Here is a 113827-nt window from a genome sequence, read left to right as displayed (position 1 = left end):
CAGAACCCCTGCCGTTGGCTTGAGGCAGCAGGTGTGTGATGAAAGGAGAGGGATGCCAGGCAACAGGGCTCTGCCCCCTCCCCACACACATCGGTGGCGGGGCACGCAGACTTAGAGCAGATTTACAGAGGAAAGGACCAGAGTTCACATGGAGACAGGAAATCTGCTGAATATGGGGCACAGAACCTTACAGGGCTCGAGCTCAAGCACTCTTTAACTCTGCTCTCAGCAACAAGAAACCTGTTGTCCAGAACTTTACAGAAGAGGCAATTCTTCCTCTCCCTCATTCCTCGCACTTGGGGTGATTCTTCCATCACATTGGTGCAGTGGGGAAATGATGGGCTTTGGCACCCCTGGGCAGCCATCAGTGTGCGAGGTGGGCTCCTTGCCCCCTGGTTTCCTCTCCCAGTCTAAGTTCCCTCAATTGGAAAAAGAGCATAATGAGATTCACCTGGTGTTAAATAAGAGGACCCCCAACTGGCAATGCCTGACCTGTGGTAGCTTCTCAAAAGTAGTGGCTTTTTTCTTTACCCAAATACACACATCACTTAAGGAACTTAGGAAGAAAAAGAGGTAAATGCTGGATATAAGAACTGAAGCAAAGTGTGCTCAGAAACTTGGCCAGAAGCAAGCACACATGTTGGACAGATTTTTAGCACCGAGAACTCACCAGTTCATGCCTGGACCAGACAATCCTATGGCTTCACTTTGGTCCTTTGGGGAGCCCAGAGTCAGCCTAGACTATAATGACTCCCAAGACTGTTTCATTTCCTCAGAGCTTTGCTATCCTTTGAAGGCAGGTCATTGTACCTCTCCTCCTTTTGATATTCCCTCAGGAATAATTTCTGAGAGAGTTACATTTAGCAATGAAGCCTGGTGCACTGTGGTGCCCGCCCCCCCCACCCCCGCATTAACCTGTGTAAGAAAGGCAAAGGTGCATTACTACGTCCTAGCTAACAAGAGAACTGCAATGAGTTTGCTTTATTCTAACAAATTTGTAAGCTCAAACACTTGGGGACTCTTTTGCTTTCAAGGTCATTTTACCCTAGGAGCACTGACTTTTCTTCCCTCTGAAACGCAGTAAATTCCAACTGTAAGAAAAGTCAGTAGCATTTGATAAAGAACCTGTTTCAAGGACTAGTTTCCCTCCTAATCAACTAATTGGATGATAAGGGAATAAACTCCCCTGAAAAACAAGCAACAGTAACAACAAAACCTCTAACAACCTGTGATGGTGACCAGAGCAATTATGACAGGGAGGCAGCAAAAGAGAGAAAATGAAATTCAGGTTCCAACTCCAACACTCATGAGCTCTTTCATCTCACAATACTGGTCACCAACTCTTTCCTTGCCTACCTCGTGGGGTTTTGTGAAGATGAAAGAATGTATGTCAAGCATGAAAACTGAAAAATGCGATGCCTCACACATGAATTAAACACGCCACGTAGAGACACACAGTAGCACAGAATCCATTACTGATACAATCCAACTTACATCAGTGAGTAACCTGGTCTTGTGTTTCTGATGTTCTTATATACTTTATTAGAAGAAAATAAATGTTCGATGTCAAGGTTAATGAAGTATCACCTTAGTTCCATTATATAATGCATTCAAGATCAGGGCAGTCTTTGGGCTCTGGCCAGCAAAATCAACACACCAGTGTTTCAAATAGGAGGATAGGACAGGCTTTTCATCCCAGGCCTGGGTGGAGGTGGCAGAAAGACTTGTGATTTATATTCTATCATTTCCAGAGAGTTCAAAGAAACTTGGATTATCCATCAACTTGCTTTTTGAACCATATTACCTTATCCTCATCCCCTCCTCCCCCCAAGTTGCTTTTACTAAATTTGTCTTTGAGGGCCAGGCCTTCATCTTTCCAAAAACAACTTTCTGCAATCCGCTGTCGCAACGACTACTGAAGTCTAGTTGAGGACATTACCCTGGTGCCCCCCTTCTGAAGGAAGAGGATATTTCTTTCAGAATTGACTGACAGAAAGGACTCTGCTTTCCTGGAAGAATGAATGATTTTTGTCCCTCTGTGAACAATGAGAATCAGAATCATGGGGTGTGTAACTGATTTTCTTTTTCTCCATGAGTGATTTTATATGGTTGTGAATTATTTTGAACCTTAAATCCAAGAGCAGAAAAAACAACACACTCCAGTTTACTTAGTGCTCCATTAATTGAAGGTTATCAACTTATTTAAAAAAGTTCTTGAAGAAAATAACCCTCATGTGATTTTAATGAGTACTTTAAACTAAAGTTTAAAAAATCTTTAAAGAAAACTAAATTTTTTAATTTGTAAGAAATAGTAATACTAATTTTGAAAAGACTCGATGTCATGGTGGTTTATTGGATAAATACAAAGTATAGGCTCTTGCTTTTTTTTTTTATTAAAGCAAAGCCAAAGAGATTAGAAACCAAGTAGACATATTCTGTTTAGAATAGAAACATAAATTAGTTTTAACTAACAATTAGGCACTTAAAATGTAAATGTAAAATGGCATTTTCAAGTACAAACTGTAGTTACACTCCTAAATTCCTCCTGAAATGTTTTTACAAACACAAAAGCACAAGCATGGAAAACATATTTCTAAACTAAGATAATTTCCTCTTTAAAAAAAAAAAGGAACCTGAATTCAAATCCCATATGATAGACCAATGACTAAAGTACTGGTGGGTAGGAAAAAGAGCTTCTGAAATTTACATATTTAATTAAAACATAAGCATTTAATAAAACTATTACAATAATATACAGTATATATCATAATGAAAAATATATGTCAGGAAAATAATGAATTCTACACTTAAAATTTTACTTTACAACAAGGCACTTAACACACTGAAACAGTACAGTAAACTTCCAAAAGAAAGCAGTTGGCTACCTCTCAAACCTTGTAATAATATTTCTTTTGTGAATATAATATAACATAACCATACATTTTGCAGCATTAATCATTGCATAGGAGGTAAATTAAATAATGAATCCCAACTTGGCAACTAGATTACCTTAAGTTTATAGTTTCTTCTTTTTCTTTTAAAGGAAGTTTTAAATAATTTCACAATAAAGAACTATTCTCATTCATGATTCATTTAGAACACAGCTATATATAAATCAGAATTTATAAGGTGTGTATCTGTATAAAAAATTATCTTTGGGTACCTTTTGACACGATTTTTAGTGTTCAGGTATTGAAGTCAAGAGCACTTCTTAATAGAAGAAATATTTTTAGCAAGTAAGTCAAAGGAGTTAAATTATTGCAACACAATGACATTAAAAAAAAAAAAAAAACACCAGGACTCTAAACACACAAATAGAAAAGCCTTCAACACATGGCATATTAATTATAATATACTTGATTTAAACATGTAAACTCATTTATTAAATTCCTTCTCACACTTCCTTACACTACAGAAGTGAGTGTGTTAAGACCAGCTTAAATTTTTAATCAGTTTTACAGTGCAAAACAAAAACAACATAAAAGAATTTAAAAAGAAATGTTCAAAATATGCAAGGAACAAGATGTGAACTTTCAAATTAAAAAAGAAACTGCATGAGTTCTAGCATATTAAAAAAAAACATGTAGGACTTTGAAACTTGGTGTTTCAAAATAAACAAAGTATAGGTAGTTATAAAGGGAGACATTAATGATTGTGATGGTGAGAGGTAAAAATGGTCTGCATATTTTCTCTGATCAAATGGATAAAAGATTAGAATTACAACTCCCTGTGATCTAAGCACGTTTTCCCTTTGGGAAAGGTTTAATATGTTTTTAAAATAATTCCTTTTTTGTGGTTCTTTCAGATTATTGGCAAAAATAATAAAAAACAAATGCCTTTTAAAAACTTGAAAATATCCTTTAAAAAGTTGCGTTTGTGTTCCAAGTTATATAACATATTTCCACAAGGGGGCACTGGTATACAGCAAAGAACCTTATGCAGCATCATCCAAGTGTCAACCAAGACTAGAAACTTGGGCTCACTCACAAGAGCCTTCCTTCCACAGAAAAACATGTTTCCCAAGATGCCAGTAAATTAAATAACAAACTCAAAATTACTTTGGGTAGAACTGAATGGGGAAGAATGCTTTATTTTCCGAGCTAGCAGGGGAGCTCAAAAATTAGAATCTGAAAGGAATGGATTTCCATTTGAAAGAATATTTTTTAAATGATGCATCATTTATAGAAATATATCTATTATAGATATTGCACAGAGGACTAAATCACAGAAAAGGCTCGTAACAGGAGCACTGGATTACAAAAACAAGGATAATAGATAAGATCTTGTATCTTGGTTAGCAAGAAAAAGGAGCTCCAAAATTTTACTGTTTCAAAAGGCAAGCTTGTAATTGTTTGGTTTCTTTAATTGAGGTATAACTGACATACAATATTATGTTAATTTTAGGTATACAACATAATAATTTTTTACTTGTATATATTGTGAAATAATCACCACAGCAAGTCTAGTAATTAGGTTTTATATCCCAAAGTGGCATGTTGGGTTGAACTTCAAGTCTGCTTTCCTAAATGTATATGCTTTGATACTTCTCATATTTTCCCATCTTGAAACTTTGATATGTGCCCCCTTATTTTCATACCACATGCTTGCACAGCATTTATTAGAGAGCTATGACATGTATGTGCAAAGAACACAGGAGCAATAGTGTCTACACGTGGAGTCATGGATGTTTTTAAAGTTCTTTAAAAGGTGATAGTATTATTTAAAAAAAAACTAGATTACTTGACTAAAATGCAAGGTTTAAACTGTTTTCAAGGATCTCCAGCAATCAATACACTATGATTTTCAAAGCTTATACACCTTTCCTTCCTCAATCTGCAGAGGACTGGGTTACCCAAGATGCAGTTGAATAAGGCTCTAAGGTATATATCAGGTTGTTTTATTTGAATTAGAGGCTCAAGGAATATACCAGTATTAGGAGAGCAAAACCTGGGCCTCAGTGCCAGATATTTCTTTTCACAATTAGCAGAAATTTAAAATCAGTGTTTTCAAGAAGAACACACCATTCTATCACATGTCAATATTTAATAAGTGAAAATTATGTAGCCTTATGGCTAAACACATCAGGTAAGCTACACAAACGTTTCTTACTGGTTTACTTAATAATAAATACCAGAAAAACTTCTTGCATTTCGAAGCTTGCCCAGGATGTTTAGGATTTGCTTTCTTGTTTTAAATGTAACCAGATTAGTCTTTCTTTCTGCCTTTGAATTCAACCTTTAGTGTTTCTTTTTCACATGGAGAAAGAACCATACTGAAAACGTATACAGAATTTTAGCACCAAAGGACGATGACCCTTCTGAATAGATCTGTATTGTGCTTCTCTTAAACGATTTAAGGTCAGCTCTGTGCACCAGATCTGGGCTCACTCATTTACAAGGACAAATCGAGGGATGTTTTCATTCTAAGTGGAGGGAGTTTTCACCTTTAATATAAATGTAACTGCCTCCCTTCCACCCCTGTTGGCCTCTCCACCCTCTGACTAGTGTTAACGATTTTGTAACCTTGAATCTTTTTCTAAGGTTACTAGAAGTCTAAAGAAATTAAGCCAATAATTATCAAAAAGATTCAACAGCATTAATCAATGTACTAAATCTGGTCAGATTTTTTTTTTAATCCTTTTTTTTTTTTTTTTGCATCACCTGAAAGAACTTTAGAAACAGTTATTCCCCTTTACTGAGTAGCTGTAACTGTCTAATACATGGGTTCCAGCCGTAGATTATAGTGCAGCACCGTGGTATCATTTCAGGGTCAAAGTAAAATTACTCAATTGTGGTATGTGTCCTTAGGACCAGTATATAAGAAGCTAAGTCTCTTACCAAAAGGCAAGGATGCATTAAACTTTTGGACTCTATCTTGGTTCTTCCACAAAGCTCAATGTAACTAGGAAGAAATGGTTTTCAGTGAAATGTGACCAATTGTATTTGTGAGTTCCAATGAGCAGCTCTAAAACAGATCTCACATAGGGCATGACCTGGGAGAAAAACACGGGCTTGTTCCCCAAAGGGCATGAGCATCAGTTCACACACATACGTGTCTTCAGCCTGAGCTACACAGTCCACTGCCCTGGGGGTACAGGTGCCAATTTACCAGGCAGACAGCAGGTAAGCGTGTGCATGAGACCATTCCTAGCAGGAACACCCCATGTTTCCCTGTGTGTCTGTCACAGAGATCTTACAATGAAATATTTACACACATGTGGGGTGCGCCAAATACTTTTATATTATTTTAAAGCTTTTTTTTAAATTATAAAATTATCAGTTTAAAAAGAATAAAGTAAAAGTGATACACAGTACATTGGGAGCAGCAGCAGTGCATATTCCCAGACCTGACCCTGACCTTCCCCTCGACGGGGAGGAAACAACGTTCACCCGAAGTCCACTCACGGCCCAGTGAGTGGATCGCCCCCTCGCCGGTAGGGCTAATGCTAAAAACCACTCTCAACATCAGGTGATTCTATTTACACAGTAGCTGTATATATCCAGATATTTTTATTTAAAACATTAACAAATTCTTTTGACCTTGGAGGGGGAAAAAAAATCCTGAAAAAAGTCTGAAGTGGAGCGCTTTAGTGGAGAAAGAATGAGGAAAGGAGTAGTATGTTCTTTGGCACCTCTTTAACAAGCTCATTAGTAAAGTCCCAGACTGAGGGCTTGTCACCAATGAATGAAGAGCCACGGGAGAATGTAACTTTCTCAGGACGAATAGAAAACCAGTCAAAAGGTAATACTTCATTCATCTTTCTAAGCATTTGCACAAAATTTGGTCCACTTCTTCATTTACCAGTCAGTTCTCCTAAAATAAAAAACAAAAAAAACTATACCTTTGGTTACAGCAATGACTCTTTTGGTGTAAGAGCTGATGCCTTTGCTTTGCTCCTCAGGTAGACTTCTCATTATCTTCACCGATCTTCTGAACCCGCGAATACTTCTTGCAGGATGATTTAAAGCAGCCGGGAGGCCAGGAGAGTGGCCAGGAGAAGCAGCAAGGAATTGAGCCTTGTACGTTTTTCTCAAAAAAATAAAAGATGGGGAACCACCATGCTCGAGACAAGAAATTAGTCTGTGAAGACACCTTCAAGTTCTGTAAAAGGTAGGAAAAAAATAAAATGAGACACGTTTTTCATAACTTGCAATATAATTTTTTTCTGAATTGTCATTCGCTGTAACTTAACAAGGGAAGCACCCGAATGGGGACCACAAGGCAATGACTGTCTTTGCGCCTCTTCCCCTGACTCTGACAGGACCCGCCCCACATTCGTTTCCTCTCTGTGGCTCAGGTGAATCTTCTGCCTGCAATTCCAGTAAGAATGGAGACTCAAGGATGGATGTGGGAGCTCTCCAGGGACAATCTGTAGGATGTGCGAGTGGTCAGGTCTACGTATGGGGTCAAGGAGGATGGAAGAGTGGAAGGAGAGCCCACAAGGCTGAGTGTATGTAAGGGGAAAGGTGAAAATTTTGGTTCAGTGGCATCACTAGACATTGAGATGAAGTGTAAGGAGGAAGACGGACATAGGAGACGAAAGAATAGGAAATAGAGCCACAAAGACAACAATGTCTATAGAGAGGGCATTTCCTAGTGGACACTGCTAACTGAGAATTGGATTTAGATCCTGGGGGGAATGACATATTTCAGCTGTGCACAAAGTCTCCAAACATGATATGCCTCACACAATATGGTAAGACCATCCCAAGATAAGTCAGTCATAGCACACAGACTAACTCTGTTACAACAAGGACACACGCTAGGGCTGGATGGCACAGAGAAGGCATCATTCCCACGTGGGACTAGAGGCAGAGAGCAGGAGTTGGAAAAGGCTTCTCAGAAGAGACGGCAGCTAAGCCAGCTCTTTCGGAATGATGGTAGAAGAATAGAAGTCGTCTGGGAACCGGAGGCAGCAGAAACAAATAAGGAAAGGACGAGAAGGGAAGGCAGAGAGCACGGTATCACCAGAAGGAGTACCGAAACCAGTTACTTGTAAGTTGTTCTGCCCAACTTTTTAAAACAGTTGCCATCTTTTCTCAGAATGAAGTACTCTGAGGGCAGGGAGTGTCCTACCTAGCTGCACCACAAATGCTTCTACAAAGCAGCTTCCTAGATTTTCATTTAATTTTAATTCTCCTGTAAATGAGTTGAATTCGAGCTCTATAATTATACGGCATCTTTACCCTTAAACGCCACTTATATCTTTGATACTCATTAAGAGGCTGTCATTACTATAAATTTAAGCGAACTGACCCAAACCACACAGTTAGGCAGCAACAGCAGTGATTCCCATTAAGCTATCAGAAACCCCCGTGTGAAAAAGGGTCCACAGCATTGAAAGAAAAGAAATTATCCAAGGATAATGTCACTGCTCTCACCTTTTCATTGGCCATAGAATGATACCACCAAAAGAGCCGTGTTGTGATGTAATAAGCCACAATCACGTCGACAGTGTAGTGCTCGTGTGCTACGAGGATGCAGATGATCCCGGCAGCGCTCAGCAGCCAGCAGATCAAATGATACCACCAGAAGTGACGAGGCGAGTCTGGACAGCAGAAAAATCACAGGGTTAATACACGACTCCCAGAGAGGAGATGAATGATGACAGTCTAACCTAAAGGCCTTAGGAAAGTCTAAGGCCAGGAAGTCACTGAAGGAGAAAATGGATAACCCAAAATGAGTCACTGAGAACTGCCCGGGATTTGCTCAGGGAGGGAGGGAGGGAGGAGGGCGCACCGCTGAGGGCAGGTGGAACAGTCACGGCTGGGGAGGCTGGTAACACGAGATACACACACAGTCTAAGAAGGAAGAGAAACGTTTCACGTTGGGTTGGCTGGAAGGGGCTCACACTGGCTCACGTACGGACCCCACCAGAAAGAAAAACAGTAGGGGTCAAAAGAAAAGGTAGCTGTCTATGAAAATATGGGGGCACAACGGGGTGGAGTGAGAAAGTCAGAGTGATTTCGGGTCTTACATAAACTTACTTTGATTTCTCCACAGGGAGAAAAATGGCATTGTGGCTGGCAATATTTTGATTCTCAGCAATTTTATACTGTTATGGCCAATAGCAACAGTAAGACCCTTCCTATGCAAAGCTTAGGATTCTCGCCCACTCACGTAGGGATCTGAGCCTTACCCAGCAAGGTCACTAAGAAGTTCACAGCACTGATTGGTCATACGAGAGAACCAAAGCGCTCATCAGGTTAAAGATGATCACAAGCCCCACCGCCTTCCCACACACATGGTAATGACACAGGTGTGAACGGAACCAGAGTCGCCTCTGACAACTGCTCTTTTTCTTTAACAACTTTCTTTTTAAAGCTTTATTCGCTCACAAAGTTAATAACATAATAAACTGAAATTTCACATTTAACTGTTTTTATAGTGATATTTACTTTCAAGTGTGGGAGCATGGTTGAACAACAGAAAGATTCATTTCCAGAACTTTAGATGAAATATCAAACCGGGTGTCATTTAAATGAAACATTTTTTGGTAAAACAGCGGTTGCTCTTTTGGTCCCAAGTGGAACAGTAAGATGAGAAACCCACATTTGCACTTGAAAGTCTGATTTTCTACTTTTGAATATGCAACTTGTTTCTCCTTTGGCTCATCCTGCCACTAGGTTCTGGCAGAGGATAACTCACAGAAGCAGAGAATTTCATAGCTGGGGGAGGCCTTACTCCTGTAGCCTGAGGGGCCAGATCCAGTCCCCATAACTGTTCTGTTAGGCTCTGAAGTTTAAAAATGGAAGTAACATTTAGAAATCTGGAGATTTTGCTCAATAGGCATTCTTCAGCACCACAGCCCTCACCCAGCCCCGAAATCTCACATCAGCCCTGCTTCCCTTCCTTACAGGTCATCTGGTATTGACCTTAAAAGTTCAAAATGTTTGAGCGAACCAGAGCTATTTTGTATTTGTTTATCCACAAGAAGCAAAGCTGGAGTATGTAGGGAGTGAGGAGGTGGCCTGAATGGTCATTTTTCTACTCGTGGAGTTGAACATGAGGTTTTAGGAGGGGCCAGAAGCCCCTGCACTGCTTTCCCATAAAAAATGTATCTATCCTCTGTTATGCTACCACATTGGACCACTGGCTCATTGATTGAGAACACCAGATGGCCCAAAGAACAGATTTAATATAAACTATTTTGACATAGAAATGGCGAGACGGTAATCCTCTCTGCTCTCTCCTTCTACTCACAGTGATAACCTCGAGCTGAGACATGATGACACAATTATTAATGAACTCCACTGTCTGTGTGGGATCCTAGCCCTAACGTCAGTGAATAATAGAGACAATGGACTTGGTGTAGCAGTAAGGTAGAAAAAAAAAAGTTTTCTCGACTAGCAAGACATTTAGTGCCAAGAGCTAGATTGATTTCTCCAGGCTAATTTTATAAGGAACCTAGGTCCCAGTGATAATATTTGCACAACTGTGTAAAACCCTCTCTTGTTAACCCACAAAATGACCCCAGTCCCATGTTTTCATCTACTCTTAAGATTAAATTCGAATCCCCTCATGACGACAGAGTAAACAAGGAGAGTCTAAATGATCAAAAGGCAGGAAAGCAAAAAATATATAAATGATGCATCTAATTCTAGAAGCTGACTGTTCAAAGGAACCACGGGAACCACGGCAACCACGGCTTACTCAGAACAACACATGGTATAATTTAGAAGGTGACTGTTTTTCCTAATTGCATAGGAAACGGGCATAAATATGGACTGCTCTGTTTACATACAGAACTGATTCTAAAGTTGGGTTTGTATCAAGCATTACAGATCTGCCGTTTTGTTTCTCACCAAAACTTGGGAAAAGTAGAATGTAATTCTTTCCTTGCCTTATGTAAATGTACACAATTTAAAAAGCCTCCAGCCCAAATCGTACCTTGGGAAGAAAATGTTTCTACATCCTGCTTAGCCTTTATTAAGTATAAAAATAATCACGAGGTGGCCCTGCTATTGCTGTGAGGTAAAAGAACAGTAATGAGCAATATACTCAGACTATTCCTTAGCAATTCTGTAAGATCAGACAAGTTGGGTTTCCAAAAATTCTAAACAGAGCCAAGACAGTGATAGCAAAACCTCTGAAGTCAGCCTGCTTGAGTTTGCATGCTCCCACTACTAACTGTGGGCTGGGGCTCATTCACTCACCTTCTCTAGGCTTAAGTTTCCTCTCCGAAAAATGGAGAAAAACAGTGCTTCCCCTATGGGGTGGCTGCAAGGATTAAATGAGTTAATTTGCATCTAGGGCTTAGAATAGGGACCTGGCAGAGTAAATACAACGTCTGTGTGCTGTTATTGGTAATATCACCTGGTCTTCGGTTATTTTATAAAACTCACTGTTTCCTGGAGTGTTTTCTCTTCATTAGTCTGGTTTTCACCCACAGGAGCTTCATTCTAACAGGCAGCTCCTCCCTACCATCATCCTCATCTTCTATAAGCTTTCCATGATCCACAGATTAGAGAAAAGATTCTACAACCTAAATGGACCTCTGGACTGAAAGTGATGGATCTTACACACAGGTGGAACTCTCAGCAGCGAAAGTTAGAGTCAGAATCACAAACCACATAAATCACTCCACCCACCACCCAGAGCCAATAACTAGGTATCAGAAATTAGAAATTTCAGTGTATAAAATAGATGAATAACAAAGACCTACTGTATAGCACAGGGAACTGTATTCACCATCTTGTCATAAGCTATAATGGAAAAGAATCTGTAACTGAATCACTTTGCTGTACACCTGGACTACACAACACTGCCAATCAACCTGACTTCAATATATATATAAATAAGGGGGGGGAAAAAAAGAAATTTCAGAAGACTGAAATTTAAGGACGGCATACTGGTGCACAGACAGACCTGGGTTCCTCCCCTCCACAACCTCCCCAGTCATGTGAGAACAGAAATGAAGTAAGGGGCAAGGTGCAGAAGACCCCTCACCTTAAAGTCAGGCAGTGTGATGCAGGGTGAACACTTCACACGTGGCTCTCCCTACTCAAAGTGTGTATGTAGCATTTAGAAAGAAGACAATTTAAGAGATACACAATTGTCATCTTCCAAATTTAAAAACAGACTCACTTCATCTACTACAGAGAATCTCAACTCTTTCTCATATTGCCCCCAAAGTAGAATTAAAACCTATCATCCTGGATAATCCATGGGGCAAGAACTCAATTCTGTACCCCTGGAAGATAAACCCTGATGGGCCTGAACCCATTTGGATGAATGACAGGCCCAGAGAAGAAGGAAGAAAGCAGGAATAACCAAGAAGGACAGAGAGGGGAGGCCTGGTCTCTGCCCAAGACCTCCCTTACAATATGCTGCAAAAGTAAAGAGAATTGAGATAAGCCTTAAAAAAACAAAAACAAAAACAAAAAACACTGGTATGGGGTATCTTGGAATTAAACATGAAGGTTGCTACTGACCAGGTTGGTAAAAATGGAGGGAGAAGCATTACTACTCCTAAAAGATTTTGACAAAATGGGCCTAAATATACAAAACCTCAGAAATGCACAAGAACCGGACCTGCTAGGCAGCTAAAACCAAGCACAACCTCCCCCACAATGAACGTTCTTCCAGCCCCACAAAAACAGCCAGGATACACAGCAATTTTGCGTAATGGAAATTAAGTATGTAAACATGGAAAGATACTTCACAGTCTCATCTCCATGTTGCTTTTCAAGAAGAAAACGGTCAGTATTGGCAAAATGTTCCATGAAGATGCCTATTAAAGCATAGAAGGTACTGGAAAATGAGGAAATCACAATAAAGTGGGACAAGGAAACATTTTAAACATTTTGGGGGGGGAACATTAACTGAAGTACTTGGAATGGACGTTCCATAGAAAGGACGTTTCATTCAAAAGTCATTTCCATTTGACTCTGGAACACGCTGATTCTTTTTACAATAAACTTAACAACTGTTCTTCTCAGTTCCAACATTAAAATGGCTTTTCATACCTTCAGAAGTACTAACGGAGGAGGGAGGCATTTTGGAGGCATGCTAAATGTTAGCCAGAAGCCAGGGGAAGTCTTAAGCATGATTAACACACACACACACACACACACACACACACACACACACACACACACACACTTTCATAGCTATCAATTCCAACAGAATAAGGACCTAGGGATCCCACCCACGTCAGCCATCAATACAGCAAGAATGAGTTACTACTTACATTCCTTGATGAACAAGTAAGTAAGCGTCAGCATAACTGTGTGACCACTGAAAAGGAAATCTCCGCACAGGATATGCGATCCAGTTATGGACAACCCACCACCAGATATCAACCGGAGAATCCGCTGTACTTTGGCCTGAGAGTCTCCATTGAGCTGAATGACACAAGAAGGTCAGGAAGAAAATTTACAATCTGACAAAATCACGTTTCAGCCTACTTTGTGTGATATTTAGAAAGGTCGCCAGTTTGTGATTTTTTTTTTTACTTAAAAAGTCAGAGAATGCAAGAGAGGAAGCTCCTCAAACTGAGTTTTACTCATTGTATTGGCCAGTTTTTAGTGACATGTTTTAAATTATTCAATATGCTACTAATAATACATTTTGGTGGTGGTGTGTCCTTGGGCAAAGCTTTTAAAAATATTAATAACCAATGACTTCACTACAGTTATGCACTAAAAAATCAAAGCTCCTTTCTTTCCTCTTTGCAGAGGGAAGTCAGGGTTTTGGATAGTTATTATTTGATTCGGCTGCACTCCACATTACTAATATTCTACCGTGGGTTCAGACCCTGTGTTAAGTGGGCAGCCTAACATGTGCATATTGCCACATTAACATCTGATCAACACACTGACAGTTAAAAAGAGGAGTTGCAATACATTAAATAATTTAAATAGGTTTGAAAGTGATGGATTAGGGACGTACCGGCAGCTTTAAAATGAGTAGCTTTGATCAGGAGAAACATCTCCCAAAGCAATAACCTGTGTGCTGTGGGAAGGGGGTGAGGACAGAGCTCCCTTCCTTGCGCAAAGGTGGAGAAGCCCCAGGAAGCCATCAAGAGGGATGGGCAACCAGGATGGGCTAGGGAGGGCGTGTAAGGCAAAGGTCAAAAGCCTATATTCCATTAAAATGTGAGTTCACAGGAAGGAGTCGTGGACTGAGTTGCAATACTTGGAAAACTGGAATACTGAAACATTGAGGGGCCAGATGCAGGCTTCCAGATCAGTCTGTACCAAGTGAATAGGTTTAGAAAATCAAGAGTGATACTCAGAAATAAAATGGAGTAAGAGTACACACGAGAAGAGAAATCTAGAAAGCCCATTATTTACTGTTCATTTGGGACCTGGGGGGATAGTTGCAGGATATACTGCCTTTCATACTCAACTATGACCTTCTGGGCAACTGGCGCCTGCAGCACGGCCAGGCCAGCCGCAGTTGGTGGTGAAGACGGGCAGTGTCTTGTCCAGGGGGACGTGTAGTGGCGGAGGAGGGTAAGATGTGTACAGATGGGTGAGAAGACAGCCTAGGGGCAGACAAATGAAGTCAGCCTCCAAAGCAGATGGAAAACCATCCTATCAAGTACAACAGGAATTGGGGCAGGATTCCTTGCCTAAAATTTCCCTGATTTAAAAAAAAACAAAAAACAATAAAACCCTCATGGATCTGGAATTTCTTTCTGGTATTCAGGTGACCCTTGTAAAAGGGCAAACACACCACGATTGGTTGCTGGTGGAGAATAAGGTGCTGCAACAGAAAATGCCGTGCAACTGAATTAGAGGGCTGAGGGAGAAGCTGGAGGTTTCAAAGAAACGTAACCTTCTTCAAAAGTTGGCGGAGACCAACCCTGGTGGCAAAACCAAGAATCAGGTGAGCCGGCCTTGAAAAGCCAGGATCTAGAAGGCAGCAAAGGACTCATACCCAAGGAAGATAAGGGCTGAGGACTGAGCTGCAGGACTCACATAAAGTGCCCCTCAGGAAAGGCAGCCTACAAACCACACAAAATGGGATGTGCACTTGATGCGGACAATAGCATGCACAGATCAGCCACAGACCTTTGGGAATTTCTCGTCATGGGTTGGTACAAACAACTGTCAACACTGAGATCAAATAAAAAGGTACATATACTCCCTCTGACCATTGTGTTCCCAGTTTAAGAGGACACATTATTCTTCATTTCAAAACCATAATAATGTTTTTTATCCACTCACCCATTCCCAACTCAACACTCAAATTTTCTAAGGGCAGAAACACTTAAACCCCTTTTATCTGGGGTTAGATGAATCCAAAGGCATAAACCAACCAGGAGCTAAAACGCTGCTACACATTCTCTTCTCCCCTCTTCCTCTCAGCAGTGATGGCGTATGGAGATTTCTGATAGCATGATTCAATGTGACTTCACAGAACAGAGCGAGGTCTTCTTGCTCCTTCTCTACTTTCTCAGCCCTTCACTCCTCACTTCTGTCACTGCTATCTTACGATGTCAGATCATGCTCAGCATAAACGCTAAACAAAACTTTAAGAAAAGAAATTAAAGAAGAGGGTGGAGGGCAAACTGGGGAAGAGAGGATAACAGTGAGAGAGGTGGGATTAATGGATTTTTTTTCTAGTTCTGTTCTATTTCATCAAGCCCCCATCACACATCACTTAAGACTCGTTCCTCTTTTTTAAATGGTGCAGTAACTTTATCATTTTTTAAAATACTGAATTTTTTTTTCAGTTGAGGAACGAGAGATTGAACCCAGGACCCTGTGCATGCTAATAAGCATGTGCTATTACCCTCCCGCCCCTAGCTATGCCCTCCTTTTTCAGACCCATTCCATGCTATGCCTGGATGTAGAATTGAAGATGTAGAAAACTAAGAGAAGCAGCATAAGTCAGAACAGCCAAAGCAGACAGGGTTCAGTGTTCAAGGGTTCTTCAAACTGTGACCTCCACACACCACTTCCCACAAAAATAAATCAGGTACAAGAGAGCCCAACTTGGCTGCTGCCAAACCAGAAACCTTACCCTCCACACCACCCCTTCAATTTAGAAGAGAAGACCTTTGGACACCTATGGCTAGGATGAGAGGGGCACTTTCTCCGGGAAAGGAATGTAGCTATGCTGGCCCAACGTTCCTGTGGCAAAATGGATTTGAAAAGCTAAATCACTTCATGTGAGTCCTAATAACTAGGTCAACATTTATCTAAACACAATTTTTAGAACACAAATTTTGTGACTACAAACCAAAGCTTGGGTTGGTAGGTTGAAGCCAATTGTAAGCAAAGGACTTAAAGTAAACCAGAGGCTAGAGGAGGGGGAAACTGACAGCAGAGGATTTCACCCAGAGCCTATCACTGCGGGGGCTTTTATGATCACATCCAGCGAGTGACAAGTGGTATCAGGCATCAATGACTAGGTCAGACACCTTCCGACAGCAAGAGGTTCCAGCATACACGGGTCTGCCATTGCTCTTGGTCACTGAGGACATTCTACAGTGTCAGCAGCAAAGGAGACAGGTAGATGATCTAATGGCTTTGTAACCACAAAAAAATCTAAAGAGCACTCAAAGCCCCTGGCAGAACCACACTGAAAATGCAGCTCAGACTCCTGTTCTAGCGCACCACGTCATCTAAGCCAAGCAAAGTGATTTGTGTTTGTTTTACTGAACCGCAGTCCAGGCACTGATAGCTGGAGGATGCTTCGGGGAGAGGTCTTAGGTCTCGACAACTGAACACGGGTGCTGATTAGCGAGGATGGTCCCAGAGCGCCCGTGATGAGTATCTGTAGCCTGGTTATTCAGCAGGACATTTACTCATGTGGCCTCTGAAAATTGCAACTTTTCTACAGAAGATAATCTTTAATTTTCTTTCTTTCTGTAATCATAGCAATTCATCCCTGCAAACGTCACCCATTACTAGGGGGGGTTTGCCTTCTTTTCTGTGGCCATTTCTTCAAAGCCCATTGTAATAACCCCTTAAGAGTTGTCTATTATACTTCTGAACTTCTCTCGTGCCTTAAATTAGTTTCACTAAAAACCAGCCAGTGTTTAAATTCAATACGTACACTGTTTTAATTACAGACACTCTCTGCTTTGATGGCTTTGGAAAAACACAGCTTCTCCAAACCACACCTAAATTTGGTGAAGGAGACTGTTGGCTTCAGAACAACTCTGTTTTTCCTTCCACCTTGGACGTCTGCTTTGTGTTCAGTAAAATATGTTGGACTTCATTCCCTTGTCCAGAAAGCACATGATTTGCAAGTTTCCTTTTTTACAAACCAGGGCACACTGGGGTCGAGATGATTCACAGCTCTCTCGACAAATGACTCTACCTGGAGAAACTACAAATCCTGCTGAAGACAGTTTCAGTATCCATTCTCACGCTCCACCTCAGCAAAAGGCCACGCTATCGCTCCAGTTACTAAAAACTTTGAGGTCATCCTTGACTTCTTTCTCTTAAACCCACATCCAACTTATGAGCACATCCTGTTGGCCCTACCTTCAAGACGTATCCCGAAATCGAACGACTCCTCCTCACTCCCACTGCCACCACCAAGGTTCAAGTTCCTACAATGGGGCATGATGGCCCCAAGGGACCTGTGGCTCCATCACCTCAATGCTCTGCAGCTCTGCGCAGCCACACTGGTCCCCCTGCTCTTCCCTGAACACACTGTGACTAAGCTATTATTTCCTCGTCCTGGAGCTCTCACCCTATCCACGTGGCTCACTCCTTCATCTTGGTTGCCCCAAAGCTTTCTTACTGAAGAAGCTTCTCTGGATGACTCTACAGAATAGCTCCTACTCTCACAGTCCCTCTCACCCTTACTCAGCTTTACTGTTCTTCATCTGACAGCCACCTGACTTATCACCATGTGACAAACTATGATTTACCAGTTGTCATCCTTCAGTAAGAATATCAGCCCTTGGAGGAGGAGAACTTTGTTTTGGTCATTGGTGTTACACAGCGCCTGGTATATAACAGCAGCTTAAAACTTTAGAAATGAGCATGAATGAATGAGTAAGTGAGAAGGCAAAAAGTAAAGAGTCACACAGACATAGAAAACAAACTTATGGTCACCATGGGGGAAAGGGATAAATTGGGAGTTTGAGATTTGCAAATACTATTATATATAAAATAAACATCAAGTATCTTCTGTACAGCACAGGGAACTATGTTTAATATCTTGTAGTAACCTATAATGAAAAGAATATGCAAACAAATATGTGTGTATATGTATGACTGAAACATTATGCTGCACACCAGAAATTGACATGCTGTAAACTGACTAACTTCAATTAAAAAAATAAAAAAGAAAAATTGAGTGTGTTCAAAAAAAAGTCAAAGACCCAATAGTAACTTCCAGTTAGTAGAAAATGCATTTTTTTATGCACAAAGATATAAATGTTATGAACACATCTTAATTTCTCCTCTCAAAATACAGAAATAAAGAAAACCAGAAAATACGCTGCATTTCCATTAGCACATATGAACGTGCCTAGAAGAATGTCCAACAGAGAGCAAGTGTTCAGTGACTGTTTTCTTAATGTCCTCCACATGGTAGCTCAGAGGGACTTACCTTTGGAGCGCACTGGAAATGCATTCCAGGCACAGGGAGAGTGGTGACGTACATCGTGATACAGCGATACAGGTATAAAGTTCCAATGATAAAAAAGAATCTGCGCCCCACTATTGACCTAAAGGAAGAATAGGGACGAGGAGATACGGGTTTACTGTTTTTTTTTCTCCTAAGGCAATATAAAATAATGCAGAACAAAGAATAATCGCCGTTTTCAAAACCGAAGATTCATATACTGCAATCAACCTAGGTGGGCTGGGCCCCAGAGGAACGAGTCTGTGGGGGTGGGGGAGTTAAAAGTAGACCAAGGGTTCTAGATCACCAGCACTCCTAGCCAGAGAATTCAGTGAACCTCTCTACGCTGTCAGTCAACTCACTGCATTAATAAGCTCTCGCTTGAGAACACAGCAAAGGTGCAAGCGAGCCACAGTCACAGAGGAATTAACTAATGCGCTAAGGTGGTGCTACATAATTGGGCACACAGGGAAACGGGACAACTGGCTTAACCTCAGTTATATAAGCAAGGTGTATTTGGGAATCCATCCAAAAATATTCTGACAACTTGGGCATGAACTATTTTGTCTATGACTACATAGATTTTCAGAGAATGACATTCTGAAGTTCAGTGTGTCCTCATGCATTTAAGGACATTTAAAAGTGAGGCTGTAAACTGATTAGTTTACCCTTACTTTATTTGATCTTGATTAAAAGGGCAAAAAACCCCCAAAAAACCCCACAAGTCCCTTCTCACTTTCTATGTTCTGGTGGAGACAGCTGTCTTGACTAACATGAGTCCTTGTCCTTCACCAGTGAGCCCTCACTCTAAGGCAGTGGCTCCCAGAGCTGGCTTTGAGCACACAGGCCTCCAAAGGGAATGGTGGAGTGGACGTCATGGGTACCTGAAGGGGCATCAGGAGTGCTGAGTGTCCTCACTTCCAGGCAAAGATGGCAACTCCCTTTCTGTTGTGTAGTTGTAGGTGGGTCTATAAACTCCGGGCTCTGGGGATTAAGAGATGGGTGGGATCCACAAAGCCCCTAGAATTATTAGTTGTAACTTCCCTAGTACATAAGATATACTTATTCTAGATCTCCCATTTTCAGGGCTCTCAGACTTCCAAAACTAGTACTGATCAAAAACCTCTGGAAAAACAGACAGATTCAGGCATGTTGCATATTTTTAAGTTTTCTCCAAGACGGTGGTCTGCCATGGATCAAGGTCTAATTCAGGTTAACTGCTAGGACTCCTAATTTAAAGAATTATGTACAAATATAATTTTAGCTGCCTGCTGGTCGCCAGGAGCTATTTTAAGGATATTTCAGGGTTTCTGGGGTCAAAATATAGACAGAAACACCACCGTGACTAGTTGAAAGTATTTACTTATTGCAAGGCATTTCTTTCAAAGGCTTGCTATTCTAGCTCTGCCTTTCCCAGTACTGAAGAGTTACAAGTGATAAAATATTGCTGAGCGTTTCTATTTGGTTAAGTGAAAAACTATTCACCCTTTGATTCAACCCCAGGTTCGAAAAGAGTGCTGAATTATTGTGCCCCATAGGGTGAAGTAATAGCAGGAATTATTATGAGTCGATTAGACTCATCCTGGTATTCAGAGCTGAGCTGTACTCAGAAATAAAAATTAACCTAGAGGTGAAACATGTACTCTGCAGCCTTATTTAGAGAAGGAACTGCTGCCAATGATTTTTCCCCCATAGCATTTCTTACTCAGCTGGAGTGTTCAAAAGAGTATAAAATTTACTCCACTAGTTACTAAAATATAAGATCCAATTCTACCTGAAATGTAAAAAGGAAAATTAATGTGATTTCCCCAGCAAGTTTCTGATGATGGTTGTGACCAAAACAGTGGTTACCATTAAAATGTGTGGCTGGCCTGTGTGACCACAGGTTTTGACATGGTAAAACCTAAAGTGGTAATGGAGCGGCAGTTAACAGCAATTATCTAGGTGAAGATGCAAATAAATTGAAGTTGTGCTTCATTTAGGATAGAAGTCAGCTACTTACTGGACCCTGGAAAACTTCTCTTTTCACACATATGTGAATAAAACTTTGCTCTAAAATAAAGGGGGAAGCAAGTATCTTTGGCCCAAGCAGTCTCTCTTGTAGTCAGTGCCAAATCTAGACACTAACAAGAAAAATGCTAACATTCAACAAATAACATTATTGGCTTTTATCACAAAGCATGGCATAACTAACAACTTCAGCAGCAAAAAGTTCTTCTCCTAAGCAAAAGACAACCGATAGCCAGGTCTTTTACTTATACATATCAGGGAAACGTTAAGAGAGGTATTTTAAAGAAAATGCTTAGGAATGACTTCAGTTTGTGGAATAACTTTTCAAAATGGCAAACTCTTAAGCAAAGACAGAGTGAATTCTTCTGATCTCAAAGCACCAATTGAAAGAAAAATACAGCATAAATTCCCTCTTTAAAAAATGATCTTTGTGGTATTAATACTGAAATCCTATTTGATTTTGAATTGTATCGACTATGTTAGCATACGTTACATTTTCAAAAGCCTCAGTTTATGGGCAATGCTTTGATCAAACTTGTATCTTAGTGATTTAATCACCAGAATCTTAGAAGAGACCATCTGAATGACAGCTGAGAAGAAAAGGGGGTGCTGAGGGGTCTTGCTTTTTATGGACTCACAGTCAGAATTCGCAAGGAAACAACCAACAAATGCAGAGCCGTGTCCTATTTTTAGGTGTCTTCATAGTAAAAGTACCTGGCTTACTACTTCCTGGTTCCTGCTATTCTAAAACGGGAAGACTGAAACCAGTGAACTAAAGGCTCCTTTGTGACGGTGTGGGGAGAGTAGAAGGCGTGTTTACTTTAGAAATCTAAAACCCAAACCACACAGACCCAGCTCTAAATGCAGTTTGTTAAACAAACTCTTGTGATTGGATTATCAATAGGCAAAAGGAAAAGAAATGCAAAGTTTGAGCACTCTTGCAAAGGAGCAAACCTCAAAGCCTGCTATTGACTATAGACCGATAAGAGTCATCACATTATGAGCAATGGAGAAAAAAGCTTCCCAGCCCACTCCTTTCCCCACCTGTCAAGAGCCTGAAATAACACAAGCATGATGAAGTGAATCTTCGTCCTTTCCAAGCCTCCTGATTTATCAGGCAAATACCATAGTGCCAAGCTGCTTGAAATCAGAACGGCACCTTAAATTTACAGGCTCTGAATCATCTACCACAGTATGTCTGTACTTTCGTACATGGTCCCACTTTCATACAGCTGCTTGATAAGTGCTTACTGAATAATGACTGGATTTATTCAATGCTGTAGCTCTTTCTATTGCTTCCTTCCATCAAATGCCAGGATAAGACTGAATTTATCAGATAAAACCAAGAAAGAGAATTTCAATTACACATCTGCTCACTTAAATATAAACTAATAGCAAACTGCTCCCACCCCCACCAAAAAACCCCAGAACATGTTCGACCTTACTTACTTGTATCTCAGAAACAGCCACTGCGTGATCCATAATCCAACTAATATAATCCCATTTATTTCTGATACAGAAAATGCCCATTTCACCCGATCTATGTAATCAAAAAACTTGTCTGGGAGTGGAGGGCTGAGCTCCTTGGGAGGAACCCTCTCGTGCACAACCGTGATCATGACAGTTGTCAAGACGAGGTTGAAAAGAGCGTACACAAAGGCGATGCCCGTTTTCCACCACTCGAGGGGAAATTTGTTCCTGGACTCAGTGGGCATAGCAATCTGGATATAGTCTGGGTACTTTTTGGTGCCCTTCCGCAACCCGTTGGATAAGCTCTTAGGTTTACCATTGCCATTTTTGTTTTCTTCTTCAGCAGGCTCAGCAGGTCGTGTGTAAGTGCTTGTGGGATCGCTGGTCTGATTTTCCATGTGTTCTTCAAGCTTTGCAGTCTCTATGACATCCATTGTCCCCCAGTCTTCAGATCAAAAAGGAGATGGTAAAGTTCTTGTTCTCTGTGGAAACTCAACTTTTCTTAATCCTTCTATTTCCAAGATCAACATGGACTCTTACAAGGGATTCTGTTTCCTAGGACAAGACATGGAAGGTGGCCATCTGGCTATTGTTCCTCCCGTGTGGCCACCTGCTGTACATTCACCACTTTCAGGAAAGGAAGCCAATTTTCTTTCCCCCCAAAGATGTTACTATCCCACCTGTAAAAACAAAACAGAACTATGTTCAGAAATTGTGCCTGTCCAAACTGTCCACTATCCAAAACAAAAACATTATCAAAATAAGAAAACAAATACCAAAGCCATTTGCTTTATAAATATATCATCAGAACATAGTTCAAGCTGCAGGGATGGAGTTTATTTATAAAACATTAAACTGTTTTATCTCGGAGTTCTTCTCTTTTGGAGCTGATGTCAGTGTAAATGGGAACATTTTAATAATCAATTCCTTTGAAATTTCTTTAAATAAAAGTCAGGACCCCACATTGCAAGCACTTCCTCAGACACTAGCACTTGTTACTACCTGTGAAGTCACAATAAGCGAGAACCTCCCCAGAGTTCACATCGTCCCTCCCCAAGCCTGCACCTCTTCTACGAACCTTAAAGAATAAAAACTGTGATGAGTTGTTTACAGACACTAAGTCATTGTTATTCTCCACATTTGTCGAAATGGTCAACTTTCTATTTTCTTATTAAAAACTAAGATCTTTTTTTAAGTGACCACTTTTCACAACACATTCAAGAACTACACGTTCAAGATACTTCAAAAGGCACTACTACCTCTATTTATCCCTTTATATTCAGGGATGCAGACCATACACAAGAAAAACCGATGGCCTTCGAGATAACACTGTGAAGAAGATCCACGAAGCCTTTGCTATGGATTTAGGGAGCAAATTCTACTTGTAACTGGAAGGATAAAATAAAACTTACTACAACTAATACAATAAATTAGTAACTAACAACATTTTGATGAGGTCACCACAGTGTCTACAGAACAACAGAAACGGGCACCCAGAGGGCCAGCTCCAGGCACTTACCCGTCACGACACCAGTGATGAAAGGTGCTCTCCGCTGAGGCTCCACAGGCTCCAAAGAGCCACGACGTCTCCACAACACAGAGCACCAGCGCCACCCCTTTTATACGCGCTAGCCACACGGCCCAGCTGTTCTCAATTTAGGAAAGCCGCATTTTAGTCATGCCCCAGAACCCAGCCACCTGAAGGGGTTTTCCAACCTCGTAATTAGTCCCCACCCAGAGTTCACTGCACAAGTTAAGCACAATCCTTTGCATCTTAAAGAACTCCCTTTCAGGGGAACTTCAGGAAAGGAAAATAGGGAGGAATAAAAACTCAAAGTGGTGACAGCTAAGCCTCTATTTAACGATGAAGAGGGGGAAAGAAAAGTTAAAATGGCACAGTCAGTATGTACAGGCAGTATTTGGTGACAGTTGTGGATGGCAAAGAGCTCAACCACAAGTGTTTATTGTGGACCCAAATGTCCAGGCGCTGAGGTACATGTAGGGGCAATTTAATGGAGTTTAAAAGAAAAAAAATCAACCTGAACATTCACCCACAGAGTTTGCAGTCTAACTGAAGAGACAGAACTAAAATGACAAAACTTTGGAGAAGACTGACTGGCATATTGTAAAAGGAAGAAGGATGAGGTGGTCACCAGACTACAATGTAGCTTTAGCTGGATCCCTGCTCCCCTGACCAGGTGTGTCTGCAGAGAGCGGACAGCTCAAACTGTCATACTGGCATGGAAGAGCAAAGCTATATAGACCCCTGTTCCTGCTATTGAATACTTTCTCTCCCCAGAATCAAGTGGGTACTGAAGTGAAAGCAAGAGGAAAGTTATCCTGGCAGAGAAACAGAGGGTCCCTGGAGGATGAGGACCGCTGAAGAGGTATTACTGAAAATTTCAGACATCTCACCTTTCTCTTGTCCCCGTGAAAAGCCCCCAGGTGCTAACACATTAGAGCAGGGTGAGAAAGGACCAGTGCCCCTCTCTGTAAAACAGGGCTGACAGAGATGCCCTGCAGTCGCCTGGCACAATGCTGGAGGAAGAGTAAGTATAATTAAGAGGTGCCTCAGTAAGATACCTTCAAAACCAACCCTCAGCGCCATGGATTACTACTTCTAATGGAGGTTCCCAGCGCTAACTCAGCCACTGCCTGTCTCTTTTTTTACCAACTTCAGGCTACACCACTCATAGCATCGTGCCAAACTGTCATCCAAATTCCCTCCAGCTTTACTACTCCACATTTGCTGCGAGCCTGGTACTAGTATGTGAAAGAAACGTGATTTTGAGACTGAGGTCTACCAGCGGACATACAGATGACCTTTATAAGGTAGCTACCTAGTTCTAGAATGTAGAATGTAGAACAGAAGAAAAGAGTTACTTTTTTTTTTTTTTTAAGAGGAAGCATTCAGCCCCCCACCTCCTGGGACAACCGGGAGAATGACTGAAATAATTAATCGTGAGGAGCGCTGAGCTCCTGGGAGTAAGAGCACTCTGAGAGTGCAAAGCCCATTTATCGTCATTAGTGTCGGGACTGATACTTTCCTTGGGGTTTCATTAAGAAGATTAAATATACCAAGCACCTTCATCACGTGTCAACCAAACTTGGGACGCAATGTCTGTCATCAAGATGATGATTACAACACACTCATTCCTATGGTGATACTTTCCTACCAGTAAGTATCTGGAAAGTGACAAAAGCCACAGTAGTTCCTCTTGATGGATGGCAACCCCATTAGATCATCTGTTTAGGGTACTACACCAGGGGACAAAGCAGATGAAAAGCTTTCCAAGTCCTCTTACAATTGCAAAACACTGGAAGTTAGTCTCGAAAATATTTTAGAACTTTAACATCTCTATAGACTAATCCCCCTTTTAAAGGCAAGTGAAAAACTCTGAAACTTTTAATACAGTGTTTGCTAGGTCTCTTTCCTTTTTTTTTTTTTTTTAAGAACTAAGTATGATTTACTCCAGAAATGCAAGGAAGGTTTCAAATTAGAAAATAACTGTAATCAAATACAAACAGATGTAAAAAGAAAAGATATGATTGTCTTGAGTGAGGTCAAAGGGACATTTGATAAAACTCAGTACCCATTTGATTTTGGGGAGAGAAATTGTCAACAATAGGAACAGAAATATAGGGCTATGCTCTTTCAATGCCATATCACAATTTTAGCTGTGTAAGATGTGTTCTGATATCTACTGTGAAAAAAATCCTCCATCTTTTCATCCCTAAAGGAACTTCAGAATCTTTCTGTCAAATTACAAGAAAATCCATAATTTTGCGTCTATGTTTTATTTCTATCACCTCTATCATACTATAAAGGGTTCAACCTGAATGTATTAATATACAACATTGGTCATTTTTTCCTAATAATCCCAATAGTATTTTTTCTGTAATTTGGTAGAATGATTCTAAAGTTCATCAGGGAGTAGAAATGAGAGCAGCAGTAGAAGGGTTGTAACAGCAGGTATTAGACTATAGCAGGTAACTAATATTGGTATAATGGTACCCAGTTATTGTGTTTTGGGAATTTATCCCAAAGAAATAAGGATGTATGCAAAGTATCTCCACAAGTATGGTTTTCAACACAGCTATTTATAGGAAAGAATTAGAAATAGCTTAATATCCAACAACAGAGGGATTAAATAAATTACAGCCATCTTAATATTGTAAAATACTGTATTTTGATACAGTAACTACAAAACCGTGAGACAAGTACATTAATAGTACAAAGGCGCAGTAACCGATTTTAAGTAAAACTTAGATCTGAATAGGAGAAGTAGAACCTCAATAATTCATATCTGAGATTATGGTTTATCAAAAATAGGAAAGGGACCACGTGACCGATTCTAGGCTCCAGGAAAAGATGCAAGTGGCCGACTCCCAGGTCTCCCCCAGCAGTTCTGACCTGAGGCTCACAGACAGCATCCTGCAGAGGAGACTCAGCGCAGACATGGGCTCCGGCTGATGGCCTTGGAAATGCTTGGCTTGCTAAATGTCGGTATTGCCCTGGTTGTGCATTTGGAGAGGTTAAGAAGATAAGATGTATTAAATGTGTAAACATAGTTTAAAAATTAAGGAAACTTATCTGAGTTTATATGTGGGTTTTAATCTTTAAAAAGATATAATCGTTGAAAACAGAGGTTAAACATTGATCGAAGAAAATATGTTGCTAACATTTACAAACTGCAAATGATGAATCAAAGAGATTTACACATTATTTAAAGGCTTAAGAAAAACTAGGTCCTGAAACGGAATTGAATATCAATGGAAACAAAAGAGCTGATGAGTTTCTTAACAGACATCAAGGCTTTCTCAGTCCTTAAAAAAGAAAACCCAGTTGACACCAAAAGCCATTAGAAAGTCAAGCTGTAGAATAAAAACAGCCACAATATCATTGTTCTCATTAAATGTTACCTAGGTGCCAGGTACTGTGCCCTGTGTATTATCTAATTAACCCTCGTAACAATGCTTGAAAAGATTTTAAAGAATAGAAACTGACATAAAGTGATATGCCTAAGGTCAGACAGGTAGGAACTGGCAGAGCTTAGATTTGAACCAGGAATTTGACCTGAGGAGCCCCTGTTCTTAATTCCACACCACCATCTCTAGTGCTATTATGTATTAGAGGCCAGCAGAGAAAAAGCAGTGAAAAAGCAGGTCAGCAGTGAAGAAGATAAAGGGACAAATTCTCTTTTAAAAAGAGAGATACATATTTTAAATCTTCATAATTTTGCAAATGTATAAACTTAGGGAAAAAAATCAATATATAATTCTCTCGTGGTGGGGAGAACAGGGAAAGAGCCTGTTAAGTATTTCCTTGTTCCCCATATCTGCCATTTAATTATAGTTATTGTAATTAATAAACCACCATATTAAATTTATAATATAAGTATATTGAAATGTTAACAGGATCCAGTTTAGTTAAGGAATTTCATGTCTATAAAAGTTTTTTTTAGAGACCAAGACATCTGAGCTTTTCTTTATTAACAGTCTTAGAGCTCAACTTACTTGTAAAAATCTTCCTACCTAAAATGGATAGGCATTAGGATGCTTACAGAAACAAGGGTGCCTTGTGAGTCATGGCATTCTATTTCAGAAACACCCATAAAATTTGTTAAATATTTTTACTAAGACTTTTTGAAAACTGAAAAGAAGATCCACTGTTTACTAAAAAATTATCATGCATATTTGTGAAATACTTTCCCAACAAAAGTAACATGGAAAAGAGTCCTTGCCAGACCACCATAGGTCCCACATCTGGCCCTAGGCCCCACAGCTGTATAAGTATGAGAGATTTAAATTAGGGAAATGGGTGGGTTGTAAGTTAGCTTTGTGACACTACTCTGAGAATGAACGGGGGGAAAATTTTTTTTTCTTTTATTTAAAAGATAGAATTGAAAAAGCAGCTACCAGTAACTAATCCTGAACTTTGGCTGAGAGACGCTTGGGTAGAGAACAGATGTTTTGATTTCTGGTACTAACTTACTATCCCATGCTGAGGCAGACTGGACAACTTTAGTTCCATATCCAGTTGTCATAAGAGAAAGACACAGTCTATCAACAGTGGTTGCCGGTGGGAATGGAGAGTGACTGCAAATAAACTAAAGTTTCTTTCTGGGGTGATGGAAATGTTCTAAAAGTAGACCAGGATGATGGTTGCACAATTCTGTAAATTTATTAAAAACCACTTAACTATCCTTAAAACACCTGAATTTTATAGGATGTAAGTTGTAACTCCATTAAGCTTTTTTTTTTTTTAAGGCTATAGTCCATCAAGAGACATAGTTTCTAAAGAATTAGAAAACCAAGAACTAACCCATGTTCTGTTATTACATCCCAGGCTCACTTATCCCTTTAAAGTGTTGTACTTACTAGCTGAGCACTTCTTTAGGAGTGATTCTGAAATAACACACATGTTTAAGTTTTCTACAGACAGGATCAAGAACCAGCCAATAAAATGCAAACTGTTTAACAAAATTTGTGTAAACTGTGCTCCAAAAATAAACTTGTAACTAAATAATATGAAGTGACAAAAAACAGATGAATTTTGTAATAGAATTCATCAAAATTTACTACAAGTTGGATTATGAGGGGAAAAGGATGGTCTGTTTTCTTTCTCACTAAAAAAAAAAAAAATTTGATCGCTTTAACTGGTGAAGCAGACAATTCAGTACTTGTTGAACTGAATACTTACTTACACAGAGCAAATATTAGCTGTGCAAATATGAAAACAATAAATTGTGTGACTGGGAGTATTTCACAGGAAAAGATAATCTGCAGTCCATAGGGCCGCCTGAGAGGGTGGAATAGCGCTCAGCCTGTATCCACTGTTTCTGACTTAACTGTTTGATAGAATAAAGCACTGTTACTAAAATTTGATGTGCAAAATGTTTCACAGGGTGTTTTCAATGTTGGCTTCTATTTCCTAACTGTTCTTCCTTTTGATTGGTGGCTGTAGAATTCAGATCTGATTCCAGTATATTTTGGAAGGTAAAAACTGCAGCCCCGGGGTCAAAGGACAAAAGCTTTTCCAGCAGGAGGAGAGGAATCTTAAAGAGGAAAGGAGTCACAGGGAAAGACAAGGTAACGATCCCTGGTGCGATGTGGAACGTGTGGTAAGGGGAATGGATGAACAAGTGAGTAAATACATGAATGAGTCGGTTGATGGATAGACTAGATAAGAAGACAGACAGACAGACAGATGGGACCCTGAAGATAGGGACTCTAAAAATGGAAGAGGGCTGTAAAACAAGGTCAAAGATGAGGGAATATTTAAAACAATTCTTTATATTTCTTTGGGATATATTCTACATCAGAGGTTCTCAGAGTTATGGAGTAGAGCGGGGGAACATCACGCACTTTTCCTCAGATACTGGGTTACACTCCCCCCAAACCCCTTTCCCCACCTCCATTCCTGATACATCTAGCAGCTTAGAGAATTTCTGGAGGGTGGAGGTGGCTGGGCTTTCCTGGTGGCTCCCTCCTCCTTCATCTAGGTGTTTTCAGCATTGAGAGGAAAGAACAAGACTGGATTTTTCTCCTTCCTGCTCCTTTATGAATTTACAGCCAGGGAAGTATGATAAACCTGTGACCTCAGAGAAAAAGGTGTTTGTGTTAAAAGGCTTATTTCTACTTTAGCAGGCGAGCAAAAGAAGTCCCCGATAATTCAAACAGACATTTGTACTTTTAACGACCTGAACTGTAATTCTGTTAATTCACGAGAAGCCCTGCAGGACAGGTGTTTGGTCACAGAATCATCCAGCATTAAGTGGCACGAACTGCTCCGTGTTTAATGGTCAAACAAAACCCGCCAGCACCTGTTTAGCAGAAACACCCAGGGGGCTTTATCAGAAAGGTTAAATCTAACAGCCTAACTGAACAACAGTGATAATTATCTGCTTCTCCATTCCTAGCTTTCCTTATATACCCTAAAGATTTATATACCTAGAAACTGATTCCCACAGGTTTTAATTCCTTACTCTGTAATAGGAGTCTGCACAGATTACATACTTAAGTGAGAGGTTTCTGAAAACAATAATTTAAAAAATAAAACCCACTCTGTTTAGTAAATTATTAAAAGATATTTAAGTCTGATAGTGGAGCCTACATTTTCTCCTAACAGTGGCTGGTCTAAGAACAAGAGAAAAACAGAAATGGGGTCTAATAGCTTAACATTGTATCTCCAAAGCACACAACATTTTCTAAACTATATTAAAGATCTCATTCTAAGTAAATAAGTAGATTACAAAGTCAACAGTGTTGTTCTTCATCAACAACAAAATGTTTTCTAGATTTGGAAGCATGGTATCTTATTACAGGAAAACCATGAGAAGAAATGAGAAGGAAAAAAGAACTTTTTTAAAATTTAATAATTATTTACTTTAATAAAGCTCCTGTACTACACGCCTTTCAGATTATTTAAAAATACACCGACTGATTTCTCCCTCTACCATATGGTGACCAAACCCTGTGTATATTTTATACAATTTCAAAAGTTTGCATAGAATACTGTAAGCAGGCGACCTTAAAAAACGACATCTTGAAACTCTGCTGTTTACTAGTGCATTAGAAGAGAATATTAACGCTTTCTTTTGAGATTTGAGTGAAATCACCTTTAAGCAAGAATCTGTAGAAGGAGTTAAGTAATCCTGCTCTAGTGTGGAGGCAAAGGCGAGACTCTAGGAGAAACACTGAATGAGAAACACGGAACCTAGGGCTTGTGGTCAGTCCATTTCATAGTCAGAAGCAGAGGCAGATGCCTAAGAACAGGAAGTTTACTCAATCCCCAGTGCTGCTGTCGAAATGACACCTAAGTACACTTTGATACAGTTTCCTTGTAGAATTCTAAAATCTAGAATTAGGCATTCTGGTATGTATTTAAAATACAATGGGTTACTTGTTATATTTCTGCTTAGTACTCCATGCCAACAAAACACATTCAAGAAATAGCTCAATTCAGCCTAAGAGATTAAGAGGAGCATTTCCTGTTAGCAAGAATTAAACACTGAAAACTTAAGAAGGAAGGTTCTAGAAACTGCACCATCACAGGTTAGTCTCATCTGCTAGTTGCAGTTTAGGTATGGTGTTCTCCAGGCTCGGGTAGAGGGGAAAGGCAAGTGGAGAGCAGGAAGGCTGGACAACTCTTTGCATCTTAAAGTCCTGTGCTGCAGCCCAGCTGGCATCTTCAAGGCAGAGCACGGTTTCATATAAGGAAAGGGAAAAAACTGGAAAGGAAAGCAAGCATAGAAGACCTAGAGAGGTCTGTAAAAAGCCTCCCTTTCTCATTCTCTTATGCCAACCACAGAAAGGTTCTTCTGCATGACTGGCTGAATAAGCTATGGCTTTCAAATGGTATGAGGCTATAAAAAGCAATAACTTCCCCAAAGCCATTAAGGTCACTATATTTGGCTCTAGTTTCTCCCAGAACTTAAACTTCTGTGTTGTATTTAAATAAATTCTTTCTTTCTCAAAGGCACTTATTTGACCAATGCTTCCAATCTGGGCTTTGGTTTCTGCAAATAACTCCAACACAAGGAATGACACATGTAGAGGAGAGGCAGCAAAAGAGCAACTGAAAAGATCAAAATCTTGAGCCTAACAGAATGCCATTTTAACAATTTTAAGGAATGCAAGTGTGTTATATTGCTACTTGAAGCAGACCTATGAAATACCTATTACTGAATTTTCACTTATCCTAATAAATTAAGGAAAAGAAGAAAACTGTCACAAATTGTCCTTTTCTATAATCTCACCAGAAAGTTTGTATGTTAAAAATTCATTTGAAGGAAATAAAGAAATTTGGTTTATATACCACAATATTTAAATATTATTTTAGGAAATATTAGTGAATATCTGGATATTCAGAATAATAGTCAACAGACATATGGTCTGCTAGGGAAAATGAGAACTAAACTCCAATGTCTTCAGCAAGAGCAAATGCTCCAGCAACCCTCAGCTGTGTCAAAATGTTTTGACACATTTCTCTCTCCAAACAAGGAGAACAGCTCACTCAAGAATTTTATTTCCTTTTGTGACCAACTGTGCTGGTTCACAAAGTTGCAAAGCAAGGTTTCTGATAAACAAATGTGTCTTTTGTTGCCTGCTCTACTCAACGTGAAGGATGGAGCCTGAACACTCCACTGCAAAGCGGAGGTGGCTGTTGGTATAACAGACTTTAGAGTGACTATTTGCACACTGTTAATTTCCTAGTGACCCTTAGCCAACTGCCCATTCCCCCTAAGCAAAAATCTAGAACAGGATACCCAGCTTCTATTTTGTATTTCTTTTAGGAATACCACAACATGAGGAACTTAATTCCAATACACCTATGCTGTCCCTCCAGGAGATAATTAGAAAAAGAGGGAAAAGACTTGAGAAAGAAAAGGCATAACAGAACAAGAGTCAGGGTTTTTATAAGGAACCCTTAAAGAGAAAGAATATATGGGAAAAAACAGATACTACTGCTGCACGTAAATGGCTCATAGGGCCCAAAGGAAGACGCATTCTGTGCAAGGGCACTTAGAGCTTGGGAAGTGCAGAGAGGCACTGGAGGTGAGCACCAATCCTTGTCATCAGAATCAAAACCAGGGGGCCCCCAAGAATTTGGATGGAGAACCAAAACTATGGTAGGGACTGGGGGTTGGAGCTGTTACACAACAACATAGTTTTGAGAGTCTACCTTTACTGAAACATTTCTACCTTAGCACTAGTAAACACAACCACAATTAAAATTAATTTAGCACATGAAAGTCAGATAGTCTATTTAGCAGAAATGATTACTAGCCATTACATGTAAATAAACAAATGCATAATGTACCATAATTACAAAAAATATAAATAGATTCCATATAAATATATAAAATGCATTATAATTATGATTATTTAATCAAGGCTTTCATGTGGAGCTCATCTTTCTTTGCACGTTAAGTCAGCTTTTCATTCTCATGTTCTTTGTAGTAAGGGCAGATCATTTCACGAACCGAACCCCTGAAGTCCACCATTAAAAGCACTGGGAGAACCTGGAAAGAGGCAGGAGGAAATAGAGAATGATTTTTGGTGGGATACCTATGTGGTGAGTGAAGAATGGGCTGGAAAGGAAACAGAAGTAGAGCATAAAATTGCTGTGGCTCTGTCTCATAGCCAGAACTCATTTCCTTACTTTCTACTTGGAGCTGATTTCCCCTGCACCTCCTCTGACAAATCCTAAGTAAAAGGGTTCCTGTGACTAAATGCCTCCTAATTACTAATAACAAAAACTTCCTACAGAATGTCTCACTGACAAATTACATAAGCAAGCTCCTACCCTATTGTAACTCACGGATAAGAACACTGGAAAGTTTTACCTTGAAACAAAGCCCATCAGAATGTAATTTAAGCTGTAATCAGAAAGATGCATAAAAGCTATGATGAATTGCTGGTAGGATCATAAATTGTTATAATTTTTTTGGAAAATCTCTTTTTAAACACATGATGAGCTTTAAAAATGCTTATGCTTCTTGACATATTAAGTTTACTATTGAGAATTTATTTTGGAACAAATTTTAAATACAGAAAGAAACATTATCCGAATACATATTTGGTGAAACATTAAAACAATCTAAATGTCTATAGTAGACATTTTGAAGCATCCATGAAATACATTGAACTTACTGTTTAAAAAACAGCACTTACTGTTCAAAAATGCACATGTATGAAATTTTAAAAAAAAAGTTAATAAATATACCAACAAGAATATAAGGTGTTAATGCTGGTGGTGGGATTTACCAATTATTTTTGTTTTCTTTGGTACTTTCCTATTTTCTTCAAATTTTCTGCAATAAAAGTATTCACCCATATATCTAGATACAATTGTATTTTCAAATAGTTTATAAAAATTATGTTTAAGATTTTAACGGTGAGTAAATTACAGTATGATTTCAGCAATGTAAAGATCTTAACACATATATTTTTTAAACTCTGAAGAAAATAAACCAAATATTAACACTGCTTGCATTTATGGGTGATTTAAATTTTTTTCTTTATTCTGGATTGTATTTTCTAATTTTCCACATTAATCATCCTGACAATCAGGAAAATGCTAATGGTTATTTTAACTATGAAAGTATTGACAGAGTTAATAGGGAAAATGTGCTTCTGTTCTTAAAAAGGTATTTTGTTTTGAACAACTTCAAGTATGTAAAAAATGCATGTACAGAAAAGCCAGGGCACAAGTACACTAACATATTAAGAATAGTTGTTCAAGTGGTAGGAGTATGAGATTTTTTTCCTTCCTACATTGTATACAGTCTGCATTTAAAAATATTTTCATTACAAGTGTGTTATTTTATAGCTAAAAAAGTATTGGAAACCATGTATAGTTGTTGCTTTATTTCACAAGAAGCATTTATCAACAGAAATCTGTTTATTTCATGTCTCCACTCAGCCTCCATTAACTGCAATAAAAAAAAAATGTATGTCTAGAATGTTGTGTTTTGGATAAGTCTGCATTATTGCTGCTTTTGAGAAAGCCTGGTAAAACAGGTAACTATTTGGATAGTACAGCCCTAACTTCAAGTACAGAGACAATTAAATTAGTCTTTACATAGTGTCAACTTTCAAAAGGAGACTTTGTTGTATAAGGTGTGATGTCTTCTGCAGGGTTTATTTGCAAGAAGGATGAAGACTGCTTTATAAATTGCCACATAATGGATGTCACTCATTATTTCACAAAAAGAAACCACTTATTTGCTGCTGTTTCCCTTGGGCAAAACCAGCTGCTAAAGAGAAGAGAATGAGGCCAGATCTGATTTAGATGGAGAAGACAATTCAGTCAAAAATGCAAATCTGTGGGGTGGGGGATAGAACTCAGTGGTAGAGCATGCACTTAGTGTGCACGAAGTCCTGGGTTCAATCTCCAGTGCCTCCTTTAAGGGAAGGAAAAAATAAAGAAAAAAAAAAAAAAAAAGACAACCACAAACAAACAAAAATGCGAATCTGCAAGTCCTCTTTCGTGAATATAGGTAATTTTCATGCACCGTGGATGTTTTAGTAAGCTTGTGTATTTACGCATTTTCAAAAACATTTTTTCTGGATATTTCGTATATATTTGTTTTATTGTACTCATTATCAGCTGAGAGTTTCTGTCCTCTGTACTCTGTGGCAACCAAGATGGCAGAAATAACCTAAAATCACCAAATGATCAGTTAAATAAATTATAGCTTTAAAGGAGTATATATACACTATATATAAAAATTATTTAAGTGGAAAGAATTATTGGAAACACTAATTAAACACTAATTAATCTTGCAAAAATCCATAAAAACATTACCAAATAACAATCCCAGGTACTCCAAAATTCTGGTTCCATATCCTCTTAAAATTTTTTTATATTAGTATTTTTCTCCCTAATTTCAAAAGCTATATGTTACCCACTGTGAATTACTACTAGGGATTTATCTAAAGATACTTGGATAAGTACCTGTGAATTATTTTCCAAATACAATCATCAGAATCTTTTGGCAACAGATACATTTTACAGTTCAGAACTTTAGATTTCAAAAATCTATATTAGGTCGCACAACTCACCACTACCACCTTGATGGATCTGGGAAACATCAGATATTCAAATATTAATATCTCTGAATGAGATGTAGATATATTCACACTAAGTTGGGTGAATAAAAACTATAAAGAACTTTTGGTCAGTTCAACCAGTTTCTGACACCAAGAATTAGAGGAGGGCACGGAGGGATGGGGGAAGGAAGGACAAACGGCCTTTTATTTTTAGAAGTTTAGGTTTTGAAACTGCAGGTAAGTGATTCTGGACCTATAAGACTGAAACCACACTGTCCATCAAGATGGGACTAGTTACATTCTAACATTATTTGTACAATAAAATACCATCATACTATCATACAATGTTAGGCGAAGAAGTTACAAAACGGTGTATGTAGCACAATTCTTTAGTGTGGGAGAAAATTGGGCTATATATAAATAAATAAACATGGTTCCTGGAAAAGTGATATTACATGGATCATTTGCTCCACTTTTTACCTTTTTGTACTGAAAAAATAAATAAGCAGCCTAAAAGCAAAGATAATTATTGACTCAACAATATTTAGTGAGTACATAGAAAAGTCCCTTCTCTCATGGGGTTTACATACTGCTGGTGTCCTACTACAACAAGAAAAAGACTTACAGTGCAATGAAGGAAAATCAAGCAGGAGGGCTATTCAAATTAGGATCACCAGGCTTATGAGGCAACACTGTTTAAAATTTTTAAGTGAAATCTCATTATCAGAAAAAAAAAAAATCAGTACACCATCAAGGCAAGAGAATATCAAGAACATCTATGTTCCCACCTGCCGAGACTGAATCACAGTAAATAGCTTCCAGAAACCTGCGCAAATATAACTTCTTTTAAACTAAAACTGGATTCCACTAAAAATGCTCCCACAGCTTAACTGTGGATTTTTGCCTTTGAGTTCTTTTCCATTTCTAATCGATTAATGTGTGTACATGTACAGCATTCTGATTATACTGGCCATAATGGACTTTTTAAAAATTGATCACCCCAGTGCAGTCTTATAAGAAATGTTTAACCCACATGAGGCTTTTAAGAAAAGGTTAAAGATACAATATTATAAACACAGGAAGAATAAAAACAGATATTATGTGGGGGCAGAAGAGTTAAAGCTATCAAATGTCTAATAAGGATTCAGTATTCAACTTGACTTTTGATGCAGAGGTTGTATTATTTTATGTTAAATAGGTAGGATAGAAAATAGAGATACAGAAAACTGCAAAAGCTGTACCCTGAGTTTAATGAAACAGAGCGACCAAACCCAAGATAAGCAATACTCCAGGGCTAGACATATAATAAATGCTGGACTCACCGCCTGGAGGGTGAGGCAAGTGAATGGCCGGCCAGGCAGAACGGAGATGATTTCTGGCATCCCGTTCCACGTGGAATCCAGCTCTAAGGGCTCAGGAGGGTAGCAGAAGAGAAGGCGCCTATCCTGGAGAGGTTTTTGATTAAGTAACTCCCACCCCCTCCCAGCCACCCAGAAGCCATTTAAAAAGACCAAAGAGCAATAAAAACAACTTTTATAAATTCAAGAAGAAATAACATTTGAAGTTTAGTAAACTATACTACATAGATGTAAAAGTGAAAAGAAAATTCAAATAATGAACATAACAATGGAGGATACACACATACTATATATCTTGGGAATTTTAAAAGGCTAGGGTATACAGATGAAAACTGAAAACAAAATTTTAAAAAAGTAGAATAGTCCTTTTTAATAGACTTGTAAAATGCCAAGCTCCACAAATCAGTAATGAATAGAACATCAGTGAAGTAGTTACTCTATTCTGTTTAGCACTGGTCTATTCTTGGGAGTAAACTATGGTCAGAAACTGTTTTCTACAGAGTGAAGCAGGTTTAGAAAAACACAGGATGATTAAAAGCACTGTCTCCAAACCTGAACATCAAGCCAAGAGGTAGTCAGGAAATGCTATAAACTCTCAATGTTCAATTAGCATCAGGAAGCTAAAAGATGTAATTCCATATTTAATCTTATTTCCATTAAATGTAATTTTCATTGATGATACTACATTTTAAAAAAAAGTATTTGACCAGAAATACTCACTTGAAACTTTTTTTTTCCAAAACATGCTATCAAAAACGTGTATTAAGAAAAAAAACACAAAAAGCCCCCTGCATTTTCCAAGAAATTTAAATAAAATTTACAGCCCAGAAGTTTTTTGTTTTTGATTTGGTTTTTTTTTTCTTCTAACATCTCCTGTAGCATAATCTGCAGTATTAAAGATATCAGAATATTGTGAGCCCATTTCCAAAGCTTGTACTGATGACAAGACCAAAAATGACATTCTGGTTAATATGTCTCTGTACTTCAGAGGCACATCTTACGAATGTCAGAAAGGATGATGGGCTGATGGGCAGTATCTTTAAATGAAATGAGTGAATTCCATTGTATGCAATGGGGGTTATTTAGAGGGTAAATAAAATCTTAGCTATTATCTCAGCTTCAAAGTCCCTCCTCTGCTTTCTTGACAATCACCCCAAGTCCTGTCCAATTTAATTCTCCATCTATCTATGTAACTCTGCTTTCTCTAGCTCACAAACACCCTTCCTTACAGAGGGCATGACTTAATCCAAACATGTCAGTAGCCACAACACATTTTTAATGGATTAAATCCATCCACCAAAAAGATACAAAAAATTTATTTTTTTACTAAAAAGAAAGTTTATGCAGTCCTAGGAATATGGGATACTCTAGTATTTTGTACTACTGAATACAAAGTGAAATTATGAGGAAATGAATAATACAAAACAGGTCACTAAGAAGACATGAAGTCATGAATAATCTTGTACAAGGAGAAAATGAAGCACCACAACCACTGGGGGGAAAGGACTGATGATCAAGTACTTAATGCAGCATTCCCTCCCGCTCTGGTTTTGTTCCTGGTCCATTTCCTGGTCTACTGGCTTCTTGTTGGCCCCGTCATGCATATACATACATATATTTGTTTTCATATTTATTTTCATTAAAGGTTATTACAAGATACTGAATGTAGTTCCCTGTGCTATACAGAAGAAACTTGTTTTTTACTGACTGCTTCTTCTAAAGCCCCTAAATGGCTCTCTGTGGCCATAAGTCCATTGGTTACTTTGACTTACAAAAAAAAAAACAACTTATAATAGAAAATTTCAAATGTTATATTGAAAGTACAGAGAATAGCACAGCAAATCTCATCAGCTACAACGATCATCATGGGAAATCTATTTTATCTGTCTTCTACCCTGAGTCTTTCTGAAACAATCCCAAACATCTTATTTGTAAACTTGTAAATATTTCAGTATGCCTCTTCAAGGCACTCTTTAAAAAAAAAAATAAAAAACACTAATGTCATTACAGCTAAACAAAATTAACATTATTTCCTTAGTAACAAATATCCAGTCAGATCACCTTTTCCCAATTACCTTAGTTTTTCCTCCAGATGGTGTGTCCTTCTGACGGGTGACACTGCTTACAAGGACCTTTGAAATCTGGCCTCGGCTTCCTTCCGGGCTCAACTGGAGACTCATTTTTTCCCTTTCCCTTCATCCTGTGCTTCTAGGCATAGTTACTTAACTTCTGTCCCCATCACATGCATTTTCCGCTCTTATCAGGCCTTTTCATAGAGTTTTTCAGCAGCCCAAACCTCCTCTCGCCCCCGCCTTCTTGCTTACATGCCTGCCTCTTCTGCTCAGGTCCCAGCTTAGATGTCACTTTCTCCAAGAAACCTTTCCTGCTACAACTCCTGGACCCAGAAACAAATTGTCAAACACAGCACCCACTGCCTGGGGAGGTAACAAAACCTAGAGTCCTCTTTCCCCAAATCCCCATTGAAAAACAAATGCCAATTTATAACTTCCAACTTGTTAAAAACCACCCTTCCCCTCTGGGGTGCCTGGTGTCCTACATTTTCATGGTATGGTCACCAGTCTTTGCTTTTTGACTATATATTCATGCACAATTATTATACAGATCTCTTATAAAAATGGTGTTCTATAGGTGCAAATCAGACTAGTGCAGAGATTTCAATAGTAAGAAAATCCACAAACTCATTTAAATACTATAAATTAATAATCATGAGGCTTTCAAATATGAATTAGATATTTGGCAAGTATCTGGGTGTGGTAGCGACAGGGACAAAAGAGCTGGTGGGCAAAAGAAGACCCTAACTCTAAAGCCAGTTTTGGAATCCTACTGTTACTAGAGCAGATAGTTTCTTCATTTTCTTCTGAGAGTGGCACCAACTCTTAAAAACAAAAATGCACTCACTCATCAAGGGCATTACTGTATGTCAATAAATAACCAGCTAAATAGACAGAATTTCTTTGCAGAGATTTTCACCAAAGTGCAATCAGAAACCTATGTTTAAAGATCAACTGTCAGAAAGTTTCCTAGGAAATACTGGTTGGCCACTGTGTATAGCTTTCCTCATCTACAAAAGTAAGACCATTCATAATAACTAGGTAGAAAAGAACATTTCTCTGGGGCCTTAACAAATCTAATTTATGTTGTGAAGCCAATTGATTATTGTATTTTGAGCTTTGTAGTTACTTTAGAAAAGCTTTTTTTTTTTTGAAAAGTATTTACAAATGTATACTTTAAACAATTTTATCAACACATGATCGTACAAAGTTAATTGGGATCTACCATTATTGTGCTATAGTCTAACAAGAAAAAAAATATACATTTTTAGTTATCAACACTAGATTAGAATATTCAAGTGTTTAAAGTTTTTTGAATCTGCATCCTATAATGATTTAAATGTGTACAGCCTAGACTTAAGAATAAGTTAACACTCATATAGTATTTACCATTGCCAAACACTGTTCTAAATGCTTTGTCTTATTAAATCTTCAACACAACTCTATGAGGTAGACATGATTATTACCCACATTTCAGAGATGAGCACAGAGAGGTTAAGTAAAATTGCCCAAGGTCACCAGCTAGTAAATGGTGGAGCCAGCATTTGATACTTTGGTGGCTCTGATTCAGTATGTCATTCTACCACTCTTCGGGGGAAAATCTACAAACTAGCACACAGCTTCAGGTTGAATTCTTACAGCGAAGGAAAAGAAACAAGATAGCATGCTCCTGCTAAATCAGAAGAACCAGCGCTGGAGATCAGCAGACTTTCATAGCCAGATCTCTTCTGTTGCTTCCTCTTGACACACAGTAAAAATGTTCCAGAGTCAACAGGGAAGACCTGACATTTCCTTTACAGCTGTGACTCCTGGACTTGGTCAACTTTTCCATGTGTATTCACTTTTACATACAGGGGACAGAAAAGATCCAGCAAAGTAGGCTTAGATCAGATTTAGTCCATTGTGCTAAGGACGTTGGGGGATGAGAGAGGGGCCACACCCTTTATCTGTGTTGTGAATCATGCTGAGAAGAAAGAAGTGCAGTGTCTCAATGAGACCTTGCGGACATGACTCCAGCCCCCTTCTTGCTTCAACTAGAGAAGTTCCGCTTTTCTTTCTATTTTGGAAGGGAGGAGGAGGTATAGCTCAGTGATAGAGCACATGCTTAGCAAGCACAAGGTCCTTGGTTCAATCCCCAGTACCTCTATTAAAAACAAACAAACCAAAGATGTCTCTTTTGGAGGGGTTACCCAAAATCTCATCTGAAATATGGGTTCAATGGCTAAGAAAGTTTAAAAGCTACTAGTGTCATGGCAAGGCCCTGGATCAGAAGTTAAGAAACCAGAATCTTTATCTCCATTTGGCCACAAACCAGCTGTGACTAATCCTGGGTAGGTAATTTAGCAACTTTGGGTTTCAGTTCTCATTTAATACAACCTCATTATTTTTCAGATTTCCCAGACGTATAAAAAATATCATTATATAAAAAGAAATGTTAGTGATTTCACCAAAGACAGTTAAAGAAGGCAAACAAAAATCCCATTCTCACAGAAAGAAAAGCAGCAGGGTGAAATAATGTGCTGATAGAGAGGGTACCAGCCAGCAGAGGCTCTAGGTGCTTCCTCTTGGTGCTCAGAGCAGCACCATGAGGCGGGCCCTGCGGGTGAGAAATCAACTCCCTCAAAGATTTCACAATTTTTTTGTGTGTGTTTTAATTTAGCTTGATGTAGGTAATTTATGGGTTAACAGGTCCATGTGAGTTTATTAAAACAATGAACAACAAAAGTTCACTCGACATCATGGTCAAACTTGCAAGGTAACGTTTTAGAATCCTAAGATAGGGGTTCTAAACCAGACTCTACCACTTGATGGGAATTAAAGCAATCCTCGTGGTCTGCAGTTTCTTCAGCCTTACCTCTCCCACATTCTCAAATAAGGAACTATGTTAAATGACTGGTCATTGGCATGTTACAATTAAAAACGGCCTGTCTTATGTCTTTATTTCTCGTGGTTAGACATCAGATTGTGAGAACAGGTCACATGAAGAGGGAAATAAATCCAAGGAAGAATCATCCATTAGGTTCCATACACTATTTAGGCACCTGAATGGAGTGAGAAGACTATTTTTGGGGGCCTGATGCAGAATCCCCTTTCCTACCATGATGGAGGCCAATTAAATAAGATCTTAACAAAGAGCTTCTGATCTCAGGTTAATTAGAGAAGAAATAAGATATTAAAACTGAAGAAAATACTTTTATAAGGTTGAAGTGAAGGTCATATCCCATATAACAAGAGATGGTTAAGAAAGTTATTGAGTGAGCTCAGGCGCCAACACCAAAGGATATAAACAAATCAGGATTATGCTTCATTATACCAACTAACCGTTATGTGAGTGAAGATTCAAAATTAGGTAATAATATAATACAAATTGTATAAACTATGTTTAAAAAGGCTTTTTCGAAGATATTTAAAATTAAAAAGTAAAAATATCCCAAGTAACCTGAAATTGGGTATCTTGATTTAAAGAGTTAAACTATCTACTCTTCTAGCATTCATGTTTAAAGGCAGACAATTTACAGCATCAAATTGGACTAGATTTCTCTGGTAATAGACTGGCAATCCTAGACTGGAGTTTTTTCCTGGGCAGCAGACTATTTCAGTTTTAACTTCAGACATCACACACACACACACACACACACACACACACACACACACACACACCCCAAATAACTTTGGAAATGCAGCTGATCATGTCTTAGAATTTAATTAACAAATTCCTACCACAAACATTTTTAGAACAAATAAACGAAGTAAGTGAACTCCATCAAAGTTTATGTGAATCATTTGAGGCATTATTTATGGCTTCTTCTGTTTTTGAAAATAAGTTATGTTTGTTCAGTAAGCTTTTATGAACAATGGGTAATATAGTTTTCTATCAGATAATATATTCCTGATGAAAGATTGAGAATCTAAATTAATGGGAGGCACAAACTATTGGGCAGAAAATAAGGTACAAGGATATATTGTACAACAGAGAGAATGTAGCCAATATTTTACAATGACTATAAATAGAGTAAACCTTTAAAAACTATGAATCACTATATTGTACACTTATAACATATAATATCACCCGGGCACTGCTGTGACCCTAGCCCAATGCACAGCAACATCTCAACCCAGTTTGCTAACTTCTGCTTTCCTTCAAAAACTAAATTCAAAGGAAGTGAGAACTCCTAAAGGATCAGATTGGGATTTAATGCCATGGCTTTCTCCCCTTACTTATGCTCCATCCATTTCTTTAGTCTCTTACATGGGTTTGTAGTTTGTAGCCTACCCAAGGCTATCTCCTCTGCTGGGGCAGGAGGTGCAAGGACCATCCATGTCTGATTTGTGTCAGTGTCGCTGGCCACGAGCCAAATGCCCAGCATTCAGAAGCACTAGAGTGTCTGTGAATAAATGTGTCAGCTCACACACTCAAAGACACCTGCTCAATCTCACCCTTCTCCAAAGTACTGCAGGCATCTTTCTTTTTCTAAAGGAGTCAATAACGTGCCTACATAATTATAATTTCCATATGGGATACAGAAACCCCAAAATTTCACCCAACTTACAGTGGTTTACTTTGTGTGATTGCATTTTTAATCGTAATATATCACATATAAAAGGCAGGATATAACATAAGGTATAAAAAATAGTAAAGCAAAACCCTTTATAGCTTCAGAATGTTACAGATAACTTGGAAGCCCCCAAGCAATCTCCATGGTTATACCCTGCTCTCCCTGCATAATCCTGATGTAGTTTTTCAAAATATATATATATAATTTTTAAAGTATGTATTGCTGAAAACCCTTGGAAAGGTTTCTTTAAGTGATACTGTAACTATAATTTCAATAGTTCCAGTTCTCAAAATGATAAAAGAATAGATAAATCCCTGAAAAGTTCTCACCTATCTTTGGGCTTTTCTTCATTTCTAAACAATTTTGCCCCCATCTCTTGCTTAGGTAGTTGCCTGGACGGTGAAGAACATAATTACACTTCCCAGAGCTTATGGTACCAGACACTCGTGCCTCCCCAATATTAACAGGTTAATATGCGCAACCACGTTAAGGGGTAGGTACAATTATCACCTCCATGTGAGGCCTGAGGAAGTGAGACACTTCCATTGCTAGAAATCCAGCAAGTGGTCAGAGGTAGGATTTGAACCCAAGTAATCTCAGCCACTCTGCTAATGTTGTGATTTTCTGAGATCTTGGTCTATTTTTACAATTAGGAGTGTGCTAGGGTTTTTTGTTTTTGTTTTTGTTTTTGTTTTTCATAAGAGCAGATTTCCTTCCCCATGAGTCCTTCTGGAGAGATGTTTCACCCTTCCCTCCTCCACGCTTCCTTCTCACAGTTACGATGCAGATAACAGTCTGTGTTTGCTCTGTGAGGTGACTTTCTTCCAAATATTAGCTGGCCCCACCTTCTAACACACAGCTACTAGCTCTGGGTCATCTGATGCCTTCAGTGCCTGTGTGAATGTTTGCCCAGCTCCCCAGTGACTTATAAGAGGGACATTTCCTGGAAATCTTGCAGATGGTCATTTCACTGTGGTGAGATATTTGGAGAATCTAATCACTCCTGTCGCCTAGTAACCCGTTTGGGTTTGGCAGGAGGAAGGTGACTCAGGCACTAGTACAGTCAGAAGCAGGACAGACATTTATCAGTGCGAACTCCTCTGGGCACTAACTAGACTGTTGATTTCACCCTTAACCTCAATACTGCTCTTCCCCAGGTCCCTGGGAGTAGAGGCTCCTCCAATTCTTTTCAAGTTGGGGAGTTCAAAAGGCACTATGCTATGCGCAGAATCAACAGATCCTTTGTAGCTGAAATACAGGCTACGCTATTTTTTCTTCTGAGTTCTGAGAAAAGCAATTACTGGGTTCTTACATATAAAAGTGAATGGGAATTATATGCTGTCATGGAAGTTACTTGCCATCCCCATAAGAATTAGTTCTCTCATGAAGTCATAGTTAAAATAATATATTCCTAAACAGCCTGGGTCAGTAATTCCGGCCTCACAGTCAAAAAAGAATTTTTCTCCCAGGCTACCAGAGGGTTGACTCATTTGGTGAGCTACATTCCAGGCCAGAACAACTATTACACTTTTACACGTTTTATACTTTTACACATTTTTACCTGAAAGAAATTGATACCACAATACAAGTAGCTTCAGAATTGAAGGAGTTCAGCCTCAAATACCACCATGAATATAAAGAAATGTCACTATCAGCCTAAGGTCCACCTCACTGAGCTTTGTTTTTAAACATAAGTTAGCTCACATGCCTAGGTCACTCTAGAAGCCAAAAATCGACAATAAAAATAAAATTCACGTACATTCTTCACCAGTTACTACCAGTTCCCTAATATTTTATGGATCCACCATTTTTCTGATCAGCAAGAAGCATTAAGAACCATCTCTGTCCTACACTTAATATTTTTAAGCCATATGAACACTTCTCTTCAGAAGCCACCTAACATCTTTTCGAAAAAGCGGCTTAAGGAGGGGGAGGGTATAGCTCAGTGGTAGAGCACATGCTTAGCATGCATGAGGTTCTGGAGTCAATCCCCAGTACCTACATTTAAAAAATAATAAATAAACAAACAAACAAACCTAATTACCTACCCCCACCAAAAAAACCCATCAAAACCAAAACAAAAAGCAGCTTAAAGAAACAAATCTTTAACACTTTTATCAGTTTTCCATTTTAATATTTAAAAATTTAAAATGGGATGCTAATATAACACAACTATACAAAAATAAGCTTTATTTCAATCTTTGGGCCTTATATCCTATTTGGACAAAGATCTGCCATCTTAAGTGAAGTTTCCAGGACTACTGATTTGCAGTTAAGCTTCAGAATCAGAGCATACTTAGAAATCAGACTGTCTAACTAAAATTCTGTGGCTATGAATCCAAGGGGATTTGTGTAAATCCATTTACCTAATAATCAAATTATAGAAAATTAAAGCAAGAAGCTTTTAAGCCTAAGTACAGACATGGGGAAGACCGAAGTTGTGGATTCACCACTAAACATAAAACTCTCCAGTACCCAGCAGCCTTCTTGTTGCCTCCATTTGTTAGATGTACATGCTAAATCACTGTTAGAAATCCGAAGCATTAAACAGGTTACAACAGAACACAGACTATAAGTCAAGATAAAATGCCAAAGGTCAGTCAACTGCATGCTAAGTGTCTGTGTCACTCACCACTAACCCTGCAGACAGAAAGGATATTAAAGTCTTTGCAAAGCTGACTAGGTGGGGTCCCCAAGACCACTCCCAGTGTGATGGTTCATTAGGACTCACAGGACCCAGTGTATAGTTGTACACACAGCTGTTTGTTACAGCAGAAGGATACAAGGCAAAATCAGCAAAGGAAAAAGGCACACAGGGTAAAGTCCAGAGGAGACCAGGAGCAAACTTCCAAGGGTCCCTTCCCGGTGGAATCACATGGTTGTGCTTAATTTCCCCAACCAGTTGTGACAGTACCTGTGAAATATCGTCTACCAGGGAAGCCTATTAGTGACTCAGTGTCTGGGATTTTTATTGGAGTTGGTCACACAGGAACCTTCTGCTGGCCACGTACCCAAATGCTATACTCCCAGAATGTAAGCAGGTATTCAAAAGAAACCTTTTGAATTGTTTGCACAACAGTTCAGGCACAGCGAGCCACTCTTACCAGGAAATAGTGGGAACTCTCCTCGAATCTAAGTTACCAGGCAGGCATTTCTAAGGAAAGCAGCTCCAGGTCTGCTGTGTTAACTTGTTTTTGTATGCTGTCCTATTTCAACGAGCTATCATACAGGACCAAATTACAAGAGAAAGGTCTTACTCTTTCTTAGCAGGTCACCTAGGTACATCGCGAGCCTAAGAAGCACAGGGTAAACCTTCTATGTTTTCAGTATTTAAAATGTAGCATTTTTAATGTGGACAAATGTTGTCTTAACTTACATAAGAGAAGATCTAAGGCCTTTAGTGTCCTTTTGTACAATAAAAAGAGCTGAATTCCAGTTTTGTTTACTTTTCTGAACACTTTCTTTTAAAAAAATACTACTGAGAATTCTGAATGAATAGGATTCCTAAATTGAAACTCCGAGACATCATTTAATTTACCAGACTGGGAAAAAGTCCATATCCAGATAACAACTTCTCTCACAAGTTTCCAGCAGGGGTGAGAATAAGATAAACCCCCTCCGGGAGACAATTTGACAAGACAGCTATCAAAACTATACATATACTATATGCCCTGCAATTCTACTTTGCAAATTTATACACATATAATTGTGCACATGTACAAAGTTATTTACTGTGGCATTGTTTAAGAGCAAGGATTGGCTACAACCCAAATGTCCATCAATAGGTCACTATTTAAATTGTGGTACATCCATACAATGGACTACTCTGTGACTGTTGAGGGGGTGAAAAAAAAGAAGAATGAGGACACTCTCTTAGTACTGATTTATTAAACCCTCCTCCATTTATTAGAAGAAAAATATACAATGCTCAAAAGTATAGTTTGGTATCCTTTATTTTATGAAAGGAGCAAATATGAATTCAGATTTGTGTACAGAGGAACTCTGGAAAGCTGCATTAGACACTGACAACTGAGGCTAGGAGGGGATGATGGAGGCTGAATTTGGGCAGAAGCTGTGAACTTGAATAAAATGAATTTAAATGGTATACTTGAAAAGCAATCCTTCTTTCAGCCTAGATCAGATCACCCCGGCACCTGTTTTTTGTTTATTGTTTTAATAAGCTTCCACATTTTTCCAGTGATTAAACTAGAGCATTAAGATTGCTCTCATTCTCCGAATCAGATTCCAACTCTCCCATTTTCATCTTGTGTCTGTCTGCCATCTTGAAGGGGGTTTTCCAGGACACCTGAGAGTGAGTCAACTTCTCTGCACCTCCCTTCTCCCATTCGTTTGCTGAGGATATTGGGAAGCTTTTTAAAAGCTCCATGAAAGCAGGGAGTTTGCTTTGTTCACTGCCTCATTTCATTCAGGCACACTGAAAAGACTGCCTGGCACACAGAAATCGTTCAGTAAGTATTTGTTGAATAAATGAATTCTTTTTTTCACCCAGCAGGACAGATACTACCAGACAAAGAGGGGATATCATAGGCATCAAATACTCAGAAATAGCTGTCATTCCTAGTATTAGCCCAATATAGGCATTCTAATCCCAGCAACATTCTTACAATTATTTTGAATTTTATGGAAGACAAACAAATAAGCTTACAGAATGCTGTGCTAAACAATGATTCTTCAATATTTATAAAATTTTATTTTTAATTAACTTGGGATTACATGGCCCTGGGGTCCATCTTTGGGCTAAAGTCTCTTTAGACAAACACCACACTAATTAGAAATGATGAAAAAGAACGGCTAACTTAAGAGCCCTAGTCATAAGGTGTGCAATCTTTTGTGTTAAAAAAGCAACTGCTAGTTTTATTTTCAAGAAAAAATTTTCCTGGAATTAAATTCGAATTAGCCTAGATGATGAACTGAGTTGCACAATATCAATCATAAAAGCAAAAACATCCTCCTCCATGGGCAGAAAATGGGTATAACTGCCACACATCTTTTACCTTGGTTTTAGTAACTAGAGAAACACACCAACTTTTCTAGCAATCATTTTAGTAATGTTGTTGAACAGGTGCACAGCTGACTGATGTTTCTTTGAAGATTTTTAGTGCCAGTAACTTTTCTTAATGCACATTGCTGAGTGCTGTCTCGGCAGTAATGCAAAGAGGTTAGGATGTTTTGGAGTCACCTATAGTTCTCTTGCTGTCATTTAAGACAAAAGTCCCATGAGTGAGGAAATAGTCACTCACCCATTCACCTGAAACCGCTTGAAATCTAAGACTCTCCTTAGAATAAAATAGACATTCTCAGAGTTAAGGCACTTTTGAAATGTCTTAACTAGAAAAGGGAAGGGAGCAGAGAAATTGCAGGACAACTGAGAGGCAACCAACCTTCAGCAGATGCAAATTATACTTATGATCTAGCACCAGGAAGCACCAAACCTGCTGTCTGCAGATGGTAGCACAGCAAATCCCACCTTGGTCCCTGTAGTCTTGGAGCAGATCCTTTCTGCGCAGAGTGGCAGCGGCAGAGGACAAGGCTCTAAAAGGCAGAGAAAGTAAGAGGTTAATAAGAATGATGCTCTGTTGGTATGGTTTGCTGGTTTTCTGGGGGTGAGGGTGAAAAGATGAGCTCTGTGATATTGCCCCTCTGGAAGAGTCACCAGGAAAACACTGGGTCTAAACAGGTACCAGCATTTCAGGAGGAGAGAAGCAACCCAGCCACGCACGTGTCACTTGTTTACTTAACACTCAACAGACCTGTTCAAGGTGGAGCAATGGAGCAGGCAGATTCCCTTCCCTCATGATGCTCACATTCTAACAAGTAGACAAACAAGGGCAATCAAAGTCAGAGGGAGGCTGGCAAGGCTGATTCAGAGCAAATAGTTAGGGATGCTATTTAACTTAAGACTTAATAATAATGGTGGGGCAGGGAGTGATAGGCAATTGAAGAGCACTCCAGGCCAAAGAAGCAGCTGGTTCACAGGCCCTGAGGCAGGAATGAACCAGGCAGGTTTAGAGAACTAAAAGGCAATAGAGCATCGTGACCCAGGAGCAGAGAAATGCAGCAGAGGCCAGAGGGCAGAGGCCAGGTCACCCAGGGCTCTGCAGAGCAGGCAGAAGGACTGCCTACACACAGGCACACTCGGTGTCATGGAAACCCAGGCTGCTGTGTAGTGCACAATTCGTCGCCTTCCAACAAAATGGTGGAAGAGTCCCTTTGAAATACATATGTTACATGCTGTAATATTTTAATGGACTTTTAACAGATTTTTTTAAGAGCAGTTTTACATTTACAGTGAAATTAAGGGAAAAGTACAGAGATTTCCCATATTTCCCTTGCCCCTTCACATGCACACCTCCTTCATTATCAACATCCCCCACAGAGCAGTACATTCATTACAACCGACAAACCTCCACGGACACACCATAATCACCCAGAGTCCACAGTTCACAGCAAGGTTCACTCTTGGTGGTGCGTACATGCTATGAGTTTGGACACAATAACAATTACAGGATATATGCCCATCTGCAACCAGAAATCGATTTCCAATTGAGATCCTATTTTCACCAAAAATACTCAACTGTTGAAGAGACAAGAATGAATGTCACTCCTGAGTACACACCCAAGAAAAATGAAACCACTGGTCCACACAAAAACTTGTACACAAATGTTCATTCAGTATTACTCATAATTGCCAAAAAGTGGGAACAATCCAAATGTCCATCAACGGATGAATGGATGAGCAACATGTGGTGTGTCCATATAATAAAATATAATCTGGTAATAAAAAAGAAGTAGTGATAGACGCTTTAACATGGATGAACCTTGACAACATTATACTGAATGAAAGAAGCCAACAAGAGACCACATATTTCACGATTCCATTTATATGAAATGCGCAGAAGAGGCAAATCCATACAGACAGAAAGTAGATGAGTGGCTGCCAGGGGCTGGAGGATGAGGAGAATGGGGGTTATCAGTGGATATGGGGTTTCTTTTGGGGGATGATGTAAATGTTCTAAAATTAGATAGAGCTGATGGTTGCACAACTCTGTGAAGATACTTATAATCACTGAACTCTACTCTTTTAAAAGGATGAATTTTACAGTATGTGAATTACATCTCAATAAAGTTGCTATAAAAATTAAAGGACAAAAGTGTATCTAAAATGCCATGTAGAGATGAAATAAACTTCAATTGGTCAAAAATGCTGCATTCCAGTAAGGCTTATGATATTAGTTAAGCAACTTAGTTTACACTTCAGATAAACTACAAGAATATTCTCAGGGGGATACGTTTATTCCTTTGAAGAGACCACCCCACCCACAGAGGATGTCTTTCTCCGTCCATTTGGGACCTCGCTCCAGCTATCACCACTCTCTTGACTTTACCTACCACCTCTACTAACCTGACCCTAACTTCAGTCCACCATGTTTCCCCTGCATTACATTAATCTCTTCCTGTCCCTCATTTTCCACACTGGTCTTTCTAAAAATTTACTCTCTTACTTTAAATCCTTCAGAGGTTTCCCATATTTAAGACATTTCTAGAACACTACGGTAGTATTAGAAGAAATTAATGGATATTCATATTCAATCAGATAGTCAAAGGGGTCACATGGCTCTTAATACTAAAGGTGCCTACAACATGGCCTCCAAGTATCCCCAAACCATGCCTGTCACAGTCCTCAGTGACAGTGGCTGCAATGTAAACACCCAACAATAATCTCACAGGCTAATCTTTATTTAATCACCTATTTGTAAGGTCAAGAGTTAAGTTAGCCTAGATGAATATCTGACAAAGTAAGAACCAGGCTAACAGAGAGATTTCTCAAGGAGACAGATCCCAAAGGTCCAATGCTTTTCACATACCTACAGACATCAATACATAGAAATAAGCCCAGAGTGTCAAGCTATGAGATGCTGAAACTTAAAGTAGCTCACAAAACAGAACAACATTCTATTTCTTAGGTAGCAAGAGCAAGTCAAATTAAAGAGCAGACAGTGGCTCCATAACTTAAGTCTGTGGGCAATTATAATTGTTTATAGCATGGTATTAATGATACTGATAATACTGTCAGCTTACAGATTTTTTTCAGTTACACAGCTAAACATGGTGCCTTTCATCTAGTCAAATTTAAAAAGGGTGCTCTTGTCAAAAAGGAGATGGGTAAAGGGGGTGGATGATAGAACTAAATTCATGCTTACTATGCCAAACACTCTTTCCACATGCATCCTAAAGTAGTTAAGAAAAGACTCATTTAAAAGAGTGTCATGGTAGGGGGTGGGGGTGGATATAGTGCAGTGGCAGAGAGCATGCTTAGCACGCACAAAGTCCTGGGTTCAAGCCTGGGGTCCAAGCCCCTGGACCTCCACTGAAAAAAAAAAAGTGTCATGGAAGTTCATTTATTTTCATTTGAAATATATATACCATGCATCACTTCAGAAAGGAATAAAGTAAATGATACAACTTACAAAGTAAAATACTCTGGTAAGAGGAGTAAAGTAGGATCAGAGAGCCAGGTGAATATAGATTGGGGGTTCTTGATCACAGACGTAGTGGAAGGAGGTCATCGGGGGGAAAAAGTTTTTCTGAACATTTAGCTGTATCATGCTCACTGCAGGTCTGTACACAAGAGGAGATGAGCAATAGCACAGACCAGGGAGATCATCGTATGATGTCATATGATAGTTTTCCATCGTGACCCTCAATAAATTCCAAGGCGTAACTCTCTAGAGCTTCTTTGGTAGGAAGCCAAGGCAACGTAACACAAATAAGCAGCTCTGACGGTCTGACTCATTTCAGGGACACAACTGCACCAGAAATCCATCCTTTACTTCCATTTCCCTCAGCCATGCATCTGGTAAGAGCTGAAGAGAAGACAGTTCCAGATTTGTGGAACAAAATTCTCTACCATCAGGAGATGGCCCAAAAAAAGCACATAAAAACACTACATAACCTGATGATACACTGAAAGTGATTTTCCACAGAAGCATCTGTTTTTAAGTCTAATGGACTTGAGAGTCATTGTTTGGCAAAAGAACAGCCATAATCATCTCAGGGGATTAAACGACTCAAAAGAATATTCCTATTTCTCACAGTCATCTCAGGCTCTACCTAACAGTTAAATGTGGAGCGTTTCCAAATTACAAAAGCCATTGTGGTTAAGGCATATTTTATTGTAAGTTGGAAAATAGATTGATTTTTTATTTTAAAGACTAGTTATTAGAGAGCAAACCTTAGCTAGCAAAGGACCTTTGTTCCTTTGGATAGTCCCACACTGTACATGGAAGACATAACACAGCTGAACCTCCACAGCTATTCCATGAGTCCTGTGAATGAGCTGACGTTTCAGCGATTTGTCAGCTTTTTTCCATTCCATCAGATTGAAATAGTGCTCATCTTAAAGTTGTTAATCAACTGTAGCAATGTATTTTCACTTTAATTAGCCACCCAGGGAAAGCAGAAATAGATTAATTTACTTGCAGTTCACAGGCCCTAAATGTAGCATTCAGCAAGGGATGGCAGGTACAATTAATTCCCATGCACTCCTGGACAAATCCCTCTTCCTTAAAGAAGACTCTTCTTGACTCCTTCAGACTAGGGACCACGTCTGTCAGGTTTTCTGCTGTCTTATGGCACACAGTTGATGTTATTTGTTCAATGACTAACCCCCTCTTTATAAGACAGCCAGCTGTGTTCTTAAAGAGGCCCCGGTAAGCCCCTTGCAAGTAAGACACTGAAGTCACTGAAGTGATCTTATAAAGAGGGGAGAGGGGAGGAAAGCAGTTTAATACCATAACAACCACAGGTTTGATGCCATGAAGATTTTCTGAAGCAGAGTCCTTGGATGCACAAGTGGCAGGTGTGAACGAGAGAGGGAGGGAGAAAATGGGGGAGGAATGACCCAGTAATTTAGATGGGCACTTAAAGAGTAACACTGTATTATGAGACCTCAAATAGTGTTTTCTAACTATAGATTCTTAAATTTGAAATATCTTGAAAGGTCACTCTGTACTTCCCTCCGCATAATACAGACAGCATTCAAACATCCCAGGAATAAGAGTCCTCTTTTTTTAAGCCCAGAGAGAAAGGTTGAACTAACAGATTAAAAAGCCCTGTGTCTCCCACCCTCTACAGGTTTTCTGTTAGGTCTTCCATGAAGAAACAATTGCTAATCTAGTTCTTTCCTTCATGACACAAAGTTGTAATTGTTACATCCAAACTCCCTAGAGTCCAAGTCATAAAAAATGACAAGAAGGTCACATTGTATTGTTAACAGTGAAACTTCATTGATTTCAAATATTTCTTAAAATTATTTAATTTTAAGAAATGCTTTCAGACCTTTTGCAACCAAAGAAAATAACTCCTTTATGCTTTAACATTGAAAGTGAAAAAGTGTTTTAACCTTATTGGTGAACAAAGAACTCAAACCAAAGAAGAGATACGGGGGAAGGGTATAGCTCAAGTGGTAGAGAGCACGCTCAGCACGCAAGAGGGTTCAATTTCCCGGACCTCCTCCAGGCGGAAATCGAAGAAACCCAATTACCTCCCTGTCAGAATACAAAAAAGTGAGATACATATAAATTGGCTTAAAAAACAAAAATATCAAGGTGCTCTCCATGACAAAAATGAAACACATTTCTTATATTTTAAAAATACCCTAAGAATGTGAACAAGATTGAGGTCTGAGCCTCTGACATCTTTAATAAAAACTGGAAATAACTAAGTGTCCAAAAATAGGGGATTGCTTAAAGAAATTGTGGTGAATGGATGCAACAGAATACTGAAATGCTTCTTTACCATGTTGAGCGGGAAGTAACAAAAGAGGTTCATGATATACTTGAGTACAAAACAGTGATATGTATATGACCCTATTTATCTTGTTTTTTAAAAGTTGCCTGCATAAACATAAATGCTGGTAAGATAATGCAAAATGTTAACAGGTGATAGATTTATAGATGACTTAAGTTTTCCCTTTGCTTATCAAGGTTTAAAATTTTCTAAAATAAACATAAGTTGTTATTGCAATTTAAAAGGAGAAAAGATGAGTTTCAGCTCCCAACATAAATTTCCAAATATCAGCTATCATATTGACATTCTCTTTAAAAATTTTATTATGATAAGCACATAGTCTGTTTCATATCATGTACTAAGGATAAAAATAGTAAACCTCATTTTTCATTTTGGTCACTATGTTTGAGGTAGGCAAATAAAAATACTCTGTCCTGGAAACTTAAAAGGTTTTTTTCTTTTTAGCAAGATGCCAGTTGTGGTGATGTACCACCAGGTAGCAAAGAGCTCAGCCTCTGTAGTTAAATATAGCATAATTATATAGTTCATAAAACTAAAGTAAAATGTGCATATTTACTGTGATTATTACTCTTGCTCAAATAAAATCCTGTCTTTGAAAATAAAAATGAAACTAGAAGTAAAAATGAAACCAGACATGGATAAATATGAATTTAGGCAGAAACAAATTGGGGTGGGGGTATTATTAGAAAGAGGCTGCCAGACGGAGTTCACCTCTGGTCAGGGAGAAAGGACATTTGTTGGGAGGCAGAGTAACTCCTCAGGATACATACATGAAAGTACTATAACAAAAATTGCAAGGATCCTGGAGTATGTATCTGAGCAGGTGAACAGAATGAGCAGACGAGCTACACCTGAGTAACTCAGCGATGGCCAAGCTTGTGCAAACCTTCCAGCTCCTGCTCGGGAAGTCTCCTTTGGATTCCCAGCCTGGTCAAGTCTCTTGGTTCTGTAATCCATATCCCCTAGTTTTTATTTTTCTCTTTCCTAATCTTTTGTTGTCCATGCTCTTAATATTTTTAAGAGGTTGTTTACTCCAGTCTCCTCAGTAGTTATCAGCAGTTTGCTTCTCTTCCTTTAGAAAATAAATAATTTGGGGGGAAAAAAAACTTTAAATCATACATATTCAGTGGGCTTGGTGATGTTATGGATTATTTTATGAGATGCTAACTCTGGAAAACCACTTCCACTAAAGTTAATGAAAATGAAGTACAATAAGAAAAAAAGAAAAGAAAATGAGTAATCTGTACTTTAACTCTTTTATAAGGAATTTACCTGATCTACCTGTGTGTCATCACCCATCTCAGACATCCTCACCCAACAGGTTTCCAACACTCCTTCTAAGCAATCTCAAAGCAAATTACATATTGGCAGATTTACATAATCCTCTTTGATAACACAACTATTTCAAGGTCTTCTTTCAAGTCTTGAAGGATGATGTTCAGAGAACACTATGTGAATCAAGAAAGTAAACTCTCAGGACCACAAAGAGTTAGTTGGTGTCCAAATAAAATAGCAATGAAAGCACCAAGAATAACTGGAAAGGGGGAAGAAGAAAGAAGGAAGTGAAATGAGGGGCATGCTAGTAAAAAGCTTTTTGCAACTGAACCCCAAGCAAAATAAAGGAAAATGAAGCAAAGCACCCAGAGCTCAGGGAGGACAAACACATTTTTGAGGGTAGGGGCCAGAGGCGAGAATCAAGATGTAAACCAGAGGTCCCGCTGGTAGAACCCAGGCTCTAATGAGCTGTCACAACATGGATGGTGATGCTAACCAAGTAAATAAATCAGCCAATGTGCTTTTGCCCTGAGCTTCTGAGTCACGTGTGGTCAGAGGCCACACCTCAGAGTACACAGAGGAAAAGTTTAAGGAGTAAACACTGTGGATGTCATTGTTAAAGACAGTCCCACCCTCTCTCTTGCTTTCAGAATACAATCCATGGGCTTCGGATAATGTAGACACCACCTTGATTTCAGAATCTGACACCTTCAAGAGAAGGATGAGGTTTAGGACATGGAAAAAGAAGCTTCGAGGTCCTTCCCAACCTCCCTGAAGTGTTTAAAGCTTGCTAGAGAGAAAAGTAAAGAATAATTTTTATTCACCCTTGTAGAAATGATTACAGACAGTAAATAAACTCAGTGTCCTATTACACTTCTAAACAAATGAAAATGTGTCAAGGAAACGCAAGCATGTGTACTTTCTCCAGTGAGAGTAGACACATCCATTTTTCACTTTTTCATGGTACTTTGGTTAAACTCTAATAATGCATTAGGTGGTGAGTCACTTTCTAATTGAGAGCAGTGGGAAATATGATAAAAACAAGAAAGTAAAGAGGATTCCTGAGGGAAAGAGCATGGACAAAGAATATTTTATTACAATTAGGAGACTTGGATCTAGACTGGATTCTGGTATTGCTAAGTGTGATCTTTAAAAGTCACTTTAACAGATCCAGCATGCAGAAAATCAGCAAGGACATAGTGGAACTCAACACAATCCACTGGATCTAAGTGACGTCTACAGACTACTTCATTCAGTAACAGCAGAATACACATTCTTCTCACGCTCACATGAGCGTTAACCAAGAGAGACCACATTCTGGGCCATAAAACACACTATAATAAATTTAAAAGAATAGGAATTATGCAGTGTGTCCTTTTAGATTACAATGGAAAATCCCATTGTGGAAAATCCCAAAATACTTGAAGATTAAGCAACACATTTCTTTTCTTTTTTGTGATCTTTTTTATTGTAGGAGTCACAGCTGAAAGCAATGAAAGAGACCGTACAGCTCTGCCTGTCAGCAGTTTTCTGAAGTAACACATTTCTAATTAATACAAGAGTCAGTAAAGAAATCCCAAGAGAAATTGAACTAAACAAAAGTGAAAATACAACTTATCAAAACTTGTGGATACAGCAAAAGCAGAGGGAAATTTACAGCAATGAATGCACACTTTTAGAAAAGATCTAAAATCAATAATCTAAGCTTATACCTTAGGAAACTAGAAAAAGAGGAGTAAATTGAACCCAAAGTAAATGGAAGAAATACAAAATTAGAGCATAAATCAATGAAATTGAAAACAGGAAATCAAGAGAAAGTTAATGAAAACAAAAGCTAGTTCTTTGAAAAGATCAATAAAATCAACAGGCCTCCAGGCAGGCTAAGGGAAGAAAAAAGAATACAAACTACTAACATCAGAAATAAAAGACAGAACATCACTGCAGATCCCAAGACATTAAAAAGTTGATAAAAGAATACTATGAACATATCTATATGTTCACAAATTTAATAACCTAGGTGAAATGGACTGATTCCTTCAAAGACACAATCTACCCAAACTCACACAAAAAATAAACCATCTGCATAGGCCTATATGTATTTAAAAAGTTGAATCAATAATTAATAACCTTACAAAATAGAAAGCACCAGGCCCAGATGAATTCACTGGTGAATTCTACCAAACATTTAAGGGAGAAATTATATTAATTCTCTACAATCTCTTTCCAAAGATAGAAGCAGAAGGAATACTTCCTAAATCATTCTATGAGGCCAGCGTTACCTTAATACTAAAACCAGACAAAAACAATACTAGAAAACTACAGACCAGTATCTCTCAAGGACTCAGAAGCAAAATACTCAACAAAATTCAAAAAACCGAATCGAACAATGTAAAAAAATAATTATACATCACAACTAAATAAGATTCATACCAGGTATGCAAGGCTGATTAAACTTTTGAAAAATTAATTATTATAATCCATCACATCAACAGGCTAAAGAAGAAAAATCATATGATCGTATCAACAGATGCAGAAAAAGAATTTGACAAAACCCAGCACTCATTCATGATAAAAACTTTCAGTTAACTAGGAAAAAAGAGGAACTTCAACTTGGTGGAGAATATCTACAAAAAGCCTATAGCTAATATCATACTTAATGCTGAGGAGCTCAAACTTTTACCATGAAGATCAGGAACAGGGTAAGGATGTGCCCTCTCACCACTGCTTTATAACATCAAACTGGAAACCCAAGCTCATGCAATTAGATAAGAAAAGGAAATTAAAAATACAGAGATTGGGAAAGAAGAAATAAGACTATCTTTGTTTCACAGACAACATGATCTTCTATGTAGAAAATCGAAAAGAATTGACAAAGATACTCCTGGAATTAATAAGCAATGATAGTGAGGTTGCAGGATACCAGGTTAATACACAAAAGTCTATCACTTCCCTATCTATCAACAATGAAGAACTGGAATTTGAAATTTAAAATACAATACTATGTACATTCGCACCCTCCCCCCAAACGAAATACTTAGGTATAAATCTAACAAAATATGTATAAGATCTACATGAGGAAAACTACAAAATTGATGAAAGATAACAAAGAACTAAATAAATGGAGAGATATTCCGTGTTCATGAATAGTAAGAATAAATGTTAAGATGTCAGTTCATCTCAACTTGAACCCAATCAAAATCCCAGCAAATTATTTTTGTGGATATTGACAAACTGATTCTAAAGTTTATACGGAGAGACAGAAGACCCAGAATAGCCAACTCAATTTTGAAAGACAAAAACAAAGTCAGAAGACTGACACGACCTGACTTCAAAACTTACTATAACGATACAGTAATCAAGACAGTCTCATATTGGTGAAAGAATAGACAAACAAGTCAATGGGAAAGAATAGAGAGCCCAGAAACAGACGTACATAAATAAAGTCAACTGGTCTTTGACAAAGGAACAAAGACAATACCTTGGAGCAAAGACAGTCTTTTCAATAAATGCTACTGGAACAAATGGTCATTCACATGCAAAAAAGGAATCCAGACACAGATCTTACACCCTTCACAAAAATTAACTCAAAATGTATCACATGCCTAAATGTAAAGCACAAAACTATGTAACTCCTAGAAGATAACAAAGGAGAAAACCAACTGACCTTGGATATGGAGAAGACTTCCTTGATAAGATAACAAAAGCATGATCCATGAAAGATATAACTGATAAGCTGGACTTCACTAACATTAATAATTTGTGTTCTGTGAAAGGCAATGTCAAGTGAGAAGATAAGCAACAGAATGGGAGAAACATTTGCAAAAGACACATCTGATAAAGCACTATTCTCCAAAATATACCAAAAACTCTTAAAACTCAACAGTAGGAAAATAGCCCAATTAATAAATGGGTCAAGGACTTAAACAGATCTCACCAAAGAAGACACAGAAGTGGCAAATAAGCAAAAGAAAAGATGCTTCACATACATGTCACAGGGAAATGCAAATTAAAACAATAATGAGATACCTTTACACCTATCAGAATGGCCAAATTCTGGAGCACTGACAAAACCAAATGGTGGTGAGTATGGACAGCGACAAGAACTCTCATTCATTGCTGGTGGAAATGCAAAATGGTATAACCACTTTGGAAGACAGTCTGGTGGTTTCTCACAAAACTAAATAAAGATTACCATATGATCTAGCAATCCTTGATATTTACCCAAAGGAATTAAAAACTTATGTCCACACAAAAACCTGCACACAAATGTGTATAGTAAGTTTACCCGTAATTGCCAAAAGCTGGAAGCAACCAAGATGTCCTTCAAAGGGTGAATGGATAAACGAACCATGATTCAATGATAAAAACTAATGAGCTATCTCAAGCTACAAAAAGACATGGAAGACCTTTAAATGCAAATTGCTAAGCAAAAGAGCCAATCTGAAAAGGCTACATACTGTGTGATTCCAACTTTATGGCATCCTGGAAAAGGCAGAACTACAGAGACAGTAAAAAGATCAGCAGTTGCCAGGGGTTGGGGGAGAGGGAGGGAGGGATGAATAGGGTGGTGAAACTATTCTACATGATACTGTAAGTGATGGCTATGTCAAACACTTGTCAAAGCCTATAGAATGTACAAAAGTGAATCCTAATGTAAACTATGGACTTCAGTTAATAATACTGTATCAGTATCGGCTCATTAATTGTAACAAACGTGCCCATTAATGAAAGGTGTCAATGATAAGGGAAACTGGGGGAGGAGATGGCATGGCATATGAGAACTCTGCACTTTCTGCTCAATTTTTCTGTAAACCTAAACTGCTCCAAGAAATAAGGCCTATTAATTTACAAAAAAGTACTTCTCAGAGTTGCCCATAAACTCATTTTTAAGATATTTTTAAGAGAGCAATAATTTTTTCAAAAATAAAAACAAGAAATACTCCAAATATGGTAAAGCAGCACTAGAAAATGAATGGCAAAACAGCCCCCAGTTATGTCCTTCAAGGACAATGACAATTTGCTCAAACACAGCTACTGATCTAAATCTGCCTTACAATTCAAAAGCACTTAAGCCTTTTAAATATGGAGAACATTCTAAACACTGCTTAATGTTGATGAAACATTTGTCGTCAGGGCAGCACTCCATCCTGTGATATGATGTGTTTAGATCTGTAACTCCATCTTTGCCACCACAGGTTTTCATACTCTATGTACCTGTTTATAGCATACTTTATCCTGCTGAAATGAAAGTTTCATTCAGTGTGCATCATAAGCCCATATAAGGAGGGGGCTTAGCACAAATCTGTAATGTGCCATTTGCAAACGTGTACCCTGATGAACTATGCATAAGAGATGATTTGCTTTCCTTCCAAAATGACATTTTTAGGACATCCCTTAGAACAGTCTCATAGCTAAAGACACAATTTAATGGAGCTCCCTAAGTCAAGAGTTTCCAAGCTGCCTGTCTCAAGAAAACTTGCTACCAAGAACCTTGCTACGAGCTAAAATGCAGCTAACGTAATACACATCTGCAGAAGACAGAATCTGCAGAAGATGGAACGAGACAGAAATCTGACTACAGGAATAACAGCCAGATCCCAAAAGATATTTCTCTGCAATTTGCAAAATTCCATGTAAGTTTTATGCTGTGATTTTAAATTAAAACGTCTCAATTTCAAATAGACTTCTTAAGGCTTCCACGAATTACATCTACAGTTCAGAACTGCACAAGCAACCATGTGCAGGTGACCTGCTTGTTCACCCTGAATACCTTTTGTAAAGCAGCAGCCCAATGCATGATCATTTTTCTCCTTGGTCCTAACCCAAAGGGAGTGGGATCTTTTCATTTTCCTGGGAAGGCACCCTTAGGATGGAGATAGACCCTAAGGACTCCGGACCTCAGAGCTCCACCTCCAGTTCTCCACCGTAGTCATACCCTCTGCTTATTCGGTTTCTCACTGACAGCTGTGTCCTTGGCCATTCACAGCTGACACAACACTACTTCCACTGCTTCCGCTTCTAGACACAGTATTTAGAAGCTAGTAGTAACACTTGTGCTTTATAAACAAATACTTAGTACGTCAGCTGGTTCATCAGACAGCTATACTTGCTAAATTGGTTGTGTTTAAAGAATCAATCCAAATTCTCATTAGATTATAATCAAATCTCATTTCAATGAACAAAAAATGTATCTGAGGACAAGTGATTTAAAAAAGCATTTTGTCAATATTCCCTTCTTTCAAGTTTCACATTGGAAGAGATCAAAGGATTCTTAGAATTCAAAAATAGTTAATTAATTACTTGTATATAAAAATGAGTATATGTATCCAACCTTAAGATTGTTTTTACAAATAGCATTTTAGAAGCAAAGTTCAAGTACACTGTTTAAAACAAAAAGATTCAGCCTTGTTTTCTTTAATGATGATGGCAGAGTAGGGCGAATGCTTGGCAAATGGACCAAAAAGAACAGAAATGAAACGTAGGGTCTAACATCGTATTTTACCTTTAGTATTCTGTCTTCTCTACTAAACCACTTAGAAACACTTTTATAAATTACATCCTTCAGGCTGTTGTTTCATAATTTTCCAGTTCCTTGCTCACCTACTAAAGGCAACTGACTTGTCAAGAAGGAAAACAAAACAACAACAAAACTACAAGAGGGGGAATTGTAGGCTTAGATGAAATGGCTGGATAAAGAATCACGAAAAAAAATTAAGATCTATACAGGTGACTAGTAGTCAATGAAGAAACAAATGGAATCAATTAATTCAAAATGTGTCTGTTTGACAGACTGACCTACCTCCAAAATTCACTGAGGCACAACTGGAAACTGCAAGACAGTTCACTGAGACAGGCAGACCTTACTCTAGTTTTTGTGACTGCCTGATAACTAGAACTCGCCTGAGCTAAATTTCTCTCTCACACACACACAGACACAGGAAAAGATCTGGAATACAACTTCCATGACCTAGTTTCAAATATATTCCCTGCCTTTCTTCCAAACTAACATACATCACATGAATTATCCTCAACAAACCCATGTGCTTTAGACATGTGTAATCCCAACCTTAATGACAAAAGACTCTCAGTGGGAAAGAACAGTTATATCACAATCACCCTCTCAATTTCATTCTCAGAAAAAGGCTACTGATATATTTTTTTTAATTTTTAAATTTATTTTTTATTTTATTTTTGGGAGGGGAGGTAAGTAGGTTTATTTATTTGCTTGTTTATTTAATTTTAAAGGAGGCACCGGGGACTGAACCCAGGGCCTCGTGCATGCTAAACACACACTCTACCACTCAGCTGTACCCTCCCCCAAAAAGGTTACTGGTATTTTCTATTTTTAGTTCACTTTTTTCCTCCATTCCCACAAAGTTGTCTTTGTAGACATATGTTGTCCTGCCTCAGAAATACAGAAGCAATTATTAATCAGATTTTCCTTGTTACGCCTATTAGCAGCAGGGCACCTGTCACAATCGTCATCATGTTCCAGAAAAGTATTAAAGAATCTGCCAAGTTAATCTTCCTGATTGTAACTTTGTGCACATCCAAATCTTCAGGCTATACAGTCAAATCTGAACTCCTCCTCCTAACAATCACTGCACCTTCCCGAACCTGCTCCTTACCAAGAGTGTCCTGGAAATGGCACCAAACTGGATGAGAGAGATCGATAGCTTCCTAGTAATCTTAGTTTCTTCATTTAAATAAAAAATTAGACTAGACCAAGGATTAAGGATTTTTTTTATGCTCTGCTCTGCTTTCAACATTTCTATTCCACCCGTCCCCACTTTTGGAAGATTTAAAAAAAAAAAAAAAGTCACGATAAGTGGCATCAATTATGTTGTAGATAGTTCTCTGCCTCGAGGAATCTAAAATCCAGTTGAAGATCCAAGGATAGTAAATCCAATAAAAGCCCATTTCTTTCTGTCTGCCCCAAAGTGAGGTCTGCAGATAGTAACCAATAGACCGTGCATTCTCAATGGGGAAAATTAGTGCACTAAGTGTGGGAAAAACGTTTTGTGGTCCTCTGAAGGGTGTAAAAATTCCTCAGAAGGGTGTGGTTAGGAAAAACCTGTGTAAAAATGAATACTGGAGGATAAGAAAGTTGAGAAACACTGATAGTGGAACCCGCGACAGCTTCGCATTGCTCTACATATGCTTCATAATTAGCTACATTACCCTGAACGAATTACTTAACCTGAGTTGAGTTGCACCCTGATGTACCACCAACATCCTGGGTTTCTTCCTTGGATTAACAACTACAAATGGCCAGCATCTCTTCAACCTTAACTTCTCAACTCGAATGTTCCTTTCTCAAAAAAGTCCTTTCCCAACCACTGTTTAAAGTAAGCCTCCCCTCATTCTCTCTCAGCACTACTGATCCACTTTCACAATCTGTAACTGGACAGTTGTTTCCTTGTTTTGACTGGATGTCTCCCACCTTGGGTGGTAGTTTCCATGAGGGGATGGACTGTGTCTGTGTTTACAGTAGTACCCTGAGTCTGGCACAAAACAAGCTGCTGGCTGGTTCTGACCAATCCCTTCCCCTTGACCAACTTTTACTATCTTAACATACTGACGGGTGTGTCAGGACCCTTCTCCAGAGATTAACCCCAGGATATGGTCTCCAATACTAATAATAATTCACTCTTTTTTTCACTTCGAGGTCCCCTTGGCCTCAGACCAAAATCTGCCAGAAAGTTTCCCAAAGATCTTTGATCAATTATAAAAATTTTATTATTGCAAAAACTCTGAAAATCATACTGAACTTGACATCAAGGGGAATGGATTAGAGAAGGAACATGCATTTTTTAAAATGTAAGATTGAATATCAGAGCCCACTTCAGCAACATATGGACTAAAACTGGAACGATGGGGAGATTAGCATGGCCCCTGCACAAAGATGACATGAAAATCTGTGAAGTGTTCTATATTAAAAAAAAAAAAAAAAAAAAGACTGAATATCAAAATAGCACTTTTTATTCTTCAAGGTGCCCAAGATTTTAAAAGACCTTTCATTTCTTATCCTAGGGGCTGTTCTACTTTCGGGTGTAACAATACTGGAGCCACTAACAGAGAGACGAGGCAATGGGACAGTCTGGGACAAATACCCTTTCCACAAGCAGGAAGGGGAATTTTAATGTGAACAAGAGGTGAGTATGTGTGTTGCGCAGAGGGAAGTAAAACTTGACCTACAGGGAGTTATTTCAAATCAGAACAGCTAACATTGGGACCGTATCACTCCCTGAAAATAAATCCTGCTCACCTTGAAGGAGCCAGGTCAGGTGTTATTACAGTGAAATTTATCTTAGTGAAAACAGAACATGAGGAAATCAAGAAGATGAGATTCTTCTGATTTGCTTACGACAAGAAATATATATATCTATTTCTACAGTATCAAAATATTTAGCAAGTTCTAAACTATAAATTTAGTTGGATAAAGTAAAACAAAATATATATACAGTTGACTGCATATATGTATGTACGTATGTATGTATATAATCCACATATATTCATATCTATTTATATCTTTTATATATGTTATATGAATTAAAAACAAAAATATATAAAATACTTTATTCCCTCAGTTTCTTATTAAACATGGTCTTTAATTAGGACGACCATATAATTTAGTATCCCAACCAGGCCAGTTTTGAGTGAAAGAGAGACTTAATAATTACACCAGGATAGTATGTATATACTGGGACTGTCCTGGACAAATCAGGATACATGATCACCTTAATTATAATAAAATCCATGGAGAACTGTAAGATTTTGTGAAATACAAATTGGATGGACAATATTAAAATATGTCTCCTTTAGTAAAGTTAAAAAAAGATTTTTCAAAAAAAAAGTTTTAAGAAATGAATTTTAAAAGCTGAAGTCTACAAAAGATCTTCTCCATATGAAGAAATATCCTATTAAACAAAGGGTATAAATCAAAGAATGAATAGTACAGTATTAAAACAAGGAATTAATCTCTAGGACCAGAGGCTTAAATTAATGTTTTCTTTAATTAAGGAAGCCAATCCTTTCTAAAAAGTTAAACCAACCCCATACAGACACTTCTGCACCAGTCTCTAATACCACTTTGTTATTTTCGTTACTAGGAGACATTTGCACGAAAACAAGATTTACATCCTTTTCTTGCTTCTGTTCTTCTACCTAAAGGAATAATCCTCCATTATTAGCAATACACTCAATATCTCCACAGCAACTAGTATAATTGGGGTGTTGCAACAGAGGATAATGAAGTGGAAAACAAAGTGACAGAAGTAGTGTAGAAGAAAAAAAAAAACTTTCACACAGCCTTGGTGGGAAAATAACTACGAAGAAGAAAAAAAGAAAACTTGCTAAAAAGAACCATTTTGAGGTCGTTTTAGTCAGTTGCTACTAGACCTTTAAGATACTTAAGTATGCAAGGAGGCAAATAAAAGTTTCCAACATGATGAAGTGTATGGAACAATTGCAGATGACTTCACCCAGAGAACTCCGAGGTGGGGAAGAGAGGAGGTTTCTGAAATAGATAAGAAGTGACTTTCCGCAGGTTTTCGCATGTGGCTCCCAAGAAGGGGCAGGGTACAAGGGAACCGTTCAGGAGAGCCCTAGAGCTAAGCAAGTGTTAACTAAGCTAAGGGGGAGGGGGGGTCGATCCTGGGCAAAAGGTAGCCTCACAGTGGCCAGAGAAGGCAGAGGGCAGCAGACTGAGAATCAGGAAACCTGGGCTCTTCACTGGCTTCTGCCTGACGCAACACAGGGGTAAACAATAAGAGCCAAAAAGCAGTATTTGAGAATACTCTTTAATTCAGAAAACATGTGTTGAGTGCCTACATCATGCTAGGGGGAAAAAATGTATAAATTTTGCTCCTGAGGAGCTCAGTCTGGAAGAACCGTAATTTCAACAGAAAATCATATTACAACATGGTAGTCTAGTGACAGAGAAAGGCCTAGGTATTCCGGAACAAAGAGGGGACACCTAGCCCAAGGGACTGAGGTGGGAAAGGGAGACAGGAAAGCTCCCTGCAGAGGATGTTGGAGGTCAACTCATTTGTGCTTTAAATCGCTCCTCTGAAAGTGTTCAACAAGATCACCACCTAAAGGAATCTTCAGCATTGTAAAACCCAACAAACGCTGTGCTCTCACCTTACTCAAGAACTCACAACAGAATTGATTACTCCATCCTGCTTTAAACATTCGATTTTGTTGGCATCTGGAGCACTGCTCTTTGGGTCCTCCCCCTACCTCATTACTACGCCCTGGTCTCCTACTCGATCTATTTATTAACTCTGTTATTCTTCATGGCCTGATCTCTGCCTTTCTTCTCTGCCTACTAAATCTCCTTGGGTAATTCTAGATTTCCCATTACTTCATAATCCACTTCAATGCTGACACCCTCTGGCTCCGAGCTTGCCTATGAGTGCAGTTCTCAGAATCACTGTTCCCTGTTTGACAACTGTCTTTATTAGAATGACTAATAGGCAGCTCAGACTAACTAATGGCCAAAACAGAACTCTATTCCCTACAACCCCCTTACCCATCAAAAAACTAGGAGACCTGCTTGACTTCTCCTACTCTGTCATGTCTCCTATCCATTAAGTCCTGTCCATTCTATCTCCAAATCTCTCAAATCCATCCACTGTTCTCCATCTCCAACACCACCACCCTGCTCCAGCCAGCATCACTCCTCCTGCACAATGCTGCCAAGAGCTTCCTAACTGCTTCTCCCCTTCCTAACTGCTCTTGCCCCTTCTACTCCACTCTGCCCAGCAGAGAGATCTGTTACACATGTAAATCAGATCTTGTCCCGCTCCCTCTTAGATCACTTCACAACGCCTTCTCATTGCATATGGAATAAGATTTATACTCCCCACAAAGTTTGCAAGCACCCCCGACTCTCCCAACTGGGTTCTGCCTGCCCCACCACATTATCCCTCACCCCTCTCTCTCCTGCTCAGACACTGCAGCCAGACTGGCTTTCCTCCCTTCCTTCCCTTGTGTAACTAAGCACTTTCCCTGTTCCCTCTACTGGCTCCTTCTTACCCTGCACATCTCAATGCAAGCTTTACCTCTTCTGACAAATCTTTCCTGACTGTGCTAGAGAGGCTTCCCCATTTGCTCTCAACACATTTCCTTTAAAGAGCTGGTCCAAGTCTGAACTGATCTTATTTATTTATTAGTTTTACTTGCTTGTCATCTGCTCAACCTCCCTTTTCAGCACCTTTTCCTCTCTCAACACGTCAACTCAAACAATCTCCATTAGGGTAGAAAGCTTGAGTATTGCTCACTGAATTCCTAGAATCAAGAACAAAGTCTAGCACACAGCAAGTGCTCAAAAATTGTGTGAATGTACTAATCAACTTCAGAAGGAACTGAGGAGGGCTTGGAGCTAGTCTCAGCCACCTGCGTAGCACAGGTATCTGATAAAGTCAGTGCATTTATGAAATCCAAAGCAACCTATCTTGAGAACTTGGTGAGAACAGTGTCTTGTCCAGTATCTGGGGGAATTTTTTGCTACAAAACCCTCCACCATTATTTCCTTCCTCCGCATTTAGGTATCTTCCCGCACAGAATTGCACTTCCTTCCGTCCTTCCGTCCTTCCGTCCTCCCTCCCTCCCCTCTCCCCCTCTCTTTTCTCCCTCTCATACTGTGCCTGTGTCTTTCTACATTATAGTCTTAATCTATTCCTGGCAGACTGAGATTTGATATCAAGTAATGATTACTGATCTAGGTTTTACAGTGGCCTGGCTTCCTAAATTGTCACAATAAGCAACTCAACAAGAGCACAAATTAGTAAGCAACATCATGCATATAAACAGGGCAGGGCTAGGGTGAAGACAGCAGTGGATAAACAGGTGAGCAGTGAGGTGACAGATAAGAGAAGTGTGGTGAGGCACGAGGGCTGAGGCCAGGGCAGATGATGCATTCTATTGTATCATAACTCTCAAAGGCACATGAGCAGCCATCGTTCCTATACACATGAATCTAATAATCTAAATATTTCATTTATAGGCACAGGCACACCTCCTGCCATCAAAATTCACAAGCATACTCGACAGATAACCTTAGAGAGATGTTTCACTGTACCCTTCAGCCTGTCCGCTAGTTCTAGCTAAAGGCACCAGAACCAGTTTTCTCTGACTCCATGATATAATTCAGTTTTTAAAACACAATACACCAAAGTCACTGATGGTAATTGCTAAGGGATAGTTCTGAGGATGACCTCAGATTCGTGCAGGGTGTTGTTCCTTAAGGATAAGGCTGGTCAGAGCTGAATGCCTGGTAAGGCAACCAACCACCAGCCACACATGGCTACTGAACACTTGAAGTGTGGCTAGTCCAAGCTGAGATGTGCTGTAAGTGCAGAATACACACCAGATTTCGAAGATTTAGGAAAAAGCTAAAATGTTATGAATTTTCTTCCCAGTCATGCATATACATATGTATATTTGTTTTCATATTATTTTTCATTAAAGGTTATTACAAGATATTGAATATAGTTCCCTGTGTTACACTGAAGAAATTTGTGGGGGTTTTTTAAATCTATTTTTATATATAGTGGCTAACATATGCAAATCCCAAACTCCCAAATTTATCTCTTTCCACTCTCTTTCCCCAAGTAGCCATAAGATTGTTGACTATGTCTGCAAGTCTGTTTGTTTTGTAGATGTCATCAGTGTCCTCTTTTTCTCTTTTTTTTAGATTCCACACAGGAGTGATATATGTTATTTTTCTTTCTCCTTCTGGCTTACTTCACTTACAATGATGATCTCTAGGTCCATCTATGTTGCATATTAATTATAATTGACAATATTAAACATAACATTTTAATATGTTGGATTAAATACGCTCTCAAAATAAGTTCTTAATAAAGTGACTCTAAATCTAAAAAGGTATATTTTAAAGAGCTGCAAATATGAAAATATCCTGTCCTCATAGTTTTAAGAGTTTTCAATTTTTTTATACTTCTACACAAGACAGCCTCTTCCCCTTAGAAACATATATATTTACACTATCCAGCTAATGGTCCACCCATATTTATTTCAAATTACCAGAAATCCTCTATTATCCCCTATTTCACTTCTTGAAACAGGAAAATTCCCAAGATTTTACTTAGTACATTGGTGCTATTTCTACATTACACAAAGGGAGACCCTTAAATGATACAAGCTGTCTCCAAATCACAGTGTGAGATTGTTATTGGAGGATTCTTTAAAAAAAAAAAAAAGAATGATGATTCTTGCTATTTTTAATTTCCATAATTCCAAGATATTATCTACTCTGGGGTCTATAATCCTCTAGGTGCTGACTACAGATGATCCAATGAATGATACTACCTTTTATTTGTTTAATTAATTACAATTTTAAAAGCCCTTGTATAGGAGTGCTTTTGCTTTCAAAGAAATCATAATAACTTTGCCAGGTAAGCAGGGCAAGTGATAGACTTTTAAAATGTAAAAGGAATCTGACCTCACACCTGTCAGAATGACTATCATCAAAAAGACCACAAATAACAAATGTTGGCATGGATGTGGAGAAAAGGGAATCCTTGATCACTGTTGGTGGGAATGTAAATTGGTATGGCCACTATGGAGGACAAAAAACTAAAAATAGAACTACCAATATGACCCAGTAATTCCACTCCTGGGTATATATCCAAAGAAAACAAAAACACTGATTTGAAAAGATACATGCACCCCAATGTTCACAGCAGCAACATTTACAACTGTCAAAATATGGAAGCCCTAAGTGTCCATCACAGACAAACGGATAAAGAAGATGTGGTGTGTATATATATATATATATATACACATATACACAACGGAATACTACTCAGCCATAAAAAGGAATGAACTTTTGCCATTGGCAGCAACGTGGATGGACCTGGGGGTACTATGCTTAGTGAAATAAGTCCGACAGAGAATGACAAATACTGTACATTATCACTTATATGTGGAATCTAAAAAATAAAACAAACTAGTGAATATAACAAAAAAGAAATGGACTCACAGATAGAACAAACTAGTGGTTACCAGTAGGGAGAGAGAAGGGGGAAAGGCAAGAGAAGATAGGGGACTAAGAGGTACAAACTATTATGTATAAAATATATAAGCTACAAGGATATGTTGCACAACACAGGGAATATAGCCAATACTTTATAACTATAAATGGGGTTTAACCTAAAAATAGTGAATCACTATGTTGTACACCTGAAACTCATGTAATATTGTAAATCAACTATACCCCAATAAAATATTTTTTAGTTAAAAAAACACAGGGAATCTGGAGTTAAAACTCAAGCAATTATCACCGCAACCATCACTACCATCATGTGTGGACCATCGCCTTACCCAACAAACATGCAAGGTTATAAGGACGGCCATATGGGGTGCAGAGCCACATTTCTTTTAGGCAACTCTGATACAAGGCCTGAATGGCTCGACTTGCTCTGAAATCAACAAGACTTTTTTCCCTAAAATCTTGACACTGTCATTTAAGATATTTGCTAGGTATAAAAATGTATAGAATTACAAAAAGTCAACTTCCTCTGCCCCAAAGTGGTTCGGTTTACATGCAAAACAAAACAGCCACCAAAACGTAAATACTTGGAATACTTGAAGTGTCCAAACAATAAATCATGAGATTAAGCAGCTCTTCTGCACGGCTGGCACAAGGAACAAACCAAAACACAGACTGTTCTAGTAACTCTGTGTTAGTTTCCTGTTGCTGCTGTGTAAGTTACTGTAAATTTAGTGGCTTAAAACACAAATTTCTTTTCTTACAGTTCTAGAAATCAGAAGTCCAAAATGGGTCTCAGTGGGTTAACACCAAAATGTCAGCAGGGCTGTGGTCGCATCTGGAGGCCCAGGGGAAAATCTATTTCCCAGCCTTTTTCAGCCTCTAGACATGCCATGCCCTGCTTTGCTTGTAGCCCCCTTTTCTTCAAAGCCAGCAATGGCTGTTTGAGTTTTTCTAATAGTGACAACTCTCTGATTCTGATTCTTCTGCTTCGCTTTTCCACTTATAAGGATCCTTGTGATTACACTGGGTGCACCCAGCTAATCCAGGATAGTCTCCATATCCTAAGTCAGCTGATTAGCAACCTTAACTCCCCCTTGGCATGTAACGTAACTGACTGATAGTGTCTGGGGATTAGGACGAGAACATCTTTGGGGCGCCACTACTCTGCCTACTACCGTCTCCAAGAGTAATTAGAAAATGGTCAAAGAAACCTCACCATGTACAAGCTGTTCTCCTCCAATGAGGATTTTTAAATATTTTAATTTACAATAGGTGAAAGCCCTGCAACTTAAAAAATAAGTAGCGTTAGAGCAGCAGGAACAGATTACAGCTGTATGTGCCAATCAGGGGGATGGGAGAATGAACGTACTTCTTTCCCGGACTCAACACACCAGGACTGACTGAGCACTCAGAAGCTTTTGGAAAGAAATGTTTGACACCATATTGAAAATTAATATCTTTTGATGGCAACACTGAAATATGACCTAGCTGTAGACCTCCACATGGTAAATCATATGGAGTTGATACTATGTTTGGACAGGTGTGATGCTCCCTCTGCTAAAACTGCATGTGCAAGGACACAAACGAGGCCCAAACTGTGAGATACATGCTAGATCAACAGTGCAATGGTTAAACTCTGCAGCCAAATTGTCTGCTTTCAAAACCTAATTCTGCCTCATGCTAGCTCTGTGACCTTAGGCAAGTGACTTAACTTCTCTGTGTCTCACATAAGGATTCTTAAAATGGGGATAATATCTGCCTCAGAGTGTCCTTAAAGAAGGACAAAGGAGTAAGAGTTCTAAGTGCTCAAAACAAACCCTGGCACATAGTGAGCACTTTATTTGGTAAATAAAATTTTAAATGTTCCTGCTTGCTGCTTACAACTTGCCAATCACACTACATACCCAGGGAGTATACTTCTCAACACTAACTAATCCATCACAGAGGATATGATTATCATACATATATATACACACAAAAAGTTAACAAAAACATATATCATACATATCATACATACACACAAAAAAATTAACAAAAACAATGCCCTTTGTTGCTACTAAAGTTTGGTAGAAACTACTGGGGTAGTAATAACTGGATGGCTAAATAACTTACAGATCAAATGCAAATCACAGAAAACAGTAGCAGTTGTATTAAATAAACCGTCTCAGGGCCTCCTAAAGAAAGACGCACAGCATACTGCCCGGGGAGGACAGTAGGGTCTGTGATTCTTAATGGCCCCGGCATTTTCTGGGACAGTGGTGTTCATGGTACAATACTCCTCAGAAGGCTGAGCTCTGTGAGGGACAGCAGCGGTTGTGCCCCACTAACACCACCAGCATCTGCTGAGAGGGCTGGCATATTGTGACTGCAGCTTTGAAAGCTTTTCAGCATTCACAGCTGATGTTATATACTGCTTACAAAAGCTGTTGAACTCAATGGCAGTGGGCAGTCAATTTCAATAATTTTATCTTAACCCTGAAGGAAAGGAGGAGGGCGGGGTGAGGGATGGGCCCCAGACCTTACTGATACAGGAAAGATGTACAAATGGCTATTCCATTACAAGAGAAATACACTCCTTTCATGACAATTAATAAGAAACAATTTGGTGTTTGAGATAGTAAGAATGAACCTTTTGTTTTAAAAGTTAGAGGTACATCTTACATGCAAAAAATGATAGCTGAGCCCCCCAAAATTAACTATGAACCAAGCATTATCCTCGTTGGTTCATACACATAAAGTCATATAATTTATAGTAGTCTTAGGAAGTAAATACTATTTTATTCCCATTTTACAGCCAGGAAATGGAGTTTAATCTGACAAAGTTGCTCAAGGTCACCTAGTGGTGAGCGGTGGTATTGCGACCTGAGTGCACGTTGCCTTCATCTCTCACCTCTCTGGCAGCACAGACCACAGAAACATTCCAGGAGATGGGTTAGTAGACACGCAGTCCCATGTCAAAATATATACCCCCCCAAACCTGCCACACCTCCAAAGCTAGTGGAGAGATTTAGAAAGCCTTGGGGGATACTAGGCAGTGTGTGGGCATTACTAGAATCAGCTGGCCCTGGCTTCAAATCCCTGCTCCACTTCCTACCAGCTCTGCAGCCTTGAGTACACTAACCTTTCTAAATTGTTTCCCTAACTCCACAAGCGGAGATAACACAATTTCTACTTTGCAGGCCTGTCTGGAGATGAAGAGAGCATTTGATTTAATCTTCTCTAGAGCTTATCTCAGTATCTACTGTTATCTAACCATCACCATTTTACAGCACTATCTCCAGCTTCTGTGTGTGGGGAAGCTTGGATAACCAACCTGTTTGGCCTCTCTCTGTTTCAAAGCTTAGCTTCATTTTCAGCTACTGCTGCCAACCTTTTCCCGAGAGGCCTCTACTTCTCGCTGGAGGCAGGCTGCTATCTAAAGGTATCCCTCCACGGCACCCCAACCAGGTAAGTGATCCGTGATCCCAACCACTCATGCTTTCTATAAGCCTCTTCCCTACCCCTAAATGAAAACTCACTCTTTCAAACCTCTGTAGGTGTCAGATCAGACTACCTACTTCAAGTTCTCCCAAGTAAGGAAACGTCTCCTTAACCCATCTCAGTGGGAGGTGTGTTACGAGGTGACTTCCCAGGATGACTCTTGTCAGCAGAGCAGGTCAGAGAGGCCCCCGATGTGTGTTTTCACCCCTCCCAGGCCAGACCTTCCAGGATCACATGTGACCGCAGTTTCAACAGCAGGAGCCAGTTCTCAGCAGGCCGTGGGATTCGGTACAATTCACCAAAGCACACAGAACCTGCCTTTGGCACATGTGCGTCTTTCTACAGTTGTTTTCCCACCTCCAGGGCTATTGCCCCCTTCAGTCACTGCCATTTGTGGAAAAGCTTTTCAAAAGCTTAATTCTTGAGGGGAGGATGTAGCTCAGTGGTAGAGTGCACGCTTAGCATGCAGGAGGTCCTGGGTTCAATCCCCAGTACCACTGTTAAATAAATAAACCGAATTACCTCCTCCTAAAATTAATTAATTAATTAATTAAATTAAATATAGACCTGAATAGATATTTTTTGCCCAGAGAAGGCATACAAATGGCCAATAGGTACATGAAAAGTTGCTCAGCATCATTAATCAGCAGGGAAATGCAAATCAAAACCCACAATGAGCTATCATCTCACACCTGATAAGATGTCTGCTATCAAAAAGACAAGAGAGGGGAGGACAGAGTTCAGTGGCAGAAGGTTTAGCATGTCCAAGGTCCTGGGTTCAATCCCCAGTACCTCTGTTAATAAACAAACAAATAAATAAACCAAATTACCTATTCCCCCCAAAAAAGACGAGCCATAACAAATGTTGCCAAGGATGTGGAGAGAGGGACCCCTGTGCGCTGTTGGTAGGAATGTAAATTGGTATAGTCATTGTGGAGGACACTATGGAGGTTCCTCAAAAAATTTTTTTAGAAAACAACAGAACTATCATATTATCTAGCAATTCCACTTCTGGTATCTATCCAAAGGAAATGAAATCACTATCTCAAAAAGGTATCTGCATCCCCATGTTCATGGTAGCATTATTCACAATGGCCAGCCAAGACATGGAAACAACCTGTGTCCACTGATGAATAGATTTTTTTTAAGTTTAATTCTTATCTTATATTTTGCATTTCTAATCATCTTAATTGAAAAGAGGTGATTAAATTCCAGAGGCAAATAAATTCTCCTCCCTCAATTTTCCATAAACATGATGCCTCCAGGTCCAGTTTCAGTTGGATAGGAGTGGGCCTTTATGCAGATACTCATTGAGCACTTTTCCTGGTGAAGGCAAGTCCTGACAGGTAAACTTAGAGGTAACGATGCCCTGAGGTAGGTATTTCAGTTCCTTCTCAATTTTGCCTGAGGCTGGCCCTGACGTTCCTTAGTTCGGGCACTTCTCCTTCCACAGTCAGACGTATCGCTCTAGGTGAACCTCAGCACAGGCTCTGCCAGGCAGAGAAGTGACACTCACCTGAAGGGCTCTTCCAGAGCTTTTTTCCTATTTGACTTTTAGTAGCTGGCTGTCTTTTCTGACACTTTGGCTTCAACATTATTATCTTTCATCTCCTCCCCCTACCCTTTAATAATTTTAATATGTGGCTTTACTTACTCTTTTTAAATACTACTATGTTGAGAGAAAAGATGTAAATATAAAATGCTCAATCCAGTTAATGCTCTAAAAAAAAAAAAAAGTAAGAATGTACCCAAGTTTGGTTTGAAAGTTTTAATTGACGCTATCAAACTAAAGACACAAAATTGTAAGATAGAATTTTAAATTTTAAGCAAATCGTCAAATTAGGGTTTGGCAGTGTGGAAAAGCAATTAGCAAATAAATGGTTATCCTATTTATACTTTAATTATATTAGCTGTTTCTTTACATTCTGCTTTGAATTACAAGTCATTGTTAGGAATAAATAAATTGAACTGATCTGGATTTCTGTCTGAAGAGGCTGGATTGACCACTCATATTCCAGTATCTTTTACCAAAACTGTAAGGATAAAGTAGCTAGCAATGGAAATGTAATTTTAAGCCCCAAGTAAAATTAAAATTTTGACTTAGAGTAGCAAAGAGGGTAAGATATTACAGTAAAATTTGAGAAATATTTAAATGAAGAAATGCTTTATACCTATAATGAAAGGTAGCTAATGGAAATATCTTGTACTTTTATTAAATCAACCCAAAAATGTCTTAGCAATGATACACTTTTCAAGAGATCAACAACAAAGGTGTAAGATTTTTTAAAAGGTGACCTATTTAAAAGTGATGGAGCTCATTCTAAACCTAGCGATAAATCTGCTAAACGTGATTATCTACGAAATGTAACCTGTCTATCTTTCTGGGTACTAAGGAGGCAAACTGTAGAAGCAGAATTTCTTTTCTGTCTGGCAAAATTAGCACTGCTCCCTTCTACAGTATTTCCTCACAAAAGTTTAGCCTTATGGCTAATAATAATAAAAACACAAACAGTTCTTTAAGAAAGCCTCTGTGTTCCGTTTTTATCAGATAAATCCCTTGTGTAATGAGCTACTGACCTATTGTGCAGCTCCACAGAGAATGTTGATCCTATTGCTCAGATCTTACGAGAAACACTAAAGGAACACAGAAATTAAAACCAATTTTAAAGAGAAAGGAGAAAGTTTTCTAATTCTGAATATGGTAAAAACAAAAAAAAGGCAGCTAAATTAAAAATTAAATTCACTTTTTAAAATGCAAAATGACTAAAATAATCATGAATGTTCACACAGGGCTAGAAGGATACTTAACTGCAGTTGCTTAAAACAGTGAAAACTGGAAACTAAATATCCAACAACAGGGGCTTGGTTAAGTCAGGATACAGCCATACAACAGAAAATTATAAAAGCTGCTATACAAGTATATTTTAATGATATAGAGATGTCCATATGTGGGTGAAAAAAAGTAAGTTAGAAGGTAGTAATGCAGAAAATGAACCCAGTTTTGTGGAGAATAACTTTCTAGTTGTGTAACTTTAGGAAACTTACTTAATTTCTCTAAAGCAGTTTTCTCCTCCATAACAGTACCTACCTACCTCACAGGACTGGAGTGGGGAGAACAGGAAAGTCTTGTGTACAAAGGAACTGGCACATTGCCTGGCCCACAGTAAGCACAATACATGTTAGCTCTTGGTGTTGTGTGTTCCCAGCGGTGAGAAAGAGTTTGAGGATCTGGGTGGTTGCAGATTTGTTTACGTTGTACTTTTAAACTTCTATAAGCAACATACTACTTATAACAGGAGGAAAAATAAATAAATTGGAACACTATTTGCACAGTGACTATTCTCTTAAAAAACTACAATGGTGCTTCACTCACAGTAAATAAATCGTGGTTGAACTAATTTTACCCTTCAGATTTCTTTTAAACGAGCTTGCTCTGGTACATTTAAAATTATTTAATTAAAGGGCTAAATTTGTCTATAATATTTTTACTGCATAAAGCAAGGCATACTAGCATTGTTCAGCCTCATAAGAATTTATGAGCCCGAGCTCAATGCCCATTAGAAAGCCAGGAGATCTCGAATTATCAGTGGGAGGCAGTCTATCATAGCCTAACCACGTCTAGTTTCCTCCCAGCTCCCCAGCCATCTCCTTTTGACCCTTCTTCCTCTCCATAATCAAAACCTAGAAGCTCTTTTTACTGGACTGTAAGCCTCAAGTGCAGATACGGTGCCTCCTTCCTCTTAGTATTGCTAATACCTAGCTTAGTGACTGGAATACAGTAGCTGCTCACTAAACAACTGAATTGAATAAATATCTGATAGTAATAGTTCAGGATAGAGGCTTCAAGTTCCCCATAAGAGAATTAGATAAAGGTAAATAGGCTACTCTAGTCTGAAACTGTCTAGAATTCTTGGTAATTACTCCTTAAAAAAAGAAAACAAACAACATCTCACTTCAAAGTATCACTTCTTTAAAAAGGAAAAGTTCTCATTTGTATTCAGTTGCCTATTTTAATAGATGTGAGACTATTTCTGTTTTTTCCCTGTGTATATTTAAAGTCCCACAAGAATTCCAGAGAGTTTAAATTGCTCAAAGTAACACAGCTAGTAAGTTACCACCCAGATAGCCTCACGTCTTCTGGATTCTGATGACCAAGATCTCTCTGCATCACACACTTTGGGAAAAACAAACATTCCTTGTGACCTTTGACCCTAAAAGTTTTTGCAGCTATAAGAACAAATGTTTTCAATAACCCTGAGCAAATGCTCCCTATCCTTCCAAATATTCCCTAGGAGCTTGTATGAGATTCTGAGAAAACAGAAATTGAGGACAGGAAGCAGCACCCCACGGGTGTCCAAGTGTTTCCCTCCAGGTTCCTAAGTCAACCAGCCTTACTTAAAAATGAAAGTACAGAAACCAAATTAAATATTAACTCAAAAAAACACTTCAACCAGAAGACTGTTGTGAAGTAAGACCAGAAGCAAACCAAGGAAAGAGCTATAATTTTGTACCGCTTATTTTTTAAAAAAGGAAAAAAAAAGTTAAGGGTAAAGTTAGAGAGTTCACACATCCAATCTTCCTCCAAATTCCAGGTTTGTCACTTTTAGCCACTGCTCTCTGTTCAAGCAGTGAATGGCAGTTTCCGGTATGTGGTGTGGGAAACAATAATCGTTCAGGTATCCACACAGAAGTGTTTAATTTCCTGAAGACATCACTTCTCACTCTGAGGAACTTGTCAAAAGGATTTCATATACTAAACCTCAGCCCACCAGGTTTATAAGTAAGAAATTTTGTGTAAATTAATTGGTGATTACCTAAGTCAGCTGGAACACAGTGTTTATATATATGTATATATAATACATATGTATATATATTACAATTTACAACTTGTGTATGTATACAGTTACAATTTGTTGAGGTCTGCTTTGTGCCAGACATTATGATAGGTCTTTTGCACTTTAATCCTCATTATTATCCGCTGAAGTAGTTATAGCCCCATTTTACTGGTTCAGAGTGTTTAGAATGACTGAGAACCCACCGTTCATAGATGAAACTTGGAATGAAATCAAGAGTTTGAAAAGTTAAGTTTAAATTCAAAATCCACGCCCACCTAGGACACTAAACAATTGAACCGCTTCAAAAATTTAACATGCATGTCGAAACGATTTTAAGGTCATATTAGAGCAAGCAAGGTGAAACAGAAGAATGACAAAGACTGGTATTAAAAAAAATTACAGGAGACAAACAAAACATTTGAGTTGTTTCAAGATGTAGTCGCGGGCTATTAACGATTATCCAAATCTCAGAAAGGTAGACAGGTCCACTGCTACCTATTTGCGCTGAAAAACCAAGCCTCCCTCTCCTTAAGTGGAGTAGCTCTGGCATGCCAAACGCTGAAAGGTTTCAGTGTAGGCAGCCCAGAACTGGGCTATCACTGTTCACACATCATCAGTAAGTGCCTCTCAAAGAAGCTAAAAGACAGTCCCTCCTCCACCTCCTGAACTTCAGCCCTGACCTCCTCCAGAGTGGCTCTGGCAATCTATGGTTCCATCTGTGTCCTTTCAACGCCAGGACCGAGTTACCCGAAATGGTTGCAAATGAATGAGATGACTGCTCGGAGCAAGGACACGAAACCACAAATCCATCCTCAATCAGGCAAAATCAAGGAAGGATGCCCCGAGGCCGGGCGCTTGGGGGCCGAATTGGAGCCACATCTGCGTACGCGGTCCACCTTCCCCTCCCCGCGCTGCGCCCGCAGCGCCGCTTTCCAGCCCATCCTCCTCCCCAGCCCCTCGGGCACTCCTTACCAGCTCTCAGCTGGTGCTCCAGACCTTCCCAGCTGAAGGCACTAGCTCCCGGGCCCGGGATCTGCCAGGGGACGGAGCCCGCTGCCGCAGCCACCACGGCCGAAGCCGCTGGAAAGTTTGCTGGGGGTCTCGTCTTCTCGCGCCTCGGCCCCGCCAGGGAAGCAGCTCTCCCGGTCGCTCCCGCGGCTGCCGCCCCCGAGGCCGCTCTCGGCGGCGCTGCAGCACCGGCCGGGCTCGGGCGGCCGAGGACGGCTCCGAGCGCGCCGAGGGCGGGGTCTCCCCGCCCCGCTCAGCCCGCGGCGCGGCGCTCGGTGTTTACCGCGGCCCCGCGGCCCGCTCTCCCCGCCCGCCGCCCTGCGCGCTCCTGACATCATTCATTCTCTCACACCCTTGCCCGCCCACTCCATTTCCAAACAGTGACTCACCCACCGGCCCGGTGGCGGCGGCGGCCGCTCCCGCTGCTGTGGCTCTCCAGGCGCAGAGCGGAGCTCGAAAAACCGGTGCGACTTCTTAAGAAGAAAACCCCAGCCAACGCTTCCCTCTCGCAGCCGTTAAAGGTGCAGGGAAGGAGGGGCTTGGCAGGCAGGGCCGATCGGCTCAGGGTGGAAAGGCTGGAGCGGACCTCCCGAGTGGTGACAGAGATCAATCTGGGAAAGTTCTTTGCGTGCCACTCCCTGCAACTTTCAAGGGTGGGGCCCGGAAGGGATCCCCCACCCCCGCACCCCGCCTTATTCGGGAACTGCTTCCTGACGTAGGTGTGAGTAGGCTTGGGACAGTTATTCACAGGTTATTGCCCCGTCCTAGGTCAAAGAGGTGAGTTCCCAAACCTCACAGGGTTGCCTGGCCGGGTTAGTCATGAATCCGCACGATGGTAACTCTAGGCGTGAGCTGGAAGGGTGCTCCAACTTAATGAGGCTAATAATACTTTCCCTTCGGTGACTAACCACCATGTCATTTGTCCTGTTAATTGATTTGCTTCTCATTAAGGATAAAAAACAGTCACCAAAATAAACAGTGAAAGAGTAGTTCTTTGCTCAACGGAACACTGTGCTTTTCCGCAGCTTTTGGAACACAAGGCTGCCGTGTGTGGTTTCTTTGATGAGCTCAGCACTTATGTTTTTTTAGAAAGGGTGTTGCCCTCTTTAAAATGGTCAAGGCTCTATATTTCTTGGAGTTGCTATTCATACACCTGCTGGGCAGTATTCAAAGTAAATGATGGCACCCTCAGATTCTAACTAGAATGAATCGGAGGGAATTTGGCCACATCTTCATTGAAATTAATTGACAAATATATTTTATGTTAATTTCTACTTTAAGACCGGGTAATTATGTCTAGAATTTGCACTGGCTTATCCATATAAGCAACAAAAATAATCCAGAGTCATCTCTGGGTGCCCAGCGCAGAAATCATGGAGGTAAACAATCCTCTGTTTATGGTAATTAAACATGTCGGTAATGATAAAAACGGGACAGTCCGGAGACTGTAAGATGTTGTCACTACAGAAGTTTTCCCCAAATGAAAATGGTCCTGAAAGTAACCAAAGGTTTAACAGCATTCAATTTCAAGCTACAGAAAGGTAAGAACCCAAAAGAGAACACCAACAATCGAAATTTATTTTCCTTGGGTTTGTTTTACGTTTGCAATAGGAGTTCGTTTTCAGTTTTACAAAGCCCAGGCATTTTGCCCAGAAGGCAATAGCAAATGGACTGGTTTGCTAGGATGCCGTCAAAGTAAATGGAAATTCAAACCAACAGTTTTTATAGACAACAACAGATCTAATCAGAGGCTAGGGGGTCCTGTCCATTGGTGACATGTAAGTACGAGATTCAACTGTGTATCCACAGGCAAGTTTGAGTAAATATCACACCTACTCCCTACTTTATGACCCAGATGTTGAGATATTATGAAGGTATGTTTAAATAAGATTTTCTACCGATCTTAAAAACTGATATTGTGGTCTTTGGGGCCCATGGACATGGATGAAGTAAAAAAGCTCAAAAGAAGGCCTGCCATCCTGTTTGCCTTGTTCCTGATGTAAATCCTGCAGCTCCGTTGGAGGAAGATCACCGGCTGTATAGGAGGCTGTTTAATGTTTGAATTTGCAGTTACTATCGTGTCTCAGTTTAAATATTGTGAAATGAATGATTAAATGATTTTTTATTAAACCGCTTAAATATTCTCCAGTAAAAAAAACCATAAAGTTTTCCCACTCTAGTCACTGCCAATATTTTGGCAAATTATTTGTCTTAATTTCCATGTTTGAAAAACATCTATTGACTTGTCCATTTCACAGAGAGAGATGATTTCTTCTCTTTTTTTTAACTGAATCTTTTTGTTCTTACAACATATCAAAGTTTACTAAGTCCCTGATTAGTCACCTACCAAAAATAATAATGCTGAATGGTCTAAGGGAGGGAAAGGGCTGACATGTGTGTTTCTGTCGTTTTTTTTTTTTTTTTTCCTAACTCAGTACATACTGTAAATCGAGTTTTACAGATATTTCTTTGGTATTATAAAGCATACTGATTAAGTTAGGAAAACATATATCTGTAGTACTTATCTGCTCTATAATAACTTGTACTCTGGGAGTACCTAAGTCATTGACTGAACCAACAAATTTTTTTTGAGTTACCACTTTGTGCCCACATTGTTTATCTCAGAATCACCATGTGCATCTTCTAAACATATGTCTCCTATTTCAGCAATGGGGAATTTTGCTTAAAAAAAATTGCATAAGGATGTCTATTGTAGTGCTATTTATAATTTTCCCAGGATCCAGTGCCTGGCATGTAATTATTCAGTGAGTGAAATAAAAGAATGAACAAGTCTTAAAGAACAAATTAAAAGTGAAGTAACTCCATGTTGAGATACTATACAGGCAATAAAAAAAATTAGTTCCATAGACTTAAACTTAGAAAACTGTCCTTATAAAGTGAAAAATGTAAGATGGGAAATACAGTCACACACACATAGACACATGACATTTTTATGATTCAAACACACCTCCTCCCCCAAAATCCAGAACCAAATTCTTGGAATGAGATATAGTCAGCTCTCTGTATCTGCAGATTCTGCACCCCTGGATTCAACTAACTGCAGATAGAAAGTATTAAGAAAAAGATTCCAGAAAGTTCCAAAAAGCAAATACTGAATTCACAGCACCAGCAATTATTTACATAGCAATTACAGTGCATTAAATATCATAAGTAATCTAGAGATGATTTAAAGTCTATGGGAGGGTGGGCATAGGGTATATACAAATACTTCTCCATTTTATATAAGGGATTTGAACATCCATGGATTTCCCTATCTCCCAGAATCATGGAACCAATTTCAGGCAACTGTATAGAAGGGAAGAATGTGAGGGGGAAACTGGTATTTCTGGACTATTTTTCAATGAGCCTGTATTACTTTTGAAATTAAAAACAACAACACAGGCAATATTAGAACTCAGATGAATCCATGGCATAACAGAGTTTACTGTCTAGCTGGAAAGATAGTAACACCCAGAACAACTAGAGATTAAGGCTGCTTATCCTCTGGATTTGGGGTTTCAGATACTCACCGGGTGCCAGGCCCATCCAAAGTGCAAACATCTACCACTTACCATGTACATACCGTATACCAGGGACTATACAAATTGTTTCATATCTCTATTATCTCATTTAATCCTTTCAGCAACAGTCTGAGGTAGACTCCTAATGCCCTCCTCTACATATGAGGTAACCAAAGGCAAGAGAGATTGTCGTCTTCCAGAGATCACATTCAAATAAGTGACATCATAGGGGCTTAAAACCAGGGTCTTCTGGCACCAAAGTTCATGCTTTGGGCCACAATTCCTTAAATTGCATCTACACTGATACAACTCTTTTGATATAACAACACTCTACTTTGGTTTTTAAAACATGTTTTACACTTTATCAAAAAATATAAAGTAATACTACTATATATAGAGCAATTGGAAAATGAAGAAAAAAATATAACCACTGTTTAACATTTTGATGTCTGGTCTCCTTCCCTTAGATTTCTGTTGTTTAAGATCATTTCAACAACGTCAGGCAAATGATTCTTATTCTAATTTTTAAAAATTTATCATAATATCAGATGCTCTTTCCTCAAAATTATCATTTTAGAGGCTGCATGGTGTGCCCCCCCCCCCCAATGTGCTTGTGCATGTATGTGTGTGCATTGAACTTAGTCTCTCTGAAATCTGGGAGCCTAGTTCTTGATTGGGGAGTAATTTAGTTTAATATTTTCACATTCTCTGTTAATGAAGACCATTGGGCTATCTTTTTTTAGTTAGTACTACTATACTATATGTACAAATATTCTATATTAGATGAAAGTGTTTTGGGTATTCAGAAAAGTAAATGAAATGTACTATTTGCCACATTTTGCTAACATTACTGGCCATGTTATTTCTGGATAGAGGAAAATGGAGAGGGTGCAGGGAGAGTAATAAGCAGTTCTGCAGCAGTCCAGGTGTGAAATGGCAGTGATCTGCATTAGGAGAGTTGTGATGGGAATGTAGGAATTAGAGCAGATTTGAAGTATAATGGACAGAACCTGCAGATCAATTGGATATGGGGATGGGGCCAAAGATGACTCTTGCTTTTTTTGTTTACTTGAGCACTTCGGTGGATGGTAGTGCCCTTTACCAAGACAGGGAATGCCAAGATAAGAACATGTTTATGAAAGATGATCATGAATTTTATTTAAACATACTGACTTTGAGATATGAGATGTATAACTGGAGATGTCAAGTGGGCAGCTGACAATAGTAGCCAGGGACTCAGAAAAGAGCCAAGGAACTGGATATATACATTTGAGAATAGTCAACATATAGATAAGAAAGCCTTAGGAGAGCTTGGCCAAGATGGTAGAGTAGGAAGACTCTGAGCTTACCTCCTCTCACAGGCACACCAAAATTACAGATATTTAGAGAGCAACTATTGATGAGAAAGACCAGATTCTACCAGAAAAGATCTCCTGTAACTAGAGATATAAAGAAGAAACCACAAAGAGATGGGTAGGAGGGGTGGAGTCACAATTTAGACAAGACCCATACACCCAGGTGGGTGACACACCAGCCCCGGGATCTCTTAGACCCTGACGTGAGCAGACACTGTAGCCTACCTTGTCAGGACCTAGCCAACACACCAGTTCTGGGAATCCCCCGGTACTGGCCATGCCCACCAGCTCCGGGACACCTTGGGATACCAGTAGCCCCAGAATCTAGCCCCACCCACCAGCAGAATGACACCAGCTTTGGTCCCCCCAGGGCTCTGCAGCTAGAGACACCAGGACCTGGCTCCACACACCAGTGAGCCAGCACTAGTCCTGGGACCCTCCTGAGTCCTGGGCCCACCCATCAGCAGGCTAACACCAGCTCAGAGATACTTGGACTCCTCAACCAACCTGGGCTCCAACCCCATCCACCACAGGCCAGCACCAGCTTTGGAAACCCCAGAACCTGCAGTAAGTTGTGTCAAGAACTGGTCTCATCCACCAGCAGGCCAATACTATTTCTGGGAAGGCCAGCCCCACAACTACCTACCACAGAACCTAGCTCTGCTCACTGTGTGCAGCACTAGTCCTGGGACAGCCCAGGTTTCTGCAGCCAGCTGCCTCATGACCTGGCTCTGTCAACTAGTGGCTATCAGCCTCCACACAAGTCAAGGCCAGCAACCAACCAGACTGGGGAGCCAGCCACGCCCATGAAACCACTCATAGTAATCAGCTCATCACAACAGAAGAACTATGCAGTGTAACTTAGGGAATACCCCTAGAGCATGTAGCTCTGGTAACCAGAGGGGAGTGCACTATGAGGATGCATAGAATATCTCCTACAAACAGCCACTACTCCAATGTCTGGAAATGTAACCAACCTACCAGATACATAGAAATAAAACAGTAACTTGGACAAATGAGGTGACAGAGGACAATGTTTCAAGATAAAACCCCAGAAGAAGAACTAAGTGAAATGGAGATAGGCAACCTACCTGATAAAGAGTTCAAGGTAATGATTGTAAAGATGATCAAAGAATTCAGGAGAAAAATGGGTGAACAGAGTGAAAAATTAGAAGCTTTTAACAAAGAGTTAGAAAATAAAAAGAAGAACCAGAGATGGAGAATACAATAACTGAAAAGAAAAATGCACTGGAAGGAATCAACAGTAAGTTAAAGAAGAAGAACTGGAGATGAAGAATGCAATAACTGAAATGAAAAATATACTACATGGAATCAGCAGTTGATTAAATGATACAGAGGAATGGATTAGTGTGCTGGAAAACAGAGTTGTGGAAATCACTGTTACTGAACAGAAAAAAAGGAAAAAGAATAAAAGGAAATAAGGACAGTTTAAGAGACTTCTGGGACATCAAGCATACTAACACTTGTATTATAGGGGTCCTAGAAAGAGGAGAGAGAGAAAGACGCTGAGAACATATTCGAAGACATAATGGCTGAAAACTTCCCTAACCTGAGATAGGAAACAGAAATCCAGATTTAGGAAGCACAAGGAGTCCAAAACAGGATCAATCCAAGGAGGAACATACAAAGATAATTTGTAATTAAGATGGCAAAAATTAAAGATAAAGAGAGACTGTTAAAAGCAGCAAGGGAAAATTAGTAAGTTACATACACAGGAACTCCTATCAGGCTATCAGCTGACTTTACAGCAGAAATGCTTCAGGCCAGAAAGAGGAGAACAATATATTTAAAGTGATGAAAGGGAAAAACCTACAGCCAAGAATAATCCACTGAGTAAGACTTTCATTTAGATTTGATGGAAAGATCAAACGTTTTGTAGATAAGCAAAAGCTAAGAGTTCAGCACCACCAAACTAGCTTTACAAGAAATATTAAAGGGACTTCTCTAAGTGAAAAAGAAAAGGCCACAACTAGAAATATGAAAATTACAAATACAAAAAGCTCATTGTAAAGGCAAATATATGGTCAAGGTAGTAAATCAACCACGTACAAAGCTAGCAGGAAGATTAAAAGACAAAAGTGTAAAATTGTTTATATCTGCAATAAGTAGTTCAGGGATACAAAAAACAAAAGGATGTAAAATATGATGTCAATAACAGTAATCATGCTAGGAAGAGAGTAAAAATGCAGGGTTGTTAAAATGCACTTGAAATTAAGAGATCAGCAACTTAAAATTATCATGTATATATAGATTGCTATATATAAACCTCACGGTGACCATGAACCAAAACCAAATGTAGAGACATAAAAAGTAAAGAGAAAGGAATTCAAACATAACACTAAAGAAAGCCATCAAATCATAAATGAAGAGAGCAAGAGAATAGGAAAGAGAAGAAGTACAAAAACAACTAGAAAACAATTAACTAAATTGCATTAACTAAGTACAACCTATCAATAATCACTTTAAATGTAAATAGACTTGATGCTCTAGTCAAAAGACATAGGGTGGCTGAATGGATTAAAAAAAAACATAAGACCCATTTACATGTTGCCTACAAGAGGCTCACTTTAGATCTAAAGATGCACACAGACAGAAAATGAGGGGATGGGAAAAGATATTCCATGCAAATGGAAATCAAAAGGAAGCCAGGGGAACCATACTTATTTCAGACAAAATAGACTTTTAAACGATACTTATTTCAGACAAAATAAACTTTTAAACAAAGACTATAACAAGAGACAAAGACATTACATAATGATCAAGGGATGAATCCAAGAGGAGAACACAATAATTGTAAATATATATAATTAAACACAGGAGCACCTGAATACATAAAGCAAATATTAACAGGAATAAAGGGAGAAATGGACGGCAACACAATAATAGGAAGGGAAGTTAACACCCCACTTACATCAACAGATAGATTATCCAGACAGAAAATCAATAAGGAAACATTGGTCTTACATGACACATTAAACCAAATAGATATGATATAATATAAATAAATATAAACTTATTTGATAAGACCAGCATCACCCTGATAGCAGACAAAGATACAAAAAAAAAAAATAGAAAATTACAGGCCAATATCACTAATGTATATAGATGTAAAAATCCCCAAGAAAATACAAGCAAACTTACTCCAACAATTCATTAAAAGGATCATACACTAGGATCAACTGGGATTTATCCCAGGGATGCAAGCGTTTTTCAAGATCTGCAAATCAATCAGTGCAATACACCACATTAACAAACTGAAGAATAAAAATCATATAATCATCTTAATAGATGTAGAAAAAGCTTTTGACAAAATTCTACAACCACTTATGATAAAAACTCTACACAAAGTGGGTATAAAGGGAACATACCTCAACATAATAAAGGCCACAATAGACAACATCATACTCAATGGTGAAATGTTGAAAGCATTTCCTCTAAAATCAGGAACAAGACAAGAATGACAACTCTTGCTATTTTAATCAACATAGTATTGGAAGTCCTAGTCACAGCAATCAGATAAGAAAAAATACATAAAAGAAATCCAAATTGGAAAGGAAGAAGTAAAACTGTCACTGTTTGCAGATGACATGATACTATACATAGAAAATCCTCAAGAAACTACTAGCCATCAAAAAACCACTAGAGCTCATCAATGAATTCAGTAAAGCTGCAGGACACAAAATTAATATACAGAAATCTGTTGCATTTCTAACATTAACAGCAAACTATCAGAAAGAAAAATTAAGGAAACAATCCCAAATACCATCGCATCAAAAAGAATAAAATGCCTAGGAATAAACCTACCTAAGGATGTAAAAGACCTGTACTAGGAAAACTATGAGACTGATGAAAGAAACTGAAGATAACACAAACAGATGGAACGATATACTGTGTTCTTGGATTGGAAGAATTAATTTTGTTAAAATGACAATACTCCGAAGGCAATCTGCAGATTCAATGCAACCCCTATCAAAATGCCAATGGCATTTTTCAGAAGTCTGGAATAAATTATCTTAAAATTTGTATGGAAACACAAAAAACCCCGAATATCCAAAACAATCTTGAGAAAGAAAAACAGCTGGAGGAATTACACGTCCTGACTTCAGACCATACTACAAACTACACTAATCAGAGCAGTATGGTAGTGGTACAAAAATAGACATATAGACTAATGAAGCAGAATAGAGAGCACAGAAAGAAACCCACACACTTACGGTCAATTAATCTAAGACAAAGGCGGGAAAATATATAATGGAGGAAGGAATTTCTTCAATAAGTGACACTGGGAAAACTGGACAGCTGCATGTAAAAGAATGAAATTAGAATATTTTCTCACAGCATATATAAAAATAAACTCAAAATGGATTAAAGACCTAAATGTAAGACCAGGAACCACAAAATGCCTAGAGGAAAACATAGGCAGAACATTCTTTTTCATAAATGGTAGCAATATTTTTTTTGATCTGTCACCTAAAGGAAATGAAACAAAAGCAAAAGTAAACAAATGGGACCTACTTAACATTAAAGCTTTTGCACAGCAAAGGAAACAATTGACAAAACCAAAGGACAACTTACTGAATGGGAGAAAATATTTGAAAATATTTTGGGGGGTTAATATCCAAAATATCTAAGCAGCTCATAGTACTTAATATCAAAAAAACAAACAACCCAATTAAAAAATGGGCAGAAGACCTGAACAGACATTTTTCCGAAGAAGATATACATATGCTCAACAGGCACATGAAACAATTCTCAAAATCACTAATCATTTGAGAAATGCAAATTGAAACCACAGTGAAATATCACCTCAGAATGGCTATGGTCAGAAAGATCATACATAACAAACGTTCGTGAGGATGTGGAGAAAAAGGACACTGTTGGTAGGAATGTAAATTGGCGCAGCCACTGTGGAAAATAGTATGAAGGATTCCTAAAAAACTAAAAATGGAACTACTATATGATCCAGCAATTTCACTCCTGGGCATATATCTGAAGAAAATGAAAACATTAATTTTAAATGATACATGCACCTCAGTGTTCATAGAAGACTCATTTACAATAGCCAAGATAATGGAAACAACTTAAGTGTCCATCAACAGACAAAGGGATAAAGAAGATATGATGTACATATACAATGGGATACCACTCAGCTATAAAAAGGAATGAACTTTAGCCATTTACAACATGGCTGGCCATGGAGAGTATTATGCTTAGTAAAACAAGTTGGACAGAGAGAGACAAATACTATGTTATCACTTATATGTAGAATCTAAAAATAAAGCAAACTAATGAATATAACAAAACGGAAACAGTGTCAGAGATACAGAGAACAAACTAGTGGTTACCAGTGGGGAGAAGGGAGGGAGAGGGACAAGATAGGAATAGGGGATTAAAAGACACAAACTACTGTGTATAAAATAAATAAGCAACAAGGGTATATTATACAGCACAGGGAATATACAGCACAGCCAATATTTTATAATAACTATATATGGGGTATAATCTATAAAAATAGTGAATCAGTATGTTGTACACCTGAGACTAATACAATATTATAAATCAATTATACCTCAATTTAAAAAAGCAAGCCATAGTTAAAAATGAGATGGCCTGGAAAGAGAGTACAGAGTGAAAAGAAGAGACGTCCAAGAGAGAGCCCTATATTATAGGTTTGATGAGAAGAACACTGCAGATGATGCTGCAAATACATAACTAGAGCAATAGGAAGAACACCAGGAGAGTGTAGTATCCAGGAAAACAAGGAAAGACTTTTTGAGAAAGGTGGAATGGCTATCCATACCAAATACTCCTGAGAGAGCAGGTCAAATAAAGATGTAAAAATCCACTGGACTTGGTAACATAGAGGTCTTTGTTAGCCTTAATGGGAGGGAGTCTGGTTATGCTCTGATGCGAAGGAATCCTGGTTGACTGGGAGGGAGGAGCAGCTGGGTTCCTAGAGGGCTGATCTATAAGGGGTGCTAAAGTGTTACCAGAATAAATTTGTAAAATACAATTCAGGGTTGGTGGGAAGTAAGGACTGACTAGTAAGTACAGGGCTTCTTTTGGGGATGATGAAAATGTTCTACAACTGGCTGAATGGTAGTGGGAAGGAATCAGTAGAAGGGATGAGGAGAGAGACAATGGGGAGGATGATCAACAGAGATAGCTCAGGAGACATCAAGGGGAGATGGCAGAATACAGGTGGAAGGAATAGCCGGAGAGATGAGAAAGAACAGGTAATTGGATACAACAAGAGGGAAAAAGGAAAAAAGAGAAGCATGGGAGTGATGCAGTTATGTGTGTGGGCTGCTGGTAGAATGTTGAAATCACTCCTTTCAATGCTTCCGTTTTTCTGTGTGTTAGGAGGGGTGTATTAGTTTTCCACTGTTGCTGCAACAAATGATCACAAACTTACTGCTCACAGTTCTGCGGGTCTGCTGGTTTCTCATCTCCAGGTTTCAGGAGGCTGAAACCAGGGTGCAGCTAGCTGGGCTCTTATCGGCAGGCTCGGACATGCTTCCAAACTCCTTCAGGTTCTTAGCAGAATCTAGTTCTTTCCAGTTGCAGAACCAAGGTTTCTATTTCCCCGCCAGCTGTCAGCAGCAGAGGCATCTGTTCCAGAGCCAGCAACGCCATGTTGAATCCTTCTCACAATCAGGAGCTTTCTGACTTCTTCGACTGCCACATCTGTTTGCCTCAGCTGGAGAGAGTTCTCTGTTTTAAAGACTCGTGTGATTAAATTGAGCCCCCCTGGATCATTCAGGATACTCTATTGTAAAGCCCATCCATAGTCTTAATTACATTTGCAAATTCCCTTTTGCCACGTAATGTAACATACTCACAGTTTCCAGGGATTAGGGCATGGACATCTTTGGGGGGGGGCTCCATTCTGCTGACCACAAAGTGACATCATCAACTGAGAACAGGAAGTGGAAGAGGTTTTAGAAAGAATAGAAAGTTTGAAGTAGCCGCCTGGAGAGTAAGAACATGAACCAACTAGAGAAACCCTGTAAATGTGACAGATGGCACTGAAGACTGAATTGAAGTTGGGACCATAGTGATACCAAAAGTGACTTTCTCTGGCAGCACTCAGCCTCCTGGGCACAGCACAGAGAATGGGGGGTAGTGGTGAAACAGACAGGCCAAGGAGGGAGATGGTCTAGGATCATGTCAATGAAATGATGGACTAGGAAATAAAAGATGGTCAGGGAGACAAACAAATGGAGGAAGGACTGATGGACAAGGGAAAAGTAAAAGGATCCATGGCCTAGAGATCTCAGAGACATTGCAGAACATGTAAACTGGGAGCAATAAATGGAAAAATTTGGATGCATGGAGATCAGGAGGTGAGATTTATGAACTATTTATCTGAGCAGTTTGGGGCAGTGGTAGGGCCTAGCATGTGGCTGTGAGTGGATGAGTGATGTGAAAGGAAGGCGAAAAGAAAGAGGTCACTTCAGAGTTTGGGGCATTGGAAGAGTAATTCTCATGGATGCTGAAGTTACCCAGACAGATGGCCAGAATAGAGATAGGGAAGACAGTAAATCAGGTGCCAAATAATTAACGATGAGTTGGAAGGATGAGAGAAAAATAATGGCCTAGAAGACATGAATGCCACAAAGGAGCGGGGCGTATCTCAAAAGCCTGGCATAATCTCCATCTAGAAGTAGCTCTAGAAATCAAAGAGACACAGACTTCACCTTTCAACTCCAAGTACATAGAGTATGAGAAGACAATCAGACGTCCTTGGCAGGCTGCAGACAAAGTGTGTGCCCAGATTTCAGTTAAGGCCAAAAAAATATAGGGAATATTCAGAGATGCGATTGAGCATATAGGAGAGTTTGTGATCAAAAGTAGGGATTTCAGAGGATATAAGAGAAGGGTTAGGGAGTGATGGGTAGAATCAGGGAGATCAGGGGAAATAAATCACAGAGTATTATGGAAATAAGTGTATGAAGCTGGAATAGGCATGTGAGTGAGGTGAGGGCAGTTTTCTCCCTAAACCTACTCCTACCTTTTCTGGAGCTGGTAGCCTGACTCTGTGCCAAAGCCAGGGTAAATAGAAAGTAGAGTTGTGTAATGTAACTCAAGGCTGGAATGCAGACATATTTGGCATAGTAAAGTTCAAGAGATACATCAAGAGGAGATTAATCTTAGTGCAATGTTCTTATTTTATATTAGCTGGTCCATTCAGAAGCCAAACTACTACGAGGATCGCTGTTCCTCCTGTTTTCCTCCCCCAGGTTCCAAGAATCGCTGACTTTCCCCTAACCACCTACATTTATATGGACTTGATAATGAACAACAAATCAGGGCCATATTTGGGGAACAGGCAGGAGAAAATTGGTTTAAATGTACTGAGCACTCTTGGAGAAGAGAGAGAGTTCTGGTAGGGATGGAGGTTGAGGGAGCCATGCTTTGCTGATCAAGATAGGAAGCCGTGAGTCAATCAAGATACTATACAGCTGTGAATGGAGCAGTAAACTCACTGGGCTAGAGAGAATAGTACCAAGTACCTATCATTTGGGGGAATCTGGTTGATTGAAATAGAGCACTTGAACCAGAAGTAAGAGCTGGTCTAACCTCTGGGGTCTCTGTATATGCTTGACTGGCTAATGTTGAGATAGTTTTGTTATTACCACTTGTCTCTCACTTCTACCATAAAGGGGTAGGTATTGGGACCACATGAGAAATGGAGGATATAGTTCTGAGTCTCTTGGAGGGTAGTGGGAACAGGTGCCTTGGAAAATTTAGCAGCAGCAAAAAGGAGGCCTTCATGACAATGATTTGATTCCCAGATAGATTAGCCTGGAGCAACACTGCCCCAGCTTGCCAGTTGCATAAGAATCATCATTGTGTGGGGCTCACCCTTGACTTAATAAATCTTCAGGGGAGGGACTCCAGGCACCACTTTAAGTGCGTGCCTGAGTTTCCTATGCTGAGAAAAATTCGGAAAATTTTAGCCTAAGGCTATGATTCTCTATTTTTTTAATATATAGTTGAGCAAATTACACTCTTTCTAGAGAAATATTAGCCATAATTTTCAATCAGGGACTGTGCCATCCTGGAAGGGCTCTCAGAATTACAAGGTTCCCTAGGGTTGGGGAAGAAGGAGGAGGGAAGGGAGGATAGTGAGATTTAAGTAGGTTTAGACAGTCCCAGAGAAACTGGGGTGACTTCTCAATAGGGAGGGTCATCCCCCACCATCCCATTCCAGCCTCCTTCCCTGTTTGACAGTCGCTGGTCTAGATTCTAGTCAAGAGGAAGAGAATTCCCTAATAAGCTTAATAGTTGTATTCTGATGTTTACTGTGTTCTGTGATTTCATTTCTTGTGAGTCTGTCTCTAGAAGGCCAGCCACCTTGCTATTCTGGCAAAGCTGAATTTTAAGCCCACCAAACAAAAGGCTGGACTTCACAGACTGGTGCCCATAGCAGGAAAATGATTCCCTGTAGGACACATCTGGACAGCCTGCTAGCCTCCTAGGCCACACTCAGTGTCTTCATTGGCTGCCTCTCCAGTTGTTTCCCTGGCTGTATACCAATTGGAATGTACACACACACCCCTACACACACACTCACATCCTCCCCCCATACAGTTTCTTAGGGCACTGTATATGATTATATTGCCTTACTCCAAAAACAGACTTTTTCCCCTCTAATTTAAAATGTGAAGAAGGATGAATTTGCTGAAGGACATGCTAACTTTATGCAGACCTGATTTTTCAGAGTTAGCTCAAACTAAAATATCTAACGAGAAAGGTACAAAGTCTGCCTGTTTACCTAAGCCTTTTCTGTAGTGAAGGGGAGGTAATAATTACACAGTGTTGTGCTTTCTATATGAAAGTATTCAGTCAATGACCTCAGACATGTAGTAAATACTATATAAATCATCTTTACAACTTTCTAGTAGTTAAATATTATCAGAAATAAACAGACATAAAAGATGAGTAATAGATGGACATCTTTGATTTAGTTTCTTCAACCCTTCTAATCTTAGGCGTGTTTTCAGACAGTGGCCATTAAAATAGTATCATATATGCAATCTATAAATTTAACATGAAATAACATCTTGCTTTTATACTAATGTTGTTATTGAAAAGAATCCAGAGTACTTTCATGTCATTAACTCATTTCTTATATCTTTAAAACATCCTCTTAAATTTTGATGACTCCTTAGTCTGCATTCAGTATTTAATATCAAATTCTCTAAGATTCAGAAGAAAGTAATCAACTATAATAGTTTATAAAAACATTTCCTGTTTTCTTTTGTGCTTTTAAAATCCATTTTTTAAAATTTAATTTCTTGACATTATATCACCTCCACCCACCTACCCACCCAACCTGGCATTGTTCATTCTCTCCTGCCCTTGCCCCTTTTTAGCTAGGTCTCATAAATTAATTGTGTCTTTCTTTTAACCCTCTCTTCCTCTGGTATGGTCTCATTCATTACACAGTTGACATTTGAACAATTCAAGGGTTAGGGGAGCCAACCCTCTGCACAGCTGAAAATGCAAGAATAATTTATAGTTGGCCCTCCATATTCTCAGTTCCTCGTATCCGCAAATTCAATCAACTGTGGATCATGTAGCACTGTAGAATTTACTATTGAAAATACTGAGTTTTATAAGAGAGACAAAAGTACAGCCTGTGTCTCTGGTTTCAGAGTGTTCTCAGTACATGCATACTTAGCATGCAAGAGGTCCTGGGTTCAGTCCCCAGTACCTCCATTAAAAAAAACCAAGCGTTCTCAGTACAGTTAGGAAAATAAGATGAACACATTACAATTACACTGATCAAAATGTAGTCATATCTCACCTGGAAGTAACTTAAAGCTTAATTGTCCTTATTTCACATTTGTTTTCAAAGGTTTTCAACCCAAGCGCATGGATGACATGCCATTTTGCCGAGAACCCACTTTAATTGTTTCTACGAGTGCCAACAGCTTCTCACCTCCCACTGCCCCTCCACCCTTAGGATAATACCCTTTGAAACACACTAGGTGATTAAAGTTGTAGGTAACTAAATTAGTAGAAAAAGTTAAGAGGAAAACATAGAATGACAACTGGAATTATACTCACCGAAATGCTAAACCATACGTGCCCTGGGGCCTTGGCAGGAAAAAGATGACATACCCAAAAAGTGTAACTACAAAGACTTTAATGACTTTATAAAGGGTGTGGTCAGAAAGGCCAGTACAAAGATGTAACAAGAAATGATGAAGCACCCAAGGATACTGGGAAGTCATTACCACCTTGAGAGCTGCCTTAAGGGGGAAGAAAGGGAAAGATGTTCCCAGCACTAGGTAAGAGGCGGCTCTGTGAAAAGGGGCTTCTGGACAGGAGCTGGGGCCTTAGGTGGAGGAATGTAGCCACCCAGAACTGTAGCAAGAGCAGGGAGAGTGAGAAGAACAGTGTTCCTGACCTCTCTTTCCTCCTGCCCTCAGACTGCCTGCTGATAAGTGACCCTAACCCAAAGCTGAAGGGTAAGGAAGCCCCGATGATGTCGTTGGTAAAGATGCAGTGTCCAGGAGTAAAGAACAGAGCTGAGATGGGTGCGAATGGATCTGGATGGGCAAATAGAGAATAACCAGCACAAATCCCTGCAGAGTGTTAGGAGTCCATGCCGGTGGTTTATGATAGGATATTTCTAAGAAAGTGAACTCCAGCATCCTCAGCCTAGTTGGGAATAGGCACAATAGGGCAAATTGAAGAGGTCAATGACCTCAGAATTCAACTTAGTGAGTCACCTTCTCAAACCCCCTCCCACCATATCAACTACTATACAGCTTAAATGTAGCCAAGTTGTTGACATTCTGTCCCCTGTTATTTGGTGAGAAATTGCTCTTATCAGGCCAAACCTTACCTTTATAGTAAGGGACAACTGGGAGAAAAATGAAGCCAACATGAAAGTAAGGGAGGCATTTACGCAAGGATGTTGTGGACAATCCCAAGTTAAACCACACCCAACAAAAATCATCCTAAAGTTTGTAATGCAAAGACTCCCTAAATGGCCTCTCCTCAGAAATACGTAGATAACCCATGCTCTGAATCTTAATTAATTTGTGAAAACATTCTAGGGGTACAGTAATACACGAAAGGATTCTCTTTTTTTTGTTATTGTTGTTAATGGAGGTACTGGGGATTGAACCCAGGACCTTGTGCATGCTCAGGCTCTACCATTGAGCTGTATCCTCCCCACAAAAAATTACTCTTGAGTGTCACATTTTAGCAACGTCTTAGTTAAGACTAGGGGCGCTTTGCCTGTAGCAAATGACCTTCTGTGGCCACATAGTCTGACCATGGATTCCCCAGGCATTGCCTGTTGATCCTCCTGAGCGCCTGGGCTTCCATCAAGGAGACAGCGAAAGGGAAGTAGCCTGCTCACCTCATCTCCACCTACTTCCTGGCCTCCAATCCCACATTCTCTTGACCAAACTGTGGTCATTTTAAATAAAGAATTTCCCTGATCAATAAACTCTGCTGTAAAATGGATGAGGACAGAGCAGCGGACACTGCATTTGTTAGTGAGGTCACTGGTGTCCTTTGCCAGGGTAGTTTCAGTGGAGCCAAGCCTCCCACCTGGTGTGCCAAGGTAGCCTGGGGAGTCATGGAGGATTGCAAGTGAGCTGAAAACTAAGCCACTTAAGTTCCTGACATGGCCAGGGCAGGGCTAGAGTGACCTTGATTTTTGTTCTCTGGATGCTAAATAAATATAGTAATTTTCTCTGGTTGCCACAACATGGAAAAGTTTGGAAAGCCTAGCTGTAGAATGATAGCAGTGGAAGTCAAATTGCAATTCAGGAGGGCGAAGTGGAGAAATGGAGGTAGAGGCTCTGAATATAAAGAATATTTCAAGACATATACATCAATAAAAGAAAGAGGAGAGAGCAAATAGACTGATTCTAATCAGGTTTAATAGACAGATGCTTGAGGACATTTGTAGAGAGTAGAGAAGGATATGGCCATAAAGAGAAATTCAAGATACAAGGGAGAGGAAAGGTACGCAATGTTAAGGTGGAAGGGAAGAAGAGGGAGTTCACTATGCTGGCTACTATTTTCTTTGTGAAAGAGAAGTTGAGTTAACCACCAAGAGTGAGAAAGACAGGATCTTGATACGGGTTTTTAAGAACAAAATGAAGATTTGAAATATCTGCTATCAGAAATGAGAAAGGAAGCTGGCAAAAGATAAGTAAAAAATTGCCAGTGTTGAGAGCCAAACTGAGAATGGAGCTCATAAATTTGTAATGAAGCTTATCAGCAGAGTTCTGTGTTTCACACAGCTGTGCCAGGACACCTGGGTGCTTGAGAAGGAACAGTGGTTAGGTGGCTTCATCTAGGACCTGGAAGAGCAAGTGCCATCGAAAGGATAAGCTGCAAAAGAATTAGGCAGGTGGTAATAAGAGGAAGGACAGAATTTGAACTTGTTAGAATAAGAGTTCTGCTTTATTTGTTTGCTCATTGCTGAATCTCCAGTACCTGGAGCAATGGTACTTCTCTGTGGATTATAATCACCTGGAGAGCTTTAGAAATTCCTGATGACTAAACTGCACCATGAACAAATTAAATTGGAATCTTTGGGTGGGTCCCAGGCACAGTACTTTTTAAAGTCTCTGAATAATTCCAGTCTACAGCCAAAGATGAGAAGAACTGGTCTAGAAGAATGTCTAACATAAAGTACAAACCTGATAAATTTAAATTTCAGTGAATGGAATTCAGGTTTGATTAGAGAGGCTCTGAATCTAGGAAGGGCTGAGGTTGGGAAAAGGGATAAAGATGGAAGTTTCCATGAACTTGAAGTGTAGGTTTGAGGCCATTGTTTTCAGAGAGGGATTTATAAGTTTATTATGTTGGAGTGGGCATAGTTCAATGTGATATGACTTAACCTATTTCTGGCCAAAGGACTTTTTGCATAAGTACCATGAGCTTGCTACAGTATGGCAGTTAAAGATCTGAAGTTAGGGTGTTGTACAGTTTGTGAAGTTAAAAGTTAAAGTTGCAGAGGGCATAACCAGAGGGGAGGAGCGGACGAAGACTTGTTCATGGCTCTCAGATTGAACATTGATCTCAGTTGAACTAGTTCTGACTTGCACTTCCTCTTGTTATCTTCATGAACCTAAATTCATGTTTTTCAGCGAATTTCTCAGGCCCCTGAGTCAGATCACCTTTGCTTCTTTGGGCCTGGGTTCACCTTACACTAAGACACACAAACTGAAGTCTTATTGTGAATTTGTTTATCCATTTTCCTACTTTCAGGAGAGCATCAGGTGAAGGCACAGAAGGCTGGAAAGCAATCAGCAGTGGAAAGTCAAAAATGCTGTTTAAATTCACCACCCTTACTTACAATTTTGCTTGAGGCTATTCCAATCAGGGCTTGTATTGAGCAAAGATGACAACAGAAAGAAAAACAAACCATAAAACTAACCTCCTACCCAAATCCCATAATGGTCAAGGAGAATCACAGTGAGGCCAATGACCTCTAAAATGGCATTTCCTCTTTATTTGACTAGATATTTACTGCTCACTTATCACAACCCACAACCTCTATGTCATGGCAGTCACAATGAACTCTCATGGTGGATTAACAGATTAGGGTTGGGCTCCCATGACAGAGCTTATTTACCCTCCCCACTGCCCAACACCCAGGTCATTTCTAAGGAATTATTTATAAGTAATTGGATACACTCTGGTCAGGTGGTGTAGAAGTTTGTAACTCATTATTTTATTTTATGAAGAAGTACTTGCCCTTCTCCTCCCAGCGGGGTAAACATTAACTTGCTAGTTGGAAAACTGCCATCCTAATCATCTTGGCGGCACTGCGGTCACATGACATAGCTGGGGGTAGCTCCAGATGGCAGCGGGTAAAACAAGTGGTACAGAGCCTCAAGCGATATTTGATGAAGAATTGTTCTCTTTATGGGAGTCAATTAGCACTGCAAGCAGCAAAGCTGGTGAACTCTCCTCTGGTGCTTGCTGCTGTGGCAGGACATTTTAGGAAGTTTCAGGAGGACAAACAATACCCTTCACTGCAGTAGGTGAGAGGTGAGCCAAAGAAACAGTCACTGTGGAATCTACATAGGAAGGAAGAAGATTCAAACTGAAGACATGGAGTGCTCACCAAAGCAGAGGACACCCTGTCTCTCCATCCTGTTGTCATGACCTTGTCCCAGGTCACCACCTTCCAGCCCTCACTTAGAACTTAGAACCTGCAGCAGCTTCCCAACGGGTGTCCTGCCTCCAATCTTGGCCTCCTCCATTACATTCCATCTTCTGGAGCCAGCAGGCTTTTTCTAAAATGCCATTCTGATTTTATCACCCCCTATTTGAGCCCATTACATGGTTTCTCATGTCTCCCATTTCTCAGGATGAAGTCAACTCCGAGTATAGCTGGAAAGCTCTATTAATGACTTGATTTCTGCCTACCACTCCATTTGTTAATTTTGCCACTCCCAGCATCCATTCGTCACTACGTTAAACTTCTAGTTTGCTTAAACCAGTGACGCTCTCTGGTTTCCTCTTCTGGGAACTCCTTTCCTTTTCTTTTTCTGGGTAACTCCTCCTTCAGGACTTAATTTAGACATCCTAGTGGGTGCTCCTGTAGCACCCTAAACTTCTATCATAAGTTAGTACACCTCTTAGGCTGCTTAATTATCTACCTGTCTTACTGTGCAATATTAGCTCACGTTGAGTGTTAATATTCATCACACCCTATTAAGCATTTTCCCTTGGCATGTTGCTTAAAGCTACAGCTAGAAAGCTCCATAAAACAAGATGGTGTCAGTCTCGCCTTTCATCTGATCCCTAGCAACAAATGTATACCCGAGCCTTTAGACATAAGCACCTACATTGCACTTAGAATGTGCTGAGCATATCTCAACCTTATGTCAGTAGGATGGGGAAACTGAAATAAAGGTTACGTGACCTGTCCATGGTCACACAGCGAAGTAGCCAGGCTGGGATTGTGTCACCTAAGCAGGTGGGCTCATGACTGCTGCAGTCTGAGCCACTATACTGCTCGTCCTTTACATGAGCAGAAATGCTCCAAATTGCAGAAATGTTAAGGAAACAAATGAAACAGTCAATAAAGCAAAGCAAGTTGAGACCACCTTTAAAAAGACAATTTGTCAGTCCTTCAGAATCCCTCCTGCGAAGTCTTCACAGAAAGACAGATGCATAATTCCCGCCAAATAAAAACATGTCTGAAAGAAAAAGTCATTTTCTATCTTGGAGCATCCCAGCTTCAGTGAGTTGTAATCAGGGATTTAAAAAAAAAATCCAACTAAAATATCCTTTTTGGCACTGAAATAGGTACTCAAATCACATTCTCTAGAGAAAATGGCAAGGGAAATCCAGTGGGATTATGGTGAAAAATTAAAGTCAACCAGCTATATTGGAAGAGAACTGCTGTGGTCTGGGGAGAAAAAAAAAAAAAGAGAAAAATGGAAAAATCCTTGCAGTTCCTAACAAGGCGAAAAGTTTGGCCTTGTCAAGTACAAATAGAACTTGGGTGGCAGAGAGAAAAAAGCAAAGGAATACTTTCATAGTTGTGTTTTTCTCCCTTTCCCAAATGGAAAAATTTTATTGTTGCTTCTTCTGATTTCTGTATCATTTTGATGGTTTCTATTACAATGACTTGCTTTAAAGATCATCTCAGCATTGTTTTAATAAAAGATTTAAAACATTTGAAAAATTAATGGAAAAAATTTTACTTTTTGGAGGATGGAGGGAGAAGTATCAGTTGGGGTATACAAAGGCAAAAGGGTCTGAGTGAGTGAGGGATTTCCCCCACCCCATCATCAGAAGATGTGTCCCTGTGGCTGTTGGCAGCTCCAATGTAGGAGACCTCAGTAATTGTCACAGATTTGAGGCCAGAATCTTATTTGACTTGGTTGCTGTCTTTTGTTACAGACAGAAGACAATGGTTATTGACCAGGGATAATGGCTTGGAGATGGAGAGGAGTTCACAGATTAGGGATAGGATTTGTTAACAGATTTAAGGAGAAGGAGGTGATAGAAAAGGAGGAAACAAGTGTGACTCATAGGTGTCTGGCTTTAGCTTCTGGGTGGAGCCAGTTATTGACATAAGGAAGACTGTGGGGAAGAATAGATTTAAGGGAAAAAAGTTAAAAATTCAGTTTTGTACACATCAAGTTAGAAATTTCTGCACTCTTCTTATAAGACCACCAATCCTGTTGGATTAAGGCCCCATCTTTATCACTTCATTAATCTTATTTACCTCCTAAAAGCCCTATCTCCAAATACAGTCACATTGGGATTACAGTTCCAACATATGAATTTAGTGGGGGACACAATTCGGTCCATATCAGTGAACAAGAAGTAAACATTGATAGTATGCCTTTTTATGCATTTGGGATCCGGTCATAATGGCAGTTATTCCACCTTGATTAATGCAAGGGGGTCGAACAGAGGAGAATTGTGATGAGAGCTTTATCTAGAGGGCAACCAAGCTTTCCTAGAGGGCAACCAAACTTTCCTGCCTAGAGCAAGAAGATAGAGGGCTTTTGGAGAGAGGTCACCAAATGAAAAGTGGAACTGATGTGGTCAAACATTTGGGAAAAATTACTGGTAAAGATTCACCAAGTCTACTGACACATTTGGAAAAAAAATAAATGGTAAACTCACAGGAGGCTAAGCAAAGGCAGTTTCAACTCCAGGAAAAACAAAATGTTATATGAAGAGGAAATATTCATAACATGCAACTTGAGTTAAACAGGGAATATTTACTGGTCCTAGTAATGTCTGCTGACTTAGCCAAAAGTTATAAGTCTACATGGAGGGGGTGAAGAAGGAAAAGGAAGTTGTGTGTGTGTATGTGGGTGTGATGACATACTTTAACTTTTTTAACAGGAGGTGTTTAGAAAATGTTTAAAATAGATCAAGAAATAGCAATACAATACTATAAAAATATGTCAGTAATTACTAGTAGAAACAGCATAAAAACTGAAAGAAGTTTCCACTGAGAGTGGGGTTGGGGGGGGGGCCAGGATTGTAGACTGGGCAAGGGGAGTGTCAGTTTTCATGAAAGCCTTTTAACACTAGTAGAATATTTAAAGCTTATTTGCATATGTTGGATAAAATTCAGGTACACATTATAACTTTTCAAAATATATTGTATGTATAGTTCAATAACCCCCTCCAAATATATATATATATATGTATGTATGTATATGTGTGTGTGTATATAAATGTATGTATGTATATGTGTGTGTGTGTGTGTGTATATATTATATATATATATAGTATATATATAGATAGATAGTATGGGACAAATACTGCATGATATCACTTATATGTGGAATCTAAAAAATACAACAAACTAGTGAATATAACAAAAAAGAAGCAGACTCACAGATATAGAGAACAAACTAGTGGTGACCAGTGGGGAGAAGGAAGGGATATGATAGGGGTAGGGGATTGCGAGGTACAAACTACTATGTATGAAATAAATAAGCTACAAGGATATATTGTACAACATGGGGAAGATAGCCAATATTTTATAATAACTATCAATGGAGTATAACCTTTAAAAATTGAATCACTACGTTATACACCTGAAACATATAATATTGTGCATCAACTATCTTCGATTTAAAAAAATAAATACATAAGATATATTGTACAGGAAGTGTGGACAGCTCTTTCAGGAAGCTCTCCTGGCAAAGGGGAGAAAAGGGATGGGGCAGCTCCAATATTCAAGGGTGGATATAAATAATTTTTAATTAAAGTAAGAATACTTAGTTAACAAATGAAATAGTTTTGGGTTTATAATGAAAAGCAAAATTTTCTGTCCCCTGCCCCGTTTCCAACACATTGCTTTGCATTCACTTATAAACATGTCAAAGTATGGCTCCTCTCAGTGCAGTAGCATGAATGCATTTCCCTGCCCTAGAGAGGAGGACATAGACAAGATTTCTGCAAACTGACAGCAATGTCTCACCAGCCTGTGACTAAGCACATGGACACACTGCTCTGCCCAGGTCTCACCATGACCCACAGGGAGAGGAATGCCCAGAGGGGAAGCAAGGAAGCCTGCATGCAGTTAGGGCGTTTGTGTGTTATTGCTCTGCAGAATCCTGTGATCTCTCAGAATTGCAGTGTCACATGGGAAAATGCCTGTGCAAAGAGGAAAGAAAAGTCCAGTTCTGTTTGTGGCATAGCTTAAAGCTGTGAGGGCTAAATCCAATCTGGGGAAGTCAAGAGAAGGATTTCCTGTCTCTGCCCCTAATGAGAAGAAAAGGTGAAAAGAGGCTTGTAAAATCTTCCTTTTGGTATCTTTATCCAGACCCTGTATGGCCATAATTATAAAGTGGCATAGAGTAGTCCTGGTGGTCACACTTCTACTGAGGGTACTGTAGGTAGGGATAAATTTTATTGCACTTAAGTGCCTATAACCATAACAATATGTTGTAAACATACAGTGTTTACCTTTCTGAACATTAACAAAACAACCATACTAGTACAGAACAAAAACCAAAACTATGAGAGGTGTTCAGAGGTACTGGGGATCGAACCCATGACCTTGTGCATGCTAAACATGCACTCTACCACTGATCTATACTCTCCCTTACTAACCCCAAGAGATATTAAAGCAAAAATATGAAGTCCCTAAGGAGAATGACTTAGTTGGCCTGCAGATCATTATCTAATGATTTTTAAAGTTTATATTTTAAGTTATTTGGCATCCTATGCTTCTTCTTTTCCAGCATATTTAAGAGGATGACAGAGCTACCAAGTTTAATGTAATATAATCCATTATAAAAATTACTGAACTCAAATGCTTCAGTGCACAAATATATGCCACTGCCCTGGAGTGGGAATTTATTTTGGAGGGATGTTGTGGGAAGAATCAGCCAACCATTTCCAGAGGAATATTTCATAAGTATTCCTCATCAGGGACCTAACTCCCGATGTTTTCCATGGTACTGCCCATCATTTTGAAACATTGATAGAGGAGTGAAAGCATCACATCTTTTAGCTGCAGCATGTGTCTGTACCAGCCTAGAAGATGGAAGCTCAGCTGCCATCAGGGACCAGACAGATGAGTGAAGTGGGAGTGACAGTGGGAATCAAGAGTACATGGATTAAATTAAACCTGCACTTACACATACATGCACCAGCCAAACTGTGCTGGCCAAACAAGGGTCTGCTGCTCACATCTTTCCTAGGGGCTACCAATTTGAGGTCTCTGCTTAGCTGTAGGAGTAATGCCCCTATACAAACTCTCAGACCATAACTGACCTCTAGAGTCGCCAGGATTGCTGACCTCATCCTGGAGCAGAATCAGTTCAGGCCTGACGTACTTAATCCAAATGACTGCTTGAAGTCCTACCTAACCCTCATGGCCTGCTCAAACCCCAGCTCCTCCATGGGATCATCCCTTCTTCCATCCAGAGATGGAGCCTTACCTTCTGTTGACCTTGCTCTGTACCTCTGTTATAGCAATTGCACTGTTTTTTATTGCAGTGGCTTGGATTTGTGTCAGCTTCTGCCCTTGGATATCAAGGCCCAGCCTTATGTATGTAAACCAAAGAGGTGTCTATAAAATTTAAATGAAGAGATTTCTGAGTATCTTAATCGGCATACAAAAATTATAAAAAATCCTGGAACTGTATCCAAACCAAAGAGTATCTCCTACCCAAAGTACTCTCTCAGTGTTTCCCAAACTGGTATTCCTCAGCACATTAGTCCCAAGAGATCGTCCCTGAAAAGTGCTCTTTGGTCAAATGCTGCATTCCATATCCTGATAGCATCACAGGGCATATTGGCATTGTAAAAGCTCTGAGAAGGTCAGGAGAAATTAAAGAAAAGTTTACTTTTACTCGCCCAGGTTTCTTTTCATATATATTTGGCTATGGGATCTCTTTTAATGGGACCATTTAATGACTTGCTCCTTGGAATGTAGCCGTTTCAGAGGCAGGAAGGACAGACTCTGGCCTCAAGCTGCCTATAACCGAGTCTTCAGCACTCATTATCCTTGGGTAGTTACTTAACCTCTTCGTGCCTAAACTTTCTCATCTGTAAAATGGGCACAACAGTGAGACAGACTCTTACATGGCTGTTACAAAGGTTAAATGAGTTAATACTTGTAAACTGTGTGCCTCAGCCTAGATTTGGAGTTTAGGTCAGAAATCAGGCCTCACTCCCTACTTCAAATTAAGAAAAAATTGAGAAATAAGACATTGCTCAAACTAATGGCTGTGATATAGATAAAAGCTGTTTAGAGAAGGAGCCTGGCTAATGGGTTTGTTAATATGACCCACCACCTCCCTGCCAACACTTAACCCGGTTTGACTCCAGCCTGGGGAGGATATGTAGGCTTTTTTTGTAGGGCCAGGTCATTGCCAGCAGAGTGAACAGAGGAAGGGTTTGTCTTGTGTATTAGTTTGCTATGGCTTCTGTAACGAAGTCCCACAAGCTAGGTGGCTGAGAACAACAGAAATTTACTATCTCACAGTTCTGGAGGCCAGAAGCCTGAAATCAAGGTAGGGGCTGGGCCATGCTCCCTCTGAGACCTGTAGGGGAAGGACCCTTCCTTGCTTCTTCCAGTTTCTCTAGCTCCAGATATTCCTGGCTTGTGGTAGCATAATTCCCATCTTTGCCTTCATCATCACTCGGCAGTCCCTCTATGTGTGTCTGTCTCTGTGTCTAAATTTCCCCTTTTTCATAAAGACATCAGTCATATTGGATTAGGGACCACACTAATGACCTCATTTTAACTCGATTACCTCTGCAAAAACCTATTTCCAAATAAAGTAAGATTCTGAGGTAATGGGGGATAGGATTTCAACATATCTTTTTTTCAGAGGGACACCATGCAACCTGTAACATCCCGAGACCAAGTCCTCCAAAACAGAGGGAAAGGTACTGAAGATAAATTCTGATCCTCCTTCCCCACGTCACCAATCAGACGCCATTCCTCCTTACTTGAGGAAGTGTTCCCAGTCCTTTCTCTCCTCCTGTGGCTGGAATTTAGAAATCTCCCCCTCTTTCTATGGAAAATGAGGAAGAGGGGAAACATCTGTCCCCACCTCTATCTCCAAACTGTAGCCCAAGGATGGCTTTGGAATTAAATAGGTCTTTGAAACTGGTTGTGATCCTGCCTTAAAATTTGTCAGTTGCAATCCCTCCATCTCTTCAGGGGCTCTTCAGGGGTACCTGTGTGTACTGAAAAAAACTTGGTTACCTAGACTGTTGGGAGACTTGAGGATTCCCTGGTGTTGCCCTTGGGGTCACTTCCAATTGGCTGTGCCCTTGGAAATAGCTTCTTTCAAGCCTGACCTTTTTCAGGGGGTGGGGGAGAAAATAACCTCATTAGTCTTAGAAACAGCTTTTAGCAGCTAATAAACATCAATGGTATATATTTAGATTTTTAATAAAAAGTTGAGGGATGAGAATAAATATTCAATAATGAGGGGGGAAATGGAGTTATGCCTGAGGCAAGGATAGCATTTCAAATAGTGGGTAGAACAAGCCAGGCATCTTTGGGGAGAGGAGCTACAATTGTTGGGTGTTTACCACATGCCTGATGTGCACCAGCTCATTCCATCCTAAAACCCTGTGAGGCTTGCTGGTGGGCTATGGGGCAGGGCAGTCTGTCTCCAGGGCTTGTTCTCTTAAGCAATGAGCTACACAGCCTCCTTTGTATCGAGCACGAGAGGCTGCTCTTCCCTCTCTCTCCTGAGAACGGTTTATATAATTTCTTCCACAGCACTGAGTACAGCTGAAAGAATTCCCTTTCCTGATTGTGAGCCCTTCAAGGACAGGAACTGATCCACACTCACCTTCATTGCCCGATTTGCTGCCTGTCACCTTGTAGGTAAATTTTTGGTTAAATCAATGAATAATTTTTTTAAAACTAAAGAACCCTTTGAAGGTTTTTCTGATCCCCACAGTTATTATGTCTTGACAGTGGTATGATTCATGAATTGTGATTGTTTCACACCCAGAAACAAAGATGTCCAGGCTAATGATCTACATTCAGAGCAACGATAATATGCTCACCATTCTCTTTCATTATTTAGAACTTTCCCCACAGTTTGAATTGAGGAAGTCTGATTTCCTCCTGGGTCTCTTTGTGGAAGTGTCTGGGGCATGATTCTCAATGCTGGGTGCCTTGGTGTCCTCAAGGAACCTGCTGAGCGGTCACTTAGGCTCTTCCTTGACTTGATGGGACAAGGGTGACTCTGGGCTATTGTCAGTAGAGAACCACAGACTAATCTGTTGTCCCAGTCACACATGGATTTCATTTGCATAGGGGATTTTTGGAGCAGGAGGAATTGGCTGAACTTTGTGTAACATTCTACTTCCTATAAAGTGCTTAATTTATGGAATCCCTGGATCATAGGCTTGGTCTAATAAATTTGCAGAAGGACGTGCACATATTAGAAGAATCTCAGGTTAAAATCTAACAGTAACTGACCATGACCTGCTTTGGGAAATGGGGGAGGAGGAAGCCCCAGCTATTGGCTGCTTATGAAACTAAACACTCTGGTTCTTGTGCTACTCCAGGTGATTTTTTTCATATAGAACGAATGGAAGAGCAAGGGGAAAATAATATGCTCATGAGAAAATGGTACTGGAGACTGGGTGGAAGCCAAATGGTAGGAATGATGGCAAAGACTTTATCTCTCCTTTGAGTTTTCTAAACTCAAAGAAGGAAGAGGAAAATGAATATTACTTCTTGGTCTGGCAGTCTCTAATCTAAGCAGCATGGATCTTTAAATATTTGTTCAGTAGTTTCTATTTCCAAATTTATTCATTCATTTATTTATTAGTTTATTCTTTTTAAAATTTATTTAATAAGCATTTACTGTGTACCTACTTTGTGCTAGGCACTCGGTAGGACACTGAGAATATGGAGATGAGTGAGACCTATTGCCCATCCTCCAGAACTTAAGGAAGAATTTAAACATGGAAATGGAGTAGACTGAAAATACCTTGAAGGCAAGGATAGGGACTGACTCACTGTGGTAAGATGAATACCTGGCCTAGTGACTGGCATATAGTAGGCATTTATTAGATGTTTATTGAACGACTTAATGAATGTATTGGTCATACATTAGCAAAGCGATTATCATATTGTAGTGTTAAAACGACTAAATACATATACATGTAATATAGTCAAAGACCTAATAAATACCAAAAAAAAAAAATGACTTACATGGTAGTAATTTAGATGAGATTTATTGGTTGGAAAAATTATCCCAGTGCAATCTATACAGCATACGTTTGTTAATATATTGAAACCTCAACTGTGCTACAGTGCTGCCGAGCTCTATGTCTTAAATGACTCATCCTGAGTTAAAAGTCCTGGGGTACAGTGTTCTTCCAATGCTAGCTGATGTTTCGTTCGGCTGTGGCTCAACGTGAGAGAAACAATCAGCATAAAAAGGGCATCAGTTGTTTCAGTCACCTCTGAAAAGAATCGCATGGCACAGGACAGCAGTTACCATGAGGACATTTATTAACAGCGGGTGTGTATGCATTCTTTTTGATTTCTGATAGCACTTTTAAAATAGAAGCCATAAATTATGTATAGCCAAGACCTAATAGGAACTGCAAGGGAACTACACTTAATATAAATGGCCCAAGAAATGTAAAGTCAGCTAGCTTAGAGCAAGAATTTCTAACAATAATTTATTTCTAACTGCTATTAGTCATGCTCATGGCCTTGGAAGATGCTAGGGGGGTGTCTCTGGTGTGGCTACAGCCCTGGGTCAGATGCTTCCTGTGGATGGGGCACACACGACCCAGTGCCTGCCTAGGACTAGGGGTTATTATTACGAGTGGCTCCAGGACTATGCTTATCTTCAAAGATGACTGCCCGCAGAAGGCCACTGAGTTCCTCTTATGAGATTGTCCTTTATAACTGAGCAGAGTTCTCCTCATGTCATGATATGGACAGAAATTTCAGAAAAGCATGAGATAGAGCTGCGTGTGGTCAAGGTCGGCGCCAGTGGCACTGCTAGTTTGAACATGCTTCAGATGTGGCTCCTCCCATAGCTGCAGAAAGAGGTCTTGAGGCAACAGCTATCCTGCCACAAAGTAGCAGCATGCCCGTTAAGCTCCCCTAGCTAGAGAACTCCGTAGATAGAGGCACTGGACTTGGCACCTACAAATGTGGTCTCCTTGGAGTTCAGGCTGAACAATATGTGACAATTTGATCTCAGGCTTTTTGAAAGATAACATTCCTTAACCCCACCTAACAGGAGTAGAAGACGTAAACGCAGTTATCAGGAGTGTTTTTAAATTTTTTAATGGAGGTACTAAGGATTGAACCCAGGACCTCTAGCATGCTAAGCATGATCTCTACCACTAAGCTATACCTTACCCTTCCCCCAGGTGTGTTTTAACGCCTTCTAACTGTGCAAGAGGAGGAAGCTGTCCAGAGGAAAGCGTACAGTCTGCACAGAGAACAGAAGGAAGTGTACAAATAGCTTCTGACTATCACACACACAGACTTTGTGGCCACCTGTACTTAGCCTTTCCTGCTAGAACCATGCAGCAAATGAGCTAGTTGTTTTTCTGAAGGAAGGCTGAGTGGCCAGGACTGGATAGCAATCTCTGAGCATGAGCTGGCTCTGTGAAAATTAAAAGGCACATTCTGGCCTTTTTAAAACCTCATCATAGGGCAGGGATCTAGAATTTGAAAAATAGTTTGCCAAATGTACTGAGACCTTTTCTCCTGGCACACAATGTAGAAGTAAAGTTCATTCTTTCAATTAATATTGATGTATTGTTTGCTACATGCTAGTTACCGGGACTACAGGAGGAAGTGAGAGAGCTGACTACCTTGATGGAATTTTCTGTTAGTCTAGTGAGGGGAAAACTGTCAAACCGAGTCACAAAAATAAATATGTATTTTCCAATAGTGATACGTGTTACAAAAGAAGTATAGGATACTTCGTGACCCATTGTGATAGGAGAACCTAATTTGGATTTGGGGGTTGCGGGAGGCCCTGTGTTGAATAAATGACATTAAGCTGAGAGTTGAAGGCTGAGGCCGGAGTTAGCAGTGTGTGTGTCCGTGTCCATGTGCCTGTGTTTGTGAGGAGTTGAGTGCTGGGGCCATGGAAAATGTCCTTGGCTGAAGGAAGAGCAAAGGTCCTGTGGGGGAAGCTTGGCTCTTTAGGGGAACTGAAAGCAAGCCAGGGTGGTTGCCATGTGGTGTGTGAGGCTGAGATGGGTATGAGCGAAGGTGGAGGTAGGCAGGAGCCATGCTGTTCAGGGCTTTGTAGGCCATGTGGAACATTCATGATTTTATCCTAAGGGTGGGGTGTGTTTGTATGTGACCTGCAGTGAGAAGATGGATTGGGGTGTACCTCAGCTGCTAACCTGACTGATGGTGCTTCTGAATGATGGTGCTTCTCAGCAGTGGTTCTTTTTAAAAATTATTTATTTATTTATTTTAATGGAAGTACTAGGGATTGAACCCAGGACCTCGTGCATGCTAAGCATGCGCTCTACCACCTCCCACCCCTGCCCCCAGCAGTGGTTCTTGAAAGTGAACCTGGACAGGAGTGTGACCTTGGGTGCGATGCCAGTGAAACAGGGTCACATTTCATAACACACTTTGTAGCTTCTCAATGATGGTGATAGTGCTTTATCAAGGTTGTGAGAAAGGTATGCAATCATGCAGGAAAATACCTCACATTGATTTGAACCCCCTCTCAAACCTCAAATGCCATGAGCACTGTGTGCAGACATCTGGGAAGCCAGAGCCAGGTTCCCGGCTGAAAGCTGGGTCTGCAGGCTGTTGCTCACTCCACATCCTGCTCTGCTAGAATCTCTCCTTGTAGGCTGTTCCCTCCCACCCCTCAGCTCAGGAAACAGGAGGGAAGTTTAAATAACTTACTAATCGGACCCTTCTATTAAGCTTGAAAAAAAATTTTTTCCTGTATATTTCTTAGGAAAGAGTAACCAAAAAAATACCACGATGCAAAAACTGATGCTTCAAAGAAATGCTTATGCTGCCCACATTTGCAAAGCCTGGTCTGTGACTTTATTTTTGATTGAAATTCTAACAATAATCCCAAGGAGCATGTAGCTTATAAGATGTCTACTGCAAGTATGTAATGCAACATGTTTTGCATTTCACTTGAGAAGTGATTTTAAATTTGGTGAATGGAAGGCGTATACAGTTATATGTTAAAACCTACAACCCCAGTGAACAGGAAAACCTTATGGATTAGTAGAGAGAAGGGCTTTCATTTCAAGTTATGTTTTTATGAGTTCAACCATCAAATATTAGAAAAGTTATTGCCTAAAAACATTATTCATAGACCACCAGATGGATCATATATAATGTATTGTCTATAGATGTATAGATCAGAAGAGTAATAAATTCTTGGGGTAAAGTAAATATTTCAGATCACAACTATGACTGCTCCAGAGTGAATCTGAATGAGTTGGAGAGGCAATGAACTGTAAGTGTTTCAAAAGACAGAATGAGAACAAAAATATGCTAGGAATGCATAGTATATATGAATTCTGCTCAATAGATGACAACAGCCTTTATTCCTAAGGCAGTAAATCTGAATTTATACTTATCCCATTATGTGATAAGAATAGAAAACTCAGTAACAAATTTTTCATTGTACTATTTCAGGAGTTTTCACCCATATTTCTTTTTACCCTTAGTTGTCAATATTATTTCCACAAAACTTTTGTAAGTTGCACTAAGCAATAAAATAATAAAAGTCTCAAGATACGGTCCACGTGTTCTAGGCAGTTTACATATAAAGCAATTAGTAAGACTAGCTGAGACTCCACAGAGCTTTTCAAATGGGATTTGCCTTAGCCATTCTTGAAGGAGCAAACATGAGATCAATAGTTTATGACATCCTCTTGACTTGCACATCCCTGAACAGCTTGGTCTACCTTCAGCCTAAAATTTGCTTCTGGAACTCCAGAGCAGTTTGATTGTGTGGTCATTCTGGATAACATGAGCTGTGTAAATAACAGGTAAGGTGGAGACTGCCAGCTGTCCACTAGATTCTGTTCCACCTTTCTAAATTATAGACCTGCAGGGGAGCACATGGCTTACAGGCTAGGAGTGCCATTTCCAACCCCCCTTACAGCTGGTTATGACCATAAATCTGAAGTCTCCCAAATTAAATATAAATGGAAGTGATATGTGCCATTTCCTGGTTCAGACATGTAAACTCCTCCATGCTCTTGCACATCTCTGGGAGTCAAACACCTTCCCTCCAGGGACCAGGTATCAACCATGTAGGTAAGAAAAACACACCCTGGACTATCAAGAAGAAACAAGAGTCATTCATTCTTGCAACTAATATTTACTGAAAGCCTACTCCATGCAGACAGCATTCTAAATGTGGGGGATACCTCAGTGAACAAAAGAGACCAAAGTTCCTGCTCCCTTTGAGCTCAAATAGACAATAAAAATATAAGTATAATGCATAGTTTGTTAGAAATAAGTGCTAAGGTGAAAAATAAAGCAGGGAAGGGAGATTTGAAATCTTGGCTAGGTATTATGCCATTATAGGAAACTAAATGAGACCCAGTAGTGGTATAGATAAAGCAACAGAGGAGAAGCTGTTGCATTCTGAATATATGTTGGTGGTAGAACCAAGGGGATTTGCTGAGAGACTGGGCATGGGGTGTGATAGAGATAAAAAAGGAGTCAAGATTTTTGGCTTGAGGAACTTGAAAAATACAGCTGCTGGTAATTTAGATTGGGAAGACCATAGGAGGGTTTGGAGGGCAGTATCCATAACTCAGGTTTGGATATCAAGGCTGTGATGCCCATTTGACACCCACTGAGGTGTTAAGTGACCAGTAAAATTTGGGTCTGCAGATCAGAAGAGAGATCCAGATTTGCAGTACTCATTTGGAAGTCATCAACATAGATGCTATCTAATACCACAAGACTAG

General features: G+C 39.4%; 1 protein-coding gene and 1 pseudogene across 8 annotated transcripts; one reads left to right on the top strand and one right to left on the bottom strand.

Moving 5' to 3' along the window:
- Positions 1–2321: 2321 nt before the first annotated feature.
- On the bottom strand, positions 2322–80609 carry SGMS2 (sphingomyelin synthase 2). Of its 8 annotated transcripts, none has more exons than XM_032461300.1 (8): positions 79981–80314; positions 48969–49119; positions 26435–26535; positions 22000–22700; positions 18526–18643; positions 13193–13346; positions 8382–8548; positions 2322–7101 (listed from the first exon to the last, which is right to left on the bottom strand). In XM_032461300.1, exons 4-8 carry the CDS (start codon positions 22452–22454, stop codon positions 6898–6900), a joined length of 1098 nt encoding a protein of 365 aa, XP_032317191.1. In that variant the 5' UTR covers positions 22455–22700; positions 26435–26535; positions 48969–49119; positions 79981–80314; the 3' UTR covers positions 2322–6897. The 8 variants fall into 8 exon arrangements, with proteins under 8 accessions (XP_032317191.1, XP_032317199.1, XP_032317214.1 ...); XM_032461308.1 differs by having other exon boundaries at positions 49020–49119; XM_032461323.1 differs by having other exon boundaries at positions 49055–49119.
- On the top strand, positions 64516–64611 carry LOC116659350 (annotated as a pseudogene).
- Positions 80610–113827: the final 33218 nt, after the last annotated feature.

This window comes from Camelus ferus, chromosome 2, assembly GCF_009834535.1.
Source record: "Camelus ferus isolate YT-003-E chromosome 2, BCGSAC_Cfer_1.0, whole genome shotgun sequence".
Lineage (NCBI taxonomy): Eukaryota > Metazoa > Chordata > Mammalia > Artiodactyla > Camelidae > Camelus > Camelus ferus.
The sequence above is the reverse complement of the archived record's forward strand: the minus strand, read 5'-3'. Positions and strand labels throughout refer to the sequence as shown.

Excerpts from the sequence above, each read along its gene's own strand:
- SGMS2 (XM_032461293.1), bottom strand. The coding sequence starts at position 22,454 with ATGGATGTCATAGAGACTGCAAAGCTTGAAGAACACATGGAAAATCAG. Across the intron at positions 8,549-13,192 it reads TTACTTGTTCATCAAGGAAT|ACTCGCCTCGTCACTTCTGG; the intron begins GTAAGTAGTAAC and ends TCTGCTGTCCAG. Across the intron at positions 7,102-8,381 it reads ATTCTATGGCCAATGAAAAG|AACTTGAAGGTGTCTTCACA; the intron begins GTGAGAGCAGTG and ends TACCTTTTACAG.